Raw genomic sequence first — 125,815 nt, 5'->3', positions numbered from 1 at the left:
CCAGCCACGTAATCCTACAAGTGTCGGCGTGTATGCGCGACGCCTGTTCCCATGATACACTTCAGCGCTCACGTGGCTATCATTTTTCTTTATTATTATTTTAATGATTTCTTTTATATATATAAATAAAAAAAATTCTAGAGCCACCCCCAAGCCCATTTTTGGGGGTGGCCGGCCACCCCAACAATTTTTTTTAAAAAAAAAAAATCTTTAAAATAATATATATATATATATATATATATATATATATATATATATGGTACAAAATATATTGATTTTATTTTATTTTATTTTTTGACATATCCGTACAAGAGAAGGAGGGGGAATTCAAACTAGTAACCTCCATTTCATGTGGCGTAGTCTCTAACCGATTGAACTACCCCTTGGAGACATAAATATATTAATTGTGTACAAAGTACCATGTGTGATATATTTATAAAATCAAGGTACCATTTCTGGTAATTATTTAAACCACAGCGGGCACATCATGAAATCTATAAAACCACAGGGGTATACATTGGGAAAAAAAATTGTGTTTAAGTAACAAACATTTGGTCATTTTTTGGGTTATATCAATTGGCCACGCAGATTATTTTGTGTTTCCAATTGTTACACAAGACTGATAGCATTTTTTTTTTTTTTTTTTTTTTATGAAGGGTTCAATTCTTGTCAACATATTATTTTGATACACGACAGGTATATAGGTTACTTTTGGTTCAAAACAAGCATACCAAATATACTAAATATTGTTTGTGTACAAAGTACCATCTGTGATATAATTATAAAAACAAAATATTATTTTATGTACTTATTAAAACCACATGGGGCACATCGTGAAATTTATAAAACTATAGGGGTATCTATTGGAAAAAAAAAATTGTGGTTCTTAATTTTAAGGCTTTTTAAAAAATAATAAAAAAAAAATTATGGGGGTGGCTCGGCCACCCCCATTGGCCACGGGGGTGGTTTGCCCACCCCCAAACCTGCCAATCGGCCACCCCCAGGCCTAATGGGGGTGGTCGAGCCACCTCCAAGCCAAATGGGGGTGGCTCTCAGCCACCCCTATTTATTTATTATTTTAAAAAAAAAAGCCTTAAAATTAAGAACCACAATTTTTTTTTTCCAATAGATACCCCTGTAGTTTTATAAATTTCACGATGTGACCCATGTGGTTTTAATAAGTACCGAAAATAATACTTTGTTTTTGTAATTATATCACAAATGGTACTTTGTACACAAACAATATTTGGTATATTTGGTATGCCTGCTTTGAACCAAAAGTAACCTATATGCCTGTCGTGTATCAAAATAATATGTTGACAAGAATTAAACCCTTCATAAAAAAAAATAAATTAAAAAAAAAATAAAAAAATGCTATCAGTCCTATGTAACAATTGAAAATACAAAATAATCTGCGTGGCCAATTGATATAACCCAAAAAATGACCAAATGTTTGTTACTTAAACACAATTTGTTTCCCAATGTATACCCCTATGGTTTTATAGATTTCATGATGTGCCCCCTGTGGTTTAAATAATTATTAGAAATGGTACCTTGGTTTTATAAAAATATCACACATGGTACTTTGTACACAATTAATATATTTTTGTCCCAAAGGGGTAGCTCAATCGGTTAGAAACCACGCCTCATGAAATGGAAGTTACTAGTTTGAATCTCCCCTCCTCGTCTTGTGTGGAAATGTCAAAAAATAAAATAAAATAAAATCAATATATTTTGTATTATATATATATATATATATATATTGTACTATATTTTAAAGATTTTTTAAAAAATTAAAAAAAAAAAATTTGTTGAGGTGGCCAAGTCACCCCTTTGGGTCACATGGGGTGGCTGGCCACCCCCATTTGGCCTAGGCGGTGGCCGAACCACCCCCAGGCCTAATGGGGGTGGCTCGGCCACCCCCAAGCCAAATGGGGGTGGCTAAGCCACCCAGAATTTTCTTTTATATATATATATAAAAGAAATCATTAAAATAATTATAAAGAAAAATGATAGCCACGTCAGCGCTGAAGTGTATCACGGGGACAGGTGTCGCGCATGCACACTGACACCTGTAGGATGACGTGACTGGACGTTAGTTTTAAACGAAAAATTAGACGGATGTACCATTTTCGTCTTTTCATATACCACATGTACCAAATTTGATAAAAAGTAAAACTGAGGGGGCAAAAAATAAAGATCGTAAAGTACAGGGGGCAAATAGGTATTTAACCCTTAATTTGTTGAAATTCTAAAAGTGAGTGCTAATCAAGTGTAGTAATTAATGGTTTCACAAAGCTTTTTAGATGGGTATTTCTTTCACGATATAAAAGTGAAAATAGTGTCAGTATTGTAATTTGAGTTGTTTGTGTAATATTTTTGCTTTTTTTTTTAAAAAAAAAAAAAAAAAAAAAAAAACCAAAAAACCAAAAAACCAAAAAACCAAAAAACCAAAAAATAACCTTAAAAAGCATTGCCAAACCAGCCTATTATCTTTAGTCTTATGTAAATTTTATGAAATCTTTTTAAGAACACTTGTACATATTAATACCTCTAGAATGAGATCCCTTATAAATCATATCATAAAACATTATACATATATCATAATACCATGCATATCCTCAGTCATTCATTTCTTTCTCATATCATATCGTTAAGCCATATACTTGATGATGGGTGGGGCGGGCACTCACCAGAGATCCCTCCCTATAAAATGAAACTACGATTCCCAATGGAGAGTGCCACCCTACCGCCCTGGCCCCTTTTGGTAGGACGACTAAAGATTCATCCTTACTATGAGGACACGCATTTCATCGGAGAGTTCCTCCCAACGCATCATCTATTTCATTACATTCATTTTCTTAACATTATACTTTGATGACGGGTGGGGTCTGAGCTCCTACCAGGGATCCCTTCCCATAAATGAGACTACACTCCCCAACGAAAAGTTCCACCCTACCATCCTAGCCCCCTTTTGGCGGGACGGCTAGAGATCCATCCCAACTATGAGGCCACACATCTCACCGGAGAGTTCCACTTAGATCGTCACTCTTAAACCATCTATACTTTTACTTTCATGCTTACATAACTTTTAACTTCGTATCTCAAATATAGTGCATAATACATTGTGATGAGTGTCAAATATTGTATATTTGAATTTTTTAATTCACATTTGTTAAACGTTTAGCTTTGTTATTTTTTAATGTATTTTGTTAGTTTTTATATTTTGGTATTTTGCAGATCATTGAGAGAAAACGGTAGTTTCAAAGTGAAAAATTAAAAATCTTGGCTTAAATTAAAAAATAAAAAATAAAATAATAATATCATCAATTTAAGTTCTCATTGAGTAACCGGACCTCTTGCCTCACTAAGCAATCAGTGTTCGCGTAAAAAGATGATAAATTCAATTTGGTTGATTGTATAGCTAGTTTGACTTCGTAGCCTTTTTGACTTGAGTAATTAAGCCCTTAGGGATGTCTCTATATCTAGTACCTTAAAACCATCTGGTTTGGGAGTCATTGGCCTGACACTCGTTACATAGGTCAATTAAAAAGCTTAAGGGAGTCAGACATTGCACAGCCTATAAAAAAATTAAAAAAAATAAAATAAAATTGCACATTTTGATTTAAGCCTTGGTTGTTTTCATTTGATAAAAATCCTATGAATTTTGGGGGTACACAAACTTTGAGAAAAATTGAAACTGAAAATAATTTATTGACTTCTAATTTAAATCAAGTGTGTGTTTGTGTGCAAACAAATATCTTAAATGCGGAATTTAAATGAGACAAGATATTTTTTACGAAGTGGAAACTCTATGAAGAGAAAAAACCACTCCGGGGTAGCCAAACCCAGGAAATCCACTATCCAAAAACAAAGTTAGTTATAAGACACTCGTACTCACATAACCCTAGCAGTAGTCATATCTTTAACTCTGACGTATAACCCAACACGAACGCTTCCCAACCAGATCTTCCACTTGAAGGGGTTTTTGATGGATTCCTTTATCCTAGGGCTGACCCTTAAGATAGACTTCACATGAACACTTGAGCACACACTGGCACCAGCTTGAGAGCTAGCAGATCTTCGATTCTCCCTAAACACCCTCTCAAAGCACTATGGAATTCGCCATCGAATTCTGTACAAAACACTAGCCTAGAGCCCTAGTTATAGGCTTCAAGAGACCTCAAAAACTGCTGAGATTCAGACTCTGGCTGGCGAGCGTCCTGACGGAAGTTAGCCACGTCCGGACGGTTTTCTACGATATCCTGTCAGAAACATTGTAATTCTATCTTTATCGGGTTCACGTCCGGACGGCTTGACCGAGCGTTCGGACGGTCTTCGCTAAAATCCTTTTCGCGTTCGAACGGAACTCTGGAATATTTTGAACTACTGGATATCGTCTGGACATGTTGCCAAGTCGTCCGGACAGCTTGCAGAGACTTCCCAAACAATGTCGACTTCTGAAAACAGACTCTTTGTTGAATACTGATTGACCTAGCGTCTGGACGGTGTTGCTCTGACGTCCGGACGTCTTCAATGTTTATCTGTGAGACACTGCGAGGCGTCCGGACGCCTTCAAATGCCCATCTGAACGGTTGCACAGGAACCGGTTATTTTTGTCTTGGATTTTGCAAGGACTCTTCATGGACATCTTCAAGCAGCTTGTGATCAGTTATTGTCTTTGATTTGATCATTGTCTGAATACATGAAGATTCTGAATCTAAAACCAACCATCCTGTTAAACTGCAACCATTACATAAAGTGTTTTTGTTTTATCCAGAATGTAGCCAATAAAATACTAACAAACTCCTCCTTTGGCTATTCTGGGACAAAAACACTTGACCGGTTTGGAACCACATTCCCGGTCGAAATACCAAATACAACCAAAAAATATTCCCCCTTTTTGTCACACAATGACAAAGGGTAAATAGAGTATTAATTAAAAACCATAACCAAGAACAAAAAAAAAAAAAACAAGGTTAGGTCTTCAACGAGAAATCAGCACACACATGTATCTAAACCTGTGAAAACAGTCAGATAGCTGGTCAAAAATACTCAAGCATATAGAAAAGAGTTAAGTAATCAATGAGCATAAATTTCCTGCAGACAGAACTTTTTCAATAGTAAACTTAACTCATGCAATGCGTGTGTGTGTGAAGGCTTTCTCAATAAAGTAAGAAGTTTGCTGATATGACTTAAATCACCCGAATTTTCTAAATAAGAGAGAAAATCAATGTTAGATCAGTCAAAGGTCAAACCTTATTTTACTAGGGCCTGGCCACCCTCATCTGATATACTCCCCTTAAGCTGCTACACTTTTCTTTTACTTCGTCCTTTAGTGACCATCTATTTCGGCAATGATTTGGTCACTGACTGTTTCTATAGGGACAAGTTCAATAACAGATTTATAGCACAAAAGTAGTGGATCTTTTTATTTATCCATATTTATTCAGATTTGAATGCTTTTTGTCACTTGGTGCTGCAACCTATAAAAAATGCCAGAATTTATGGATTTTAGGTTCAATTAGCGAGTTGGTCAGTTTGACCATCTTAGCAAAAAAAAATCTCTCTCATTAGAATTTTCAGAAGCTAAAAGTCAAAGAGAAAAAAAAAAAATACCTTAGGGGAGCCTTGGATAGTGCATATTTTTCATCGCATGAGAAAATCAACTATCTAGTAAAGATGTAGCAGGAAAACTCAACACATATCAAATTTAGAATCTTAACCATATGAATGTATATTCTATCAAAGCACAGAGAACTGTCAAAACAGATAAATATACATGAGATAGTTGAAAACTTTTAGAAGAAACCTTACAACAAATCCCCCTTTTTTTTTGTTGAAAAAAAGAAGAGAAAAACAACAAAAACATGCTACACAGGAAAAGAAAAATCTAGTCCAAGCATGTAAGGTAAGGGCAAACCTGACCTCAAGGAGAGAGGTTTACCTATACCAAGACAGAAAAGCAGCCACCCGACGTGCTTTTTTTGTCATCCCTATGAAATACCTGTAGAATTTTCTCAAGATAACAAGAGAAACTATAGGGATAGAAAAAAAAAATGGTTCCATAACAAATATGCAAAGCATGAATAGGATATGACAATATAAAAGATGCAATGCAAGTGTACTTGACATGCACTAGGATTTAGGAGCTACAATCCTAGGCATGTGTGACCTTACCTACTAGGTGGGTCTGCTCCCCTTAGGGAAGTGAGTGTGCCTATTTTGTCCTCCATCCTTCGGCTGCAGTTCCATATATCTGATCAAGCTCCTCATAAAGCTGCCAGGAATGGGTAATTCTTCATAGGATGGATTCTTTTTAGGCTTCTGCGGCTTTTCTTCATGATGCTGAGTTTTGTTCTTCTTTGGCAACCAAGCCTGTTTTACAAGAACAAACCTTTGCTGTTGTCGCTGATGCCTTGGAGCATGATATCTTGTATGAGGTCCAATCTTTCTAGGTGGGTCCTTCTGAGGCTGAGGACCCCCAGGTCTGACACGATTATGAACTCCACATTGGTAACATATGGGAGTTTTGTACACTGAAGCATACCTTGATAGTTTCCTATGAGCCTGATGCTTCCTAAGAGGTCTGGTGCTAGCAGAATCTTTCTTTGACAACTCCTTCTTCACTTTGGACCTTTGAATAAGTACGTGGGGGCACTTGGGTCGAATGTGACCGCTTAACCCACAGTGATGGCAAATAGGGACAAACTTCTAAATGAATTATCTCTTATGTGGAGGAACATATTTTGTCTTGAAATGTTCTTCAACATCTTTTTCCTTCTTAGGAGCATTCTTCTTATTCCAAGTTCTTGGGAATTTTAACTGACCACAATTTGGTCTAATATGTCCCACTATCCCACAATGACGACATGTAGGTAGGCTTCTCTCTGTAGAATGCTTAGACTTCGCAAGAGTAGTATTATCATTCTCACAAGAAACCACAATAGCCTTACCTTTGTCATTCTAAGGCTCTGAATCTGAGGGCTTTAAAAACACAGTTCTGGAAGTAGAAGCAATGTTGGAGGAATCAGTAGCTACATTACCCAATACCAGTTTTGTTAGATGAGCACTTCTGACCTGTCAGCATCTGAGCTATCTTGTTGTTTAAGAACTTCTCCAACTGTAACTATGCATCCATCAGTTTATCTTCCAAGTCCGTGATCTTTTGAAGTAATGTGTCTCTTTCTGTCTTCATCGTGTTCAGCTTTATCACCTTCTTCTGATTGGACTCTCTCAGCTTCATGAGTTCCATGTACATGACACAATATTCTTCTTTTAGTTCTTCGTCACCATGCTCAGAGTAGTAAAGATCGTCCTGGTTTTCACGTGGAGTCACACGTGTTAGACACTTCTCAAGAGATTCTTCCTCTTTCTCAGACTCATTGCTGAGAGTTATAATGTAGGCCTTCCCCTTAGCCTGCTTAAGATTTGCACATTCAGTTCTCATGTACCCAAAGCCGGAGCACTCACAATATCTCTGACCTCTTGGATCTTCTTCTGGCTCGGCTTCACTGGGAGTTTCCCTCAATCCTTCGATGAATTTATCAGTGTTCATCAATTTATTGATCCTATTGGCGATCAGGGCTAATTCTTCTTCATTGTCTGAGTCTTCATCTGATGAGACTTTGCTTTTAGTTGCCTTGAAGGCCATCCCCTTGACTGGGGGTAGGGAATGCTCATAAGTTTGAAGAGATCCCACCAACTCTTCAATCTTCATAGAGTCTAAGTCCTTGCTTTCTTCAATGGAAGTCACTTTAATTCTGAAACACTCTGGCAAAGATCTTAGGATCTTTTTGATGGGTTTTGCATCAGAGACCTTCTTCCCGAGACTCACCATCGAGTTTCTCAAGTCGTTGATCTTGATGTAAAACTCACCGAATGTCTCATTCTCTAACATCTTAATTTCTTCAAATCTAGAAATCAACATATGGAGCTTCGCAGATTTAACAAGTTTGGTGCCTTCATATGTTGTTTCTAAGATTTGCCACGCTTCTTTAGCAGATTCACAATTTGAAATTCTTGTGAATTCAGATGGGGAAAGCGCTTGACATAGAGCATGGAGGGCTTTATCATTGGAAAGTCGTGCACTATTTTGAGCAATAGATAGTTCGGTAGTTGTAGCCTCTGGTTTAATCCAACCAGTTTCTACAATTTGCCAAACATCAATAGATTTTTAAAAGAAGCACATACGAGCTTTCCAATACCCATAATTCGTGCCATCAAAGGCACGAATGCATTGAAGAGATTGAGACATTATATATATATATAAAAAAAAAATTAAAGTCAAAAAGATCACACTCAAGAAATAAATCTTAAACAGAGTGTATCAAGCTCTGATACCAATTGAAAATAATTTCTTGACTTCTAATTTAAACCAAGTGTGTGTTTGTGTGCAAACAAATATCTTAAATGCGAAATTTAAATGAGACAAGATATTTGTTACGAAGTGAAAACTCTATGAAGAGAAAAATCCACTCCGGGGTAGCCAAACCCAGGAAATCCATTATCCAAAAACAAAGCTAGTTACAAGACACTCGTACTCACATAACCCTATGCAGTAGTTATACCTTTAACTCTGACGTGTAACCTAACACGAACGCTTCCCAACCAGATCTTCCACCTGAAGGAATTTTTTATGGATTCCTTTACCCTAGGGCCGACCCCTAAGATAGACTTCATATGAACACTTGAGCACACACTGGCACCAGCTTGAGAGCTAGCAGATCTTCGATTCTCCCTAAACACCCTCTCAAAGCACTATGGAATTCACCACCGAATTCTGTACAAAAAACTAGTCTAGAGCCCCCTATTTATAGGATTCAAGAGACCTCAAAAACTGCAGAGATTCAAACTCTAGCTGGCGAGCGTCCGGACGGAAGTTAGCCACGTCCGGACGGTTTTCTGCGATATCCTTTCAGAAACAGCGTAATTCTATCTTTATCAGGTTCACATCTGAACGGCTTGACGGAGCGTCCGGACAGTCTTCGCCAAAATCCTTTCTGTGTTCGAACGGAACTCTGGAATATTCTGAACTACTGGACATCGTCCGGACGTGTTGCCACGTCGTCCGGACGGCTTGCAGAGACTTCCCAAACAGTGTCGACTTTTGAAAATAGACTCCTTGTTGAATACTGATTGACCTAGCGTCCGGACTGTGTTGCTCTGACGTCCGGACGTCTTCAATGTTTATCTGTGAGACACTGCGGGGCGTCCAGACGCTTTCAAATGCATGTTCGGATGGTTGTACAGGAACCGGTTGCTTTTGTCTTGGATTTTGCAAGGACTCTTTATGGACATCTTCAAGCAACTTGTGATCAGTTATTGTCTTTGATTTGATCATTGTCTGAATACATGAAGATTCTGAATCTAAAACCAACCATCCTGTTAAACTGCAACCATTACATAAAGTGTTTTTATTTTATCCAGAATGTAGCCAATAAAATACTGAAAAATAAAGAGACTTCTAATTTTAACAAGTGTGTGTGAACAGTGTACAACAAAATATTAAATGTGGAATTAAAGGAGACAAATATTTTGTTGACGAAGTGGAAACTCAAGATGAGAAAAACCACTCCGGGGCAACCAAACCCAGGATATCCACTATTCAGAAGACAAAGCTAGATACAAAGCAGTAACACTCACATACCCCTGATGCAGTGGTCGTACCTTGCTCTCTAATGTGTAACCCAACACGAACGCCTCCCAACCAGGTCTCCTACCTAAAAGGGTCTTCAATGAAATCCTTTACCTTAGGGCCAATCCCTAAGATAGACTCGAATTAAGCGCAGCAACAGCACACACATCGATGGCTTCAGAGAGATCAACTTAGCTCAATATACTCACAATATAGCTCTCTAAGCACTAGTGGAATTCAATACCGAATTCTTGCAGTTCTCAAGCCTAGGGGCCTCTATTTATAGGCTGACAATTCAAATGAGCGTCTGGCTTGATAAAACTGGGCGCCGTCTGGACGGTGGTCATAGGTCATCCGGACGGACAACTGTACGACCGAAATTCTGAAAATTTCGCTGAAAATCTTTCATGTTTGAGAGCCACGTCTGGACGGTGTTGCCCTGTCGTCCGGACGGTCGCACGTTCGCTGCAAGTAATTTCCATATAGAGGCTTCGCACGTCCGAACCAGGAGGATGGTCGTCTGGATGGCTGATATGATGCACGCAATTTCCATATCTGATGCTCGCGCGTCCGGACCATGATGACTAGCGTCCGGACGTCTGGATTTGAATTACGATACTTGCCTTATGGATGAGCGCGTCCAGACGAGAATCCACGTCGTCCGGACGGTTGCAACGATCTTCCCATATTTGTGTTTTGGAAAGAAATCTTGAAGCTTGATCGAACACTGAGAGTTGCCTGGACGGGCTGCTGAATCGTCCGGACGGATGCAAGCTGGAGCAGTTCGAAGCTTCTCGACACAGAGGAAGGTCCGGACGGGAATCCACATCGTCCGAACGGATGATGCTTTAGTCTGTGTGCGTCCGGATGGTATGACACGTCGTCCGGATGGCTGATGCTTTTGACAGCTGGGCGTCTGGACGGGATGATACGTCATCCGGACGGCTGGCAGGAAACCGAATTTTCTGACTTGCAAACTGTGCAGAAACTTCTGAAAATACTTCTGAATAGCAGAATCCCTGTTAAAAAGCATCATTACAAAGAAGTGATTTTGTCCAACAAAATACGGCCAATTACAAACTAATACCAAAGATTTGGAAATGCTCGTATTTTAGTATAGTTGGGTAGTGATATGCTTAGAGGTACCTAGATACTTGTATTTCCCCAAAGGTTTGAAAATGCTCGTATCTTAGTATAGCTAGGTATGATGCCATATATTTTCTACTTAGATGTACTCATATGCTAATATTTTCCAAAGGTCGGAAAGCTCGTATATAAGTATAGCTGAGTCATCTAGTATGAAAAAAAAGAAAAAAGAAAAGAAAAGATAATATGTGTAGATGGGCTTTATAAAGACCCAGGGAAAAGAGCTAGCCACATCTGCGCTATCACCCCAAAATGACTAGTCAATTTTGAGCTTTTTCCTAGAATCCCTTTTAAAGCCCAATTTCACATAGTAACTAGGCAATGTGGGACTTAACACCGATGAGTATCCATGTGACACGTGACACGTGACACGTGTTTATGCACATCCATTCTTTTGTAATTAATATTTTAATTAAGCTTTAAATAGATAGACAATGTATTGGCTCTATTGATGTAATCTAGACTTGCAGCTTATAAAATTTAATTTCCGCTACATAGATGTTATCTCTGATATATCAGGTACACATTATGGGATGTGTATTGTGGGTTGGCTGGGTGACTAATCGTCATGCCACTATGTGATTCCATTTTGTATATAAAAAAAAATGGGTCATCACATGTTTAGCTAGAGCGCAATAGAAGTTTCCAGATTTCTCCTTACAAGTTGTATGAGTTTTATATGTTTTCCACTTGCATTTTGTTTAGATGTGAGATATGATACATTTACAACTTATATACAATTCTAACATCTTTCTTTTTTTTTTTTCAAACTAACCATTGGATCTCTTTTCCTACATGTAGGTCCTACATATACAATAGTTGATTTTAAAAAAAAAATTGTTGGAGTTGTACAAAAGTTATATAGAAGTTGTAAAAGCATTCACAATGACTTAGTCATTTTCACCTTTAAGCTAAAATGGCTAACCAATTCACTAAAAGTTTCTCCATCCGATTATGCAAATCAAATACAAAATGCATTTATGATGCATTTGTGAATAGTGCAACTCTACAACTCCACATGTAGAGTTGCACTATTCATACATGCATTTCTTTTTTTATTTGTTTCTCTTTCTTTCACTCTCTCTCTCTCTCTCCTCCCCTCTCTCTCACACCAAAACTCATTTACGCCATAGCAATATTGTAATATATCTCTGAATCTGGAAAATTGTGTTTCAGAGCATGTCTATATGACAAAATTTATGTCATTTTAAGGTCACACTCATGCGAACCACCTCAGATGAGAACAAAAATTTGCTGACTTTATAGCAAATAATTATTCAAAAAAAATGATCATGTTAAAAAAAAGACTTATCATTGAAAAAATATCTTAGAATTAAAACAAAGAAAGATAAAGAAAGAATTAAAAAATAATAATATTTAAAGGATATAGTGAAATAATAGATAATCGGATGTATAATACCATTTGAAACTCATTAATTAAAATGGATAAAGTAGGTTTTGGTTAGCCATTTTCTATATAAAAATGCATCAGCCATTGAGAGTGCTCTAAACAAATCATATCTCTATTAATATCTTCTTCTTCTTCTTCTTCTTCTTCTTTTTTCTAATATTAATATCTTTGATAACACGAAGTATACATTCCACCTCTCTTCTGGACAATTATTCTTCCGGAAACTAGGACCACGTCACGTGTGTACAACCCTTAGAGCATCTAGTAAGCTTTCCAAATTTTCTTCAAATTTTAACTAAATAATCTACTTTTGTTAATTTATCTTTCACTTTTAAAAAGCTTCCTACATCAAACTATTTAAATATTTCTCTATTTTAAACATATATTATTTTTTTATTGATTTTGAGAGCAACCATTTTAACAACTTTAACTAACATGAAAAGTTGCTCCAAATGAATAAAATAAACTTTAACCTGAAAAATGGTATTCATAAAATAAATTTAACAACTCGAGCATGAACCGTCAATATTTCCTTCAATTAAGAAGAAAAAACGAAACGAAAGTGAAGAAGGGGGAGAGAGAAAAGTGAAGAAAAGAAAACCTCTGGTCCACATCTCTAGTCACCTATCAAACTATTGTACCTGATTTGAGTAAGATAATAGAGTACAGAATTTTCTATTGAATATTTCAATTCATTAAATCCAACTTATGAAAATCCCAAAAAAAAAAAGAGAGATTAATCTCTTTTTGCCACATTTCCTGACTCAAAATCTCAATTTGTCAAAATTTCTACTATTCTCTTTCCTCTCCTTGTCTTTGTGCAACTACTAAACAAAATTGCAAAGAAATTCAGCAACAAAATCCAAAATGAAACTTGTTTTGCGAAGGGGGAGCTATTGATTTCACGAAGAGCTTTGGCGCCTCGTTCCAACGACTTCGGATTGAAACCCAAGCCTCTGGACTCTTCGCCCTTGGGTTTCGCCTCCGACTTCACATCAGAGGTCTTGTCCCCCTGAGGAGTCAAAGAAGAGAAAGGATAGAAACGAAAGGGATCGTCAAAGAACCTGCGGCCGGAGAGCGTGGACAGGGAGGCAACTGCCGTGGCCATTGCCATGCACGAGGAAATTTTGAAGTAGCCATAGGTCTGAGATTCCAAGCACTAATCTGATTTTTTTTTAGTTCATTTGAGAATGGGTTTTAGCCATAAGGTTTTCTTTGCTTTTGAATTTCTTACCACAGATGAAGAATCAGGGAGGGGAAGGAAGTGAACGGGAGAGAAAAGTGAGGAAGGGAGAGAGAGAAAGTGAAGAAGTGAGAAAGGCAAGAAACGAAACGAAAAATGATAAAATATTTAATAACTCATGAAATTTGTAAGACAAATTTGGGGTAAAATTCTGACAAGAGCCTAAATAGAAAAATTATAGAGAGTTTGTTGAAGTGGGCTTTTTTGAATTTTTCACCAAATTTTGGTGAAAATTTTGAAATGGAGAGCTCGATGAGGATGCCTAGTGAGCATCCCTAGTGAGCATCCCTAATGAGCTCTCCAAATTTTAGCTAAATAATCTACTTTTGTTATTTTATCTATCACTTTTAAAAAGCTTCATACCTCAAACTTTCTAAATATTTCTCTATTTTCAACAAAAATTATCTTTTTTTTTTTTTTTTTTTTTATTGATTTTGAGAGCAACCACTTGAACAACTTTAACTGCCATGAAAAGTTACTCCAAATGAGTAAAATAAACTTTATCCAAAAAAAGGTGTTCACAAAATAAGTCTAACAACTCAAGCATGAACCATCAATATTTTCTTCAACTAAAAAGAAAAAAGAAGAACAATAAAATATAAAACTAGGGGGCCTCGAGCACCATGTCAATGAACATCGCATCGCTGTCCATCCAATAGAAAAAATTGTGTCTGAACATTCTTGCCCCATCTCTGTGCATCTTCCTTTCCTTCTTTAGCTCCACCGATTTCTCATTTCCAAAAGAACCCTACTTTTCTCCATATTTACAACCCTAGCCCATCAAATTAGGGCTTGTTTCGATGAGAACTTCTTGAACCCTTTTTCTCTTCCATTCCTCACCTTTCTGTCTATGTTCTCTTTGTTTGTCTGTCTGAATCCTCCGGGTCAACTCGGCGAGTGGGATAAGCAAAATGCTTGAGTGGTGTCTGGGAGCCCATCGAGTCCACCAAGTCCAGCGGACGGCTTGCCGCAGCACTTGTGGTTCTTATCCCTCCTCCTAACGTTCATCATGCTACGCGGAACCATCAGTGTCGGGAAGTTCGGTCTCATCTGCAGAGTCTCCCTCTCCACGACTCTGTCTGAAGAGGGAAAGTGAAGAAGGGGGAGAGGAAAAGTGAAGAAAGGGAGAGGCGGGAAACAAACGAAAAATAATAAAATATTGAATAGCTCATAAAATTTGTGAGTCAAATTTGGAGTGAAATTCTGACAAGAGTTAAAATAGAGAAATTATAGAGATTTTGTTAAAGTAGGCTTTTTAAAGTTATTTATCAAATTTTAATAAAAATTTTGAAATGAAGAGCTCATTAAAATGCTCTTAGGGTCCGTTTGGGATTGCGATTTCAATAAGTGGGATTTCAAAAAAGTGTGATTTCAAAACGCAATTTATAAAAAAAAATAATTTTTAAAATCGCACTTAGTGTTTGGTAATATTGATTAAAAAGTGTTTATTTTCATTTGAGTGTTTGGATAACATTAATATAAAAGTGAGATTTCATAAGCAAATTACCAACAAAGACATTTATTTATAACAATAAAATAACTAACATTGTTTAAGCCTTCATTTCCACGCCTCTTGCAAACCAAAGTATAACTTATTAATTATACAAACTATCACAAAATATCATTTTACAATATATATAACAAAAAAATGCATAGAAATACGTTACAGAATATATTCAGGAGATCCTTTCACCAATCTAAACGAAAAATGAATATATATATATATATATATATATATATATATATATATATATATATATATATATATATATATATATATATATATATATATATATATATATATATGCATTTTCTTAACATAAAGATTCCAAATAGACATAAAATAGAAAATAGAATAACGAACCATCAAATTAAACAAATAATGTCTAACAAATTTAACTTTTACATAATTCACCAACAATTTAAACTAGTAGTTGATATGAACAAGAAAAACTTCAAGTACATTAAAAATTAGCCTAAAACATAAATAATAAAGTATTGTTTACAACCCACAAATAGACCGAGCTATGTTGTCACGAACCACTATCATCTCCTCATCATGTATATTGCTAATGTTTTCCTGACTGATACTCCCTGTTTCATCATCATTGCTCTCTAGGTCATCAGAAATATTTTTATCCCACTTAAATCCCTTATCCTTCCTATCATGTATTCTAATAAAATTATGAAGTACTGCGGAGGCAATTACAATGAGCATTTGGTCTTTAAAATCATAAGATGGCATTTGCCTTAAAATTCGCCACCTATTCTTCCACACACCAAAAGTTTGCTCGATCGCTCTTTTAAGTGATGAGTGAACATAGTTAAACCTCTCTTCTATCCCATTTCCTCGACCAGCTCGTCGAAAATCTGGAAGGTGATATTTCTCCCCCTTGTAAGGTGTCAAGTATCCTTTCATTAAGGGGTATCCAGCATCAACCAAATAATATTTTCTTATACGTGATAATAATAATAATCATTTATAAGATATCCATTCATAATAAATAAGAAAAGAAAAATACTATACCTGGCGGTGGTTTCGAAAAGTTGGCAGATGGACTACGAATAGCATCTAAAAAAATACGTGTATCATGTGCTGCACCTTCCCATCCTGCCATAATAAATGTGAAAAGTAAATCAAAATCGCATGCCGCCATAACATTTTGAGTTACTGTTCACTTTCATCCAATGTATTGAATTTTCTTATCCTCTCTAACAACAGCTGGGACATGTGTTCCATCAATGGCACCAATGCAATCCTAAAATACAAATTTCGTTAAATTTATATACTTACTAAATTACTTTAATAAATGGTAAGCATAAATTGAGTAATACTAATGAACAAATAAAATAAGTACCTTAAAATGTGGCTAATACAATTGATGATGCCGTATTTTTTTTTGGAACTTCACTGAATGTAGGGTCAGAAGGTTTGATGAGATCTATTGTCATTAGGTTAAGCGCTTTTATAACTTTACGCAAATGTCTGTGTATAGTCTCACCAGAATGTTGAAATCTTTCTTGAACCAATCTATTACACGATCCTTGTGCAAGTGTCATCAAACATATACTTACTGACTCTTCTAGTCTGATTTGTCTCATGTGCTGAAGTCCATATGTATGTTGTAGAACATTACATAATTAAAAGAAAACACGTGGTTTCATTCTAAACATATCATGACATTTTGTCTCGTTACCAGTCAATGTATATATTAACCACTTATACCCAGTTTCTTTAGAGTCTCTACAAGGTTGTTTAGCAATGTGTTTAATGGCATACGCCACTACTGCACGACATCCAGCAGAAACAAGATGGAAAAATTCATCATCATGACCATCAGCATTCTCATCATTATCATGGCAATGATCATCATTACCATAATCCATATAGTCATCACAGTCCATGTATATGAAACCTAAAAAACAATAACAATTAATAAGATAGAACATTATAAACTAAATGTTTTGGAGAAATTATTCAACAATCACAACATAGAAAATCACATTGTTCAAATATAAAATATCATAAGCTTCAACAAGTGGAGAAAATAAAATTACATAGTCCAAACATTTTTTTTAAGCATAAAAAAACATATAGCTTATCCACTTGCTAATCAAATAGAGAAGTGGCGTCCCCCCATCAATTCTGCTTCGCCTTTTAGAAACATAAGTTGCAAATGTGATTTTTTCATCACAACAAACATATATATCTTCTCTCTATTCTGGAAAATATGAGCTGCAATACGATAGAGATCTGAACCCTCCTCAACACCTTCCAAGGTGCACACACGCTCCATAACATCACGAATATTGCTACCTAAATTCCCCGAACTATGTTGCCTCCTTAGCTCTACAGCATCACTGATACGACTGAGCTCGTGTATCAGCTTTGACACTGTTCCTACTTTCTTCCCTTTATTTTGCATGAAGGTAGCTACTCGCTTCTTTCTCTTTTCTTGGAGTGGCTGTGTAGGATTAGGCAGCTGTGTAGAATTAGGTGGTTGTGTAGGACTAAGTATCTAAATATCGTCATGACCATTTTGAGGATTCGGCTCGCCGGATGAGTCACATGACACATCCACAAGAGTCTCAAAATTACGAGGAAAAACACCTGCAAAAGGGGTCCATGAATTTTCTCCAGTGGCCGCAGTATCTTTGAACATAATGTCTAATAAATGAAGATTCTCTAAACCTTTTTCCCGAAATTTTGAAGCATCGGGAACTTCCTACATAATTAAAATGGTTATATTAATAGATAAAAATATGTTATATTCCCTTTAAAAAATAAGAAAAATTGGTTATGAAAAACACACATTTAACTTCCTATCCCACCACTCATTTGTTGCAGCTATTGTTCCTTAGGCTGCGTCCCATCCCAATCCAGTTTCACTTCCATTCAATTTGTTTCAAAGAATCCAATCTTTCTTCAATGTATCTCATTTATTCTTGAACTTACGATATTCCCATGACTTACCGGTCTTATTTTTAAATGCCGCTTCAATGTTCTTCCATCCTATTTTTGTAAAGTGGGTATTTGGTCGATTACCCTTAAACACCTCATCCACACAGACTTCACAAAAGATCGTAGTAAATTGAACTGTCCAAAGAGCTCTAGCATCTGAATTACTTTGTTTTGATTCAAAGTTGGAATTGGAGTTCATATTTTTATTATCCATCTACAAAATTATAATTTTAATGTCAGATCAAAACACTGATCTACTAAAAAAAATAATCTATGATCGAAGAAAACAAAATTTAATCCGTGTTCACTGTTTAGAGAAAAAAAATAATACATGATCGATTAAATCAAAATTTAAATTGTGTTCACCGAACAGTATTCTATCTTAATAAAATCAACAAGTAATCCATTAAAAAATCAACATTGACCAATCACTATAATCTGTCAACATCAGACAATTTAATCAACAACAATTCATGTTCACTGAACAGTTCATGTTATCAAAATCAACATTGAACAGTATTTTATCTAAAAAACAATAATCAGTAATCCATTAAAAAAATTAAACAAAAGTGACTAATCACTGTTAAAAAAATCAAACTGATATTAAATAAAAAATATAAACGTGATTGGTATGTTGAACGCTGCGCAGAGTGAACAGTGACTAATCATTGTTCTGTGATCTACGCAGAAAGCCATCAATAACAAAAAAAATTGTGCCTATCACTGTTCAGTAAACAGTGACATATCACTGTTCAGTGAACAGTGATCTATTTAAAAAAAAATTAAAACCTGTACAGTGATCATAGTGAATTGTTAAAAATATGTTATACTAAAATTTATGTTTTGAATACACACACACACACACACACACACACACACACACACACACACACACACACACACACACACACATATATATATATATATATATATATATATATATATATATATATATATATATATAAATAAAAAAACAGTGATCATTCAATGTGCTGCGCAAAGTGAACAGTGATTGATCACTGTTCTGCGCAGGAAGCCGTCAGTCGAAAAAAGTGCTGTACCAATCACTGTTCAGTGAACAGTAACTGTGTGAACTGTTCACTGAACAATGGTTTAATAAAAAATTTAAACAGAATCATAGTAAAAAAAAACTATGCCACTTACTGTTTCGTAAACAGTGACCTATCACTATTCAATGAACAATAATTTATTGAATAAACAAATTTCATCAATTACACTTGTTTCCTGCAGCGATTGATTAAACAAAAGGAAAAAAAAAATTAAATCAAACATTCAGAAATATTCACGTACGTCGTCAATGTTTAGAAACCTCTCTCTTCAAATCTAGACCTTTCCAGCATATTTAACAGAACATACACGTATCTCAAGCACATTTCACCGGCCCTTTTATCTTTCTTCTTAACATATCAGCAGATGCGGCATATCAAAGCACAAACTACCCTTCTTTCTCAATAGAAATCTCTCAAAGTTTATCAAAGTCTTTTTCATTTATTTAAACAAAACCACACAAACAAGCAAGATAGTACAAAACTTTGCAAAAAGTATCACCGATTATAAGGTAATATGCTTACCTGAGATTTGGAGACAAGATGCAGCGGAGAACGGCAATCTGGAGCCGGCCAACGCCTGTGAGAAAGAGAAGAGAGGCAGAGAAGAATAAGAAAAAGAAGAAAAAAACAAGGGTTTTAACATATTCTATGTGGGTATTTTTGAAATTTTTTCCTTCCCGCTCGAAAATTTCCGCCAAATATTTGCTATGCGAAATCACAATTTTGGTTTAAATACGCGCCTTTTCAATTAAGCTCCTCTATACCTACTGCCAAAAATCGTGGTTTTTTCCCGATTATAGAAAATGAGATTTTAAATCGCAATCCCCAAACGCCCCACGATTTGCGATTTCCTCTAAAATCACGAATTATTTTGGCAAATAAGCAACCCCAAAAGGGCACTTAGCTTTGTTACGTTGACAAAAGTCACTCCGGGACCCCCACTTATTTTTCAGGTTGTATATATTGTGAAGGATCCGACTCCAATGCTGTAGTTTAAAACTACAGCAATTCTGCGGTAGAAAAATAAAGGGTCCAGATCTGTTTCCCAAAAACAGTGTCGTTTCAATTATTTAAACAAAACTGGAAAATAAACGCCGTTTGAAAAAGGGGAAAATATGCAGACACTAGCATTTTAAAAGTCTTCTCTGCCATATTCTTCTTGAAAGGAGAAGTTCGAGCTCGTCTGCCACTGGACTACTGATGAGTGCCAAAAAGTGTATATTTGGACCCCTTAATTTACATTAGTTAAACCTTTAGCTATATTATTTTCTGATGTTTTGATTAGTTTTGGTGTTTTTGCGTTTTTGCAGGACATTAAGAGAAAAATGGTAATTTTCAAGTGAAAAATACATAAAAAGCTGGAAATTCAGAATTGCTAGGAAGTCGATCGATCGAATCTCAAGTCGATTGATCGAAAATTGCCCGAAGTCAATCGATCGATCGAATTTATGCGGAGCTGGAATTTTAGAAACCCTAGCTAACTCTATAAATACCATTCTTTTCTCATTTTTAAGGAAGAGGCCACTTGGGAGCGCCCAAGTGCCGTTCTCACTGTAGTTTAGGGCTTTTGGGTTGATTTTGACCTAGAACTTCAATTCTTTGTAAGTTTCTTTGATTTTTAATGCATTCTTGTTGTTTATTTATGCTTTCTTTAGTTATGTGTAGCTGAAATTTCGTCTAGGGTTGAGGATGAAACCTCACCATTGAAGAGAAACTAAGTTTCCATGCTTGTTTATGCTATTTGAGTTTATGGGTTTTGATTTCTCATTGTTCTACTTCGATTATTGAGATTATTGTTGGATATCTCTTGTGATTTCCGGATACAAGTGATGATTTAATATAGTTTCATAAAATTGATGGCTTGGGTTTTCATTTATCAAAATGTTGGATATTCGTTGTGTTTTATTCCATGGATACATTTGATGATTTAGTCAAAACTATATATTTTTTGTGATTTGTGCAAGTATGGATTCATTGAATGATTTAAACAACTTTTGAAGCAAAGTATAGCATACCTGATATTTGTATGAGAGAATTCGAAATATGTGTGATGAGCATGAGACTATGTTGTTGTGATTTGGTGGGTGTGGATTCCAAAACCCTAGACCCCTTTATTTTTATTAATTTTGTTTATGTTTTCTTTTGTTAAAAATCCCTAAATTTGGAACTAGGTTAAAATATGATTAGTTTGAATAGAGATTAATTTTCGCAACATAATTTCTTGTGGATTTGACCTCACACTTGTAAAACGCTATATTGCAAACGATTCGTGCACTTGCGAGTACTCTTTAAAACTCACAACAACTATGGTGAGTTGGGGAGGGCATCATGTGCCGTGTGTACGGCTTGTGCGGGAGCTTCAATGTCTGCGATAGCAAGGGATCGAGGCCCTGTGAGTGCCTCCCTCTCCTAGGGTTCCAGCCCGTGAACGACGTCGCAAAGGAGTCCGAGGACTACTCCGACGGGTGGTGGTGATGGAGTTAAACCTGATATTGGTGGGAAAGGAATCAACGGTGCTGGCGGAGGCTGAAATGGGTTAGGGATAAGAGGAGGTGGCTGAAAAGGATTTGGTGGCAGAAGTGGTGGAAAGAAAAGGTCCAGGTGGGCTTCCTTTTTATCTTGTAAGTTGTTGAGACAGATTCCGGTAGGTGACGTGTCGATCAGTAATTCGCTTGTATGCTCATTCTTTTAAACCTGCAAGTAAAAGCTGCGTCGGGGGGGTGCTGACAATCCCGCTCCGATGCTTAAGTAAGTGTATTGTTCTGAGAGTAAATATGCAGAGTAATGCTAGGGATTAATTAGCGTACCTTAACATCTAAAGAGTCTCAGGTATTTATAGAGTTTTAGGAGCAGTTAATCGATTCTCTGCACATAAAGGGGTAGTTGATGAAGACGTGGTATCGAGCGCACGGATATTTCGGGTCCACGACCGCTAATCCCGAGTGCACGATCCTTTATGAGTGGCGTGCCATCGATGAGGCTTCGGACGCACGATCTAGTTTGGTATCGTGCGTCGTGTCCCTTAGATCCCGGTTAATCCCGAGATGTACGTGGACGCAGGTGTTACAAAGCATCCGGGTCGGCAACCCGAGCCGGGTGGACGAGTCGGGTCGGTTGAACCGGCTAGGGCCCAAATGACAGGATTGGGCCCGTATAGATTAATCTCTCTTGATCGTTTGGACTTGGCCGGGTGGGCCCAATGGGCCTGGTTCTCGGGTTGGGCATGGCATCCGAGAAGGCTAATATTCTCCCCAACATCATAAGTGTTCAACAGGTTTTGAATTTGTAGTCTTTCCAGGAATAGGCGGAAAGGGAAGTCCTGGAAGGGGTGGGAGTTGTGGCAATGGTGGAAGCTCAGGCATTAAAGCCGGATCTAAAACACAAGAGTATTTCCATAAAGATTGAAAGAGAGTTTCGGAGATCAGGTTGAGATTAGAGAGAGAGAGAAGAGATAGAAAGTGTGTGACTGAATCCTTATGACTTGTGACTTGTGAGGGAGCGACAGATGCACAGAGAGAGCTTTTTCTTTTATTTTCCTTTGTAATTTCCCTTTTACCCTTAAACGGCGTTAAAGGTTTTACTTTATAGGTTATGGTTTAATTCAAGTTAAATCTGGCCTTTGATTTTTTAACAGCAGATTGTATAAGCACTGAAGCCGGATCCTGTTGGGAAAAGGTCACCTCGGAGTCCCCCCGGGCCACCAACTCTCTTAAGCCGCTTACTTCACTCTCTGTCTACTAGTTCAGCTTAAGCCATATATCGAACACGAGGGACAGAGAGAGAGTGAGAGATGGACTTAGAAGGAACGCCTGGTCTCCATGGATACCGCATGCCTGCTGAGTGGGAAACCCATTCAAACTGTTGGATGGGTTGGCCTGTGAGTACATCTATGATCAATTTTTCCGCTTTCACGTGACATGATAATGTTATTCAGGTTGATGGGTCACGAAAATTTATTGACTTTTTTTTCGCCGTTTGGGAAATGGATTCTCAGCTAGATTCGTGTTGCATGTGAAATCCAATTAATTAAAATGGGTTTTTGGTCAGCTGTTTTTCTCATGGATATATCTATATTTGTGATGCCTCAATTAGCTTTTATGCCTAATATATGGTTGTGAGGGTATGTGATGGAATTGAGATTTTTGTAATACCATTCATATGTTCGATGATTTTTTTTCGATATATTTGTTAATTATCACAAGTTCGTCTATTTGGGTTTTGTAGGATTTTATATTGGGCTTATCTTCTGTGGATATAAGTGAATTGTAGAAACTATTTTATTACATTATGTGCTAGGAGTGTGCTGTTTCGAAACTTATGATGTTGCTGGGGGGCCTTGTTTGGGACCACCTTTTGGTGTGGAAAAGTCTTGCCGGATGCCAAAAAGTGCTTTTTTTTTTTTTTTTTGAACAAGATAGCATGTGCTACCATATATTACTGAAACGCCCCAAGGGCGGGTACAAGGCTAGAGGTACAAGACCCCCCTAAACCTTAAGTCAGAAACAAGTCTGACTTGAAGCAGATGCCTAAGTACAATCCACAAATATTACAAGGGCACCAAATAAACTGGCCTAGTCTACCCCAGACACCAAATAAGTCCATGAACATTTGTGCATTACAAATAGACAAACTGTGATCCACAGTAGACACAAAGGAATGTACAATGAAAAACAGAGAAAACCCAAAGCAGCTGCCGGCAGTGAGACAGTGGCGGATTTCGCCGGAGACGGCGGCGCGTGGAGGACACGCGCCGTCACCGGTACCACCCAGCAGAGGATCGACCACTGTAGACCCCATCCATCACCGTGCACGGCCAGAAAAGGCGGAGCGTAGCCGACACGCGCGCCGAAGAGCAGCAAGCTCTCTGGCGCGTGCCGGCCACGCGCCGAGAACCGATTACCGACGTGGCCTGAGCTTCCGGCGGCTGGAGCGGACGACGACGGTGAACACGGCTGGGGGGCGCGTGTCTTGGAATAATAGCCGGAGGTGTGCAGATCTGGCTCCAAAGTTGAAGAAGAAAATTTGAATAAAACCGGCCAGAACCTCCGTTAAAAACACAAAACCCGCCGCACTCCCAAGCTAGAACACCTCCATTTGGGCCTTCCTGCAAAGAACAAAAGAAAGAGACAAGAAAACACAGAAAAAACCACCATAGCCTAACAAGGCTAGGGGACAACAGCTCCACAGCCCTAATGGCTGAGAGAAAGCTAGCCTCCACTGAGAAAAGCTCAGGAGGAAACAAAACCTTAGTCCAAGAGGACCAAGGGACAAAAACAAAACCTGGGGGAAGGAGGGAGGCCTCCCTCCCCCAGCAACGACGAGCTCTCTCTCTGTTGTCTGCAAGAAAAGAGACAGAGAGAAAGGATACTTGCATTTCTTGACACCAAGAAGCTCCTCTATCTACATTTGACGACATCAAGTGACCAAGCTCTCCCCCTTTTTTTATTTTTATTTTTTGTTGTTGTTGCTGTTGTTAAAGAAGCTAAAATTTGGAGCTTCTAAGAAACTGCTTCTTAGGTAGCCATTTGCCAGGCAGATTAGAGATTTTTTTCCTATTGATTTAAATGACTTTGATACCTTCCAGAAACAAATATATCACACCCAGGCCCCAGCTCCCTTGACATGATGAAACCACTACCAGACACTATAAAGTCATGTTCACGAACAGATTGAACAGCACTTATAATTGTAGAACTCCGGGAAATGGGGCATTAGAGCTTGCTTTGTGACTTTGCCATCACTTATTAGATCAGATAATGTTGAACACAATCAAACCAAAATAGAAGACCACTTATGATACGACTCTATCTCCTCTAAGCATCAACCGAAGAAGATAGAACTCTAACCCTATCTTGTATCAATCATGATTGTATTAGACTATTGTATAGTGATAGGTCTCTACTAGATGATCTTGTAAACACAAACTCTCTTTATCATTAAAAATACATACACTGCCCCACGGTTGAAGTAGGCAGAATTACATAGAAAACATTCTAACTTATATGGTATCAGAGCCATCCAAAGGCTAATGCCAATTTTTCGTCTTCTTCCCTAACCCGATAGCCTCTACCTCCCCTGCTCAACCTGCTCCTCTACAAAATATCCATCACCATGTTACTCTTAAACTCACAAGGGAAAACTTCCCATCTGGAAAATTGCTATTGTTCCGTTCCTTGAAGGCCTCGATCTCTTCCGTTTCGTGGATGAATCCTATCCTCAGCCACAAAAGTGCACTACGGATCCCACGAATGCTGCTCTCGTTCCCAATCCTGATCATCAAACTTGGTATCACCAAGACAAGATGATCATGAGTGCCCTAATATCCACCTTATCCGAAGGGCGATTACCTCATGTGCTTGGCCTCACCACCGCTTGGCAAATATGGCTTACCTTAGAGAAGCTATTCTCCTCTCAATCTCAGGCTCGGATCATGCAAGTTCGGTACCAGCTCACCACCTTGAAGAAGGGCTCACAACCTATTGCTGGCTACTTCCAGCAAGCCCAAGGCTTTGCCCACATGTTGGCAGCCATTGATCACCCCCTCCAGGAATCCGATGTTGTTTCCTACATCCTTGCTGGAATTAGTGCTGATTACGATCCACTAGTCACTTCCATCACCACACGGCAGGAACCTATCCACCTTGATGATCTCTATGGCCACCTCCTCTCTTATGAACTACAACTTGAACAGCATACAACTACTGTTGATCTCTTGATCTCGACTGCTAACATGGCTCAGCAACAATCACCTCTCCCTTACATTGGCAATCGTGGTTCTCTTATTGGCCCTGGCCCGTGCAGCCAATATAACTACTGTGGACATGGGATTGGCTGCGGCAGAGGCCCTCGGTTTTAGTCCTCTGCATTCGGCTCTTCCAACCGGCCCCCCTCCACATGCCAGATTTGCCACAAGACAGGGCATATTGCTTCCACCTGCTGGCAGCGTTATGATCAATCCTTCCAAGGGGATTCCAGCCAACTCACAGCTTTCATGGCTTCAACAAATCCTACCCATGATCAATGGTATCATGACACTGGATCCAACACTCATCTGACCAACGAGCTGGCCAACCTCAGTGTTTGTGCGGATGAATACACCGGTTCAGATCAAATATTAGTAGGCTATGGTCAAGGTTTGCAAATTCTACACGCTGGCACTGCAAACTTATGTTCTCCTTCTCATACATTTTGTCTTTCCTCATTGTTACATGCGCCTCAAATACATAAAAATCTCATCTCTGCTAACAAATTCTCTCGTGATAATAGGGTTTTTGTTGAATTTCACCATGATTTTTCTTTGTTAAGGACCTCCACACCCGCAAACTCCTCCTCCAAGGCCCGAGTAGAGGTGGGATGCATCCATGGCCCTCCTTCCCTCCTCCTTCCAATGCTCTCACTGCTTACGTCGGAGAGAAGGTTCCCATGGATCAATGGAATCAACGTTTAGGTCATCTTGCTCCCCAAATTGTCCGTAGCGTCCTTCATTCCAACCAGCGTCCAGCCTCCTCACCACAAATGCCCCTCTAAAATTCTGGGATTATGCTTTTGAAACTGCCACATTCCTCATAAATCATCTTCCCTCCAAAATCACTCACAAAAAATCTCCTTTTGAACTTCTCTTCCATATAGCACCTGACTACAAGTTTCTCAAAACCTTTGGATGTGAGTGTTGGCCTTTCCTCTGCCCTTACAACAACCACAAACTAGATTATCGCTCCAAAGCCTGCATCTTCATTGGCTATAGCAAAGACCATCATTGCTACAAATGCCTACATCTCCCCACGGGAAAACTGTACATTGCCTGCCATGTCATCTTCAATGAAACCTTTTTCCCTTTTTCAAAAACTTCTCTCCCCTTGCATACCAATAAATCTCCTACTGCCCCTCTATGTCCCGAATCCTCTCTCCTCTCAACTCTGCTTCCATCTACTCCATCCCTGCCAGTATTGGCTCCTCAGGATCCTCCTCTCAATCCCACTGCCATTGCATCTGTCACTAACTCAGATTCTGCAGCAAATGTGTCGTCTTTGCTGAACTCTTCTATTGCTGAATCTGATTTCACTGATGACCACTCGATCTCAGAACAATATTTTCTGGCCACGACAGCTTGCAAATGGGTTGGTCAGGTATCCGTCATAGGCTCTCTTTGCTTCTATATAAACTGAGGAACTCAAACCTACGTGCTACACCACGGCTGCTAAGGATCCCAAATGGCAAACAGCCATGAACATGGAGTTTGATGCTCTTCTTAAAAATGGAATGTGGTCCTTCGTCTTTTATCAATTTTCTAGAATTTCTAGATTTGTGTTATTCCTCTTCTTACTAAAAAGTGGTCCTGTGGAAATGGAGAGGTGGTGCTGTGTGGAATCTAAGACGTTTGTCTTCTCGGTGATAGAAGGTGCTTCAGTGGTAAGAGTGGAGGAAAGGAGGAGGAGATTTTCAGGGCTCGTACTGCTTGGTGCTCAGAGCTGTGGATGGTTGCTCTCGACCCTGGAGAGTGTGCTGAGGTTTACAGGGAAGGATTTTGTAAGGTCTTTCAGGGAGGGGTCCAAGGTCTTCATTGTTAGGCGAGGAGGCAACACAGCTGGAAGTTTTATCGAAGTAGCAGCCTATGCCTTGGGTGGCTTGAAAGGGATTATTTACATTCCTGAAGGACGGAATGGGTGGGGATGGAGCAGATTCCTGGCTGAGCTGGGGAAGACCAGGGACTTCCTCTCAGACTCAGCAGGGAAAGTTCTGGTACGGACTGGACCTTCGCCTGCGATGGAGGGGGTTCACGATAAGGGAGCCGGCACTGATGCTGCTACTGGTTCAACCTCAGACAAAGCACCATCTTACGTTGAAGTGCTATGCACAGGTCCTCGACGACTGGAGGAGGAAGGGTTGAAGCAGGTTCAGCCGGAGCACCTCTTGGGTAAAGACCATCATGACCGTTATGCCTTAGACACTGTGCAGGGGGTTAGGAGATTTCCTAAATCGGAAGCAAAGTCCCCTGCTGTTTTCCGAGGCAAGTCAGACTACTCCTTTGGTGAAAAAAGCGACGGATTTCAGAAGTTTGGAGGGAAAGACACGTTACCCTCCCTGCTGCTCTGGCAGAGCTAGCTGGAGAAGTTGAAAAATGAGGTGGACCGAGCACTGAGTAGTGTGCGTGAAGGGCTGCTGTTGGTTGGGCCGGGCTTCAAGCCCAATGGTGACAGGCGGAAGAGAAAGAAGAACAGGAAGAAGAAAAAGAAGAGGACTTGTTGGGTTCCGAAATCTAAGCCCAACCCAAGTGCTTCAACGGCCGATCTGGCTTCGCCTATAGTAACGCCTACAGTAACAGAACAGTTGGCAGTGTCGGGTTCCGGTGGACAAGAGAGTGTTCCGGAGGGAGCGTCGACTTCTGACGGGTTCTGTCTTCCTCCTACGACGATCACGCCTTCGGAAATCACACGCGTCGAGTCTGCCTCCAGGCCAGAGCGGGGGTCTCGTCCTGTTACCATAGATGCGGATACAAGGGAAGAAAAGGTAGAGATGGGTATAGCCAGGAGTGCGGTTCAGTCTGCGGGATGCACAGAGGCTGACGGTGGTGTTTCTGCTCCTCTCGAAATCCAAGCTCCGGTATGCAACTCCAAGCTGTTGGAGTTAGGTCCCGGGCCACTCATCAACGTGGTGGACACCGGCATTTGCCCACCTCTGCTTTGCGCCGGAGGGCAGAATGTTGTCCCTGCCTTGGAAAGTTTAACCTCCCAGCCGGTTCCTAATAATGGGTCTGAGCTACCCGGTTCTAGGTGGGAGGTTGTACCCAAAATTCCGGAAGTCCCTGCCACAGTTCGGATGGGTTCAGACTCAGTGATGGTTGTCTGGGCTGGTCGGAGTTCGTTGGATCCTTTGATTCCTTCGGGCTTTTATCCCTCGGAGTTAGAAGTTGAAGATGCCTCCATTACTATATTCTCCCCTTCCGGTTTGGGGCACAAGAATGGAATGAAGCTTATTGAGCCCCCGGAGGAAGAGCCGGCTCCTTTGTGTTGCTGTCCGGGTGATAATTTCAGGGGTTTTTCCGGTAAAAAATCTCCAATGGACTTCTTGAAGGCGGTTCTGGAGTATAGCCAGTCGGTGGGGGTCACGTGTGAGGGCTATGAAGGTCAGCTTTCAGCAGTGTTTGAGGCTATCCTTGCTGAAAATGACAAGAAGGAGACGGGTTCTTCTCTGAAAGCGGGCAACAAGTTCAATAGAGAACTTAATAGATTATCTTGTTCTATTAATTATGATGCGAGAAGCGGAAGCAGCTCTCAGAGTAGGTGTAAAGGGAGGGCGATTGGAGGTATTTTATGAAGCCAAAAATTCTCTCGTGGAATGTCAGGGGCTTAAATGAGGGTAGCAAGCGGTTGAAAGTTAAAAACCTAATTAGACAATGGAAGGCAGACATTATATGCTTGCAAGAAACCAAATTGGAGTTCATCTCCAACAGCTTAGTGAGGCACCTTTGGGGATGTCACTTCGTTGATTGGTGTTACTTACCCTCATGCGGGGCCTCTGGTGGTATCCTTATCATGTGGGATAGAAGGGTTGTTGAGAAATTAGATGTGTATGTGGGGGAGTTTGTTGTTGCTTGTTCTTTTAGGAGCGTTGCCGATGACTTTACTTGGGCCTTCGCGGGGGTATACGGTCCTAACCTTGACTCTTTTAGAAGATTGCTCTGGGACGAGCTGGCTGGCCTTGCTTCTTGGTGGGAGATGCCTTGGTGTATTGGGGGCGATTTCAATGTCATTCGTTTTCCTGCTGAAAGGTCTAGGGAAGGCCGCCTTAACGCTGCTATGATGGAGTTCTCAGACTTTATTTTCGAGCAGGGCCTCATGGACTTTCCTCTCGCTGGAGGGACTTTCACGTGGTCCAATAATCAGGAGAACCCCTCCTGGTCTCGCATTGACAGATTTCTTGTCTCTCCAGATTGGGAGGTCAAGTTTCCAGGGTCTATTCAGAAAAGGCTTCCTAGATTGTGTTCTGATCATTTCCCTATCCTCCTGGATTGTGGTGGCATTCAATGGGGTTCCAGACCGTTCAAGTTTGAGAATATGTGGTTGAAGGCTGAAGGGTTTGTGGATAGGGTTCGGCTTTGGTGGGAGTCTTATCGCTTCCAGGGTTCTCCTAGCTTCATCTTTACTCAAAAGCTTAAGGCCTTAAAGGTTGATCTCAAAAGACGGAATGAACAGGAGTTTGGCAATGTGGAGTTTCGCAAAAAATCACACATGGAAGAGTTATGTACTCTTGATAGGTTGGAGGAACAACAAGGTCTATCTTCTGAAGAAAAGGAGAGGAAATGTGCGGTCATAAGAGACCTGGAGAACTCTATCTTGTAGGAAGAGATTAGTTGGAGACAGAAGTCTAGGGTTCTGTGGCTGAAAGAGGGTGATAGATGCACTAACTTCTTTCACCGAATTGCTAACTCGAACAGGAGGTCTAATTCCATAGAGTCGCTCTCCATCAATGGCTCTGTTTCTTCCGACCAGCAGGTTATCAGAGAACATGTGGCTCAATTCTATGAGTCTCTCTTTACAGAACCTTTCCCATGGAGACCTAGAATGGATAATATTGCTTTCGACACCTTGGATGCAGCTGAGGCCTCATCTTTAGAACTTCCTTTCGAGGAGATGGAGGTCTTAGAGGTGGTGAAAAGCATGAATCGAGACAAGGCACCTGGTCCAGATGGGTTTTCTCTTGCGTTTTTCCAAGACTGCTGGGATGTGATCAAGACAGATCTTATGAGGGTTTTCTGGGACTTTCACTCTCAAAGCAAGTTTGTCAAAAGTGTTAACGCCACTTTTATTGCCTTAATTCCGAAGAAGTCTGGGGCTGTGGATCTAAAGGACTTTCGTCCTATCAGTCTTGTTAGTGGTGTGTACAAGATCATTGCAAAAGTCCTTGCAAATAGACTTAAAAAGGTGGTGGAGAAGATTATATCATCCCCTCAAAATGCTTTTGTGAAAGGTAGGCAAATTCTTGATTCAGTTCTTATTGCCAATGAGTGCTTGGATAGTCGAATCAAATCCGGCGAACCAGGGTTACTTTGTAAGTTGGATGTTGAGAAGGCCTACGACCACGTTAACTGGGATTTCTTACTGTATATGTTGAGAAGATGTGGCTTTGGGGAGAGATGGTGCTCCTGGATAGCGCACTGTATTTCTACGGTGCGATTCTCTGTGCTGGTGAATGGCTCCCCAACCGGTTTTTTCAGTAGCTCTCGTGGCCTTAGACAGGGTGACCCACTGTCACCACTTTTGTTCGTCATTGTGATGGAGGCTCTTAGTAAGTTCTTCTTTGCTACTGTTCAAAAGGGCTACCTTTCAGGGTTCTCTGTGGGTTCTGGCAACAGCGAAGCTATTAACATTTCTCACCTATTGTTCGCAGACGATACTTTAGTCTTTTGTGGGGCTAATTCTGATCATCTTCATTATCTTCGTATGCTTCTTATTTCTTTTGAAGCTGTGTCAGGATTGAGGATTAATCTGGCCAAATCTGTTATGGTTCCTGTGGGTGAGGTGGATAATATGGACGGTCTGGCTAACATATTGGGCTGTGGAGTGTCCTCTCTTCCTATAAAGTATCTTGGTCTTCCGTTGGGAGCTCCTTTCAAGGCTAAGTCTTGTTGGGATGAAGTTGTAGGGAAGATTGAGAGGCGGTTGGCTAGCTGGAAGCGGTTGTATTTGTCGAAGGGGGGTAGGGTTGCCCTTATAAAGAGTACTCTCTCCAACCTTCCTACATATTTTCTCTCTCTATTCCCTATTCCCTCCAGTGTTGCTAGTCGCATTGAGAAGCTGCATCGTGACTTTTTGTGGGGTGGCATAGGCGACGAATTCAAATACCACTTGGTCAGTTGGTCCAAGGTTTGTCATCCTATTTCTGAAGGTGGTTTGGGTATACGAAACTTGAGAATTTTCAACAAGGCGCTGTTAGGGAAGTGGTTGTGGCGTTATGCTTATGAGAGAGAAGCTCTGTGGAAATCCGTGGTGGATGCGAAGTATGGCTCTACTAGGGCTGGTTGGTGTTCCTCAGATCCCCTTGGGTCTCACGGTGTGGGGAGTTGGAAGAACATTAGGAAGGGGTGGAGCTTGTTTTGTAGATATACCAGACTTATCTTGGGCAATGGGTCGAGGATTCATTTTTGGGATGATGTTTGGTGTGGAGAGAAGTCCCTCAAGGAAGCCTTTCCAGTTCTATATGATATAGCTTGTGTCAAGGATTCTTTGGTAGAAGACCATTTGGTAGTGGTAAGTGGTTCCTATCAGTGGGATGTCAGATTTTTCCGTGATCTTCACGATTGGGAGGTGGACGTTATGGCTTCCTTTTTCTCCTTACTGTATTCATCCAAGGTGGCTCAAGATGGGGGGGACCGGCTTTGGTGGACCCTCTCTCGCAAAGGGTCTTTTGATGTTAGATCATTCTATAAGGCTCTTGCCTGCAAAGAAGCTTCTTTTTTCCCTTGGAAAAGTATTTGGCGGACCAAGGCCCCATTGAAAGTGGCCTTCTTCGCTTGGACGGCAGCGTTAGGGAAAATCCTCACCTTGGACAATCTCAGAAAGAAGCGTGTCATTGTGATTGATAGATGCTGCATGTGTAAAATGACCGGGGAGACTGTGGATCATCTTCTCCTTCATTGCGAGGTTGCACGCGCTCTTTGGTACGTCATCCTTAGCCGGTTCGGTCTGTATTGGGTGATGCCTTCTCGGGTGATAGACTTATTTGCATGTTGGTGGTCGGGGGGACGGTCCAGTAGTGCGGTCGTGTGGAAGATGGCTCCTTGTTGTCTTATGTGGTGCTTGTGGACGGAACGCAACGATAGACAGTTTGAGGACAAAGAAAGAACCATAGAGGAGCTCATTTCCTTTTTTCTTCATTCTTTGTACTCCTGGACGGCTGCGTATTTAGCACCTCTAGAGATTAGTTATAACGATTTCCTTGTATTGCTTTCTTCTTCTTCTTCTTCTTAATTGTCTCTCTTGTATACCCCCTGTATACTTGATTGCGCTTTGCGTTTTTCTAATAAAATTCTCTTCTTACTTATCAAAAAAAAATTCCACTCCTTCCATGAATGTTGTTGGTTTCAAGTGGGTCTATCGAATTAGGAGACAAGCTGATGGGAGTATAGACCGGAACAAAGCCTAACTAGTGGCAAAAGGCTTTCACCCACAACCTGTCATTGATTTTGCTTAGACCTGCCTTGTAGTGAAGCCTATCACCATTCGCATCGTGCTCACCATTGCAGTCATTGAAAGGTGGGTAGTCCATCAAATTGATATCAGCGACGTCTTCCTACATGGATACCTTACTGAAAATGTCTACATGGAACAACCTCCGGGGTTCATTCATCCTTCTCCTCATGCAGTTTGCAAGCTCCACAATGCTGTATATGAACTCAAACAAGCACCAATGGCTTGGTTCTCTTGTCTCAACAATCAGTTATTGGAACTCAATTTTATTTCATGTAAGTTTGTCTCTTCATTATTTCTATACAGCAAACAAGATGTCACTGTGTTTGTCCTCATCTATGTGGATGACATTATCATCACGAGCTCTCATAAGAATGCTATTTCTCAGCTCATCGCTGACCTCTAGAAATCGTTTGCAATCAAAGATCTCGGCCCCTTGCACTTCTTCTTAGGCATTGAAGCACACTGGACTGAAGATGGCCTCCATCTTTCACAGCAGCGCTACATTCATGACCTCTTGACCAAAACCAACATGATGATGGCCAAGGCGATCTGTTCTCCTATGTCTACTTCATCTCCCTTAGGCAAGTTTGACGGCTCAACCATCACTGATCCAACCGCCTATCGAAGTACAGTAGGCTCTCTTCAATACTTGTCCATCACAAGACCAGACCTCTCCTTTGCTGTCAACAAAGTGTCCCAGTTTATGCAAGAACCGCGTGAGTCACATTGGGCTGCTGTCAAACGCATCTTGCGTTATTTGAAACACACAAGTGATCACACCTTCTTCATCTCTAAAACTTCTTCAAGGTGGTTGCTTTCTCCGATTCGAACTTGGCTAGATGTCCAGATGATCGTCACTCCACTTCTGGCTACTACACCTTTCTTGGAAGAAATCTATTGTCAGGGAGTTTGAAAAATCAACCCACAGGGTCACGGTCCAGTACTGAATCAGAATACAAAACCTTGGCAAATGCATTTGCGGAACTCACTTGGATCCAAGCTCTTCTAAGTGAACTTGTGGTTACCTTGCCACGTATTCCTACACTATATTGTGATAATATTGGGGCCACGTACCTCACGTCGAATCCTCTTTATCATGCTCGAACAAAGTATATCGAGATCAACTATCACTTCGTTTGTGACAAAGTAGCCCTACATCTACTTGACGTTCGTTTCATTTTTGGCAAGGATCAAATCGCCAACATCCTCACCAAACCTCTAGTTGCACATAAGTTCTCCACTCTCAAGTCCAACCTCAATGTCAATTCACCGCCGTTGAGTTTGAAGGGGCGTATTAGATCAGATAATGTTGAACACAATCAAACCAAAATAGGAGACCGCTTATGATACAACTCTATTTCCTCTAAGCATCAACCGAAGAAGATAGAACTCTAACTCTATCTTGTACCAATCATGATACAACTCTACTTCTCATTCATCTTGTATTAGACTATTGTATAGTGATAGGTCTCTACTAGATGATCTTGTAAACACAAACTCTCTTTATCATTATAAATACATACACTGCCCTTCAGTTGAAGTAGGCAGAATTACATAGAAAACATTCTATCTTATATCACTCATTCATGAATAGTATTACTTTCTCAAAGGTCGAATTTAAAAATTTTATTTTAGAAAGTTGTCCTACTCTCATTACACTAGCACTAATAATTTCATCAATCACTATTGGATATTCCAGCTGTGCTTACATGTGTGGTTTTGGTTGCACTGTATGTAATCCTGGCATAGTATCACTCGTAATCGTTCTCCTCTAAGCACTTAACTAGATATCTATCTAGGCTTTATATCTTCTGCTTCTATGCAAAAAAATTTAGAGCATTCTTTGACATTCAACCTATCATGCTTGGTCAGTTATGACAATCAAGCTTCATTTTGAGTTACAGGAACGCCCAGATAACTGGAGAGATAATGCAGTTCCTGCCCAATGTGTATATGCCAAGATAGCATCTGCAATCTCAAAGTTTGAGCCTGTAACTGTATGTGCAAGTGCTGCTCAGGTTCGTAGAACTTATAAGAGATGAAGAGTTTAGTCTCATAACTTGTGTTTAATATCGTCCTTAACTAAGTTTGGAATTTGGGTTTATTACATTCTCAGTGGCCCAATGCACGAAGTCAGCTGCCAAAAAATATAAGACTGATTGAGATGAGTATGAATGACTCTTGGTTTCGTGATACTGGACCAACTGTGAGATTCCCTGTTCTACTCCTTTTGACATTTGGAATAGTAATATCTTCAGTTGGATATTTAAATTGACCATGGGAATGGTGCTTTTTGATTTTTTGTAATAGTTTGTAGTTAGCAAGGATGCATCAAATTCTGGTACCTCAATGCCGAAGGTTGCTGGCATTGATTGGAATTTTAACAGCTGGGGAGGTAAGCTTTTGAATGGTCAAATCTCACGTGTATCATATATATAGTTTTGATTTTGTATCTTAAAATATTAAAAAAAAAATGGTGCAACATATTGCTAGAATTATAATATTTTTATTTTTTTATGGGTATGATAATCCCAACATTTGAATGTTCTGTTACATTGATAGCAAAGGTAAGGGTTTGTTAAAATACTGTATGCAACCCCATAGTCTAAAACTCACGATTTAAGTTATTTCCTGTTCCTTTTCCTTGTATTCTCTTACCAGAATAATTTGTCTTTTTTTATTTTTTTTAATGCAAAATTATGATCAATCTCTTCTACTAAAGATGAAAGGAAAAAATGGGTGATTAACCCCTGGGATTTGAGGAACTAAATCAAGAATCAAATGTGAGCTAATGAAGCTTGTTCATGAGTGGTGCTTTGATAATCTTTTAACTAGTGTGGAATAAGGGGTGTATTTTGTTTTTGGGAAAGATGGAAACCAACATCCCAACTATGATATGTACCAAAAAAGTTCCCGAAGTTTGTGACTCTAGCTGTATTAGTTAATTTTTATGACAAGTCTATGATCTTGTTTGCTTGGTGCCTTCTCTAAATGAAATTGCTCTTAAAATTTCTAGGCATTGATGATGGTTGCTACCAAGATTGGAGTCTTGACCTCCATGTTGCAAGGAAGGTTAGTGTAGCTTAATAGAAGATATTGTGCTAGATTTTTATGGCTATGTCTATTTTTCCAAGGACGTTTCTTGTATATATTTGCTAATATTCTTATCACTTCTTTTAGATCTTGGATATTGAGAGGCTTCCTAGGTTTCCACAGTCTCTTGTTCTGGAAGGTGGGAGCATCCATGTTGATGGAGAAGGTAACAATTTATTTACTTACAATAAATTGAGGCCTTAATTTGATGTTGACAAATTGATTGGGAGCCTCTTTGTACTGATGTACTTGTATATTTAAAGAGGATATTTGGCTTATACTTAATGAGTGTGTACCCTTATGTGAGTATATACATTTATATTTGCTTTCATAATAAGGAAGAGAGGATATTTAACTTGTAGAAATATTTTTTCTGGCAATGCCTTCTAATACAAATGTACAGGCACACTGGTATAGCCATATGGGATATTCTAACCCACGGATTTGGTTCTTTTACACTGTATAGATTTATGAGAACTCTATTAATTAGAGATGAAAATGAATTCCAGACTTTTTATTAATAGAGTCACTGTGGTGCTTGTAGCCCCATTACAAATTTAAGGTGAGCCTTCCCTTTAAATGGACGTACTTGCATCATCGTAGTTGATAGAGCTTACCAAATTCAAAATATCCCTCCTGCTTTTGGACTATGGGCATGCAACCCTAAGTTCCCAAAGAAAGTCCTCTTCAAAGGCATCCAGAATCGCGAAGGACAGATCCTCATCCTCAGCACCATCCACCTCCCAATTCAAAGTCATGCTGGGAGGAAGAACACCCAAAGGGTATGGGGAATCACCAGCCTCCCTATCCCAAATCTCATCACCCTACTCCCATACAACTACCTCCCCAGACGGATCATACCCTACTGGCCACTTCTGAGATTGGGACAAACCATTCACCCTGAATTCATTGTCCTTTTCAAAGATAGGAGTGACGCAACAACTCAAGGGTGAGGGAAGCCCTATCGCCCCATCTTCCTTGACATCCAGAGTCGATGACGACACGATCGACTCTAAAAGCGTGGAATGAGGAGTAGAAACTTTCACAGCCGGGCTCGGGTTAAGAAACCCCTTCCGAAGGAAACCCTCTTCGAAATATCCTTCACGGAATCTGCCACTTCTGCAGAAACCTTCATTGGAAGCACTGTAGCTGCTTCTTCAGCTGTAAAACTGAAAGACAACCTCATTGCTGCCACAGATTCTGCTAATAAGTCCTCATCCAACTGCACTGATCGACCTTCCCTAGCCTTTTGGTAGTATTTTTGAAAATGCTTAGATATCGACGACACAGAATAAGAAGAACGAAGCTTCTCACCCGACTCAATTGCCCCTGCAAAATGTGAAGGGGCTTGCTTCAGGGTCCAACATAGGAGCCGTAACCTCAGAGACTTCCATCGTCTGATTCATCTCTTTAAATTTGGGGCATGAACCAGCCCAAACAAAATCCTTTAATCTTGTGGCCCAGACCGAACCCAACAAAACGACCCAACAACTTCCCAACAACTCGGCCCACAACTAAGTTAAACCTGATGAGCAACTTACTCCACGTACGCAAATTCAATCGTGAATTTGACCTCCTTGCAGAGCTGCTGAGCCTTGAGCAGAGAGACCGGCTTTGAGCTTCTTCTTACCCAATGGACGCAACAACTTCTCCTTTTCCATCGGATCAAGCAGAGGTATCTCCAACTCCAAGCAATCCATTGCCGATATCAAAACCTCACATTCTATAGACCTCACCGCTGAGAGGATTTCAATAGCACATGGATCCACCAATGAAGCCCACAACCTGGAATGACGAAATGGCTTCGACCGCACCACCTCCGCGTACGACGATGGAAAACCACCCATGATGGGCATCACCGTCACATCAAGGCCCGAGTCCAACCTCACCACCTCCGCAAATGAAGGCCCAGTCCTATTTAAAACCATTCCCAACCTTGGCCCCTCCTCCTTCCCACCCTTCTTCTCCGCCAAAAACGAAGACCCACTCCCACACCCCACCGTAGCAAAAAGGAAGTCTTTTGCCTTTCTTTGCTCATCGGAAAATTTGTGCTAGCCCCACCCTCCACGACCCTCAAGGAACCAGTAGAATCCCTCTCCGTCTGCCCATTCCATAAGCTGCCGCCTCTAAAAACCGACCATCTTTGTTCCCACCTCTACGCATGATCAGAACCTTCGTCCCCTCCGTGAAAGATTTGACAAACTCTTTATCTCCAGAGAAACCCAAAAGAACATCCATCGTTGATGCTAGCCAAGCGGTGCATTGGTTGCTTAGGAGGATCTCACCCAAGAAGCCTTTCCTCTTTTCTTCAACCCGTAGCACCGATGCCCCATCCAAGACCAAGGGCACAAAAGATTTCGACTCCACTAAGAACCTCCTTTCCATTTCAAGGCTCACCCAAACTCAAACAGCCAACCCAGAGGAAACTCGTACCATCGTCGGAGAAGAAAACCACCCAGTCACAAAACCCACCAGTTGAAGCCCCTTCACGATCTAACTAGAGCGACCCAAAAGCACACCTTTGTTGTTCAAACTCTGACCCTGCACAGCAATCGAGCTCCTGGATGACGAAAAACGCACTTTCATGCACCACCGCTAGGGCAGCGAGACAGAGAAAGATGAGAGTTGAGAAGAGGATAGAGAAGGGAAAAATGCGTTGCCAGATGTCTAAAACTTCTCCAAAAAAAAAAAAAAAAAGATAAAAAAAAAGAAAGAGAAATATTATACGCTCTTATCCAATTAAAGAGCGATTTGACCAAGGTGTTCTTGAGCTCTTCTTTCGTCCTCATGATTTTTAAAACATCTTGCATTCTACTTTCTCCATATGCTCTAGATTAAGCACAATAGAGCTATCCTCCACACATTTAGAATTGAACGACTACCCATTTGACATCTCAAACAATCTGACAGTTGTCTCACCCTTGCAGGCATAACCCATTGGACTCGGAAAACTTAGCAGAAGAAATGCACCGAGCTATCCACGAACACCATTTACCCCCAAAGCCGCATCTCCTCAACATATACAACAGAAAATCCCAATTAACGTGCGACCTAAGGCAAGGAGATCCTTTGTCTCCCCTTTTGTTTGTGTTTGTTATGGAGGCGCTGAGTCGCATGATTACTGCGGCAGTGAGTGGGGGTGTGTTGGATGTTTTCAGAGTGGGTGATGCTTCTTTTTTCCATCTTTTGTTCGCTGATGACACATTGATTTTCTGTGATGCTAGCTCCTCAAAGATTCGGTCTTTGCGAGTTCTCTTGCTCTTATTCGAGGCTGTCTCGGGGCTTAAGGTTAATTTGGCCAAATCCAGCATTACTCCAGTGGGGAATGTCGATAATGTGGGTAGGTTAGCCGACATTTTAGAGTGTGAAGTTGCTTATTTGCCTGTGATGTATTTGGGTCTTCCTTTGGGGGCTCCTTACAAGTCTACTCGTATTTGGGATGGAGTTATTGAGAAGGTTGAAAAACGGTTGGCTAGTTGGAAAAGGTTATACCTCTCTAAGGGAGGGAGAGTGACCCTTATCAAGAGTACGCTCTCTAACTTACCTACGTACTACATGTCTCTGTTCCCTATTCCGGTGAGTGTTGCTTCTCGCATTGAGAAGTTGCAACGAGATTTTCTTTGGGGTGGCATGGGTGAAGCTTTTAAATACCACTTGGTGAGTTGGGAGAAGGTTTGTACTCCAATTTCGAATGGGGGGCTTGGCATTAGGAAGTTGGTTCAGTTTAATCGCGCATTGCTAGGCAAATGGTTATGGCGATATGGCATGGATAGGGATGCTTGGTGGAGAGTCGCGGTGGACTCCAAGTATGGAAGTTTGTGGGGTGGGTGGTGCTCCCGAGAGGTTGCTGGGGCGTTTGGAGTAGGGTTGTGGAAGTTTATAAGGAAAGGTTGGGAGAAATTCTCCAAACTCCTTAGATTTGAGGTGGGGGAAGGGAGTAGGATCAGATTTTGGCATGACTTGTGGTGCGGAGATTCGATTCTGAAAGAAGTGTTCCCTGATCTCTTTGGCATTGCTCGGGTGAAGGATGCGTCAGTGGCTGATAATTTGGAGAGTTTGGGCGGGTCCATTCAATGGAACGTGAGCTTTATTAGAGAGGCTCATGATTGGGAAGTCGATGTTTTTGCCTCTTTCTTCCAGATGCTGGGCTCCACCAAGGTGAATATGGAGAGGGCAGATTGTCTTAAATGGGTCCCATCCAAGAAAGGTGTGTTCAGGGTGAAGTCATTTTTTGGTTCTATGATGTGTGCTGGAGGTACTCGGTTCCCATGGAAGTGTGTGTGGCGGTCTCAGGCTCCCCCGAGGGCAGCTTTCTTCACTTGGTCTGCAGCTTTAGGCAGAATTTTGACCTTGGACAATCTTAGGAAGAGGAACTTAATTATTGTGGATAGATGCTGTCTTTGCAAGCGGGATGGGGAATCAGTGGACCATATTCTTCTGCATTGCGATCTGGCCTCAGCTCTATGGAACAACATTTTCTCACGCTTTGGGATTGCGTGGGTCATGCCTAGGAGTGTGCTTGACTTAGTTGCTTATTGGTGGAAGTCTGGGAGATCTGGGAGCGCTACTTCTTGGAAGATGGTGCCTATTTGCCTTTTTTGGTGTATTTGGAGAGAAAGAAACCTTAGGTGTTTTGAGAATCTAGAAAGCTCCCTTGAGGAGGTGCTAGAGTTGTTTCTCCATACTTTGTATGTCTGGTCGATGGCTTATTTGTACCCTTTATCTATCAGCTTTGCTGAATTTCTTACTTCTTTTTCGCTTTCTAGTTAGGTGTTTCCTGTTGTATACTTCTAGTGTACGTAGGGGCGTCTTACGCTTTCAATAATACTATCATTACTTATCAAAAAAAAAAAGATGATTAATAGATTCCTTGTTCCTTTTACACATGCAACACCATTCCACCACTATTACTCTTCTCTTTCTTAGATTATCCAAGGTCAAAATCTTACCAAGAGCTGCTGCTCACACAAAAAAACTCACTCTCAATGGACTTTAACTTTCGAAATAGTCCTCCAAGGAAAAGAAGAACCCCCCGAAGTATCCAACTCGTGAAAAAACATCACCACCTCAAACTTCTTTCTCTTTGAAGGAATCCACGAAATACAATCCTCACCACCTCGTCTTCATTTGAGGGAATATGACACACCAAAAAATGCAAGCACCAAATCTACCTCCCAATCTTGTACAGATCTTATGAAAGATATATTCCACTAAATAACACTATTGGAAAACTGCATGTTGTCCACAACCCACGCGTCCTTACAACGAGTAGTACTCAATAACTCCGGAAAAGCGTCTTTCAATGGCTGATCCTCACACCAAACATCATGCCAAAACTGAATCTTAGACCCATTTCCCACTTCATATATGATAAATCTTGAGAAAACTCCCCATCTCCTCGTAATATATTTCCACACCAAAACCAAAAGGCACCGCTATTTCCTTAGAATACCAATCATTGCTCAAACTATCATATTTTGCTTCCACAACCAATCGCCATGATGCTTCCCTCTTCGTAGCATACCGCCATAATCATTTACCAAACAAAGCTTGATTAAACTTAATCAAGTTTCTGACCCCCAAACCACCATATTGCATAGGAGAACAAATAGTCGACCATTTAACTAGGTGAAATTTAAACTCCTCATCGATACCTCCTCATAAAAAATCTCTTTTTAGTTTCTCAATCCTATTCGCGACACCCAAAGGAATAGGAAACAAAGATAAATAATATGTGGGTAAATTGGACAAAGTAATTTTGATCAACGTCAACCTCCCTCCCTTCGACAAATATAGCCTCTTCCAACCCGCCAACTGCCTTTCTATTTTTTCTACAATACCACTCCATATAGAAGTTGACTTGTATGGTGCCCCCAAATGGAAGACCCAAATATTTCATTAGTAATAGAGCCACCCTGCACCCAGATATTCTGGCCAAATTTTCTACTTCATCCACCTCTCCAATATGAATGATCTCTGACTTCGACAAATTAATCTTCAACCCCGAGACCGCTTCAAAACATGAAAAAAGGCATCTGAAATTCTGAAGATGTTCACCATTAGCCTTGCAAAAAATCAAAGTATCATCTGTAAACAAGTGCGACACAACCATTCCGAAGATGCAACATTTCTCAAGCCTCCTATAAAGCCATCTAAAAGACCCCTATCCACAGTTGCCTACATCATCCTACTCAGAGCATCCATAACCACTACAAAAAGCAAAGGTGATAGCGGATCCCCTTGTCTTAAACCCCAACTACTACTAAAGAATCTAGAGGGGGCGGCCTCCATTTATTAAAACTGAATAGCGAATTGTAGAAATACAAAAAGCTGTGCATGCTCTCCATTTCTCCCCAAACCGGCTCCTTTCCAACAAGTATAGCAAGAACTTCCAATTCACATGATCATATGCCTTTTCTAGATCCAATTTGTATATTAAGTCTAGTACCCCTAATTTGAGTCGACTATCAATACACTCATTTGCAATCAAAACCGAATTCAGAATTGGTCTCCCCTTAATTAATGCATTGTATGTGGAAAGTGAAGGTTCCCCCGAGAGTGGCTGTCTTTGTGTGGACGGCGACTTTAGGGAAAATCCTAACGTTGGACAATTTACGAAAGAGAAACATTATTGTGATGGAGTGGTGTTATATGTGTAAGTCTTTTGGAGAGTCCATTGATCATTTGTTTCTGCATTGTATGGTTGCTACCGAGTTGTGGAGTACGATCCTGCAATTGTTTGGGGTGGTGTGGGTAATGCCGCGATCGGTGAAAGATATGTTGGGGAGTTAGAGGGGGCAAAAGGGCAACTGGACGTTGATACCGATTTGGCGTATGACTCCATTGTGTTTGATGTGGTGTGTATGGAGGGAACAGAATGCACGTTGTTTTGAAGATTGTGAGACTGGTTTGATGAACTTGAAGAAGTTAGTGATGCAAACATTGTTTTTGTGGAGCGAGAAACTACAGTCTATGACTGAGTGTTCCTATTCTGAATTTCTAGATAGGTGTTCTCTTTTTTCTTTAAATTAGGGGTTTCATGTATACTTTCTGTGTACTGTGGGTTGAGCCCCTCCATGTTTTTTTAATATGCATTACTTATAAAAAAAAAATTAATGCATTTTGATAATTTGATATCATCTTCTCCAACACTTGTTTCAATCTGTTCACTAGAACATTAGATATTAACTTGTACACATCACCCACTAGGCTGATAGGACGAAAGTCCTTAATATCAACCGCACTAGCTTTCTTTAATATGATATAAAAGTAGCATTAAAGCTTTTATCAAAACTCCCTCTACTATGAAACTCTCTAAAAACTGCCATTACATCCTCTTTTAGAACTTCCCAACATGTTTGAAAAAAACTCAAAGAAAAACCATCAGGTCTCGAGGCTTATCTCCATTCAGATTTTTAACCACCTCAAAAACCTCACTCTCCTCAAAGTCTCTTTCCAACCAAGAACCCTCCTCTTCACCAATGGCTTGAAAAGAGAGCCCGGGCCTCCAACTATACTGTTCTGAAACATTTGCATATAAACTATATACTCCTTTATTTCAGTAGAATTTGATGATAATGACCCATTAACAATTAAAGAATCGCCAGTATTATTTCTTCTATTTGAATTGGCCACACTGTGAAAAAATTGTGTTCTTATCTCCTCTCAACTAAAGAGCCCTAGATTTCTGTCTCCAACTCACTTTTTCACAAAGAAGCATCCTCTCCAACTCCCTAGCAAACTCCTCCTTCCTCAACCTTTCTTCCTTAATTAACATTCTCCCTTCTCCAATGTTATCGAGCTCTCTATGATTTTTAACCCCAAGGGGTTGGATCAAGTGGTAAGAGCATTGGTCTTGGTGGCATTCCCATCAGGTCTAAGGTTTGAATTCCTTTGGGTGCAAATAATTTCTTGGGGTCAGTCCGTCGGTGAAACCAGAGTATTACTTGATCTGTGTGGAGGGGGCTCTTTGCACAGGTCCGAAGTTCATCCGACAGGGATGGGTACACGAATTGGCCCTGTCTTAGATGGGTTTTTCGTCATAGAAAAAAATGATATCACGTTCTCAAATACCCTCCAATAAAACCTTTTTCTGCTTCCCTACATCCAAAAAAAATTCTTCATTCCATTTTCTCAAATCAAATCACAAGGCTTTCAGATTGCAAGCCAACACATAACTAGAATAGCCCTAAAACTGATAATTCTCCTACCATAATCTCACTTGATCCACAAAGCCCTCAAATTTCAGCCACATTTTTTCGAATTTAAAGTACCCACCACTTCTGGTCGATACCCCACAATCTAACATTAAAGGAAAATGATCGGACAAGAGTCTAGGGAGTCTCCTCTGAACTACATCAAGAAATTGTTCTTCCCAATCAAGAGAGAATAAAAATCTATCAATTCGTGACCAGCATTGATCATCCCTATTGTTGTACCAAGTGAACTTACCACCCACAAGAGGAATGTCCATGAGCCCCTGTTCAAAGATGAAGTTTGAGAACTCCCTCATAGCTGAAGAACAACGGGTATCTCTTGATCTCTCACTCGGATATCGAATGACATTAAAATCTCCTCCAATGCACCAAAGCTTTTCCCACCAACTCATAATTCCAACAAGTTCATCCCAAAGCACTTTCTTGTCATAGTCATTATTAGGAACATACACGCCTGTTGTGCAAATATCCATCGAAATAATAGGCGAATAAATGTACGTTTTACTCGCAAGTGCACAAGATCAAAACGATAGTATAGAGAGCAAGTACGAGATCATTCCCATGAGAATTGGTAAATTGTGTTTAAAGAGAATTTCCTAAGATAAATATTTTGAATGAAGCAACATATGATTACTATGGAATAAAGTAAACAACATAATTGAAAACAATAAATAAAATGGTAGGGTTCTGATATTCACCACTAATCATACTTTTTTTAAGAAACGATATGCACAATGTTACAAACCATATTGTGATGCTTAATGTTTGCCAACCTAAGGGCATGGTATTTACTCCTTAAGCTATTGATTTCTCTAAGCAACAAGTTAGGCATGAGTGTCTACCCTAACTCTTTTCTTTCTCGAAGGATTTAGCATGGTATATACTAAGTTGTTTGTTAAGAAAGCATAAAACTATGAAAATCGGCAAACACACTCAGGCTGGAACATGGCATCTATTCCAATTTTTTTCATGTTGATTAATCTAAAAACCTGTGATGGGGTTCTTTCATTACTTTATTATGCCCAAGATTTGGCCATCCAAATTAACATAAATAACAAATCCATACCACATGCATATAATGATCAATCATAAACTTGCGAGAAATTCAAGAAAACTGGAAATAATCAATTAAGAATCACAAATAGTTGTAGTAAGGCAAATCAAAACCTTAAACAAACATGATTAGGGCTTCAATCGAGCTCCAACAAGAGTAATTAACTACCACTAATTCGGACTAAAAGTATATATATATATAGAAAATAAAGGAAGGAAGAAAGAAAACAAAACCAAACCATTCTTGATGTAGCCGTCAATTCTTCTTTCAAAGCTTGTGTGCCTGTTTTGGAGGACTTGGGGGAGTATTTATAGAGTTTAGGAACAACCCTAGATGATTTCGTGCAGCCTACAAGTCCAAAATCGAGTTGGAGTTGGTTTAGGATCTTTCCAAAACGGGTTTGCCTACTTCCCTGTTTTGCAGCGAACAAGGGCGATCTATCCCTAGGTTGTGGCGCTCGATTGCAAGTGCGCTCAATTGCCAGGGTGTGGCGCTCAATCGCTTCTTCTTCAGCTTCTTTATAAGACTTTGTTCTAAGCTTGGAACTTGATAGATTTTGAGTGCTTTTCTTCCAAAACTTGCAAAATGCAAGAAAACACAAAACATCAAACTATAAAAAAACAAAGAGATTAACATATGTGAATTAAAGGGCTTGAATGTGTGACATTCTCAGCACTTGTCAACAAGCGCAAATGCACAATCAAAGTTATCACTGACACAACGAAAAGAACATGTGACGATAAATCTCCCCATACAATCCTCCAACTTTTCCACCACTATTCTATCCCACACAAGTAAAATTCCTCTAGAGGCCCCTTTTCAACCCTAAATAACACCAATCCACATGAGCACAACCCCACAAACTCCTTACCACCTCCCTATTAATGAAATCTAGTTTGGTTTCCTGCAACAATATCCGCCTTCCACTCCCTAATAGGTTCCCTAATCCTCATCCTCTTCTCCTCCTCATCCAGCCCTCTCACATTCCAATATAAAATCTTAGGCTTCATTAATCATACGGATGCCCCTCCCCTTTCCTTTATCTTTGTGTGAATGCCCTCCCTTTGCATCATAATTGATAGAGCAAGCCAAATGCTTTAATTCTCTTTTTCCTTTGGTATTTGTCTTGGCGGGAGAACCAGAAGTACTAGCTATACTACTCTTATCCCCGACTTGCTTCAATAGCTGTAAACAAAATAAAATTATGTTTGAGGACAAAATAAAGTTATCACTTTAGACATGATTAGAGTTAAATTCACTTGATGTAGGAACTTACTGACTACCACCTTTTTAATTAGAGAAATCTCTAGCTGCATGGATTATATTCTTTTACTTGATGATTGTCTTAGTGAAAGTAGTTTACTTTGGAAGGATCCTCACCTGATCTACCTCTTTATCTTTCAAGATGGTTGCATCCTTGTCTGTTAAAGCACAAGGACTCTTATCCTAGAGTCCGAGTGTTGAAGGTCTCTTAGCTTCAACCGAAGATCAGAGTTTTAGATAATCTTGAGGTTTGAATTGTAACTGGTTAGACTTAGATCAGAATAGGTTTAGATCAAACCTATCCCTAACCGTGTATATCTATTTAGATCAGAATAGTTTTAGTTGAAACCTATCTCTACTAATGTATATCTCATCCTAACCGTGTATATCATATAGTTAGAGTAAATCTCTATAGAAGCAATAGCTGAATCAAACTCTTGTAACCTATTGCTATATATACAAGTACAATCAACCTTATTCAATAAGGTTGAAAAACATTATTCAAAAAGAAATCTTTTATGGTATCAGAGCAACAAAAAGACTAATCATCTGCTCATCCTTCCTGCTCCTTTCTTTCTCTTCTCAATGGCCAAATCTAGTGTTACCACTGACTCCAGTTCCACCACCCAATCTTCTGCGTTCAATATCCCACATATGAACCACTCTCCTTCCATCAAACTGACCGAGGACAATTACATGGCCTGGCAGTTCCAACTCCTTGCATATCTTCGAGGACAAGATGTGTATGGCTTCATTGATGGCACGGTTCTTCCTCCTGTTCAACTGATAGTGAATCTTGTCACTACCCCTAGAGCTCCCGTGATGATTGCCAACCCGGAATATCTCTCCTGGTATCAACGAGATCAGCTCATCATCAGTGTCCTGGTCTCCTCCTTGTCTGACTCCTATGTCTCCCATGCCGTGGGCTGCACCACATCTCGTGCACTATGGGAATCGTTGGAAAAAATGTTTGCTTCCCAAGCCCATGCCTGGATTATGCAAGTTCACTTCCAACTTGCTACCTTTAAAAAAAGTTAATTCCTCCATAACCGACTATTTCCACAAGCTGAAAACTCTCAGCGACACACTTGTTGCTTGTGGCCAACCTCTCAACGACTTTGAGGGTGTCTCCTTCCTGTTAGCTGGGCTTGGATCGGAGTTTGATCCTTTAGTCACCTCAGTCACTACCCGGGTTGATCCCATCTCTCGAGATGATATCTAAGGCCTGCTCCTCGCCCATGAGATGCGCCTCGAACAACAACTGGCCAACACATATATCTCCAATGCCACTGCTCATGTCACTACCCGAAACTTTGGCAATTCTGGCCGGCATGATCGAGCTTCAATACTGTCCGTGGCCGTGGTTTCCCAAATGGTCGTGGCTATCGTGCCTCCTTTCCTGGCGGACGTGGTCAATCTTCTGGTTGCCGTGGTCGTGGCCATGCAGGATCCTCTTGACCTCTCTGTCAGATATGCAACAAACTGGGCCACTATGCCACCACTTGCTATCAATGATTTGATCAGACTTCTCAGCATGAAGCTCAGTCCCCATTGCAGGCTTTCTACTCCTCTCCTAGCCTACCAACAGATGATAGCTGGTATCCTGATTCCGGGGCTACTCACCATCTCACTCATGACCTGACCAACCTCACTTTGTCCTCTGATGCTTACACGGGTTCTGACCAAATCTGGGTGGGAAATGGTAAAGGTTTGTCTATCCATAATATTGGCTTTGCTATTCTGTCTCCTCCACTTCGTTCTTTTCTTCTTAAACAATTGTTGCATGTCCCTTCTATCTGCAAAAATCTTTTGTCTGTCCGTCAATTTGCTCATGATAACGATGTATATTTTGAGTTGCACTCTTCCTTTTTTGTCATCAAGGACTATCGAACCAGGTCAATCCTTCATCGGGGTCTACTTAAGAAAAGCCTTTATCAGCTACTGCCTTCTCTCACTTTCTCTCCATCTCTATACTCTCTTGTTGGTTAAAGGACTTCCGCTGATCAATGGCACAAACGCTTGAGTCATCCTGTTCTACGCACTGTTAAGCACGTGATTTCCAAGTTTTCCCTTCCTGCTTTTTCCAATAAGCCGACTACTTCTTGTGTCTCCTGCCAGCAAGCTAAAGCACATCAACTTCCCTTCTCGGCATCTACTTCAGTTTTGAATCTTCCTTTAGAGTTAATTTTTTCAGATGTATGGGGTCCTTACCCTGTTGTTTCCTCTACTGGGAACAAGTACTATGTTACCTTTATTGAAGCTTTCAGCCGATTTACTTGGCTTTTTCCAATTCAATGCAAATCTAATGTCTTTTATGTTTTTCTCCACTTTCAATCTATGGTTGAACGTCTCTTTAACACTAAAATCAAACAAATTCAAACTGATTGGGGTGGGGAATTTCGTCCTTTAAACACATTCTTTCACAAACATGGCATTATCCATCGTATTTCATGTCCTCATACACATCAACAACAAGGTTATGTTGAGCGCAAACATAGACATATCATTGATACATCTTTTGCTCTTCTTGCTGAAAGTCATGTTTCCAAAACTTTATGGGATGAAGCTTGCCAAACTTCATGTTACCTAATCAATCGTCTCCCCACACTAGTCCTACAAAATATCTCTCCTTTCCAAAAGCTTTTTAATCGCAGCCCCGATTACAATTTTTTAAGAATTTTTTGGTTGTGCATGCTTTCCTAATCTTCGTCCATATAATCAACACAAATTTGATTTTTGGTCCAAAGAATGTGTCTTCCTAGGTTATAGCCGAAATCATAAAGGCTACAAATGTTTCCATATCCCAACAGCCCGCGTGTACATCTCTCGTGATGTGTTCCATGAAAAATCCTTTCCTTTTCTTCTCATTCATCAACATCTATTCCAAATTTGCAGGCTTCATCTTCCTTATTACCATCCCTTAACACTGCCTCCCTACCCGGTCAGTTCTCCACCTGCAGCAGTAAGTCCTTCTCCTTCTCCTCCTTTATCACTTGTTGCATCCAGTGTTTCATCCGATTCCTTAGAATCCTCTTTTGTGTCTAGTTCCCCTCCCTGCCCTGCTCCCACCTGGTTACATCCAATGGTCACCCGTGCACAGAATCAGATTGTGCAACCGAGGATCTTCACTGATGGCAGAGTTAAATATCCTATCTCTCGGGCTCTATTGGCTGTACAAGATGTAGCACTTACATAACCTACTTGCTATTCCAATGCTGTCAAAATACCCGAGTGGAGGCAAGCTATGCAAACAGAATTTAATGCTCTCCTTCAGAACCAGACTTGGACTCTAGTCCCTCCTCAACAAGCTACAAACCTTGTGGGCTGCAAGTGGGTGTTCAAAGTTAAAAGAAAGGCGGATGGGTCCATTGAAAGGCATAAAGCTCGCCTTGTAGTTAAAGGTTTTCATCAACAGGCTGGTCTAGACTATGGAGAGACTTTTAGCCCAGCTGTTAAATCTACAACCATTCGGACAGTGTTATCTTTGGCTTACTCTCGTGGCTGGGATATGCGCTAAATTGACATTCAAAACGCCTTTCTACATGGCTTTCTAGATGAAGAAGTCTATATGACTCAACCACCCGGTTTCTCTCGTCCAAGTCTACCGAATCATGTTTCTAAGCTACAAAAAGCCCTATATGGCTTGAAACAAGCACCAAGGGCCTAGTTTGCACGACTGAGTACCAAGCTTTATGAACTGGGTTTTACTAGTTCTAAGGCCGATTCTTCTCTCTTTATTTTACGGACTTCATCAATAACTATGTTTGTTTTAGTCTATGTTGATGATATCATCATCACTGCCTCTGTTCCAACAGCTATTTCAGATCTTTTGCAGCAGCTTCGGATGTCCTTTGCAGTCAAAGATCTTGGCAAACTGAACTACTTACTCGGTGTGGAAGTCACTCCCCTGAAAATTGGTCTTTTACTCTCCCAAAGACGTTACATCCTTGACTTGCTCAAGCGTACAAATATGCTGGAATCTAAGCCCATCTCGTCTCCAATGTCTTCTTCCAGCTCTCTCTCTCAGCATTTGATGGTGATTCCATGGACGATCCTTCGCTCTATCGAGGCACCGTGGGATCCTTGCAATATTTATCCCTCACGCGACTAGACTTAGCTTTTGCAGTAAATCGAGTGTGTCAATTCATGCACAAGCCCTCTAAACTTCATTGGCAAGCTGTCAAAAGGATACTACGCTATCTAAAGCACACAGTCTCTCATGGCCTCCTACTCACTTGGTCGAATATATCCACACTTGAAGCCTTCTCAGATGCGGATTGGGCAGGATGCCCCGACGATCGAAAGTCTACTGGCGGATATTGTGTATTTTTGGGTTCCCCTGATTTCTTGGAGTTCTAAGAAACATCCCACGGTGTCTAGATCGAGTATCGAAGCTGAGAATAAGTCGGTTGCCAATGCCACAACCGTTCCTGTTATGGATTCAGTATCTTCTCCGGGATCTTGGTGTTCAGCTCCCTTCTCCAAAGTTTTGGTGTGATAACATTGGAGCCACATACTTGGCAGCCAACCCGGTTTTCCATGCTAGAACCAAACATGTGGAAATCGATTTCCACTTTGTTCGTGATCAGGTTGCTGCCAAGGCTCTACAAATTCTGTTCATCCCCAGCAAAGAGCAAATCGCTGATGTCCTCACCAAACCAATTGTTTGCAACTGGTTTCAATGGTTCTGCTCCAAGCTCAACGTGCACCCTAACCCGCTGACCTTGAGGGGGGATGTTAAAGCACAAGGACTCTTATTCAGGAGTCCAAGTGTTGAAGGTCTCTTAGCTTCAACCAAAGATAAGAGTTTTAGATAATCTTGAGGTTTGAATTGTAACTGGTTACTTATCAAAAAAATTGTAACCGGTTAGACTTAGATCAGAATATGTTTAGATCAAACCTATCCCTAACCGTGTATATCTATTTAGATCAGAATAGTTTTAGTTGAAACCTATCTCTACTAATGTATATCTCATCCTAACCGTGAATATCATATAGTTAGAGTAAATCTCTATAGAAGCAATAGCTGAATCAAACTCTTGTAACCTATTGCTATATATACAAGTACAATCAACCTGATTCAATAAGGTTGAAAAACATTATTCAAAGAGAAATCTTTTATTGTCTATCTGAAACTGTTCTAGAATAAGGAAGCAATCCAAAGGGAAGTGCATATTCTCTAGTAGCTGAGAGATCACTTTTTAAGCATGGTTGAAAGATGCCCTTCACTTCATTCCACTAAATGCATCGAGTCCCATATCTCTTCACTTTGCTGGACCAAAGCAGACAAATTTTGCAAATAGTTAAGCCGGAGATTGTTCAGAAAGGAAAATATGCATACATTCAAGTCACCAAATATATATCATTTTACTTTTACTGCGATGATTTTCCTTATCTTAATGTTGTTCAAGGCCTCATATATTGATTATTTTTTTTGCATTTATTCTTTCTCATACTTTGCCCCAGAAGAAGTTACTGTATCCCTCAGTGAGGCATCAGGGCACTAATAACTATGCACTTCACGTAGCAAAAATTCTGAACCAGAGCTTTTCTCCCCTCCCTGATATAGACATTGGCCAATACCTTATTGAAAATTTCTGCCTTCTGCCTATTTAATTGTATCCTCTTGCATTTATGCGTTTGTTTTCTTCCTCTAGGAACTTGCCTTACCACGGAGGAGTGCCTTTTGAATAAAAACAGGAACCCGCATTTAAATAAGGGGCAAATAGAGAATGAACTCAAGGCATATCTTGGAGTCAGGAAGGTTATTTGGTTGCCTCGTGGATTATACGGTATGCAATAATACACTGATTGTTTTCTTATTTCTATAGCTTATATTTGTTTGTTTGTTTGTTTGTTTGTTTTTGTTTTTAATTATGAAACTCTTTGCTCTTGATACTTGTTCCCTGTATGAAGGTGTACATTCCCTTTTCTCTTATTATCGTATGCACAAGATTGCATACAATATGTTTCTTTTGTAATATTGTCTGGACACTCTAAGCGGCATCCATTGTAATTCATTTTAGATTTTATTGCTCTCTTAAAAATTTAGATTAACCTCTGGGAGGATATATTGCACATCCCATGTGTATCTGTGATGGGGAACGCAGTAGCATGAGTTTATTGGGTCTTTTAATTTTATTTAGGTTTTAATTAGATTATTAGTTTATGTTTTAGTTAATTTTACGAGTCAGTTATTTTTGTAATTCAATAAATGGGCATTGTTGTTGCCCTAGGGTTTAGTTGGATTCTATTTAAGCATATTTTGTACACCAATGGAGGCACACTTCGATGATGGAATAAAATTATTGAGAAAGTGATTTTCTCTTCCTCTCCCTAGATTCTTCTCTCTTCTCTCTTTCCCTACTTCTTTCTCCTTCTAGCTTATTTTCTCTTCTTTCTCTTATCTTTCCTCTTACTTTCACTTTTGAATTTTCTGATTACTGTTTGTTCCGCATCAGTTTTGGTATCAAAACCAGGTTTGGTTGTTTTCCATAACAATCATTCGATCCACCACCGTGATTCCCAGCAAATCCAACACGATGACAAGTATCACTCCCCCACTGCCACTGTTCACCATCACAAACCTCCCTACTGCCGCCGACAAAACATTCTGAAATCCAACCCACTTCCATACAACCTAAACAATGGCAGTTAAGGAAAAAAAAAAGAAAAAAAAGGGAAAACCCCCAACTTTTGAAACAGCACCACACAGCCTCACCCATCGGGGCCAACCAACCACCTGCAATACCCAAACCCTAGCCACCACATTACCAAAAACCCCAGTTAGACCAAACACTTAGCCAGATAAACACCCAAGCAGAAAACTCACAAAGACCCAATGCACCACGTTACCCCACTAGAAGCCACAAAATCCGCCACTGCCACCTCACGACCCAAACTTACCACCGTGCATTGTTGCCACCCAAATCCACCACTAAACTGCACTTCCACTGCTCATGTCGCTCACGAATCCGGCATCCCAGACATGCCGCCAGCCCCAGACAATTGCAAATGGCCCTTACTAATAAAGAAAGCTCAGATGATGGAATAAAATTATTGAGAAAGTGATTTTCTCTTCCTCTCCCTAAATTCTTCTCTCTTTCCTGGCTTCTTTCTCTTTTGAGCTTCTTTTTTCTCTTATTTGGCCTTCATTCTCTTCTCTTCCCTCTATTTTCTCTCTTTCCTCTTACTTTCACTAGTGAATTTTCTGATTACTGTTTGTTCTGCATCAATTTGTTTTGGGGGTGATAGTGATGGTGGTAAGCTTGGTGGTGTGAGGTTAGATGCGTCTAGCTACTTCCTTATAGATGGGCTTCCACTGATAACACATATGCAGGTAGATTTGTGAAGAGGATTTGGGCCCTCCATATCCCTTCAGGAACTTAATACTCCCTCTAGTCCAAACCACAAAATCTTTGTGAATTCTCGAAAGGTTTTTCCTAACCATAAAATCGCTCCTTCAATATCCTCATCCATGGCATGTACCCTTCTAGAAATATTTTGCATTTACATACAAATATTCAAACAGATAGACGTCACATGGTCACCTTCTCCATCTTTCTTGAAACCTAATTTACATAATGTTTAACAGGTGATGACGATACTAATGGTCACATCGACAACATGTGCTGTTTTGTGAAGCCTGGTGTGGTTCTGTTGTCCTGGACCAATGATGAAAATGATCCTCAGAATGAACGATCTGCAGCGGCCTTTTCTGTTCTTACAAGTGCTACTGATGCCAATGGTCGGAAATTAGAAGTGATTAAACTCCATGTTCCAGGGCCACTTTACATGACAGATGAAGAGGCAGCAGGATTAATTCAGGTAATTATTTTATAGCCCCAGAATTTGGCTTTCTTGGCTCTTTGTCTTAACACTTGTCTGACTACAATTGAAAGCTAACTTAAAATCTGAATACTTCATTCTCTTGGTTTCATTTGGTAATTAAATAGTGGAGATGATTGCCATTGTGAGCCCATTGTGAGCCCATCCAGTCCCGCCGCCTTATCACCATTCAAATTCCACACCACCTCCCACACCTCGTGCTCAAATTCTCGTTCTATCCAATTACCTTCCTCCGCATCAATGGATGAAAAAGAGAGACCATCCACCCTAGGCCTCCAAGTACTCTGCTCATTGTACAGTTTGTTATAATAATGTACTATATGCTCCTTTATCTCCAAGGGATTATTAGACATAGCCCCATTTATCCTCAACGATTCCACGTGAATGTATCTACTATGCGAATTGGCACCCTTTGGAAAAATTTTGTATTATTGTCCCCTTCCTTCAGCCACAAAGCACGAGATTTTTGTCTCCAATTTACCTCCTCAAAAAGAAGTGTTTTTTCCAACTCCTTACTCATATCTATCTTCCGTATCTATTCCTCCTCCACAAATCCCCGACCTTCTCCAATGCAATCCAATTCTCAAATACCCTCCAATGACTCCTCCTTTTTCTTCCTCACATCACCGAACACCTTCTCATTCCATTTCTTCAAATCCAGCTTTAAAGCTTTCAAGTTGTTTGCCAAAACATAACTAGGCAGGCCATGAAACTCATACGTCGCCCACCAACGGTTTACTTGTTCCACAAAGCCTTCAGATTTCAGCCACATGTTTTCAAATTTAAAATATCTGCTCCCTTCTCTTTGTATCCCACAATCCAATAGTATAGGAAAATGATCTGATAAAATTCTAGGTAGTCGTCTTTGTGACACCTCAGGGTAATGTTCTTCCCATTCTGGAGATAATAGGAATCTGTCAATTTTAGACCATACCTGATCTTGCTGACTATTAGACCAAGTAAACTGACTTCCTTGGAGAGGTATATCCACTAATCTCTGGACAAAAATGAACTCCGAAAACTCCTCTATAGCTGCAGAAAATCCAGAATCACCCGATCTCTCACTAGGAAACCTAACCACATTGAAATCTCCGCCAAAGCACCGTGGCATCTCCCACCAGCTCATCAAACCAGTCATCTCATCCCACAAAACACTCCTCTCCCCGTCATCATTAGGCCCATACACCCCCCCAAACGCCCACACAAAATTATCATCAATGTTGTGCAAAGAACAAGCAACTGTATATCTTCTCACACACTCATCAATCTTCTCCACGACCCGCCTATCCCACATAATTAAAATACCACTTGAGGCCCCACATGCCCTCATATAGCACCAATCCACATGTTGGCATCCCCATAAGCTCTGGACCACAGCCCTACTAATGACTTCCATTTTTGTCTCCAACAAGCAAACAAAATCAGCCTTTCACTCTCTGAGGAGCCCCATAATCCGTGGTCTTTTATTCAGCACATTGAGCCCTCTTACATTCCAAATTACTATTTTAGGCTTCATTAATACAAGAAGAGCCCCTACCCTTTTCTCACCTTCGAGTTGGGTGATCCCCCTTATCATAATTGTAGAATTTCAGAGTATATTGGCTTTCAAGCTTGCTCATCTACTGAGCGTGTATAGAATTATATATAGAACATACAAGGTAGTATAGTTTACACGATAAGCCTTAGCTTATAGTATTCTAATCTAACACAAACTCTTAGATAGAAATCTAATTACAAGTAAATCTCCTCTAGATAATCTTATCCTTATCAACCGGTTGTGTTATCAACACTCACTAGGAGGTTTGATCAACCGGGAGTCTATCAGCACACTCACTAGCACACTCGCAAGGATTCTTAAGAGATTGAATCACACTAGGAGTATGTTGTACGCTAATATCCTCCCTCAAGTTCAGCGGGAGTGAACGAACGTTGAGCTTGAACCAAAGGAGTTGAAAACGCTTGGAAACAAGAGGCTTGGTGAGTACATCCGCAATCTGATCAGAACTTGGAAGCAACTAACTCCCGAACAAAATGAAAATCAATGGCCACGTGTTTCGTCCTTGCGTGGAACACAGGACTGACTGATAAGTAAGTGGCTCCAATGTTGTCACACCAAAGTTTTGGTAGATTAGGCCGTGGAATACCAAGTTCTTGGAGAAGAGAACAAAGCCAAAGTAATTCTGCGGCAGTATTGGCAACAGACTTGTATTCAGCCTTTGTGGAAGACCTGGACACGCTTGGCTGCTTTCTAGAGCTCCAAGAAATCAAGTTGTTGCCAAGGAAAACACAGTAGGCTCCTGTAGAGCGCTTGTCATCAGGGCATCCTGCCCAATCTGCATCCGAATAAGCTTGAATAGAGGTGGAAGAATTCTTGTGCAGCAACAAGCCATGAGTGATGGAATGCTTTAGATATCGTAGAATTCTCTTGACTGCTTGCCAATGAAGCTTTGTGGGGTGATGCATGAATTGACAAACACGATTGACAAGAAATGCCAAGTTTGGACGTGTGAGAGATAAGTACTGCAGAGAACCAAACGTGCTGCGATATAAAGAGGGATCTTCTATAGGGTCACCCGTGAATGCAGACAAGGCTTTGTGGGGTTTTGCATCTGCCATATTGTTTTTGTTTAGTAAGTCCCTAATGTACTTCTGTTGGGAGAGAAGAAGACCATCCTTCACGGGTATAACCTCAATGCCAAGAAAATAGTGTAATGATCCCAACTCTTTAACCGCAAAGTCAGTTCCGAGTAGCTGTAAAAGTTCAGTAATAACAGCAGGAACTGATGAAACAATGATAATATCATCAACATAAATGAGTAAGAACATAGTTACAGCTGCTGTACGATAAATGAACAAAGAGGAATCAGCCTTGGAACCAACAAAACCGAGCTGAAGAAGCTTCCCACTGAGACGAGAAAACCATGCCCGAGGTGCTTGTTTCAGGCCGTAAATGGCCTTTTGCAACTTGCACACATGATGAGGATAGGAGGAGTGAATGAAACCCGGTGGTTGTGCCATATAGACATCTTCAGTCAAGAGTCCATCTAGAAAGGCATTTTGGATGTTTATTTGCTGCATAGACCGGCCTGCAGAGTAAGCAATGGACAAAACAGTTCGAATTGTTGTTGGTTTGACCATAGGGCTAAAAGTCTCCCCATAATCTATCCCGGCATGTTGATGGAACCCCTTACCAACCAACCTTGCCTTGTGACGTTCTATAGTATCATCAGCCTTTCTCTTTAACTTAAAAACCCATTTGCAGCCAACGACATTATTGGCTGCTGAAGGAGGGACAAGAGACCAAGTTTGATTTTTAAGTAAAGCATTAAACTCAACCTGCATAGCATTCCGCCATTCACTGACCTTGACAACAATAGAGAAGCATGTGGGCTCTATAAGTGCTGATTTGGCAAGTAAGGCCCGAGGTAGAGGATATCTAATAGTCCCATCAATGAGTTGTCGAATTATGCGGACATTGTTTTGAGATCTAGTTCGCATAGGGTGAATACGTGAAGGAGACAGTGCTATTGAACAACTGGTTCTGCAGGAGAGGGACTAGGAGTAGTAGAAGAAGAAAGAGTGGCAGGAGAGGTGGAAGACAAGGGGATTGGAGGAGAGGAAGGAAAGGAGCTGGGGGAATTAGGAACCAACTCTCGAGTAGGAGAGATTGGAAGAGAAATAGAGACTGAATTTGAGGAAGAAGTTTCTGTTGGGGAGGATTCTAAATTGGTTTTGGCGTGAGAGAAAGGAAACACTTCCTCATGGAAAATGACATCCCGAGAAACAAAAATTTGACCAGTTTCGGGATGAAAACATTTATAGCCTTTATGGTGAGAGCTATAACCCAAGAACACACATGGTTTAGACCGAAGAGAAAATTTGTGAGAGTTATACTGTCTAAGATTAGGAAAACAAGCACAACCAAACACCTTTAGAAATTGATAATCAGGAGTTTGAGAGAAAAGTTTTTGAAAGGGAGAAATATTTCCAAGCAAGGGGTTTGGTAACCGATTTATTAAGTAGCAGGAAGTTAAACAAGCTTCATCCCAATATTTCTTTGGAAGAGAGCTATCAGCAAGAAGTGTCAGGGTTGTATCAGTGAGATGGCGATGTTTCCGCTCAACACACCCTTGCTGTTGATGAGTGTGAGGGCAGGACACACGATGATTAATACCAATTGTTTGGAAATATTTGTTGAGATTACGATATTCGCCACCCTAATCAGATTGGACACTTTTAATTTTGGTGTTGAGGAGGCGTTCAACCATAGTTTGAAACTTTAGGAAGACAGACCTGACATCGGATTTAGAGGAGATAGGATACACCCAAGTAAATCTACTAAAAGCATCCACAAATAAAACATAAAAACGATTTCCATTTATTGAAAGATGTGGGGTAGGGTCCCAAACATCGGAATAATCCAAGTCTAAGGGATTACAAATAGTAGTAGTAGAATGGGAAAATGGCAATTGATGACCCTTGGCCTGTGGACAGACAGTGCAGGGTGTATGTGCCTTATTTGTTGAAACTGTAAGCTGAAATTTGGAAAGAACAAGGTTGACAATCCGAAGGGCCGGATGACCCTAACGTTTATGCCAACGATGTGATGTAGTCCTATCACCAACGAATGCTTGGGATGTAGATGTGGGCACTTTCGAGGGGAAGAGTTGATAGAGACCATTGTTAAGTTGACCTTGGTGGATTGGACGTTTGGTCTTGCAATCCTTGATAATAAAATGAGAAGAGTGAAATTCAAAGAAAACAGAATTTGCAAGAGCAAATTGGTGAACTGAAAGGAGATTTTTGCATATAGTAGGGACATGAAGTAATTTCTGCAATAGGAATGGACGATTAGAGAGAGATAAGGAGGCAGAACTAGAACGTAAAATAGGCAAACCCATTCCCTATGCAAATCTAATCTTGGCCAGTGTACTCATCTGCTGAGAGATTCAGATTCTGAAAATTATTTGTCATGTGATGTGTTGCAGCAATATCCGGGTACCAATTTTCTTCAGAAGGCAGGGAAGGCGAGGAGTAATAAGCCTGAGCATTTGAGTATGCTGTAGGAGAAGGTGCAGCCAGAGCAGGGTCTGGTCGTTGATAACATCTTGGAGCAGTGTGACCAATCTTGCCACAGAGTTGGCAGATTGGCCGAGAAGGAGCAGCAGGATCTTGGGAGAAATAATTACCTCTGCCTCGGCCACCAGAAGACGGTCCTTTGCCTCTATACATGGTGCGACCTCAACCACGGTATCCTCTCCCATGATTCATGGGAGCCCGAGTAGAAATATTAGCCATTGGAGGGGAAACCTCAGTAGGGGAAAGATTGTGCTCGATCCTCATCTCGTGAGCAAGTAGATGACCATAAATATCATCTAAGGAGAGAGGATCCAATCGAGTGGTGATGGATGTGACAAAGGGATCATACTCAGATCCGAGACCAGCAAGAAGGTAGGAGGTGCTTTCAAAGTCATTGAGTTGCTGTCCGGCAGCAGCAAGATTATCACACATAGCTTTAAAGGATTGAAAATACTCTGTGATTGAAGAGCTACTTTTCTTGGCTGTGGCAAGGCGATAGTGAATTTGCATAACCTGTGAACGTGCTTGGGAAGCAAACATGGAGACAAGAGTCATCCAAAGTTGATGAGCAGTGGCTGAGCCAACGGCATGAACTACTAACGGTTCAGTGAGCGTGGAGATCAACACGTTGAGTAGCATTTGGTCACGTTGACACCAGAGAAGGAAGTCGGGATTAGCCATGGTGGTAGGGGCATCGGGAGTGGTGCTAGTATTCGGGATGGTCTGGGATGGAGGTGGAGTTGTATCATCCAGGAATCCATACGCATCATTGGCTTTAACAAATGCCAAAATTTGAGTTCGCCAGCTAGGAAAGTTGTTGTTAGACAGCTTGATATTCAAGGTATGGTTCATATTTGGGACAGTGAAGAGGACGTTGGATGAAGTAGACTTGGAGGAGGAATCCGGGGAGGCAGACATAATGATGATCGGGAATTTTTTTTTTGGAGATGTGAGTCTATAGTTGCTCTGATACCATGTAGAATTTTAGAGTATATTGGCTTTCAAGCTTGCTCATCTAGTGAGCGTGTATAGAATTATATATAGATCATACAAGGTAGTATAGTTTACACGATAAGCCTTAGCTTATAGCATTCTAATCTAACACAAACTCTTAGGTAGAAATCTAATTACAAGTAAATCTCCTCTAGATAATCTTATCCTTATCAACCGGTTGTGTTATCGACACTCACTAGGAGGTTTGATCAACCGGGAGTCTATCAGCACACTCACTAGGATTTTTAAGAGATTGAATCACACTAGGAGTATGCTGTGCGCTAATAATAATTAATGGAACAATCCAAACGCTTTCTGATGCGGACATCTTATTATTTTATTTAGTTATTTATTTATTTGGGTTGTAATAATGGGCTTAATTATAGCCTTTATTTGTTTTAGTTATTTTGCCCACTCATAACCCTCCTAGGGTTAATTAGGGTTGCAATCTACTATTTAAACACTGTTAACTAGAGATTAAGACAGTTTTGAAGAATTTGATTAATTTGAGCGTGTGCCGCCCTTTGTTTTTCTCTCTCGACTTTCTTCTTCTTCTCTTTCTTAATTTCTACTTCTTTTCTCCTATTTCTGTGTCTTCTTCTTCTTAAATCCTTGTTTATTCATTCTATTAATCTCCCTACATCACTTTCTCTCCCGTTGGCCTTTTAGCCCTGATGTGGAGGTAACCATAGACATAGTCTCTGCTATTGATTGATCTCTAGTAGCTTCAATCTCTTCAAAAAGTGTCATCAACTTATCCTCAAAACGATCACACGACAACCCTACGACTTTGTAAAAACCGCTCACCCGCTCAACCACTCATCTAGGAGACACACTAGAGCTGGGCTCCTTGCCCACACTCACTGCCGAGGGTACAATTGATAATGGGTCACTCTCCTCCAGTTCTTCCCCTCAAGAAAAGTAAATTAATAGAAGATGGTTTGCTGCAGCTTCTAATCTGGAGATCTGATGCATTTTTTTTTTGTCCCCATGTCATTGTAGATCTTTTAATGAAGCCTCTTTAAGAATGCCCGATAGAGTTACCCTCTTTCAGAATGTCTGATACAGTTTTCTCTACTCTCCATCTTTCTTTTTTTCAATAACAATATTTATCATTGCCCTGTGAAAAAGAGAAAATTCACTTGAATATATGGACTATATGTTTTTGATGTTTAAACCTTTTGTTCTATCATCTAGGAAATGGTTTATGTGCAACAAATGAGAGTTCTAAATCTTAGTGCATCATTTTCTCTAATCTTCAATGTTATAAACAGGATGGTGAGGCTAAACTGAGACTCCCAGGTACCAGACTTGCCGCTTCATATGTGAATTTCTACATTGCCAATGGAGCAATTATCTTACCACAGTTTGGAGACCAAAAGTGGGATGATGAAGCTGTTCATGTTGTTTCTCTAGCCTTTCCAAATCATGAAGTAAGCAAATATTATTGTTCAATTTACATATACAATTTTCATTTGAAAATTTGTGGAGGGGTCCAATTCCATTTTTTGAAGACAAATTGCTAAATATATCCTGATTGAATAATTGACATGTCAACTATAAGGCCTCGTTTGGTTTGCAAAATGACTATTCCATTAGAAAAAGGAATAGCTATTCCTAGGAATAGAAGGTGGCGGAATGGAATGGCTGTTCCTAATCTTTAGTTTGATAAGAACTCATATATTTTAATTGGAATTCAATCAAAAATACTAAAAAAACCCCACGTTTTTTTTTTTAAAAAAAAGAAAATCAAATTATTAAAAAAGAAAAAGAAAAAACCCATGGGTGGCCGACCACCCATTGGGGTGGTCGGCCGCCCACCAAGAGCCGGGGGTGGCCGCAACTACCCCCGGAGTGGTCTCCGCCACCCCCAAAATACCCGTCGGGGGTGGCCAGCCACCCCTGAGGGACTGGGGGTGGCCGCGCAAAGCCAATCCGGGGTGGCACAGGCCACCCCCAAAAGCGCTGGGGGTGGTTGCACCACCTCCGGAACGCCTTGGGGGTCTACCACGAAGTGTTTTGAGGGTGGTGCGACCACCCCCAGATCCATATATGGGGTGGCCGGCCAGCCAGTAAAAGGTTTGGTTTTTTTTTTTTTTTTTTTTTTTTAAATAAAATATAATAAATGGTTTTTTTCTGGAAAATATTGCCTTTACCCCAAGGAATAGCTATTCCTCTTATTTTTTAAAAGAATAGGTATTCCTCTTCGTAAAGGAATAGGTATTCCAATGGGAATAAATATTCCAAGGAATAGACCCCTACCAAACAAAAGAATGACTATTCCATAGGAATAGCCATTCCATTTTAGGGGTCTATTCCGCGAACCAAACGGGGCCTAACTCTTATCTTATAGCTGATGTATTTAAAAATTGGATGGATATTCTAACTTGTCTCATTTTATTTTCCTAAAATATCAAAATTGAAACAGGGATAAATTATGATCGAAGTTTTAACAATGTAGGCTACTTCATAGATTCAGCTCATTTTATATGAAAAGGAACAAAATAGATTTATAAAGTAAATGCTTTTATTTATCAAAAATGGAGGTTATTTTTCTGGCTCATAAATGCTATACTAATCATTGTTCAAATAGAAGTAAAGATATAAATCATTGCACTCCACTACTTGAAGCAAAAGTTGGACCCTGTCTCTTAGTTTGTAAATTTATTTGAACAATTTGAATCAATAAAATTATCTTACTATCAAGTGTGAAAATGGATGAGACCACATCAAACTTAATTGGATGTCACCCAACATAGTTTTTTTTTTTTTTTTTTTTTTTTTTGATAGATAAGCAAAGAAATAGCTTTAAAAAAACGTTTGACGCCCCTAAGCATATAGGGAGTATACAAGGACAACAAAACAAAAGAAAAACAGAAAACAAAGAAAGAACACCCGAAGAAATCGAAAAGACAAAAAAAAAACCCAACCCTACCACGTAAACCCAGAGCCCTCAAAGAAACCTGGGCTACTTTACGCAACAACAAGGGCCCTATTGCCTTTAACCTGGCTAGGACCAACACCCCTAGTAACAAAATTGATCGAGCATTCTAGATTCTTGAGCTTTCTTTTCCCTTTTTGCTTAGAAGCAGAGGCAGAGCACTGTCCCTCATCAACTAAAGTCAAGAAATCCAGAAAACCCTTCTCAATCCTCCGTAAGAAACCCCCATCGTGTGATAACACAACCTAGCAACTTGCATTGCTCTGGGGTATAAAACAACCCCTCCGTCAGAATTATCCCCCTTCAAAGATTTGCCTATCTCAAAGACCCAAGAAGATTGTCAGTCCCTCCAAGACATACCATGTAAAAACTGGGGAGAACACCCATTCATCGAGGAGAACGGCTTATATATCTCTGCACCTGCTTAAAATCCGACAGGTAGATGGGCGCCCCGCACTCTGACATCACCGGACAAGACAAGCAAAAGCCTTTCACCTAAAGCAGCCGCCCTTGAAAAAGTGGTCTGAAAGAATCATGCCCACTAAAACTTTGAAACATTATTGTGCAAAAATAGAGAAGGAAACATGCGCTGCAATAACAAAAATGAAGGATACCCAGTCGTTGATGTCAAAGCCAGATATTTGTTATCGAGTCATCTAACCATACTATATGATAATCCTATTTGAGCCACTCACCCCTCCGGAGTTGAGAGTCTAGGTAGTAAAGACACCCCTCAGGTTACCACTGCTAATTATCTTTCCCGTGACCTGGTCGTAAAAGAAACAATTGATGAGAGTAACAGATGGATACATGCAATAGATAGAAGATTAGCAGCAAAGTCAGGTACATGAGATGAAAGCAACATAGGAGGTGTTACAACAATGGAACATTTTCTAGGCACAGGTGATAGAGAACCATCAGCTATTCTAACTTTTCCCCTGCCTGAACATAAATTATAGAAAGAAAACAGAGAAGACAAATCTGTCATATGATTGGAGGCTTCTGAATCATTGATCCAAGGGTCTTCAGATTCAGTGGAGGATGCATTCAGAGCAAAGGCTAAATTATCTGTATGGGCAAAGGAGGAGGATGTAGTAGTGGATGTTTCCAGTTAAGACATAAGCCGACAAAGTGTTTCTACTTCTTTCTTGCTAAGCCCGGCAATATAAGAAGAGTGATTAGCACAGGGACGGGTTACACCTTCTGAACTATAAAAGTTTATGGGCCTAACTCACTCTCAAAAGACGCCTTGAGAGAGGAGGGGACACGATGGCTTATAAAGTGCCCAGGTCATGTATCTCTTGGCGATATGGGACACTTCAACACGTCTCCTTACGTGTGGCAACTTTGGCCAAACACGTATTCAACATCGAGAGGGAAAGACCCATTATTGTCCAAGGAACCGGTTTTGAGACCTTCAAGTTGGAAGGACCCAACTACATCACGTGGTCCAACTAGGTAATTCCAATTTTGAAGACAAACGACTTGATGGGTTTCATGGATGGTTCCGAACCGTGCCCTTCCAAGTTCGTCCTGGATGACGAAGGGAAAGCTACTGCTACCCTCAGTCCAAACTATCTACTTTGGACTAAGAAAGATCAATTTGTTCTTTCTTGGCTTAATGCCACTCTCACAGAGAAAGCGATGTCGTCCACCTTTGGTGTCACCAGCGCTTAGCAAGTCTGGGACTCACTCTCCAGTCGGTTTGCTTCTCATTCCAAGACCCTGATTTTTCATCTTCAGCGCTAGCTTCAGAGTCTGCATCAAGGCTCTAAGAGTTGCACTGATTATATTGAAACTGCTAAGCAATTTTCTGCTCAACTTGCAGCTATTGGTCAACCCGTTATTGATGATGCTCTTATTGGATATGTGGTTAGTGGTCTTCACCCTTCATTCAATCCTGTTGTCTCATCCCTGTCTGTTGCTTCTAGTTACAAATCCCTCAATTTTATTGGGTTTCAAGATGAATGCTCTCTTACAAGCTTTTATTGGATAGCCAAACCGCTTCCACTACTGCTGATAATCACCATTTTGCCATGTTTTCCTCCAAATCCAATGCCAACAACCAAAACCGTAAGCCTAAAACCTCAGGCAAGCGTTATCCTGCTACTAAACCTACCTCCTTTTCTCCCAAATATTAGCCTACTTCATCTTTTGTCGCTCCTAGACTCCCATGTCAAATCTGTGGGAAGTTGAGTCATAAAGCGTTGGATTGCTTTCATAGGATGGATCATGCCTTCCAAGGTCGCCACCCTCCTGCTCAACTGTCTGCAATGGTAGCTAACTCCAACCAAGCTACTGAGAATGGTCCTTGGTATGCTGACAATGCTTGGAATCAACACACCACTGCCAACCTTGAGAATCTCTCCTTACAACAGCCATACTTGGGATCTGAAGGTGTAGCCGTGGGTAATGGCACAGGTTTGAGTATCCAAAACACTGGTTCTATGAGTTTTCATACTCAATCTTCCTTTCATCTTTCTAAAGTTTTACATTGTCCTCAAGCTTATGCTAATCTTCTCTCCATTAATCAATTTTGTTGAGATAATGATTGTTTTTTTCTCCTCACTGGTTTTCATTACTTTGTTAAGGACAACCACACAGGACTCACTCTATTGGAAGGCTGGAGTGAAGGCGGTCTCTACCCTCTTCATTTGCAGTCTTTTTTAGTCAATAAGCAGCATGACTTGATTGCTTTCTTAGGTGTCAAGACTTCTACAGCTGTGTGGCATTCTCGACTCGGTCATACCTCTCAGCAAGTTGTGCCTCAATTGTTGTAGCAATTTTCCCTTCCGGTCAATGGGATCAAGCAATTGAATGGTGTCTGCAAACCTTATCAACTTGACAAAAGCAAGCAACTTCCATTTCAATCTTCTCCTCGTGTCTCTTTGTGTCCTTTAGATCTCATCCATTCAAATGTTTGGTCATGCTCTACGAAGTCATTAGGTGGCTCTCTGTACTATGTTTTGTTTATTGATGACTTTTCCAGGTTTACTTGGTTGTATCCCATTCATAATAAATCGGATGTTTTCACAGTTTTTGTCCAATTTAAATCTCGTGGAAAATCAGTTCTCTTGTTCCATCAAACAATTTCAATGTGATGGTGGTGGTGAATATATGCCTAACCAATTTAAAAATTTTCTGGTCACTCATGGCATACTTCACCGTGTCTCTTGTCCTCACACACCACAACAAAATGGCCGAGCGCAAGCATCATCATATCATGGAAATGGGTCTGTCCTTGCTTGCTCAATCTCATCTTTCACCTCTATTTTGGGTTGATGTATTTGTCACATCTGTGTTTATAATCAACCGTCTTACTTCTTCGGTCCTTGGAGATGTTTCACCATATTTTAAACTCGTTAAAAAAGGTCCCGATTATTTCCTGTTTCGTTCCTTTGGATGTTCCTGTTTTCCACTTTCACGTCCTTACTCCACTCATAAATTAATGTTTTGGAGTAAACATTATATTTTTCTGGGATATAGCTCTAGTCATCTTTGGTATCGCTATCTAGATCCTGTTTCTCGTAAGGTGTATGTGTCAAGGCATGTTGTGTTTGGCGAATCACGGTTTGTGGGAAGGTAATAGGCTCTCCCTTTGATGAGAAAGACAAACTTTTTTGTGATCATTGTAACAGGTCAAGGCATACTCAAGAGACATGTTGGAAACTTCATGCTCATCCGCAAAGGGGGTCGTTCATAATAGACTTTGAAGTTCAATACTTTCTATTGATGTATAGTAACGTATATATAGAAGAAGAGGTTACATGATCTGTGATCAGTTTTGTAAACCCATCTAGAGTTTGAATTACAAACATAGAAACAGAATTCTTATCTATCTATATTTGAATTACAGAATCCTATCTATAGATACTATCTATTAGTTAGGAGTCTGTTATCCGAGTAGGTTGAAAGCGTTGGATGGTGAGAAGTGTTCTGCACTAGAGAGGAGTCTTCACATGTATCTGGACGTGAGGCTGTATCTGCATGTTAGTTGCTGAGGTGGCAGTGATATTGTTTACAGCCCCCCACAAGCTAATGGGGGCGGAACAAACCATAAGCTTGTCACGTAAAAAAGAAAACCGAGCAGAACTGAGAGACCCTTAGTGAAGATGTCGGCAAGCTAATCATTAGTGCTAATATACTTGATGGAAACATCACAAAATTAGGGTTACTCAAACATCACTATATTATTTATATTAAGTTTGAAGAGAATAGTTACATAAATACCATTAATAACAAAATATGAAATAATATGCCTTGCAAACACTCTCAAGCACAGAATTTCAAAGTTGGTACAGCTCATGATCATGATGATAATTAGGAATATGTAAGATATAAAAAATATGAGGAGCAATGTGGTCATCTCTTGTAGAAGGACTATGAGTGCAATTCTGTTTGTGATGCAAGTAGAGAATATGTTACTTCCAATGATCAAGTCTCATAGTGGGTCCCTGCAAAATGCATGTTCAAGGTAGGTGTTCATCTTTGTTTTGAGAGCATAACTAGTAGGCAGAATAAATATTTTAGTGCAAAATTAGTGTGGGAGCATGCATAGAAAGAATAGTTGTGATCAGCAGAAAAGAAATACTAGTAATTGGAAAATGGTAGGGATTGCTATTTCCTTAGTTGAAATCCTAGAACTCAACTCAACTCAGCTAAACTGGGGTCGGTTGTGTTGATTCCTTTTTAACGAATCAGGAGTCCCTTTTTCCAGCTAGCATTTGTTGTATCTAATAATATTAATATATATATATATATATATATATATATATATATATATATATATATATATATATATATATATATCCTAATCGAACTGTACTGACGTTTTTGTGAAAATATTACAATTTTTTTGGGTGTCTCAGGTGGTAAGAATCGAAGGAGCGAGAGAGATTGTTTTGGGGGGTGGAAACATACATTGCATTACTCAACAACAACCATCCATTCCATTCCAGAATGGTGATCGTTTATGAACGAACATTTGGGCATGGATTTATTAATACTCATATCGAGATTATGCGGTTGTTGCCATTGAGATTTTCAGATGCTAATCTGCCCCCACTCAGGTTTACTAATGCTGTTAATAAGCTTTGAGCCTTGACTCTTTAGGGAGGGTGCTATATATGAATATGAATTGTTCTGCCACTCCCTCTCTCTCTCTCTCTCTCTCTCTCTCTCTCTCTGGGAGGAATTTGCACTTCATTTCATTTCTTTAAATTGAATTATTATTATTATTATTATTATTTTGTGCCATCTTAATTCTTAAGACCCACACGAAATAACCAAGTGGGCCATACCTTTTAAAAAAGAGTCACCGTACAGTGATTTCAGACCATTCATTTGCTTATATGGTCCCAGACCATTTATTTCACTAAGCTAAACAACTCTTTTTTACAATGTGATTGGAGCCATCCGCCCACTGAAAATAATAATAATTAATTAACATCCTCTCTTATCATGTCAGCATGTTAATTTGCTGTAAAAGAGTTGTTTTATGTCTAACATGTTTTTTTTTTTAAAAAAAAAAATGAAAATAATAACCTTAATCTGACAAAATCAAAGTCTTTTTCTTCCACAACATTGCCATTCGCACTCCAAATATTCATAATTCCACTATATGAATCTATTACACATAGAGAATCACAATTAGTTGCATCTCCTCTTAAAAAAGCAAGTATTAATAATAATGAAATCATACAGCAGAATAACTTTACTAATACATGTATAAAACCTCTTAATAAAAAATTAGAAAGAATTGAAAATCAAGAAAAAGAAGCCAAAAGACCTTTATTATATGAAACTCCTCCAAATTCACAATATATATATATATATATATATATATATATATATATATATATATATATATATATATATATATATATATATATATATATATATTTTTGTTATCATCAATTTGTAATAATTCTTCAAATTCTGTATTAAATTTAGATAATATATTTAAAAGTTGAGCTTTTAATTTATCATCAAACGACAATCGTGTCTTTGTTCCATTGGAATGTCAAGGGATAGAAATGTTTTCTCGTGTGTTTTGTATATTTTTTTTATTCTTTTATTTTGGAAATCAATCATTATATTATAGAAAATTAAGGGGTGAATATACAAATCCAAAAAGTTGATTTAATTTTTATTAAGGCCAACTGAAGGAAGCAACGTGATCCGAGTAAAATCTGGTGCGTCTCGAGAAAATAAAAACCAAACCATGTGTATGGTTGAGATTGGAGAGATCCAAGAAGTGAAACTTGAGAGGGACACCCAAACATTTTTAATTAAAAACCAAAAACCGAAAAAACAGTACAAGAAGAACTCCCTCTCCTAATTCATTGCCATTGACATGAAATCAGGTCTTCAAAATTCTTGTTTGGAAACCTGATTTCATATCATTAAAAGAAGAAAAGGTTGAGAAGGAGAAGATGGGGTGCTCATTTTCTGGTTTGAATGCTCTATACGACGCTGTGAACGGGGGAGGAGACGTGTGGATCAATGAGAACCGGTTCAGGATCTTGAGGCAGCTCGGGGAGGGCGGCTTCGCCTACGTTTTCCTCGTCAAGGAGGTGCTCTCAGATTCCGCTTCCGCCTCTGCTGCTGGCTTGGCTAAGAAAGTCAAGGACTCCTCTCATCTCTCTGGTAGAAATCCCTCTCTTCCTCTCCATGTTCCAATTTTTGGGATTTTGTGATCTCGGTCATTTGGGCGTGAATCTGAAAAATGGTTTTATTTTTGCTTCCATTAGCTCATAAGTGGTTTTGTTTTGGGATTTTGTGATCTGGGTCATTGAGTTATGAATCTGAATTGACCGTTTCTCAGTGGCTGAACTCGCAACTGATTGACTCTCGCCATTGAATTGGATAATTTGAGTGAATTTCAATTTTGAAATATTGGCCTTTTCGAATTTTTGTTTGATGATCTAAAACTGTGATAGGGGAATTCTGTTGGAACTATTGCATTTTCTATTATATTAGATCTTAGAATATTGCGGCAGCCCTGCATTCTCATGTTTTCTAATTTTTCGGGTTTTGCTGTTCTTGTTATTCTTCGTTATTTATTTTATCTGTATTTGGGATTCTATTGTTAGTGTCCATGATTATATTTAATTTATGAAGCTTGGAATGAGATTTGCTGGTATACTATTTTTATTCATATAATTTGGTTATTTGTAATCGCGTTCTAAGAATTGTGCGGTTCTGGATTCATAGATATGGCTACCTTCTCTTCTTTCTGAACTTTGTTGGCTTTGATTTTCGAGTGAAAATGAACTTAATCATTTTTGGGTGCTTATTTTCAATCTATTGATACATACATTTCAATAGATTTGGAATATGACGTTCTTGTTCTTTCTTTTTCTGTGTTGTTGATGTTCCAACTATTTGATGGGATTGTTGGCTATGTGAAGTAGGGTTATCGTAATAATCTCCATGTTGATAAAAGTGATAATATCCTTTTTTATTCAATTTTATGAGCAAGTAGTCTTTGATATATATCCAATGTTTAGCTTTAGATAAGTGTATGGGTTAAACTATGATGTGATGTAGCCCCATCGATGTTGACGGGGTCCCACCTATTTCTGTATATATTGGTGAGATTGCTTGTAGATCGAAATCGTTCAAATAAATCTATAAGATCAACAATCTCTCAATTTAATTCGAACTAGTGGAGTCAAATAGTTTAATATAGGTGATAACAGGTGAGACCCCAACAAGATTGACAGGGCAATACTCTATCATAGTTTTTTTCTTTTTTCTTGGCAGGCAGTTGATTGAAAAAAATTAAATATTTTTCTAATTTCTTTTTTTTTTTTTTTTTTTTTTTTTGGGCAGATGATGGCACTTATGCTATGAAAAAGGTTCTCATTCAGAATACTGAACAGTTGGAGTTGGTCAGGGAGGAGATCCGTGTTTCATCGCTATTCAGCCATCCGAATCTGCTTCCACTTCTTGATCATGCTATCATTTCTGTTAAGGTAATTACTTGGAATGGTTGTTCATACCTATTTTCGTAGTTATTATTCTTAATTTTTTAAATAAAATTTTGGACAGATACACTGAGATAAATGGTATATAGTAGTTGCTTTGGGTAGAATGCTTCAGTATAAAACTAATAATGGTATTGAAGTACAGTTTTCGCTTTGACATTGGTCTTTGAGCTGCAAGAAATTGGAACAGGTTTAAATTTAAGGAAACATGGTAAAGCTTTGGCAGTTATCCTGGAGTTGCATATTTATATATATTTTAATCTCATGGCATGAATGTTATAGTGTGCTTAGACAAGTTTTTTTAAGTTTTAAACTGCTATCTAGATTTACCGTATCGTAGAGAGAGCCACCCGAATGTTTCAATTAAAACAGGAGCTGGAGTTTTTAATTTTCAAACTGCTATCTAGATTATGGGCACTACCATTTATTTGTCCGATAGCAGCTTGTTCTGCACATTATTCATTTCATAACAGGTCCTGCTAAAATTTTATGTGATTCCAATCTAAAGCAAGAGCAATTCTACCTATAATTGATTGGTAATGCTCGTGCTTCAGTATGTTCTAATAGATATCATGCTAGTCCTGTATTTTAGTATGTCATGATCAGTACAGTAACATTCCATGGTACACAGTTGTTACATATCATGTAAACTATTGCTCATACAAGGTTTTGTTGTTACTTTTTTATTAATTGGAACTTGTAGTTAATCTGGCATGTTTGGAAGATTAACCTAACCTAATGAGCACTTTTTTTCTCATCTTTGGGTCAATGTTTATCTAAGTAGTGTTGTTACGTGCCTCATTGAGAAATATACATGGTTTATTTATATAATGTTTCTTCATTTGTGGTTATTTTTGGTGGGGAGAGAGGTGGGGGCGCGGGGTGGGGGACGGGTTGTGGAGGACTAGCCATTGTCCAATATTTTCTTCATATGCAATTCCATTTCTGTTCTAAATATAGTATTTGGCTTAAATTATATTATTCATTGACAGTCTACACAAGAAGGATCTAGGAACCATGAAGCATACTTGTTGTTTCCAGTTCATTTGGATGGAACGTTACTGGACAATTCCAAAGCCATGAAAGCTAAAAAGGAGGTTTTTTCTACCTCAGATGTTCTTCATATATTTCGGCAGGTGAATAAAATTACTTCTTTTTGTTCTACTTCATTCGATACTGTTCCTACTGCAATTCAATTTTCTTAGCTTTAGAGAATTTGTTTTCCATGGAATGTGTATTTGGAGAAGAAAATAATAGCATGATACTGCCTAGGGTATCAGTTGAAGTGTAAAAGTGAATTGTAGAGTTGAAAGGAAAGAGTAAAGGAAGAGAGAAGAGAGACATTGTGTGAGAAAGTTTTAGGACCCGTATTGAAGCCCTTTCACTGTAGCACTTTATATAGGGTAAATATAACAAGATTACAAGAATGCCCTTAAACTATGAAAATAAAGAGCTAATATAAAATATATCAACTCTAACACTCCCCCTCAAGCTGGAGCATACAAATCAAACATGCCTATTCGTTGGAGAATCACTGAAAGGAGGCACGAAGTAACGGTTTGGTGAGAATATCACCCAGCTGATCTTCAAAGAGAACATAAGGAGTGACAATCTATTTTTGCATCAATAAATCCCGAATGAAATGATAGTCAACATCGATATGCTTGGTATAGTCCTGGAAAACAGGATTGTTAGCAATAAAAATAGCGGCCTGATTGTCACAATGCATCTGCATAGGAGTAGGAACATCAAGACCTAAGTCACAAAGGAGAGAGCGAACCCATAACATCTTGGAAGTAGTATGAGCCATAGCTCTATATTCAGCTTCAACACTAGAACGGGCAATAACATTCTGCTTTTTACTACGCTAGGTGACAAGATTTCCGCCAACAAAGGTACAGTAGCCAGAACTGGACCATCTATTAGAGCAACTTCCAGCCCAATCAGCGTTACTAAAACCAGTGATAGACAAATTAGCAGCTGTCTCAAGGGCACCCTTCAAATAGCGCAAGATACAACAATTAACATCAAAGTGAGGTTGACGAGGAGCATGCATGTACTGACTAACCACTCCAACAACATAAATAAAGTCAGCTCGAGTCACAGTAAGATAAATTAACTTCCCAACTAGTCAACGGTATCGACCGATATTAATAAACAAAGCACCTTGCTCACCATCAAGTTTAATAGTGGAGTCCATAGGAGTATCAATAGGTCGAGTACCCAAGAGACCAGTCTCAGACAAAAGACCAAGAACATATTTTGCTAAGATAAAGAGATTCCTTGAGAAGAACGAGCAACTTCAATCCCAAGAAAATAGTGAAGAACAGCCAAGTCTTTGGTATGAAATTGCTTAGCCAAATAGATTTTCAAATCAGCAATACCTGTTGAGTCGCTTCCAGAGATGATAATGTCGTCCACATAAACAATCAGGACAATGGTGCCAGTGGAGGAGTGATGAATCAAAGACAAAATGATCAAAACTAGAGCGTTGGAACCCATACCCACAACAGCACTGAATCTATCAAACCAGGCACGAGGAGATTGTTTAAGACCATAAAAGCCATTCACAATTGACATACAAGGTGTTCATTACTAGCAACAACATATCCAAGGGGATGATCCATGCATACTTCCTCCTAAAGATCTCCATGAAGGAAAACATTCTTGATTTCAAGTTGGTATAAAGGCCAAGAACGATTAACTGCAACAAAAAGCAAAATTCAGATAGAATTGAGACGCACCACAGGAGAGAAAATCTCTAGATAATCAACACCATATGTTTGTGTGTACCCTTTTGCAACCAATCGCGCCTTAAGGCGCTTAACAGAACCATCAGGGAGATACTTAACTGTGTAAACCCAACGACAACCAACTTTTTGCTTCCCAATGGGAAGAGTAGTAAGCTCCCAAATCTGATTCTTGTGAAGTGCACTCATTTCCTCATCCATAGCATGCTTCCATCCAGATGAATCCAAAGGCTGCTTATAAGAGGAAGGAACAAATATAGAGGATAGGGCACACGCAAATGAACGCAAGCAAGAGGAAATACGATGATAGGAAACAAAATGAGCAATAGGGTGTTGAGTACAAGTACACTTACCTCGTTGTAAGGCAATAGGTAAATCATCAGTATCTGAAGGGGAGGAGGATGGGGCAGGGACCTCAGACGAAGAAGATGTAGTGTTGGGACTAAACGAAGCAACGCGCCTATCTCGAGATCGTCGATAAACTTGCAATGGAGGATTAGGAAGGGAAGGTAAAGGTAATGGAAGAGTAGGAGAAGACAAACACTGACCAGGTGAGGAGAAGGAGGTGGACTCAAAGAAGGTAACATCAACACTCATAAAGTATCTACGAGACTTAGAACTATAACAACGATAACCTTTCTGAGTGCGAGAGTACCCAAGGAAAACACACAAGCCCGGGGAGATAACTTATCTTGGTGAGAATCAAGGACACGAAAAAAGGCGACACAGCCAAACACACAAGGAGTAAGAGGAAAAGATGCACGATTTGGATATAAAAGAGAAAAATGAGACCTATGATTCAGGACAGCGGAAGGCATACGGTTGATAAGATGGCAAGCAGTGAGAACAGCGTCACCCCAAAAATCTTTAGGTACTTGCATATTGAACAACAGTGTGCGAGCAACATCCAACAAATGACGATGCTTGCGCTCAGCAACACCATTTTGTTGAGACGTGTGAGCACAAGTAGTCTAATGAATAATACCATGATCACCACAAAACAATCTCATAACAGACTGAGTATATTCTAATGCATTATCAGAGCGAAGAACCTTAATACTCTTATTAAATTGAACAAAATTTCATTATAGAATGTAGAGAAAACATGGGGTAACTCGGATCACTCTTTCATCAAAAATAACCATGTTATCCTAGAGTAATCATCAACAAAAATTACAAAATTAAGAAATCCATTCACAGTAGAAATGCGTGAACGACCCCATATATCTGTATGGATCACATCAAAAGACTGAGATTGACAACTATGACTTCTACTTAGGAATGAACTACGATGTTTCCCTAACTGACATGCTTCACACTCTAAACTGGACACTTGGCTCAAAGCAGGAAGTGTTGACTTGAGTTTGGCCAAGGATGGGTGACCCAAACGAAAATGCCACTGGAGAGGAGAGACCATAGCACTCAAGATCGATGAAACGAGAGAAAATGAGCCATCAAGATCTAGATAATAAAGGCCGTTGTTCTCATGCGCCGAACCAGTCATCTTCTTAGTCTTGAGATCCTAAAAGAGTCAAGAAGTAGGGGAAATCTGGAACATAGAGACTAGATGGTAAGGATAAAGAATTGGTAGGATGAAGAACACCTTTCCCAACTACTAGCCGAGAAGAACCATCAACTAAAACAATTTAGTGTTGAACAAGAATCAAATCAAAAAAGAGAGATAATTTACCAGATATATGTTTATTAGCGCCGGAGTCAATGACCCAAGACAGGGATGAATTGGCCACACATGCAACATTACCTGAATCAGCTAATGTAGCAATAGAAGAAGGAAGGGTAGTACGCAGGCTCTGAACAAGTTCGGTAAGCTGAGTGGTGAATGCACCACGGGAATCAGAACCATAAGTTATATGTCTAGCAGAAGTAGAAGTAGGCTGTGACTAAGCAGTTTCATCAATGACCTGATGTAATTATCTGGCTTGCTATATTTCACCCAACAATAAGGCTCAGTATGATTAGTGCCACCACAATGATCGTACTTCTTGTCACCACGTCCACCAGTACGACTGCCACCACGAGAACCACAACCTCCACGACCACCACGAAAACCACCACAAGAACTACCACGGTCACCGCTACTCAAAACTAGGGCAGAAGACTCCATGGAAGTGACAGTGGAATGTTGTCCCAATGATGAGCGCAATAATCAAGAATAAGTATTAGCAGTTGTAGGTAAGGTCTCACTAGCAAGAATTTGATCTTTGAACCCATGTAGATCAGAGTCTAAACCAAATAGCAAGGAAGCAATCATAAACTCCTCCCAATGTAGTGCAAGATGCTAGGTCGTGTTTCGCACGATGGGGGTTTCTTACAAGGGGTCTGAGAAGGGTTTTCTGGATTTCTTGACTTTAGTTAATGAGGGGCAGCACTCTGTCTCTGCTCCTAAGAAAAAAGAAAAAGAGAGGTCAAGAATCTAGAATGCTCGATCAATTTTGATGTTAGGGGAGTGGGTTCTAGCCAGGTTAGAGGCAGAGGTTGGGAGTTTAATGTAGACTTTTCTTTGTCTTTTGGGTTTTTTCAGGTGTTCTTCCTTTGTTTTCTATTTTTCTTTTGTTTTGGTGTCCTTGTATACTCCATGTATGCTTTTTTTTTTTTTTTTTTTTATAAGTAAAGTATATTTCAAAAAGTGCAGAGGGGCACAACCCATAGTACACAGGATGTATACATGATACCCCTAATTCAAAGATAAAAGAGAACACATATCTAGAAAATCAGAATAAGAACACTCAAACATAGACTGTAGTTTCACTTTCCGCATAAACAAAGTTTGTATCACCAGCTTTTTTTTCAAGTTACTCAAACCAGTCTCACAATCTTCAAAACTGCATGTATTCCGTTCCCTCCATACACACCACATGGAGCCATTTGCCAAATCGGTATCAATGTGCGGCATTACCCACACCACACCAAACAGCTGCAGGATCGTACTCCACAACTCTGTAGCAATCATACAATGTAGGAACAAATGATGAATGGACTCTCCAGAAGTCTTACACATGTAGCACTACTCTATCACAATAATGTTTCTCTTTCGTAAATTGTTTAAAGTTAGGATTTTCCCTAAAGTCACCGTCCACACAAAGAAAGCCACTCTCGGAGGAACCTGAACTTTCTAAATACTTTTCCACGGAAACAAAGACTGTATAGAACTAGAGAAAACCTTATAGTTAGACTTTACTTAAAAGGATTTTCTTCGCGCTAAAATCCAACAAATTGTATCCTCGCCTTTACGCTTTTTTAATGCTATTTCGTTTATTGCCTATCGAAAAAAAAAAATGTCGCTTATGTTGCTCCAAATCAGTAGTAAAGGGACGATGTTGCATTTATTGATCCCACAAATTTTTAAAGAGTACTATAGTACTCAGACAATGGTCTCCCAAACATTACTAGTGAAAATTTTCTCATAGACCCGAGAAACATTACTCTGATGCGAGAAAGATTCTGCAATAGATTCCCAAATCTTTTTAGAATAATCACAAAATTCAACCGTAGTAGCAATGTGGGGTTCCATGCCATGCTATGCCACAACAATCCCATAACAACAGAATCCTCAGTCATCCAATCCTCATAAGTTTTATCTCCCTTATCAGATGGATCATCCGTCAAATCTTTCAATCTTCGTTTTCCATGAAGGAAGATTTTCGCAGCATGTGCCCAAGCTTAGATAATTCAGACCATTCATTTTTTTTTTGTGATAATTGATTTAGGCATATCATCATCATGGAGTAGTGGTGGTTTTACTGCAGCCATATCAACACAACCAAGATAAACTTGAACAATAACCAAAGTCAACCAACCAAGATTCAACCAGAACCACACAAAAAAAATTCCCCAACCCAACCAAAAAACAACAAAGGCTTCACCTTTTACCAACTTTCAGCAAAATGCACGCGGCCGTGAAACAAGAAATCTACGAAAACCCAAAACAACCCAATACAGCAACAAACCAGCAGCAAATCAGACTTCCTACACCCTATTCAGCCCCAATGGAAGGAGACCCAAGCAGCAAAAAACCGCCAAACAGCTCCAGATTTGCAGATTGAAAAAGGTGCGAAAATCCAAAAAAAATATTGGAAAATAGAAAACTCACATCAGATGGCTTCAAAAAATTCCCGAAAAAATCACCATAATTTCAAGAAGGCTCCAATGACTCAAACCATGTGGTCACCGGAGTTTGAGTGATGGCGTCAGCAATGACTTTAGCATACTGATGCTGACATCAGAGCGCCTCTGTCATCCGACCACAACCTTCAAAGCCTTCTATGAGTTGATCGGAGGCTCTGATAGCAAGTTGAAGTGTAAAAGTGAATTTTAGAGTTGAAGGGAAAGAGTGAAGGAAGAGACAAGAGAGAAAATGTGTGAGAAAGTTTTTGGACCCGTATTGAAGCCCTTTCACTGTAGCACTTTATATAGGGTAAATATAACAAGATTACAAGAATGCTCTTAAGCTATAAGATTAAAGAGCTAACATAAAATATAACAACTCTAACAGTATCCATCTTATCAATACCATGTTTTCCATCTTCTGTCAGAAATCCTCTAACAACATGGTGGCAATCATTGAAAATTGGTCAGTTTCTATTTGAGAGTCGCATTTGGTAGTTTTCTGCTCAAGGTACATATGTTAGAAATATGGATGTTCATGGTTTAATCTTGTGTCCTAGGTTCTATCTTAGAGGCATTTGTGAATTTTATGTTTTCTCTTTTTAGTTTTTGGATATATTAATGTCATAAATTGCTTCTGAATTACTTAAATGCATTGCTAGCATTTTAACAAAGAAAAATCATTTTCACAGCTTTGTGCAGGACTCAAGCATATGCACAATTTTGATCCTCCATATGCACATAATGATGTCAAACCTGGTAATGTTCTTATAACTCATAGAAAAGGACAACCACCTCTTGCCATATTAATGGACTTTGGCAGTGCTCGACCTGCAAGGAGGCAAATTCGTTCCCGTTCAGAGGCGCTACAGTTGCAGGTGCTTGTTTTGTCACTTTCTTCTTTCTTTTTTATATAATCATGATGCAACTTCAGTTTTTGAGCATTACTTGTAAATTTGACAATAAACTTCATATATGGACACTTGCATATGTGTGTGTTTTGTAGTTTATATGATATCATCAAGAGAAACATTTTGCTCTACAGATTAAGTCTTTCACTCTTGATTTCAAATGTCTTGAAAATTTATTGCATATTCTGTACCCTTGTTATGACAGTGCCAGCCTCTTGGACCTTTGCTGTTATAATTAAAACTTATCAGTATAATTAAGCACAATTTTCATCTCAATTAACCCATTGGATACTCTAATACTCTGATGGTGATTTCATTTCTTGTTGTGTAGGAATGGGCATCTGAGCATTGTTCGGCTCCTTTTCGAGCTCCTGAGTTATGGGATTGCCCCAGCCATGCAGACATTGATGAGAGAACTGATATTTGGTCATTAGGATGCACTTTGTATGCAATAATGTGAGGACCATTCCTTTTTTGCTGTGGTTACTATTACTATATATCTGATTTTGAGCAGCTTTTTTATTGTACCTTGTGTCGTTACTGGGAACTTTTTGTTGAACTGTTTGGGCTTTATTTAGGGATCTCAAGGGCTGAACCTTTTGGATGCCTATCTTTAGTGATATACACACACCTCACTGGTCAGGTCTAGCTTAACTGATCAGTATCTTAAGACCGATTGAAGCAAGTGGCATGATTTTAAAGGTCTAGTCATTGAAGTATTCTAGGTTTAAATCAGTTTTTGATTTAAAAGTTATGGTTAGTTTTGCAATGATGGGCAGATCCACAATTTTTCACAACTCCTGTGAATTGAGGTCATTTAGGTATTTGAGTTGACTCCAGAATTGTTTGGTAGATTTTAAATGTCTCAGGTATCTTCTTCTTTCTTTCTTTTTTAAGTTTAAGGCAGTATATATTTGGGTTCATTAGGTTTTTAGTTTACTAGTAAAACTAGGAGTCCTAAGGTTACTAGTGTAATATTACATATTTGTGCTCAAAGTTCTCAAAGATTTCAGAGATTTTGGTTACTGGAATATTGAGTTATTTGAGTTCCGAGGCAAGAGTGTCTTTCTCTTTCTATCTCTTCTCATCTTCTTCTTTGGCACACTTTTGAAGTTCACATAACTGCTCAAACAGGCCCTGAACAACGATCTTTTTGTCTTTTCTTTTCTTCCTTCTTTGCAATCCCAAATGAAGGTCTTTTCTGTACGTATCAAAACCGTAGAACCCCTATATTTTACCACCTGTAAGGCCACCAAACCAGCCATAAAATACCTAATTTCCTTGTGACCCAGAATTTCTACCTGTCATCTGCCGTTTCAGTCACCAAAATTCAATTTACAAACCCAAGATCTAAACTTTTCCTATCTAAAGCCCACCACAAGTACACTTAGACAGATTTCCCTAATATGTCCTATGTCAGATATTAGGCCTCAGCCTGATAAAATAAAAAGATCTGATGTCCTGCCCCCTGCCAATCATTATTACTTTAAAGCACTAGATCGATAAATATACAAAAATACTAATAATCTCTAACAACAGCCTTCATTACTTAAAAGGATATATATGAAGCTCACTCTAATGAAAACCTAAAAAGAAGGCATATGTATGCTTGCCTGAAGATACTGGGAGTTGTGTTTGCCATTTTCTGCCAATTTGGGAACGCGAATGTACAGCGTCCTCACATGCACGTAGTATATATGTTTGTAGCCGTAGTTGTTCATATTTTTTACACACTTGACAAAGTTGTATATAAAGCCTTTATGTCTGAATTCAATTAAAATGCTATAGAAAAACTATGTGGAACTTTTTGTTTTTGTCTTTTTGGTTTCATGGATTACAAGCGTGGTTTCTTCCTCTTCTTCTTAATATAATTATTACTATCATTATCTTGAGAAAATTGATTATCCCATCAAAGCAAAGCTACATTTGCTAAGCAACTTTAGTATATAACAATTCTACCCGTTTCTGATGGCTGATTATTACAGGTATGGGATATCTCCATTTGAATATGCGCTTGGAGAATCTGGAGGGAGCCTACAGTTGGCCATTGTAAATGCACAGGTAAAGTGGCCGGTTGGACCTAAGGCTCAATATCCAGAAGCTCTTCACCAGTTTGTGACGTGGATGCTTCAGCCCCAGGCTGCAGTCCGCCCTCGCATAGATGATATCGTAATTCATGTCGACAAGTTGATTGCAAAGTTCTCTAATTGAGACTATTGAAATGAAACACATTGGAGTGTGATGTAGGTGTTGACTATGCAAATATCAGCAGATTGGATTATTAATGTTTCTTCAGAGTGATAATGGCAACGAAAGAAATAGCAATTCATGTCAGTGTTACACAGATTACCTTTTTGGAGTAGTTTTGGCGGTCGTGCATTTGGTTTAATTTTATTGTGTTGTTCTATCACAGCCATCTAGTGATATCTCTTCACTCTTGCAATGTACTAAAGTGCTACTCTCCCCTTTCCCCTTGATTAGATTTTGTTTGCACAATTATATGTGATCTACTCAAACTATATATGGTTGCAGGATCGTAAGTAGGGTTGGCAATTTTTGACACGATCCGTGAACTCGACACGAATACGACACGAAAATACAGGATTTAGATTTGGGGTAATCGGGTTCGGGTCATAATCGGGTCCGATTATGACACGACTCATTAAAAAAAAAAAAAAATTGAAGAACGGAGAATTGGAGAAGTGAGCCTAGTCGCACGCCTTTTGAGGTTTGGCCCTTTTCAAGATCGAAATTTTCATTTTACTCCGTTTCTCGGCACCCAAACACAGAATGCGAAATCTTTGCATCTTCATTTCTTCTCCCTTTGCCAAACTTTCTGTACAAACAAACAAAGACATTTCCACGCCACCCACCAACTTTCCTTACCCAGTTCCGCATGAGAAATCGACGAGCTCCTCAGGCCACCGTCATCCTTCCACATACGCCATTCAAAAGTGACAACAAACGACGTGGTAAAAAAAAAACCCAGTAAAAGGAAAGAAAGAAAGCTGAATATTGTTGATGTTGCAACTGCTCTGTAATGACTGCGAGGCGCCGAGGCTCTTCTCTGCTTCAGTTACACAAAGGGTTTGCTTTTGTCTCTGTCTTTGTTAAGGGTCTCCAAAACCTTTTTTTTTTTTTTTTTTTTTTGCTTTCTGCACCTCTCTTCGCTCTTCTGGGTATGGTGTTGCTGTTGCTGTTGTCCTTGTTGTTGGTTTGGTTCTTTTCGACCTCCCGAGCAGTTGAATCAACGTTACCAAATCGGGTTACCCGGGTTGTGTTCGGGTAACTCGGTTGGCAATCGGGTCGTGTTTGGGTTTAAAGATTCGACCCAATTAATAATCGGGTCGGATTCGTGTTGGACCCGATTGTGTAATCGGGTCGATCGGGTTGACACGAACCCGACCCGCCGACCCGAATTGCCAAGCCTAATCGTAAGTTGTTGTTCCGAAAGCTTAAAAGGTCATTTGTGTAAAAGCTCATGTATGATTTTAATGAGATATCCATGATCAATTTAACTTATTTAAGTTTCAATTTTATTTTTATTTTTTTTCTTGAAAGTGTTTAAATAATGTTATGTTTGTTTCAACGGAAATTTTTTTTCCTATTTTTTGGTGTTTGGTACGATTGAAAATTGTGATGAAACCAAAAACATTTTCGGTTGACTAGAAATTTTTTTTTTTTTTTAAAAAAAGGGTAAACCATTTTATAAGTTTGAGATTCTCCTTATTGCACACGTTATTGCTTTTGATTCTTTGCTTCTACCGGAATCCGTCGACCCCCGAAGCTCGCTCGAATTAGCCCTTTGGAGTTACCTGGAATCCTTCATGTGATTGTCAGAGCTTGTCGGTCATCGCTACCAGTGTTCGTTGGAGGCCGCCAGGCATTTTTTGCTACCATTGAAGGTCTTTGGCTATTGTTGGTATGAGCCGAACGCCGAAAGTTATTTTATGCTAAAACAAACCAAGCTTTAGTCAACAAAATTGATTCCTTTTTTCTATCAGTGAAACGCATCATATGAAACGAGCAACTCATAAAAAAGAGACGAAAAATTACTTGGCATACATGTTCTAAGCTATAAAATTGAACCCCTCCCACCACAACAACCCCCCCCCCAAAAAAAAAAAAAAAAAAAAGTAGAAATAAATAAAATAAAGAAAACCTTTAATCATGCATTGGATGACACTATTCCTAAGAAGTGAGGATTAACAAGCTCTATGATGGGACACAAGCTCCACATGCTTGCTTTTCCCTCTATAAAAGAGAGGGAAGCTCTCAAAAACCGTCAACAACCCTTCTTCCTCCCTGTGAAGCTTCCCTTCGCCTTGTGTGGCTATTCCAGGAGAGAAAGGATGAACATTGCCTTTTCCCTCCTCCCTTCCTTCATTGTTCCTTTCCCTAATTTTTTCGTTGTTTTTTTTTTTTTTCCTTGGTTTTTTCTTTTGTTTTCTTACCAAAATAGCAACCCCACTACCTCAAGGTTTGTTTCTCTTCACCCTCCACTACTCATCATCATCCTTTTTCCACTGGGAATGTGCCCCATGCGTCACCAAGGGAAAGTAGATTTGGGTTTTTTCAACTAAAATCTAGTCTTTTCTGTCTTCTACCTCCCCAAACGTGCCACACCATCACCTTCCTTAGCCTCTCCATTGTCCTCCATGCCTCCATGCTCCTCCCACGCGCTAGTCAGTAGACTTTAAGTGCCACCCCTTTGTAACGTTCAAGATATTAATTAAATGTTAAAAATATGGATTAGACTAATTAAGTGAGAATTAGGTAAAATGAGGAAAAATAGCACTTAAAAATAGACAAAGTGTGAAATTCTGGATTGGGCGTCTGGACGAGCACTTGCTGTGTCCGAACGGGTCATGCAGTAGGGTCCTGTCTGCTGCCGTGCCCAAACAGCTAGCTAACAAATCTTCCCAAGAGTCCATTTCTTCACGCGTGTTTAGACGAGACATTTGGGTGTCTGAACAGGTTCACCCAAGAGATTTAGATACGCAACTTCACACACGTGTCCGAATGGCTTACTTACCTATTTGGACAAACTTGGGTAGATGTCACGCCCCCGTTTTGGGATATAAGGGGAAACATTTAAATGGAAGCGTACATTTACAACATATAAATTGTAACTTCCTAATTTATTATTCCTGTCTATTAATAATATTTTACAATGCCATAACTTTCAAAAAGAGACATACTATACAATATAAAAGTTGGGTCGGTCCACAAACGATCTATTGCTCTTAGCGAGGTCTACGCCATTACAAAGAAATGACTCCGTCTTACTGTGTCATCTGAAAAGATTTGGGGGAAAAATGGGTGAGTTTGACAACTCAGTAAAGAGAGCACAACAAACAAGAGTATGATATTTTTTAGAAATTCTAAATAGAGTTCAAATAATTTAGCAAGTAAAGAAACAATTAAATGACATACAATTAGATCAATATAATATTTTTCAGAATTCTAAAAGGAGTACTAAATAATAAATAAGTTACATTTATATCTAAAATGCGTGATGATGCATGAATCATTTATGCAGCGTGCAAGTTTTAACCTTCATCGGCCCACCTCCGCTATTTAACTGTGAGCGGCGCACGTTACCTTTGGCACATCCATAGGGACCAATCCTGAAGGACCAAATCGCTCATCATATCGTCACAGGGGAGAGCCGACGGGTTAGGAACTTCCCTAGGTGAAGACCCCCCGACCGATAGCCCACACTGTTGGTGTGGTTGCCACGCTACTCATATGGATCCGGATCAAAACACGATGCAGTCGTGGGGCAAAACTTTATGTAATATATGCACATATAATTACGATGATGCCATCATTTTTCGCTCACATGGAGCACATGCAACATATACGATATGGTGCACAAATACAACTATACATAATGTCATGGAATCATATATATAACACATATACATTTCGAGAACCATAATTTCATCAACTTCGTTCATATGATGCACGTGTAGCTTATTCACAATTCATACGAGAACTATAATTTTATCTACATCATATAATCACATAATTTCTCAGTCACATTTGATAATAAGAGTAATATCATGACATAATGTAAAGTGACAATTAATATAGAGGAATAAAGGAGTTTAGGAAAAATTCCCGACTTTTTCTTTTAAAAAGTTTTATTAAAATTTCGCCAGGGTTTTTAGGTTGTGTTCCCTTACCTGGATTTGCAATTAGCGTCGGGTCGACCTTTTACCTAAATAAAACACAAGGATAAATTTAGCGGAGTGTTCTGAAATTTCAAGTCTAAAACTTAAACTAAGGTATCCTATATATATTCTACATACAAAATCTCTATTCCAAATTTACTACACCTATGTATACCATATTTTTATCCAACTAAAATTTCCCTGGATAGAAATTCAATTTGGCCAAGAAACACACCACATAATCATCCAACCAACATTCTCAAAGACATTGTAATACCCATTTAATCGTTCTTCTCACCCAAAATCCAACAATAACCAAAATTTATTCACAATTTAACCAAATGAAATCAACAATTTCCAATAGAATTGAAGTATCCAGAATCTTCAATAATTATTCTGTTTTCTACATAATATCATTCACAACCTACCCAAATCAAGTCCCAAGTCAGCCCCCTACCCACAACCAATTTCTATCACCATAACTCAAGAAAATTATTAAAGAATCACAATTACTCAACATTGGATCCATTCGGTACTTCTCATAAAATCCCTACAAAAAAAACTCCAAACACAATTCACTTTCATCTAAAGGAAATCAAAACCTTAGAATGAGAATTAAGAAACAAATAACTCAAAATAAAATTTTCATCAAATCAGTACCAAAATTCCAACCCAATTGGACATCCAACACAAAGCTATACAATCTAAAAATTTAATTTGGAAGTGTAGTAAAATTCCTCAAGGATAGAAATCAAACACATAAGAATACCCATAAATTTCTACATAAAACCGATCTACTAAAATCCACAGAAATCAACTCATCATCAAATTTGAACTTTAATTTCAACAATGACCCATTCATTTAATCACAAAAAAAAACCCAAAATCAAAACACTCATACATTTAATCACTAGAAAAACCCAAACAAAATCATCACTATCATTCGGTTTCTCTACCAAAAAAAAAAAAAACCCAAAATCAATCACCCAAAATTTCAACATATATAAATCCATAGGAGTCCAACAATACCCATTCAGCTGTGAATCAACAAGAATAAATCAATAAATCGAGCTAAATCACAAGAACCACTTACCACAAGGATTTCCACAGAAATCCATCGAAAAAAATCACCCAAAAATCGTCGGAAATCGCTCCCTACCTCGCCGGATCCTCTCTTACCGGAGACCCACAGAAAAATGGCCTCCAAACGCCGGGAATCGCGGCCCCCAACCACTGGTCGACGTCCCAGAACCGAACGTCGCCTCCTACTCCTCCGGCGCTGACCCACCGGGTCTCTCTCCGTGTTTCGGCAAGAGAAGAGGAGAAAAGAAGAAGAATAAGGAAGAAAGAAGAAACTTTGTATATAATACAGTGAGTGGTGGCTAATTTATAAGGTTGCTTAACTTGCTTAGCAAGTTTACATAACTTAAGAGTTAAGTTTATTAACTTGAGTTAAAATAAAATATCCACTTGACCCAAGTTAAGTTTTATCTTAGTTAATTTAACCTGGGTTAACTGGAAGATATTAATTCAAAATTTACTAACTAACTTTTTACCGTAGATATTTTTATCTCAAATTTTTAGTATTTTAATCTAATTGATTAAAATATCAATCTAAGCCCATTATAAGTCTAATTCGTTTCATTGTTAAATTATTTTTTGAATAACATTATTACACTGATAATATTACTACACCAGATAATATTAGGCCAAAATAATATTATATTATAATATTAAGAATATTATTATCTCATCTATTTTACCAGATGTTCAGGTTTGTCTATTTATCAATTATTCCAAGTGACGCATAATATACAATTATCAGAATAATGTTGATCGAGCGACATAAAGTGTGGATTGATCGCCACAGGTTTTAAATTCCATTTAAGGCATTCTGTCTTAAAATCTGGGGTGTTATAGTAGAAATTGGCCGAGTGAGTTTTTAACTCATTTCCCCTCATTTATTTCTCACTCTCATGATTTCTCTCCATTCTCACTTCTAGGGTTTGCCTATAAACCCTAGATTCTAGCACATTGAAGCCTCCAAACTCAATTCCGACACCTGAAACGTGATCCTCGTTGCAAGATCTTCGTTTTCACCAATCATTTTGAGGTAAATCCGAAAATCCTAACTTTGCTAGATTTTGTATAAATCCTTAAAGTTTAAGCTTAATCTATCAATTTTCTTTAGATATTGTGTGTTTTGAAGTGTTCTAAGTCATCTCCAAGTATTGGGTTTCACTTTTGGTGAGAAATCAAGATAAGATCCAAAAACTCTAGATTTTTACTAAGTGTTGTGAATTAGTGATTTGTGTCTAATCCTAAGATTTTATCTTATGGGTTAGTATTATTAGTTAATAGATTCTCAATTAGAACCCTAGAAATTTATGGATTTTCCATGTGTTGTTGGCTCTTAAGAAAATCAAGAACCTAAGTGAAAATTTAGAGATAGAAATGTTGTGGGCTAGTCTTAATGTGTCATTGCAATGTATTATACAAGTACATTGCGAGGCTTACGTAGAGAATTCCTTCATAGCCAATAGTCAAACAGCCAATGTGAGTATTCAACTCACTGAGAAAAGATACTAAATTTTGTCGTTCTATGACAATACAAAATGTTATATTATATTTGCTTAAAATCGAGTCGATAATATTTTGTGACAATATATCCTTTGAGAATACTTTCAATATCTTGAATTATGTTTGGACATGAATTTGATGATATTCCGTGAGTTTTAAAGTATGATATGGAAATTGAGAATTATGATAAGATTTATGTTTTCATAATTTATTTGAAAGATAATAAGAAGCGTATGATGTTATATGATGCATAAGTGGATGATAGCATGAGCATGATGAATATGTGAAATGATTAGTATGAGCATGACAAAAGCATGAACATTGAACTTAAGACCAGCTTGGTTAAAGTTTATTCTTGTACTCAAGTGTAAGACTGGTTGGGTTAAAGTCCCTTAGGCATCAACAACAAGACAAATTAACTTAAAACCAGTTTGGTTAAAGTCCATTCGGCACTCAAGTGTAAGACTGGTTGAGTTAAAATCCCTTCGGCATTAGAAACAAAGTTATAAGAAATAAAGGGAAGGCAAGCACGTCATGATGTATGACATGATTTATTATTTTTGATGTTTTCATGACTAGATGTACTAATATGTATATGTGTTTGAATGGACAGAGTTTATATATAAATATAATTACAGCTAGAATGCATAGAATGATTTATGTGAGATTTCATATTAGACGTACCTATATGCCTATGGGTTTGAATGGAACAAGGCATATGTATATTGTTACGGCTAGATTGCACGTAATGATTTATATGTGACGTTATGCTTAGATGTATTCATATGTTTGTGGTCTCATATTTCCACCTATTCAGAAATGACTACCACCACGACCGTGTAGATGTCGATGCTTTGGCTGCAGGTACCACAGACGTCAATGACAACCCTTGTGGTGTTATATTTGAGATATTACAACTGAAACTCTTTGTGACAGTTGTATTTGTTGGACTTGTGGATAGTCCATCTTTTGTAGAGACGTGTTATATATGACTTGTTTCGCATGTGATGCCTCTTTTATATAGCCATTATTTTGATGTAACTATTGTTTGATAAGCTTTAATTGCATAGATAGTCAAATGGTTCTGATGTTGTAATTACTCTTATTAGTTAATGAAGTTAAGTTCTGTTGCTACATGTCTATCTTTGATATATTATACATATGTTATGAGACGTGTTAGGTTAATGTTGGGTTATGACTAATCGTCATGCCATTGTGATGATTTTGTTTTGTATATAAAAAGAAATGGGTCGTAACACTCTTAGGCATTTATTCCACTGAAATTATTGTTTTGGAGTTTTGTTGTTATATTTTTTTGGTGTTTTATTTTGTATCTCTAGTTTTTGTTGTTGTTGATGTTTTTTTTTTTTTTTTTTTTGGGGGGGGGGGGGGGATTTTTGTCTCCACATTCTTATGTGGTTTGATCTAGTAGAGGAGTCTTTTGCATCCGGAGATCATTCCTCCTTGTCAATAAATCCTGCTCTAATTTTGACAATGCCTCCACCTCAACAACCTCCTTTCGGTGGTTGTTGCAACTCCTTTGGAGGATTCGGGAAGGGTTGAGCCGTTGAGGGACATTTAGTGATTCATACCCCTTTTATTTTGCTTCAGATAATACTTTTTGTGGCCTTTTCAAATTGGGCCAAATTATTTTTTACCCATTTTTTACTAGTTGTTTCTATGTTTTGCATTGTAATTTTTTTTTTTTTTTTTGGATATATTATTGGGGAGCCCACTCATTTTTCGGTGTTTTGATTCCATGTAACCCTTTTCCCAATTTTATTTATTTATTTAAAAAAAAAAGAAGAAGAAGAAGCTCTATGATGAAAATAAAAAAAAAAAAATTCTCAGATATGTCACTTTCCCTAAGGTATATGATTAAAACCTCAACTTCTCCATAATTTAGTTGTTTTTCTTTCGAATTCCTTTTCGTGGCCAAATTGTACTAATGGTTTATCTACTAGCTCTATTTTGGACTGGGTGCTTGCTATTCTTTTTCTTTTAGAAAGATTAGCCATTCCTAAAAAAAAAAAAAAGTTAGAAGATTTCAATTATTTGCTACTCTCATTATGGATCTTATTTGATTTTCCAGAAATAAGTTAATCCATGATGCTTTTATTCCTTCTCCTTCTAAGGTTTTGCATTAGATTTTGTCCTATATGGATAAACATATTTTTGCTTGGAATGAGAAGTCTTTGCGATTTCTTTGGACTCCTCCTTTATTAGGTTCTATTAAAGGAAATTTTGATGTTGCTAGAAGGGGATCTTCTGCAATTGCTGTAGCTACTATCTCTGATTCCTCTGGATTTATTATCATGGCTGCTACCCAAGAACTATTTTTCCCCAAATGTTCTTCTTGGTGAAGCTTCATCGGCTTTACTTGCTACTTGGTTAGTTGTTCTTGCGGGTTTTGACAATTTTTCACTTGAAGGAGATGCCCTTTTGGTGATTTTAACCATGAATAGTCCTTTTCTTTTCTCTTCCGGCTGTTCTTCTAATATTGTTTAAGATATTAGTGTAGTTTTATTCTCATTTCAAAGAAGGAATGCTTTGAAAGTGTCTCGTAATCGTTGTACCAATTTTAAGGTACATGCTTTAGCAAAATGGGCCGTTACCAATCATGTTTTTGGTAGCATTCCCATAGGCTCTATAATTCTCTCTTCCATACGGATTCAGAGTGATAAGGACTCTCTTTTAAAACCCTTTTTCCCCATTTTATTAAAAATAAATAAATAAGTCATGTGGACAATCAAAGTCCACAATGTCTCATTCTCCGCACTATCAAGAAGAAAGGAAAACCAAAAAAAAGAAAAAAAAAAAGAAAGTAAACCTATGGTGAAGAAGCAAATTGTTGATTATCTAGACCACCACAAACGAAAGCACATCTATTCCAAAGATTTTATTTTGTGAATGTAATTTTTCTCTTCTCTGGAATACAATTGTTCTACTTGTTTTAATGTAAAATGTTTTCAAAAAAATTATTTTTCAAGAAAATATTTTTCGTTGAAAATATTTTATGGCTTTTGGAGCGTACGGCAAATTACAAATATATATTTTTTTTAATTTTTTTATTCAATCATATTAACCAATAAAAACCAATTTTTATTTCCAACATAAAAATATAATTATAAAATAATTAAAAAAATAACATAATAATTTGAGTTTCGACAGTGGTCTGATGGAGGCCTGTCGGTGGTTTGGGGTGGCTTAGTGGTGATTCAGCGTTGCCTGGGGTTGGCTCGATAAGGGTGGCTTGGTAGTGGTTCGGAGGTGGTACGAAGTGGCTCGGTGGTTCTCCGATGGTTTGTGAATGAGAAACTCAAACTCAAAAAATGATATACGAAACTTAAAAATAGAAATCATTTTTCGAAACTAAAGAAACTTTTTTGATCAAACTGAAAATATTTTTTATCGCAACAAATACCAAAATAATATAGAAAATATTTTTCAAAAAATATTTTAAGTTGAGACAAATAGGGAGTTGCAGTATATTCTTTTATATACAAATATTCTGAGCTAACCTTACGTAATATATATATATTTTAACATTCTTTTTGTTGTATTTGTTTAGTCATTTAGGCATGGTTGTGACATGTTCGTCAGTCTTGAGGCTTTATTTTTTGGTTTTTTTTGTTCTTATCATTGTGAAAAAGCCCAAAAATCGGGTACCAATGCTACTACGTATATGAATTAAGGTTGTGATACATGCACAACTAGTTGTGCGCTTGTTGTATTTTGCCTAACGTGGTTTAAAGATTTTATATTTTATTCTTTATGCTTCATTTTGTATCACGGATGATATTTTGTTTATAATTAAAGACGAAGAAGGTATTTCCGTCTAAAAATTGATGAAAGTTTACGTAAATACCCTTTTAAAAATAAAATTAAACAATAAAATAATTAAATAAAAAAAGTCTAAAAAAAATTAAAAACATTAAAAAAAAAAAAAGGGGGGGTGGCTTTGGGCAAAATGGGTGTGGTTGGCCACCCCCAAAGAGTAAAGTCGGGGTGGCTGAAACTACTCCCAAGAACCAAACTCTAAACAATTTTTTTTTTGTTTGTTTTTGTTTTCTTTTTGGCCTTGTGGGGCCAAACCACCTCCAAGGGCCATGGGGATGGTGGTTTGACGACCCCTAGATTTAGATCGGCAATTTTTAATTAAGCAAGAGATGTGTGTCAATTTTTCAAGGTCAGTGACATGGACTTTCGTCAATTTTTGAACGAAAGTTAGATAGAAGTATCATCTCAATCTTTAGCTATAAATGAGGTATCATTCATGATACAAAATGAAACATAGAAGTAAAAAATAAAGTCGTTAAACTACAATGGGGTCAAAGATATTTAATCCAAAAATTAAATTATAAATTTTTCGAGTAAAGATATTTTTCATCATGAAATAATATCTATAATTTATTCCTCTCTTTTAATAAACGGAATAGGATCCTTTCAATTTCATTTAGTGAAATAGTATTGATGTCAAATGAAAGGTCAAGATTTAAAATTGATGTATCTAATAGCGTATATAAAATCAATATTACCACATCTTTTAAAAATTTAAATAATATAAAATCGTATAAACCACTAAATATATCTAACTTTAAAATTATACACATTAAATTAGAGTAATGGGGATTGTTCACCGAGACACCCAAAATTTCCCAAGTTCAGTGTAGAGTAAATGGGGATTGTTCTATTCTAGAAAACCCTATTTTAACGCCGTTTCAAAATCCCATCCGAAGTTTCCCCCCAAATTAACCGCTTTCTATAAATAAACTAAAAGTTTCTAAAAGAGAAATGCTAGGGGTACTAACACTTCTACAAAGGGACCTTTACAAACTGATGTGGCATTTGGCATAAGACGAAAATGCCCTTTCAAACCACCAAAAGCTGCACCAAAGAAAAAAGTCGATCCAGATCTCTTTCCCATCGCTGGAAAAATCCATCTCGCCGGACAGCCGGTCCTCCAGCCACGTCGGAAAAACCCCCGGCCCTGATCATCGGCAGCCAGCACGCCCGAGGATCCGGCCGAGCGTGGGACACGGCTAGATCTCTGAGTTTCGGCCGGATCTGGTGAGATCCGGCCGAGCGTGGGATTCCGAATCTCTCAAACCCACCCCGGTCGAGAGTGGGTTTCGGCCGGAACTCTCAAACCCACGCCGGCCGAGCGTGGGTTTTCGGCCAGCATGGGATACGACCAGATCTCTGAGTTTCGGTTGGATCTGATGAGATCCAGCCGAGCGTGGGATTCCGAATCTCTCAAACCTATGCTGATCGACAGTGGGTTTCGACCGGATCGGGTCAAAATCTGATGGCCGAACCTGTGAGAGGGGGGAGAGAGGGATTGCTGGAGATGGGGCGACAAGGACTGGGTTCAACTGGGGAAGGGTATTTTTGTCTATTTGTTTTAAATAATTTTACCATTAAACTGACGTGGACCCTCATATGAGGCTACACGTCAGTTTGTAAGCTTTCTTTTGTAAAAATTTTGGTACATATAGCATTTCTCTTTCTAAAACCTCTCCGTCTCAAAAACTCTCTTTTCCTTGGCGATGGCGCTTGGTCGAAAGCGGAAGAAGGCCGAGAAACCGAGAGAAAGTAATGCCGGTGCTGAGCCGGAGGCGGAACAAGGACTCGAAGCGCTGAAGAATCACAAGGAGGAGGGTCGGAGGGGTCGGAAGAAGGGCAAAGTCGAGGGTAAGCGGGATTCTTGGGTGTATCAAGGTTGGCTTCCTGTCCTGTGAAAGAGAGACTCAGAAATGTGGCCAAGAAGGTCAATTATGACGAAAGCAGGGAACAGGTTGATGCTGACGAAGATCAGAAGGTTCAAAACAAAGACAAAGACATGCTTAAAATAAATAAGCGGGGTTCCAAGGTAAGTTTACTTGTCAATCTAATCACAGTGTCAACAAATTAATGGCTCTGTTTCTAACTTGGGATATTCAAATTCAACAGTGGATTGAAGACGAGTCCTTAATGTGCCATCAGTGTCAGAGGAATGATAAGGGCCGGGTTGTTCGGTGCAAGCTTTGTAAGAGGAAACGATTTTGTATACCCTGCTTGAATAGATGGTAACTAACACATTTCTTTTCCTTTTTTCCTTAAATAGTTTGCTTTTATATTTCTTTCTTATGTTTTCTCCACTAACTTTGTTGATTTGTAAGATGACATCCTCCTCCTTCTCTTTTTTAGTTTCTCTCATCTGTTGCGTGATTGTAAGATGACAATCCATTGTGAATTACATGGTTTCATAAAAAGCATGAGCTTCTGCGTTTTTAGTTGCTGTTATTGTTTTTGTAATTGTGAATACTATTTGTGTTGTGTTCCATAGGTATCCTAATACAGTAGAGGCTGCTGTTGCTGAAGCTTGTCTGGTATGCCGTGGAATTTGCAATTGCAAAGCCTGCTTGCGTTTGGATGTACGTGTTAAAGTTAGTTTCTTTTGTTTTTTTCCCCTCTCACTTCCCATGAATTGTTGGTATTTTATTTCGATGTATTTATTTTGTGTTTGTGAAGATTGACAATTTTTTTTTAATCTATTGTTGCAGAATTTGAAGAACTCAGAATTAAATGTCAGTAAAGATGAGCAAATCGAGTGTTATAAGTATGTTCTACAAACAATTGTTCCATTTTTGAGTCGGATTAATGACGAACAAATGATCGAGAAGGAAATGGAGGCTAAAATACAAGGTATATTCTTTCAGTCCTTGTCAAATAAGTTTAGAAACAACTACCATGCAACAAATTACATTATGATCAACTTGTAGAAACAACTACCACGCAACAAATTAAACAAAATTATAACTACTTAATAAAATTACCCAAGGGGGGCCTAGGGTGTTACACTCCATCCCTTGAAAGTAGGATTTCTGGTCTTTGGTAGGGGTGCTGTTTTAGAAAGGATGGTTACAAGAAATTATTACTGCTAGCCCATCAGTTTATCTTGCTAATTGCTTTGAAGCTTTTATGGTTGCATCAATCAATCTTCTCCAATGTCCTCTGGTGATCCTCAAAACTTTTCCCTTTCAAATTTTTGGAGAATGCTCTTTCCCTAGTGGTGGCGCGTCACGCTAGGGCTTTGAGGGATGGATAGATGATTTCTGGTGGAGGCAAAAGCGTTTGTCTTCTCGGTTATTGAAGGGGCGTCAGTGCTAAGGGTGGAAGAAAAGCGGAAATTTTATTCTGGTGCGGTACTCCTTAGCAACCAGTGCATCGAATGGCTGGTTTCGACTATGGAGGTGTTGATGGGTGGTCATGGTCTGTCTGACTTTGTCAAATCGTTCAGGGAGGGGGTGAAGGTGATGATAGTTCGTATTGGAGGTAACACTAATGGCCGGTTTGTGGAGGCAACGGTCTATGGGGTGGGTGTTCAGAGAGGGTTTCTTCGTATTCCTGAGGGGCGGGGTGGATGGGGTTGGCTCAAGTTTATTAGTGAGCTGCATAAGGCTTTAGAATTTTTTGGTTCTTCGGTAGGGTGCGGGTTTGGTGTTTCCTCGCCGGATGAGAAGTTAAGGGGGAAGAAGGTGGGGGTTTGCTTGGGAAAGGCAGCGGGACCACTGTCTTTCGCGGAGGTGGTTCGCTCGACGCCAACCATCCCTGCTTTTGGTGGCCGGAATCTGGTCTCGCAGGAGGAGGTGGCCTGGTGCGAGGAGGAGCAGTTCCCGATAAAGGAGCGGTCTTGCGAGATTGTCCGGCAGGCGGTGGACTGTTCCGCCTGGGAGAAAAGCCTTTTGGATCCGGTGGGTAAAGACCACTGTGGCGATGGCTCCAATGTTCGAAAAGGCAGAGAGTGTAGTACAAGGGACTACGACGTCTCAGTCTGCAGAAAGATCCTCGAACAGGTTAGAGTATGGCTGGATTGGGTGAGTGGGTCTAACGTGGGCTGGAGCAGGATTTCTTCTGTTGGGCTGAAACTGGGTCGATGCAGGATCTCTTCAGATGTGCTTAGAAGGCCACACTGCAGGGATGGTTCTAGGAAGTTGGGCTTTAACCAATCCCAAGAAGGCTAAGAGGTTTCTCCCGGATCAGGTTTGTGGTCTCGACGAAGCGAGGTTAGACTCTGGAATGTTGGGTTTGGGCTCTTCGGCGTCGGAAGCATTGGACGGGTCGACTTCTACTCTTCCGGTGTTCAAGTCAGGCTCGTTGTGGATGGGGGGTTCTTCTCCGGTGGAGAATCCGGCTTTCTTCGCTCAACCTGGTTTGGCCCGGCAAGATGGGTCTAGGTCGGAGGTGAAGACGACGACTGGCATGGGTGGAGGGTTGTTGGATACTGGCGAGTTCTCCAGCGCAAGTCCTAGCGTGTGCACGGCGGTGGTTGAAGATCCTTTTGCCTCAGTGTGTGCGGCGAAGCCCAACTGCGAGCGGAAGTGTCTGTTTGTGACTTAACCCCGTGTCTGCTAGGGGGGATGGATTCAGACTCTAAAGGATTTGAGTTTCCCTCTTTGGGGGCGGATGCGTTGGGAGAGAGGTTTCGTTTGTCTCTTCCGGTGATGGCGGACAGTGGGGCTCCCATTTACCCGTCCGAAACAAAATCAGTCATGAGGTATCAACGGAAATCGAAGTCAAAAGCGAGTAAGTTGGTTATTTCCCTGATTGATGAGGCAGTGACAGCTTTGAGCTCGCCGTTGACGCAGTGTTTGGGTACTTCTTCTCAGGTTATGGATGGGTCTGTGGCTCAGAACCTGCTGATGCAAAGTGGGGGAGTGGGGCTACGGCGCGGGTTCCTTCTCCCGAGAGTTCCCTCCCCCTTGAGCGGCTGCAAATCGATGACCATTGACAAGGGTGAGACTCCCAACTCAAATGGCTTGATCCAATCTCAGGAGTGGCCGGTAGGGTTTAGCCCATCTGGGGAGATTGTTTTGTGGGATCAGGGAGAGGAAGGTGACTTTCCTCACCCATTGGGCGTTATTCCTCCCGACTTACATTTGGAGTGGGAGTCGGATGGTGCTGAGGATGAAGATTCGGCCCTAGCTTTGTTGGATGCCATTGAGGAATATTTTCATCGGGGTAGTATGGGGAAGCGGTATAAGATCAAAGGAAGGAGAGAACTGCAGAATCTGAAGAGCTCCATAAACTATGACAGTGCGAGTGTGCCTTATAGGAGTAGAAGAGGAAAGGCTCAGGTTCTGTAGTTTGTGGGTTGGTTGTGGGCTACAGGTGTTGGTTCCTGTGGGTTTTTGGGTGGGTTTGTTGTGTGTTCCTTGAGGGTTGGGTTAGGGTTCTTTGTTCTTGTAGGTTTTGGTTCTCGTGGGTTTGTTTGGTGGGCTTCCTTCTTTCTTTTTTTGGGCTGTTTTTTTTCGATTTCCAGCTTTGCGTTTTCTCTTGTATACTGTCGGTGTACTAAGGGGTGCCTGACGCTTTTAATAAAGTCAGTTTATTACTTATCAAAAATAAGTTTAGAAACTTTCATCTGTGGTACAAATCTTGTTAGTTAGTTTGGAAGAGATAACATATTTCCTTAGTTTGTTTAGATTGGAGGACTGACTTCTCCTTTTTTGGGTAACCAGAAGACTAACTTCTCATAAAGGCAAACATTGCTAATTTATTGGCTGAAGAGAAGTATTCTTTGGCTTGTGTCATATGCTGAATGCTATAACCTACACCTTGATTTGAGCAATGCTAATTTTGATTACCCCTCATGGTTGCTTTGTAATACTCAGTTTGAAATTTTTTTTTTTTTGGATGTTCATTTGGTAGGGTTAGCACTGCCAGAGTTAAAGATGAAACAGGCAGATTGCCCTATTGATGAACGTACGTACTGGTAAGTTCTTTTCAGAAATGATTTCTGTTTCCATTTGTTCCATAGTTTTATAAATGTTTTAATGTTACCTTGTTACCTCTTGCCTTTTCAGCAACAACTGCAAAACTTCTATTTTTGATTTCCACAGAAGCTGTCCTAGATGTTCTTTTGATCTCTGCCTTATCTGTTGCCAAGAGATTCGTGTCGGACACTTGCAGGGAGGTGAGGAGGAGGTGATTAAGCAGTATATTGACCAGGGATTTGGCTATTTACATGGTGAGGAGGAGGTGATTATGCAGTATACTGAGAGTAGCCCTAAGGATCATGTAAAGCCAAAATCTTGGTGGAAAGCGAAAGAGGATGGTAGCATTCCTTGCCCCCCAAATGACATGTGTGGTTGTGGTCATTGTATTCTAGAATTAAGATGTATGTTCTCAGAAAACCTGGTTTCAGAGTTGGTGAGAAAAGCGGAAGAAATAGCCAGAACTTAGAAACTTATGGATATGGCTGCAATTCCTTTACAACGGTGCTTGTGTTTCAACTCAGTGGGTGACGTTGACCTAAGCAATGATAAGTTAAGGAAAGCGGCTTCTCGAGAAGATTCTGATGACAACTATTTATATTGTCCGAGGGCACAAGATAAGATATACACCATGGGGATTTGAAGCATTTCCAGTGGCATTGGAGCAGAGGTGAACCTGTGATTGTTAGTAATGTGCTTGAATCTGCTTCTGGTTTAAGCTGGGAACCACTGGTTATGTGGCGTGCAGTCTGTCAATTGAAACATATCAAGCATGGTAGAAATTTGGAAGTTAAGGCCATTGATTGCTTGGATTGGTGTGAGGTTAGTTCATTGTCATCCTTTTTTATATTTGAAAGCATCTTGCGTTTGGACATTGAACTACTGATTATTGATGTAATGTTTTGCATCTAATTATTGTTTTTTGATTACTTTATCATTTTTAGTGAGAATATCTACGAAATTTCTTTAAGTACAAGGTCTTGAAATTTTCTAACTGATTTTATTTATTATCTGGGCGTTTACCTTAGTTTTTGAGCACAGTAATCCAGTTTCCAGATGCCTCCTAATATTAGCTTTTTGGATGTGGAAGAAATAAAAAAGGGCTGAGTACAGTTGTCTTTCTTAATCCAAATAAGTAAAAAAGGAAGCACTGTCTTGCAACTTGTTCATCAGACTCCCATATCATTACCAATCAATACTTAGCACTCTAGAATCAGCACCTGCACATGCTCCCTCGTTAGATTGATTTTAAAGGGAACATCATCATAACTGCTTCTCTTATCCATCCTTTCAGCCTCTGATTGAAAATTTTAGGTCCACCATGTTCCAGCTGTTCTGCATTCACTTTAGTGATTGTTAATGCCTAATCTTTGTTTTTAATGGGTAATTTTTCATTAACTTTTCTCTGGTTTCTAAGAGTTTTTGGGCTCCTTTAATAATTATTTTTCCTCATGTCCATCCAGGTTGAATATGGTAAGTAAAAGTTGTTTTAGTCTGTGATGATTTTGCTTTGTGATATGAACTCTGGTGATGAATTTCAGGGCCCTATCAATATCCACCAGTTCTTTACTGGGTATAAGGATGTTATATTTGTTCGTTGATGGCCCCAGATACTGAAACTGAAAGATTGGCCACCATCTAATTTATTTGAAGAACATTTGCCACATCATTGTGCTGAGTTTATCTGTTTCTTGCCATTTAAGGAATATACCCATCCACGGAAGGGTCCTCTAAACCTTGCTGTCAAATTGCCTGAGAAATCTCTAAAGCCAGATATGGGTCCCAAGACTTATATTGCTTATGGAGTTGCTCAGGAAATTGGCCGTGGAGACTGTCACTAAACTTCATTGTGATATGTCTGATGTGGTATGTTTGGTTTTTTTGAAACTTCTACTATTTACCTTGTGTTTCCCAAAGGAAAACTCCTGTACTGTTTGGGTACTGCATGGTTCTGTTTCTTTACTTGTAATGGAAGGTTAAAGGAAGTATATGTAAGGACCAGATGAATTGGGTAAGGGCTGGCATTCGGTGAACCCTGCATGGCTTTGTCAATTATTGCCCATCGGAAATGCTTTACGATTTGATTCCATGCTTTTAATTGGCTAAACTTTATATCAGTCACATTTTTTAAGCCATTAAAATTGAATATGGTGTTGAGTTTTCAGTTTTTTAGACACATACATCTATGCTGGTTTCAATGGGCATCAAGATCAAGTCAAAACCCAGTTTAGGTCATCTGGGCTGTCTTAGGCCAGGTTTTTATTTCTTCTTATTTTTAATCATAAAATAGTTGAGTTTGATGACTTGATTCATTTTCTTTGTAATCCTTGCATTTTGTAGTGGTTGTATTTGAGATTAAAAGAAAGATTAGACTTATATTTTCCCGTTTGATGTATTAATGTTTTTTGTTCTTAAATTCACACTTTCAGGTAAATGTTTTGACACACATGGCTGAAATTACCCTTGAAGAAAAAGATCTTGTGGATATAGAGAAGATGAAAAAGAAACACTTTGAGCAAGACCAAAGTGAACTCTTTGGAAATATTAAGGCTGGGGATAAAAAAGTTGAGAATAATATTTCTGATAGTGAATGTTGTAAAATTACTTCTGATGATGACAAATGTAGTGAAGTTGGTGATCAAAACCGAGATGTAACTGAAGAGCTTGCTGCTCCTATTTTTCAACTTGTTGGTAGTACTGGTGATACTGGGATGAATGAGAAAGATTCTTCAAGGGGATCAGATCTTGGAAAAGACTGAGGCAGAGGTCGATCAAAATAACAATGGTGGGAGTGGTGGTCCCGGACTTTCTAGAAATAAGTTGGACGGCTTAGAAGCTTCTGAGGGCGGTGCCTTGTGGGACATTTTTCTGAGACAAGATGTTCCTAAGCTCCAGGAATATCTTAAAAAACACTTCAGGGAATTTAGGCACATTCATTGTTGTCCATTGCAGCAGGTAACTCAGTCATGCAATGTTAATTATATTTTTGCCAGGATTTTTTCTTTTCGAATTATGATGAAGTGTTGACTAGTGCTTTCTTCTTGATGATTGTTGCTTTATATTGGTTGTGATAAAATTACTTAAAGAGTATTTTAGGCTATGTTTGTTAAATGTTTTGAAAATTGTTTTTACTAATCAAAAAAAAAAAAAAAGTTTTGAAAAATGTTTTTTGCTTTGAAAGAGTTTTTGATTTAACAGAAAGTTGCGAAAGTTGCGAAGTGTTTTAGTGGGGTCCACATTTATAAAGTATTTTCTGTGGGGTCCATAGAATAAAAATTGTTTGGTGAACTTTTTGAAAAGTTTTCTATCTTTTCAAAGAAACAAAAGCTGAGAAAACATATGTTCATTTTTTTTTGGGCATAGAGCATGACTTCTTATTTATTAAAAGAAAATAAAAATTAAGATATTAAAAAAAAATAGAGGTGGCTTCGAGGTCCTACTTTGGCCACTCTCAACAAAGGAGAAGAGGTGGCTTCACGGCCACCTTTGACCTGATGGGGTGGTCGTGCGGTTGATAGCCTTTCTTATTATTTAAAGTAATAAGTTTGTCTCTATTCATACAAAAATAAGTACCTTTTTTTTTTTTTTTAAATTTCAAAAAATATTCTCACAAGGTGTGAAAAGTTTTCTTATAGTTCTTGTGTTTTGGTTTTTGAAAATATTTGTCTTTTGTTTTTTAAAAAATGTTTTGTGTTCTGAAAAGTGTATCATTTGTTGATTATTTTTAGTGTGCTTTAAGGAATTGAATATTTTGTTTTGATTTATATTGGTTGTGACCAAATTACTTAAAGAGTATTTTAGGCTATTTTTGTTAAATGTTTTGAAAATTGGTTTTTGCTTTGAAAGAGTTTTTGATATAACAGAAAGTTGCGAAAGTTGAAAAGTATTTTAGTGGGGTCCACATTTGAAAAGTATTTTATGTGGGGTCCATAGAATAAAAATTGTTTGGTGAACTTAAGTGTTTTATGGTTTCAAAGAAACAAAACTTGAGAAACACGTGTTTATTTTTTGAGTTAAATACACTTCTGGTCCCTGAGTTTTAGAAATTTTATTTTTTAGTCCATGAGTTTTAATTTGCATCACAAATGATACTTTAGTTATGGGAAATGACCGAATTAGTACGTCAGTCAAGTTTTTCGTCTAAAACTAACGGCCCGCACTATATAAAAAAGTTAAAAATTAAAAATCTTTAAAAATTAATTTAAAAAAATTATTAAAAAAATATAAAAAAACAAGGGGGTACCATGGGGGTGGCCGAACCACCCCCGTGGCCCTTGCCCTTGGGGGTGGTTCGGCCACCCCCAAGGGCTAAAACTGATCTTGATTTTTTTTTTTTGTCAAAAGGTGGCCGAAGCACCATGGGGTGGTTCGACCTCCCCAGACCGGCCAAGGACCTTGTTTTTTTATTTTTTCAATTTTTTTTTTAATTTTTAAAGATTTTTTAATTTTTAATTTTTTTATATAGTGCCACTTTTCAACCTCAGATGTTGACACGTGGCGGACCGTTAGTTTTTGGACGGAAAATTTAACTGAGGTACTAATTTGGTTTTTTTTCAAAATTGAGGTACCATCTGTGATGCGAATTAAAACTCAGGGACTAAAAAATAAAGCTGTCAAAACTCAGGGATAAAAAATGTATTTAACCTTTATTTTTTTAGGTATAGAGCATGACTTCGTATTTATTAAAAGAAAATAAAAATTAAGATTTTAAAAAAATATAGAGGTGGCTTCGAGGCCCTACTTTGGCCATTCTCAACAAAGGAGAATAGGTGGCTTCACGGCCACCTTTGACCTGATGGGTGGTCGTGTGGTTGACAATCTTTCTTATTATTTAAAGTAATAAGTTTGTCTCCTATTCATAGAAAAATAAGAACCTTTCTTTATATTATTGTTTCAAAAAATATTCTTATAAGGTGTGAAAAGTTTTCTTAAAAGTCTTATGTTTTGTTTTTTGAAAAATATTTGTGTTTTGTTTTTTAAAAAATGTTTTGCGTTTTGAAAAGTGAATAATTTGTTGAATATTTTTAGCGTGCTTTAAGTGTTTTCGAAAAGTTTAACAAACATACCCTTATTCAGTTAATTCTTTTGGTCAATCATCCTGACATTGTGAATGAGCTCACCGGATGCTTAATTTACAATTTTTTTTTAAAAAGAAATGAAGTTGCTTTACTTTGTTATTTGTAATGATTCAAATAACCCTATTGACTGGAAAATACTGCAAGCAGGTGACAGTTTTTTTATTAAGTAAAAGTTGATGGTTGAAAGAGAAACTTGGTCATCCTAAAAATACCTAAAAATGATATTACTTTTTTGAAACAAGTCTAGATATGTCATTTTCTCTAGAATAATATTCCTAATCTTTTAAAATAGCTAGTATTAATCTTGTTGTGTAAAAGAGAACTATGGTAAATCTGAATTGGAGAGCACAAATTGTGGGATATAACAGTAATGGAGTTAAAGAGTACCTATAGAGTCAGAGAGCTGAATAAAGAAAGTAAGTCATTATGTGGAAAAATTGCAGATCAATTTCATGAACTGTGGTCAGGGCTTGCATTATTTTTCTGGTGTTTCAGTGAGTAAAACTGATTTATATGTATATACATGTGTGTGTGTGATTACAAATGTTTAGTAGATTTTTTTCAATGTAAATTATCATATCTTTTGGTGGTATAGGTTATTCATCCTATACATGATCAGACCTTTTATCTCACTTTGGATCATAAAAGGAAGCTTGAGGAGGAATATGGTCAGTTCCTTTTAGACATACACACAATCTCTCTCTCTCTCTCTCTCTCTCACACACACACACACACACACATGTATATGGGGATTGAATGTTGCAGTCCTTTTATTTTTTATTTTTTTATCATATATTTTAACTCTTGTTGATCATAATTTAATGCTACTATGCTATATCATATAGGAATTAAACCATGAACATTCGTCCAAAAACTTGGAGATGCTGTCTTTATTCCTGCTGGTTGTCCTCATCAAGTAAGAAACTTAGAGGTAAAGCAAATTCATCATGATTTTTTTTTTCATTTTAGTTTGTAGAAAACGGGATATGAATTTGAAATGCCTAGTTATTAGCTACACATTGTTATTGTGCTCCTTTCACTTGAAATACATCTGTCATGCTTATTTATTTGCTAAGTTTGATGAAAGGATGGCCTATATATGTGAAATTAGAGAATTTTTTGAAGTAGGTGGGTTTATATATGCTTATTCAGTTTTTTTTCTTCATCTACTAACGTTCACTTTTTCTTTACCCCAATGTAATTCATGGTTCGATGCACCTATTCCTGTGGAAAACTAAACATTCCTTTACGGCTTGATTATCATCTTATTGCCCAGTTTACGTGTTGCAGTGGGTTTACTGGATGCATCATATTAGGTTTTGCCAGCTTAAGTAGAAAGTGTCTCAAGTGTATTTTGTGGACATTTTGTTCTCCCAGTGTCGTTTTCTTTGGCCTCATCATTGAGTCAAATTGTAAGTCTCCAAGCCAGAAACAATATGCACAAAATGAATCCCAATGTCATGCAAATACACTTGCAGAAGCGTACCATATCAAACGACTCTAAGAAAGACATCATGATGTCTAGTAACGGTTAGTAACCCATTATTGTTGTCGCTGAAGTAAACAGAGCAACGACATACAATTTACTACCCTACTAGATTCAAGTGAAAATTTTAATCTAAGTGAAAAAAAAAGGTGAATTTCTCAGATCTGACCACAAATAAGGAAGCTGTTCATCAATACACTGCTTTTCATTTACCTAATTACAGTAAAAAGTCCAAAATAGTGGATCCTTGACAAATGGGACCAAGTAGAGGTAAGTTTGCTAACTAAACCCTATTAGAAATTTCAGATGACTATATGAAATCTGAATTTCAGTTTTTAATTGAAAGGTTGGAGGAAAACCTAGAGAAATCACCTGTTCTGGTTGCAGCCTTGAGGGAGTTTATGTGTAGGCTTTTAGGTTTTAGCTTGGAGAAAGAGAGAGCTGAGTTTTTAAAATTCACGTTGGGTGTATATGGGGCTGAAAAACTGGCGGCTGAAGGGGGAAATTTAGGGTTTTAATTGGAGATTTGAGTTGGCAGTAGTATAGAAGGTAAACTGATGGCTGAAGAAAAAAACAGTATTTTTTGGGATAGGGTTGTAGGTTATTACGTTTAGTTTTTTCAGTACAAACTGGCAGCAGTAAATATTCAGGTTTCCTTGTAAAATTGAACCTCTTTTCTTTTTGAAATAACTTAGGAAATAACTCCAAAAAAATATGGAGGAGTTGGCATACAATTAGGAATTGTTTAATAAAGGAAACTTCCCTTTTTTGGGAAAAAAACAGCTGACCAGATTCTGTTAGGATTTTGACTTAACCATTATTGACTTTCTTGTCCTTTATCACTCTTTTTCAGCCCTCTCACATGCCTCTCTATTAAACCCACGAATTTATAAGAGATTATGAAACAAATAACTACCACACAACAATTTAAAGAAAACTAAAACAGCATAACTTAATAAAATTACCCTAGGGGGGGTCTACGGTGTTACACTTGGAAGAAGGTTTACACTTTACATACTACTCCTCATTCCCTTGGAAAATTACACACCATTCTACATATCCTTATATTCATTCTGACATTATGTAAATTGATGTCCTTATGGAACTGCCTCGTATATTTCTGTTCGACATGCTTATCTACCTCATGCTTCCAATTTTGAAAATAGGGATTGCTTAAATTTTTTCTTATCATGGTTATATTCACCTCTTTTCAACTTATTCATCAAAAAATTCACCTCTTGTCAACTGTAAAGCTAGCATGTGCTGATGGTTAGATGCTTCAACTCATATGCTTAAGTGTATGTCCAAATGCACACCTATACGGCTATATATGTATGCATTCCCACAGCCACATACTTTGAATCCCAGGTGGAGTCAAATGTTACATCGGTATTGCAATTGGATCAGTGCATTCGTATGATTGAGATGTTTTACCCTTAAGTTACGTTTTGTGTTGGTATTTTTTGAATATCCTGTGGTCAATTATGGTGTATATGTTGTAGTGGTTTTATTATGATGAATTTCCTACCCAAAATCGCCGTATGTTCACTTTGCAGTGTCATAATGTTATCGATAGGCTTTATACAAAGAGTCATTTCTGCCAATGCACACACATTAGCACCAACTTCGAGTGGAATGGTTTAGTTGAGAATGCTGATAAGTGCTGAATGTTACACATTTAAGCTCTTTAATTTACATATGTTAAGCTCTTAGTTTTGTTATAATTTGATGTTTTGTGTTGTTTTTGTGTTTTCTTGTATTTTACAGGTTTTGGAAGAAAATCGATCAAATTCCAAGATTATAACGAAGTCGGCAAACTCACTTTTGGATAGATTCAACTCCAAATCAATTTTGAATTTAAGGAAAGAGAAGTTGGCAAATATTCGTTATTTTTTAAAAGAATCCAAAATGAGCACGTCTCAGTAATTTAATCATAACTTTCGGCTCAAGTATCAGTAAACAATGAAGAAAGCTGCGTTTTGGACGTCATGTGAAAAAATTGAGATTGAAGCAATTGAGGGTGGACAATCCCTCTATCATATGATAAAGTGATAACCACATATTTTATTCATAATTTTTGATGTTATTACAGCTCTTCCTGTCTCCGATAGTCTTGCACGTTTTTTCTATTTTTATATTTACTTTACATATTACAATTACTCTTATAATGGATTTCTCATTGGCTTTCCTTAAAAATAAAAAATAAAATTAACTTTTTCTTTTTTCAATTCTCACCTAAATATTTGTGAGATGTGTAAAGTTAAAAATTACATTTTTATTTCAAAATTCTGACATAATAGTCTTAATGATCTCTTGGATTAGTCATTGGTATTGGAATACATTAGCATTAGCATTGTGAGATAGGCTCCAATGAGAAAGAGAGAATGACTTGGACTTCATTGGATAGGGCTGGAAAACTAGTGCTACATGAATAAATGATTGGATGTAGCTAACAAGAATATATCATACTGATGACAAAGGAAACTCTTAACCATTTGACAAGGAAATATTTCCATTTTCCAAGGTATAAAAGTTCAGATTAGTTTGGATATAATGATATGTCTCACAAAAGCATTCAGCATCTGTTACCTTCATATTACTTTATATACAATATTATGTCTAATTAATAAAGCTCCTTTTATTTTCTGACTTTCCGGGAATGTTTTCCCTGCTAATGCTTGTCTGTTTACCATGATGGCTTTTATATGCTAAAATAAATTTAACAAATGGACCTTAGAATTGATTATATATTTGGAAAATACCATACTAACTGTTTGAAAGAACTTGGGACCAAGTTCTACCCCCAATACAACAAGCACACAAGCAATAAATATGCAATAAACCAATTGTAATCAACAACAAAACATCACAACCACAAAAATATTTTGGTTATGAAGTAGAAAACCTTCAAACACATCAAAGGTGAAAAGCCTCTCCGGAGCACCAAAACCCGAGAAATTACTTTCTTGAAGAAGATATAAAATACGAATATAGACACTTGTAACACTTACATTGTCATGGCAACCTTTTGACGTGCTTATGACGAAACAACATAGAATCACTTTTAAAACCTTCATACAAGAGACGTCAAAACGTCATTCTGACATCTATATGACGACAAGAACAAAAACCCTAGAAACAACATATTTTTCACACTAATCACTTGGAATATGAAAAGATTCACAACCACTGTTTTGAACACTGAATGAGACCAATTTCTAAGACCTAACAATCCCCCCTTTGGCCATTTGGTGACAAAAGTAACACAACAAATGCTCAACAATTGTTTTTGGATAGTGGAGTTCTTAGGTTTGGCTACCCCGGAGTGGTTTTTCTCTTTACAGAGTTTCTACTTCGTAACAAATATCTTGTCTTATTTAAATCCAGCATTTAAGATATTTTGTTGCACACAAACACACATTTGGTTAATTTAGAAGTCATTATTTATTTTCATGATTCATCTAATGAATCTCAACTCCTATGACAATATGGTCAGTACTTCAAACATGTAAATAGTAAATCACATAGAGTATCTGAAACATCCGTAATGTCTTCAGATAAATTATCCCCTTTTAATAGCTTAGCAATCTTTCAGAATCCTCATACTCTTTCTTTGGATTTACTCATATAGTCTTGATTTTTAGGAACTTGGTATGAACCAACATCTTCCTAACAAATAGCACTATATAGTTTCCATTACCTCAGTTTATTTAAATACCCAACACTTAACTACTCTTTGTGAAAAAGTGTTGCTGTCTCTCGGATATATCTTAGTTTCATTATGATACAAAGAGTCTATCATGCCTTTATCCTTACATTTGAATTCCTTAAAAGAGTGTATCATGGATATGAGGATTTCATCAATCCTAGATTGATCATTAATCTCAGCATCTAATAAACCTAGTTATTTCAATTTGACAATCTCATTGTGTATGGAAAAAACTTAAGCCATCTCGGTATCTGTGTCTTGTTCGGGAATAAGATATCATTCCCCAAACCTTCACACACACAGATATATATATATATATATATATATATATATATATATATCATTATTTACTTCACCATTATATATCATTAATATGAACCACTGATTGTAATTATTTACTTCACCATTAGTGGCTTTAATGCAGGATAGACATGATGAGTTTGCACAATATTGTGCCCTTTTAGTCTCATAGATTTATTGTAATCTCTGTATCCATTATTTATAAGTGGATTTAGGATTTAAAATAGTAGGACCAACAAGCATTACATAAGGATCAAATGTTGTAAGTATAAAGAACAATATCAGGACATTATCAATTTAGCAAATAAATATAATATGTGTTGATGACAATTTTCGGATGGTGACGTGTCGGTCGTTGATTGGGTCTTCAATTAAGGAAAGTGTTATCTGTAAAACAGCAAAGGGTCGTCGGGGGTTGGCCGGCGGCGTCTCCTCCGACGATCAAGTTAGCGAGAGTCTTAATGAGGAGTAAATAATATTTAAGGCATTAGTTTACCTGAGTAAATGCTTTCCTTATATATCCTATCTTCCTTGCCTGGTTTTCCATTTAATGCCTTAAGATATTTGGGATCTTCTCATCAAATGCCAACATGTGTGAATTGTCATGGAGGTGGCAATTAGACAGTAGTTCCTGAACCTTGGTATGGTTTGTAGGAGACAAGTCGGCGTTGGGTATAGACACTTTCCCTTTGTGAAGACTCTCTCTGACCGGTCAAGGATAATGCGCAATAAGTGCTCAAGATACTAATAAATGAAGTTGATACTGAGCATTTAATGTCTTTCCTCTTTTTCCTTGGCCTTTTCCTTTTAAGCAACCCTGGTTCTCCAACCCCGGACTTGGCGTCCGAGGTTCTCCATTCCATGGCTCTGTCGGGCTTTTGAGCTAACTTTGGTAAATTGGTGATTCAAGCATCTCTGTAATAATTGTAGACTGGCTTCGACACTTTCCGGAGAATTTGTCACCCAGCCACGTGTCCCTAATTACATTATGGTTGGTCCACTTTCTGATGACGTGCTCCATTACTTAAGTGGAGAGTGGAATCTCCCCAACAATATGAAAACCCAATGCAGAAGATACAATATTCAAAATGCAATGACAACCTAATCTCGTAATTAAAAGAACATCCTCTAAAGGGAGCAGGGTCCACGGCCAAGGCAAGATGTATTTAAGTACCTGATTAGGCGAGACAACTTACTCATTATCAACATCCATACATGTTGACATCTTGTCGCTTACCTTTAGTCTCTAACTTTAAGATAACAGAGTTCTGAAAAGAGATTAATATCCCAATATAGGTTCTCGAAATTGGATTTTGAATTGCGACCATCAATATCGCAATTCATCTCCATGTTTTGCGCTATTAGACGCTAGGTTAATTCCGCAACCTGCCTCTGCAAGTCTTTAATCATCATGTATTGTACATTGCGTTCATGGTAGGGGACTCCCTCATTCGGAACCTGTTTACGCCAACCACGACATGATCACCAATCATGAAAACTAATGAAAAAAATCGATCACTCCAAGAAGACGCTTAAGCTTTGATACCAACTGATGTGGGGCAGAACTAAGATTGTTCTGACAGCGTATGATAGCAGCATAAACTATGAATTGAAGATAGAAAAAAAGAATTCAGGAAGAGAAAAAATAACAAATAGGAAAGAGATAACCCCTAATTGCCCTAAATAAGCAAACAAATAAATAACTCTAAAAGACTTAAAATTTAATTGATACTTCAAAACTTGATTGCCAAATAATAAAGACTAGAGGCCTTTATATAGGCTAGGTACCTTCTAATTTACAAGGAAAATGAAAACATAATCCTAATTGGAAAAGGAAAATATAATCCAAATGGAAAAGTGAAAAGTCAATCCTTATTAAAAATGAAAACTAAAACACACATGCATAATTAAAATAACACTAATGCCAATTTTCTCTTGCTTCAAATAGTAAAAGGCAAATAACTCTTTACTTCATTTTCACTGGTTTTTCTTTCCCTTTCTCCCTCTATTAGTTTATCTCGAGTTGTTCAAATGGGGAAAAAAGTTTAGCCTTTTCATCATCATCATCATCATCATCAGTTATTGCGTTGCTTGTAATAATTTTCCAAAGCAACTCAACCTTTCTGTATTTCTTTAAGTGCATTTGGTGATTTGGTAGCATGACCTTGAAAACATATTTATGCTGGAAGTACTTTAGAAGGCACATGCATACATGAGGTACCATTGAGATGGATTTCATGCAATTGGCTATTTCTACTGCTTGTTTAAAAGAAAAAAACAAAAGAGGCTTATTTTTGAGAGAGAGAGAGAGAGAGAGAGAGAGAGAGAGAAAGCTAAAGAAATTTAAGATAAAGACGGTGCATGCCTCGTTGTTTTGGTGTGGTTTCTTTGCTTATTATATAAGCAAAAAGAAAGAGAAGCACAAAAAACAAAATAAAGGAACAACTAAGTGAGTAAATTTAAAGATAAAGCTGAAGAAGTTGAGATAAGACAGTGCCTCATTGTTTGGTGTTGTTTGTTTGGCATTTAACCACAAAAAGAAAAAATATACAGGAGCAACTAAGATGTTGTCTATACTTTTTTAGATTTTTGGAAAAGGAAAGGAAAACACAAGCAGAAACAAACAACACAAACCAAATACCTAACAAAAAAACCAATCAAAATGGGACCAAGTCCATCACTAATTAACTGCCTAAGACAAGGATGGATTAGGAAGGCTTTGTCGAGCTTTAATTGGCTCAATCGATCCAAAGATTTTTCATAAATTCATTAACTTTAGAAAAAAAAATTTAAAAAATGGCTTTTCTGACTTGCAACTTGTGATTTTATTGTATAAAAGAGGACCCATTTTATTTGTTTATTTAAATATTATAACTCTACTTCCCATAAAATAGTAAGAGAGTTTAGCAAACCACTAAAAAAGAATAAAAGAGTTTGAGAAACATTTAACGAGGCTCCTCCACTCACAAGAAATGAGAGCTAGCTAGGCTCCATTATCAAGCATCATCTTGTCACGCACATTGTGTACCAAAAGCTGGAAGTAATCAATTAAGCAGGATATATATTGGGCAATCGTATCGGTGCACAAATTAAACCGCATGTATGCGATCTTAACACCAAGCTAGCTAGGGATAGCCATTAGCCAGGCTCAGTGCGCACCCACGACACTATCCACGTACGCCACCAGGCCATTACCTGATCAACCACTATCTCACAACCTCCATGTCCCTCACATAACATGCAGCTCGGGAATCCATAATTAATACTTTCGATATTGTCTTATGTGTAAATTAATGTCAAGCAATTATATATATATATATATATATATATTCAAGAAACTCTATGAGAACAGAAAGAACTACGTACATCCAACTGCTTAAAAAACAAGACAACCTTAGAGTTAAAAAGTCCAATAAAATTAAAAGAATATTACATTAGAAAAATTCAAAAACTTAATTAGAGAGCGATTAACAGAACTTAATGGAGTTGACTTTAAATCTAACCCAAAAGAAAATTTCCTAAACAATACACGAACCTAAAATCTATGTTTCCCCTCTTGAACTTGATAGCAAATCCTCCTTGGCAATGGAATGATATTATTACTAGAGGTTGCAAGAATTGGTCATATAAGTGCTTGAGAGCTATTATGTAAATTATGCTTAAGAGCTTCTGTTTATAACATGTGGTTGCATGGAGAGGGAATAACTAGCATTCGACATGGTAACCAACTGCAAACTGAAGAACGTAACAAATTATCAAGAGAATAAAATTTAAGGTCAGGAAAATTAGAATCATGCCTGAATACTTTAAAAGTAGTAAGATTAATGAAGATCTTTGGAGGAGCTAGGGCTTCCAGCTAGTGTGTTTGGAGATGGTGCAATTGTTTGTTGAAGGGGGGTTTCGGCTGTTTCTTTTGTTGCATTGATTGGTCGGAGAAGATGCTTTTCTTTCTTGATTTTCTTTTATAGGCTCTTCTAGGAGTTTATTAGAGGATGTACAGATTGGATACTATGTTGTATTAGCTTTTTAGTGTTCAAGAAATAGTTGTTTTCCTGGATTTTGGGTATACGTATAACCAAATTGCATTGTACTACTTTGTAGATATATGATAAATTTTACTCATTCATAAAAAAAAAAAAAAAAATTAAAAAAAAAATAAAAAAAAAATACAAAATAATAAAGAAAAAGGAGTGGAAAGAATTTGGTCCAATATTTCAATCAGTAGATATTTGTATGAGAGCGCTCTGTCAGCATCCCCATGGACCCCAACTGTTCAATACGAGAGGGATTTATTAAATAACATAAAATATCGATCAGCAACAGCTCAAATGGATTTAGTAGTACGAATTAAGTAGTACATGACCATCAGGTCCATCAACAAAAGAATTCGGTGAGATTATCCCTTTGTTTTTCTTATAACAATCCAAAAAGCAACTTCGTCTCTAGGGTTGTCTATCTTCAAAAGTCCAACCAACAGTAGCAGCACAAGTCAGCCCAACTGCAATGGAAACAGTCACATAGAATTTTCATTAATATAATATATATATATATAGGGGACTGGAGAGAGAGAGAGAGAATTACCATCCCTTTTAGAAGTCATCACCCCTAGTCTTAATTTCCTCATGAGGAGGAGGAGGAGGAAAAGGAGGATTTTGAGGGTAAGCTTCAATATCTTTTATGGGAATGACAGCCAGTGGTAGAGCCATGTATGGTGGTACTGCAGTAACAGCTGAAGAACATGCTTATAATGCAAAACCAAAAAAAAAAAAAAAACAATAATGAAGGGGAAAAGAGTCGATGGAGGAAACAACCATAAGCATCGTATCAATTTTTTATTTTTTGATGAATTAAAACTTTATAAAACCAAACCAACAATACAAACGCGCTAGTAAACACTGGAACCAAGTTTTCCCCTCAGAGAAAAACACAAAACAAACAGACTACAAACAATACAACAAGCAACAAACTCAAATGACAAACTCAGCCTCTAAGCAGATGCCATCTACAAGCGAGAGCCATATGTTTTACATTGCTCTTAGGAGACACCTTAGAAAGGACCCTCATCCTAACCATAAGCATAGTATCATTTGCATGCAGGGTTAAGATACTTTCATGTTAAGGGGCAACATCATTAGGATCGGAAGCTTGAGTATCTTTCAATTGTTCTTCTAATGCTTAGTGTGCTTCATGTTTTACATGCTAATCTTGGATGTTCTATTCCACTCGAAATACCTCACTTTTTCTTTTTTCTCGTAAGTTATTTTCACTTGGTCCCCCACCGAAATCATCCTCTTATTACCCCAATGACGTGGTAATATATATATGACTGTATGTATTTGATAGATGAGGCAAGACTTTGTTCTAGACTAGTCAGAAAGAGACAATGCCTGTCAGATTTTCGGGACACCATGCAAAGTGTCTCCTTTACACACAGGTTGGATAAAGCTCCACTTTTCACCCGTGAACAAGGAATTATTTGCAATAAAGAAGGTTAAACCTCAAACATGATACTTTATGATCGAGGTATAAGGACCAAGTGACTTATGGCTTAATTAAGCTGGTTCCATGGGGTTAGTGTGAGAGGGACTTATCTTTCAATTATGGATGCCAACAAAAAAAGGTTACTAGCAATGAGGAAATAGAGGATCGGCCATGTAAAAATCAAAAGGGATCATATATATATATATATATATATATATATATATATATATATATATCCAGATTATGTGAATGAGCGAATGATAAAATTAAAGCTGCACCAAAGGTGGCGATGGGCATGCAGTGTGCACAGACTTGGATTTGAGTTTATGGTAATTCCACGATGTACGTCTTCTTGATCAGTCGACCAAAAGCACGTTATAGGCAACTTTAAAATAAAAAGGAAAAATGAAAAACGAATTTCCTTAAAATATGTGTAGGGGTAATAAATTTGCTTCTTTGTTGGTGAATGGTGTGTGAAATTATATACTTTCTGATCGAACAGATATTTCCAACTTTGACCAAAAAACCAATAGAAGATCATAAAAATAGATATATATTTTTCTTTTCTTTTTCTTTGAGGGGGGAGGCTAGGGGGCAAAAATAAATTACCTTCAACCTGGTTTTGATCATAGTAACTTATATTTAAACAAAGCACTCTAGCGAGAGAGAGAGAGAGAGAGAGAGAGAGAGAGAGAGAGAGAGAGAGATGTATATAATATAGGGCAAGATGAAGATGAGGCGATAAGTATATATAGGAGGCGAAGATTCGAATTAGGTGTAAATACATGAAACGGTTTCATGTATATATAAAAATAGTTGGGAATGGTGGGGTGGTTATAGCTTACACGAGTGTCAAGAATAGTAAATATATAACGACCTCAAAACAAATGAACATGCTGATAAACGATCTTCTTCTTTCTTCTTATTGTTCTTATTTTCTCCTTTTCCTTTTTTTTTTCCCCTTTTTTCTTTTCTTTTGTTTAGACAAAGAATTAGATTTGATTCCTCCAAGTCCGTTCTATGTTGTTCATCTCTTATTCTTAATTCTTAATTCACTACTTAATCTAATTTCATTTCTTAATAGTTATTATTGATTTCATTATCTTAATTAGAGCATTCACATCAGATAACTTCTATTTTCTAAATATAAGGAAAATCTCAAAAAAATCATAAAAACTCCCCCACAACAGATTTCTCATACGTTCCTTAAATGTTAGGAACACTATAATGCTACCTAATACATTGAATAACACTATAGCATTCCCATCTATTATTATAATCATAAAACTTGATATTTGTTGGGACAATTTCCAATACAGTGTGACACGTTCTTTAATGTTCTTCACACTCCCTAAGAATATTACAAAACAACTGTCACGCCCCTGTTTTAGGATATAAGGGGAACGCAAGCTTGAGCTATACATAATAAAAATATCCACATATATTTCCAGGAAACAAAAGAAACAGGAGGATTGATTTTATAAATATATTTATGCAATTCTTAAATTAGTACATAATAAGCCAGGGATTATAAAGAGAATATTGTACAATACAAAAAAGTTAGGTCGGTCCATAACGATCTATTGCTCTTAGGGAGGTCTACGTCAACCATAAAGAAAAGACTCTGGCCTACAGTGTTATTTGAAAAGTTTGCAAGGGAAATGGGTGAGTTCGACAACTCAGTAAGTAACACAACACCAGAGGTAATAAAACATGCTATACAATTTTCATATCATAATCTTAGTCATGCACAATGATAATTTATGCAAAGTAACATAATTAACAATATTTAAAGCAAGAATAGTAATTTATAAATGAATAAGTAATTACTTTTGATTCTTTCCTTTTTGAAATAATAGTTTCACCACTCGACTCCGCTATTAACCGTGAGCGGCGCACGTTGGCTTGTCCCGAAGGACCTATATAAGCTCATTTTGTCGTCACAAGGGAGAGTTACCGGTAGGGGTGTACAAACGGAGCAGTTATAACCGCTTCAAAACCGCTAACTGCTTATAACCGCTAACCGCTATAACCACTAACCGCTTCCGCCTAGGCGGTTAGCGGTTATAGGGTTTTAAAAGCGGTTATAAATAACCGCTAACTGCTTTTATATATATATTATTAAAAAAAAAAGAAAAAAGAAAAAAAAGAATTGGGACTGGGGAAACTCGGGAGAGCGGCGTCGTTTTGGGCTTGTTGAATGCCCAAAACGATGCCGTTTTTTAGATTATATAAATACATATTTTCATTTTTCAGTTTAGGCCTTAGGGTTTGTCAAACTGGGAGAATTGAGAAGAGTCTTCGATTGCCTTGAGCCCTTGTCGAGTTGACGGCGCCTTCTGGCTTCTGCGAATCTAAAGCTCTGCCATTTGCCCTTCTTCATTTCATTTTCCTCTCAAGCTCTATTTAGTCTTTAGTCCAGACGGCGTGCAGACTCCTCACCTCACCTGCAGCTTGCGCCGCTCGCCCTGTCACGGTGCCGCTCGCCCTGTCACGGACCTCTCCGAACATCTCGTCTCCGCCGCCGCTGCTACACTGTAAGGTTCTTTCATTTCTTTCATTTTTTTCTCAGTTTTTTTTGTTTCTTTCTCTGTTTTTTTCTCTGTTTCTTTTGTTTCTTTCTCTGATTGGGGGATTGCTTTGAATATTAGGGTTTGATCGAGCTTTTGGAGAAGAAGGGAATTTTTGGTATGTAATATTATTGTCTTTGATATCAGCTTTTTGAATTATAATCATGTTAATTTGTATTTGGTGTGTGAGAATACCGGGGTAGAAAATATGGATTGTGTTGTAAGTTGATTTTGGTTTTTGGGTAATGAGCAAATCAGCTAATGGTTTGTTGTTTTTATGACCTAAATGCTTAGGCTTTTGTGTTTTTGGGTTATGTTTTGTTGTTACCAGACAGAGATTCAATATGTTTTTTTTATTTATACTTGCTGGTGAGATTGTTGTGGTTTGTGTGTTCTGCTCGGATCTGTGGCAATTAAAAACTTGTTATATCCAATGTGTTCAATATATGTGTTATGGTTTGTTTCTATAGACTGTGTTTCTAATTCTGATTACTTTTATTTACGTGGAATTTGATGCTTGCTTTAACAAATATGTAATTTTTTCATTCCCTCATGATTCCTCATTGTACATTTGCCATCAAATGTCTTGAGAAAAAGATCAAAAGTCAATATAAAGTCTTGGGTTTTGGCCTAATAATTTTGCATAAGAGAAGTGTTGAGCTTCAGATTTCTTCACCTAAGCTTTCTTCCCATTAACAATGATTTATTGTAGTTTTCCCTGGCAATTGAATTTATTCTGTGTCATCCAATTCTACAAATATCATGCCCTTGTCCATTCGTATTATTTATATAATTGGGTCTTTTATTTTATTTTATTTTTCTTATCATTTATTTATAACAGATGGAAGATGCTAATAGTGGTACACTTGGTACAATTGGTACTTCTTCGACTCCCGTGGGTAGCCCTGCCCCTGTTCTTATGGATGAGGATAATCCTGGAACACCTTCCTCCATAAATACTCAAAAACCCACACAATCCAAAAAATGACATGTTAATCAATCTCTTGCATGGGAGCACTTTACAAAGGTGGAACCAATTGATAAAGAGAACCCTAAAGCTAGTTGCAATCATTGCAAGAGATTGATAGGGTGTCACCATAAAAGACAAGGCACTTCACCCATGATGACCCACCTTACCTTTAACTGTCCAAACTCGCCACTTAGAAAACCAAAAATTGCCAAAGATCAAACTTTGTTGCAGATGTCATTTAAGAAGGCGGTAGAAGGCACCCAACTAGGATGTGTAAAGTATGATCCGGACCGTGTAAGGCGTTTGCTTGTTCAGTATTTCATCTTATGTGAGTTGCCTTTTAGTCATGTAGAGAGTGAAGGGTTTATATTATTTATTAATGGATTGGAACCTAGGTTCAATTTGCCTAGTCGTGTTACTATACAAAGAGATTGTTTGAAATTATATGAGGAAGAGAAGGTTCATTTGAAGGCTTTGATGAGTGGTCAAAGGATTTGCCTCACTACTGATACATGGACACCCATACAAAATTTGAATTACATGTGTGTTACCGCTCATTTTATAGATTGTAATTGGGTATTGCATAAGAAAATCTTGAAGTTTTGCCTAGTTCCCAATCATAAGGGTGAGACTATGGAAGAGTGTTGGATAATATAATGCAAGAATGGGGGATTCATAGTATCTTCACAATTACAGTTGATAATGCCTCGTCTAATGATATAGGTATTGATTATGTGAGAAGGAGGATAAAGGAAAAGAATTCAACTGTTTTTGGAGGTGAGTTTCTTCACATGCGGTGTGCTGCCCATATTTTGAATCTTGTAGTAAATGATGGTTTGAAAGAGTTAGAGGACTCTATTTGTAATGTTAGAAATGCAGTAAGATTTGTAAGGTCTTCACCGGCGAGGATGACAAAGTTTAAGAGATGTATAGAACAACTAGATATTCAAAGTAAGAAAGTGGTGTGTCTAGATGTTCCTACTAGATGGAATTCAACATACTTATTGCTAAGCATTGCTGAAAAATACCAAAGAGCATTTGAAGTATTGGGGGAGGAGGATAGTCAGTTAGTTGTTCCTACATATATTGATTGGGAAAATGCTAGGGCATTTGTGAAGTATTTGAAAACTTTTAATGATGCCACATTGATAATTTTTGGTTCAAATTATGTCACTGCCAATTTATTTTTCATGCAACTTTGTATTATTCAAGATGCCTTGAATGATGGGTGTCTAAGTTCTGATCACATCATGAGTACCGTGGCTATTAGTATGAGAAGTAAGTATGAGAAGTACTGGGGGAGTATGGATAAGATGAACTTGATGTTATATATTGCTTTTGTCCTTGACCCGCGCTACAAGATGAAGATTTTGGTGTGGTGGTTGAAAAGGTGCAATGGGCCAATATAGGTGGATAAAATAGAGAAAAGGGTGAGAGAGCTTTTGGATTGTTTGATTGAGCAATATAGTAAGTTTCAGAGGATTGCGGTGTCTCAATTTAATGCGACTTCAAGAAGTGCAAATAATACTAACTTGAATGTTGATGATGATGACACAGAAAATGCAGTGGATAAAATTCATAATCTCATCTCCCAACACCTTGAGGAAGAGAGTGATTTTGAATGTAAGTCGGAGGTGGATAGGTATTTGTTGGATGGATGTGAAGCAACAATAAAGGACTTTGATGTTTTAGGTTGGTGGAAGATTAATGCATCTAAATATCCTATCATTGCAGCAATAGCCCATGATGTATTGGCTATGCCAATTTCTACTATTGCCTCTGAGTCCGCCTTTAGCACTGGGGGACGTATATTGGATCCCTTTAGGAGTACATTGTCTCCATTTACCGTTGAGGCGTTGGTTTGCACACAAAATTGGATAAGGAATACTCCAATTGACATTCGGGAGTTGGAGGAATTTGTGGAAAGCTTTGATGAAGAAGGTAAATGTTTGTAAATTAGTTGTAACTTTTCATTTGTGCAATTATTATTTTTGAAACTTACTTTTCAATTAACTAAAGCTTCTTCTTTTGTAGATGGCGCTCAATCAAGGAACCAAGCATCATTGGACTTAATCTAATATCTAGAAGGATGTTAGTATCAAAGGGTTATTTATTAATTTGATTGCAATGTTTTGGTTTTTGTTATTTGGAATTTTGGAATATGTTTGGATTTGTAATTTTTGTTTGTAACTTTGTATATCTTTGAATCTTTGATTTCAGGGAGTTCACTCTTGTGATAAGAGGAGGAATATATTGTGGACGTAGGTGACCATCAGTGACGGTGACTATTTGGATTTTGGATTTGTAATGTCTTGGAGTATTTGACTATTTGGTTATTTGGGTTTGTTTGATTTTGGAATTTGGAGTGTGGATTTGTTTGGTTTTGGAATTTGGAGTATGTGCCTATGTGGTTATTTGGATTTGTAATTTTTTGGTTTTGAATTTGGTTATTTTGGATTTGTAATGTCTTTGAGTTTTTGGTTATTTGGATTTGTTTGGTTTTGGAATTTGGAGTATGTGGATTTGTTTGGTTTTAGAATTTAGAATATGTTTGGATTTGTAATTTTTTGGTTTTGAATTTGGTTATTTGGATTTGTAAAATTAGATTGGATTTGGTTATATGGTTATTTGTTTGTGCCTTTGTGTTTTGGATTTGTAATTTTGTATTTAGATTTGTTAATTTTGTACTAATGGACAAAAGGCCCAAAAAGTTTTAAATTTTTTTCTTGAAAAAATTAAAATCTGTACAAAAACCGGCCCAAAACCGGTGTACTCCTAGCCCAAAACTTGTGTAAACATAGCCCAAAACCGGTCAAAACCCGGCCCAAAACCGGAATTCAAAAGCGGTTTTAAAACCGCCGGTTATTAAGGCAATAACCGTTAACCGGTGGTTATAAAAATAACCGCCTCCGCCTAGGCTGTTAGCGGTTGGTAAAATAAAATAACCGCTAGGCGGTTAGCGGTTAACGGTTTTAGCCAATAACCGCCGGTTACAACCGCTTGTACACCCTTAGTTACCGGTTTGGGAACTTCCTTAGGTGAAGGCCACCCGACCGATAGCACACACCTTCTCGTAACAGTCATTTGGTGTGCTTGTCATGCTACCCATGCGATACGGTACTGTTCATGACTATAGTAGTGCCTCGGGGTTACACTTAAATAACATGGATGCACATATACATTTCATTAATCTTGTAAGCTCTTCTATAATTGTATGATATACTATGAAACTTTGAGAGATCTTTTCATTCATAACTGTAGTCATACATAAATCATAAAAATAAAGTAAATATAACATGTAACATTTTTAAATAATGACATGAATAATTAAAACTTGGCATTAAAAACATTTTAAAATTATGTAAGTGAATGCTTTATCAAATCCCCCAATACATTTTCAAAAGATTTATAATAAATTTTGTTGAGGTTTTTGGTGTTGTATTTCCTTACCTGGATTTGGCAACAGTGTCAGGTTGACCTTTTACCTAAATAAATTGCAAGGATAAACTTAGGGGAGTATTCTGAAATTTCAAGTCTAAAATTTAAACTAACGTACCATATATATATATATATATATATATATATATATATATATATATATATATATATATATATATATATATATATATATATATAACATGTAACCATAAATCTTAAAAATTACGGCATATCTATATTCATAAAATCAACATCACTACTTTAATAGATTAAATCATCAACACTTAGTAACTTCAACATAAAAAAGAAACAAGAACTCATTCGGCCTATCCACAGAAAAACTCTCCACAACCTAGAATTTATCCTCAACTTAACCAAAAGAAATCAAAAAATTTCAACACTAATACCCAAACGAAAACTTCCCATCGACAACACTTTTACCCATTTAGTCATTAAGATAATTTACAACACAATTTCTCCCAACAAAATCTTACCCAAAACATAAACACCAACCAGCCATTAACAGAGAACTCAGTTCTCATCAAATTCGTCTAAAACAGGGTAAATCCTCAAGTATTTAAGCAGAAACTTAGTGTACTAAAATCATCCAACAAGAAATCACAAATACAAATCCAACATTCTCAAAGAAATTGTAATACCCATTCTGTCGTTCTTCTCAAACAAACCTACAATTTCACAAAATCTACAAACCCAAAATTGTAACAGTTGGATTAACTGTTACTGAATTCTAGGATTTGCTTTACGAAATTGTAATAGAAATGGAATGAAAATGGAAGAATGTGATGAATTGAGGAAGAAATGGAAGAACAGTAAATTCGGTAATGAAATTTGTAAACTGTATTGAAAATGGACAATTTGAGATGTCCGATCTCCTAGAGGGATTCAAGGTGCTCAACTTCCAATTTTCTATTCACTTCTCAGATATCCCTACAGTTAGACTCCTAAGCCTTATATACACATAGCCCCTAAGCTAAACTCTAACAAATTGATATGGGCTTTATTAATAACTCCTAAACCCAAGCCCATCCATCCCACTACTAAAACTATTGATAATCCAGTTAGCCCACTATCATTAAGTATTGTTACAAAAATCCAACAATACCAAGAATTTATTCTCAATTTAACCAAATGAAATCAACAATTTCCAACAGAAATTAATATCCAAAATCTTCAATATCTATTATGTTTTCTATAAAATCTTTCACAAAAATTCAACCCAAAATCATGGTGTACCTATTTGGCTTATCAATAGAAAAGAATTCAAAAACACCTAAAGAATTTCCAATACCCATTCTGCTGGTGGACCCGCATTGTTCCTATAAAACAAGCATTGCTGTCTCTGTCACTGTAGCTGCCAGTAGATTTTCGCTTTTGTATAGCCCACAGGTGATAAGTTTTAACAGTGTTGATGTGGTATGTTCTAATTTTCTGCATGATATTTCCTTGGCGATTTCTTATATCATGGACCAACTAGAGAAGTAACTATTGATTTGTTATATCTGATACTAAAAATTATTATGCTTTATTGTTTCCTTGTAGATGTTATGTGCATGTTAATACGAGATTTATTTATTTATTTATTTTATTGATGTCATTTGATTTGCCTTCTCTTTTTGAATTAAAGGTTTTGGTTTATTATGCTTCATGTTTAGTTGATAGTTATCATGTTATGGAACTGTATTCATGTAGATAATTGATTTCTCCATTGCTGTAATCTTTATTGCTCTAATGCGGCAAGCACATGCTTGGGATCTTGATCTGCCAGTACCTTTGATACTAGCAGCTGTGGAATCCAATTTGAGAATGCCATTGACATTTTTTCTCCCCGCCATTGTCCCGATTTTCATCTCCTTGTTCCTTTCTTTTTTGATGTCCCAACCTTTTCCTTCATTTGCTAGCTTCATCATTGTCTCATGATTTGCTATTTATTTGCAAATGGGTCCATTATCATTCTGATTCTGGAAATCCAATCGGTCTTCTATGTGGCTACCTTTATACATATTTTCATTAAGACAAGGTTATATAGTAGGCTCTATTGACCAATCATGTTATATAATGCAACAGGATATGAGATGGTGTGTTTGTCACTTTAAGAAGTAGATATCTTCTTTGTAATATTTATAGAAATCAACCCCCACCCCCAAATCAAAACAGGAGGAGAAAAAAGAAAAGGAGGAAAGTGCTGAGTATCTAAGAACCATTTTAGGAAACTCCTCAAGTGTTCAATGATTGCAACATGGTTTACTCATTATCTACCTGGTGATTGAAATCATTGTTTTATTATTGAAAACCCATTTATTATTGAATAACTAAAATGCTGAATACTATTTTAAAATTAATAAACATTTTTTTTCTTCATATAACTAAATGATACTCAATGTAGCGTCCCAGATTTTAAGTTATAAAATAAAATGTCTTAAATTAGAATTTAAGATTGAATAAAATAGACAAGTCTAGAATTGGCATTCGATCCACAAGACTCGACGCTCGAATAGCTTAATACTATAGGAAACAGTATTCACATCCAGCAGTTAATAAAATGTGTGGCTTCAAACACAATATTTAATCCTTGATAATTAATAAGGAATACATGAATATTTATGAAAATAAACATTCCTTAGTCTCATTTATTTATAAACAATGATTTTGTAAATAAAGAATATTATTAATTAGACTCTAATAATATTACTTAGTGATTTGATTAAATGAATAGACTGACTTAATCGTCCAGTAAATTGATGAGAATAATATTGTTGTCTAATATATACTATGTATAGTAATATTTGATATTATAAATATAATATATTATAATATTTATTATTGGCACAATATTATTTGGTATAATAAGATTGTTAGTGATAAAATATTATTAAGATAATAATATTGACAACGAGACAAACTAAACTCAAAACAGACTTAGATTATGATCGTAATGAGTTAAATTAAAATGATAAAGACCCGATGTGAAAATATCTACAGTAAAAATGTAATTAGTAAGTTTTGTGAAATATCTTTACAAGACTTAACAACTAAGTTTTCATACAAATATCTTACAAAACTTAATTATTAAGTTTTTGTATGAAAAGATCTCATTCAATATTCTTATAAAACAAACCCAATGCCTTGTGAAACTTACACACAACCGGTTCCTCTTCTTTCTTATTTTTCCCTTCTTTCCTTTCTTTCTCCTTTTCTTCTCCTTGCCCCAACCTCCCTTGTTCTTTCTTCCTCTTCTTCGTCTAAAACACATGGAGGTTGAGAGAGAAAGTGAGACAGAGATCAAGAAAGATCAAAAGGAGAGTTGAGAGAGAGAGGGAAACAGAAAGGAGACCGAGAGATTAAAGAGGGAGAGACAGAGAACGAGAGAGAGAGATGAAGACCTTGAACCCAAGGGAAGGAGACCCGATTCCCGACCGATCTTCTGGTGGGTGAGCTAGGTTGACGCTGGTGGATCCAAGACCCGATTTTTCGGCGGAGACAGAGAACCCGTTCGACCCAGAAAGAGGATCCGAAACCCAGAGACCCGATCCTCCATTAACGAACTCTAGCGAACCAGAGACGATCTGGTGGCTTGAGATGCGATTTTCTAGTAGATTTCTTTGTGATTGAATAAAGATCCTCAAGGTGATTTCTTATTGATTTATTTTGGGTATTTAGGATAAATGATTCTTGATTGAAAATGGGTGTTTTGGGTTCTTGATCGGCTAAACCGTGAGTGTGTTTGATGATTTTCTGGATGGGATTTGTATTTCGGCCAGTTACTGTGATTTGGGATAATTGGGGGTGTTACCCGGTTGCTTATTATATGGACTGATTCCCCTGTTTGGCTGTGTACTGATTTGGGGATTATTGTAGTTTTGGGTCCCTGGTTTGGTTAGCCATGTATGGTATTTTGGTATTGTGATTCCCTGTTTAGCCATGTGATGTTAGTTGGGTTTCCATGGGCTAATTTGAAGAATTGATTTGCGTCTTGTAAGTGTTGTTGATGTCTCTGTTTTAACCAAAATATTTGTGGGATTTTGGTTCATTTATCAAATGTTCATTATGTGATGTGAAAATAAATATTGACTTCTAAAAGAACCAAGTGTGTGTTTGAGCACAACAAAATATCTTAAATGCGGAATTTAAAGAAGATAAGATATTTGTTGATGAAGTGGAAACTCTGTGAAGAGAAAAACTACTCTGGCCCAGCCAAACCCAGTGTTAGTTTGTAATTGACTACATTCTGTAGGACAAAATCACTTCTATGTAATGATGCATTTAAACAGGGATTCAGCTATTCAGAGGTCTTCTAGAAGATTCTGCACAGTCTACAAGCCAGAGAAATAAGATCCCTTGCAGCCGTCCGGACGACGTGATATACCATTCGGACACCCAACTATCCAAAGCATCATCCGTCCGGATGACGAGAACTTTCCGTCCGGACCTTCCTCTGTGTTGAGAAGCTTCGAACTACTCTAGCTTGCATCCGTCCGGACGTTTCAGCAGCACGTCCGGATTCCACTCAGTGTTCGATCAGCTATGGGATTTCTTTCCAAAACACAGATATGGGATGACAGCTGCAATCGTCCGGACGATGTGGATTCCCGTCCGGACGCGTTCATCCATAAGGCAAGTCGTGCATTCAAAATCAAGATGTCCGGACACCAGTCTTCACGGTCCGGACGCGAGAGCTACATATATGAAAATTGTGTGCATCAGATCAGCCGTCCTGACGACATGTTCTATGGTCCGGACGTGCGAAGCCTTCATATGGAAATTGCATACAGCTAAGGTGTGACCGTCCGGACGACAGGGCAACACCGTCCGAACATGACTCAAAT

At 38.4% G+C, this 125,815-nt stretch overlaps 2 protein-coding genes, 1 long non-coding RNA gene and 1 pseudogene across 5 annotated transcripts; 3 read left to right on the top strand and 1 right to left on the bottom strand.

Moving 5' to 3' along the window:
• The first annotated feature begins 22,267 nt into the window (after positions 1-22,267).
• On the top strand, positions 22,268-68,901 carry LOC133865720 (agmatine deiminase). Of its 3 annotated transcripts, none has more exons than XM_062302166.1 (11): positions 22,268-22,509; positions 22,607-22,846; positions 35,063-35,176; positions 35,275-35,364; positions 35,469-35,553; positions 36,175-36,230; positions 36,339-36,417; positions 52,442-52,576; positions 54,379-54,611; positions 61,979-62,137; positions 68,514-68,901. In XM_062302166.1, exons 2-11 carry the CDS (start codon positions 22,760-22,762, stop codon positions 68,619-68,621), a joined length of 1,146 nt encoding a protein of 381 aa, XP_062158150.1. In that variant the 5' UTR covers positions 22,268-22,509; positions 22,607-22,759; the 3' UTR covers positions 68,622-68,901. The 3 variants fall into 3 exon arrangements, with proteins under 3 accessions (XP_062158150.1, XP_062158149.1, XP_062158148.1); XM_062302165.1 differs by having other exon boundaries at positions 22,604-22,846; XM_062302164.1 differs by having other exon boundaries at positions 22,268-22,846.
• A 797-nt stretch (positions 68,902-69,698) lies between these two features.
• On the top strand, positions 69,699-81,921 carry LOC133866622 (uncharacterized). The gene is made up of 6 exons (XM_062303208.1): positions 69,699-70,293; positions 71,482-71,624; positions 72,629-72,772; positions 79,204-79,389; positions 79,754-79,878; positions 81,408-81,921. The coding sequence occupies exons 1-6, from the start codon at positions 70,080-70,082 to the stop codon at positions 81,631-81,633; spliced, it is 1,038 nt and encodes a 345-aa protein (XP_062159192.1). The 5' UTR covers positions 69,699-70,079; the 3' UTR covers positions 81,634-81,921.
• A 2,625-nt stretch (positions 81,922-84,546) lies between these two features.
• On the bottom strand, positions 84,547-86,924 carry LOC133865543 (uncharacterized). The gene is made up of 3 exons (XR_009899771.1): positions 86,695-86,924; positions 85,614-85,648; positions 84,547-84,719 (listed from the first exon to the last, which is right to left on the bottom strand). It is a non-coding gene; the product is annotated as an uncharacterized LOC133865543 (long non-coding RNA).
• A 6,789-nt stretch (positions 86,925-93,713) lies between these two features.
• On the top strand, positions 93,714-105,021 carry LOC133866192 (lysine-specific demethylase JMJ25-like; annotated as a pseudogene).
• Positions 105,022-125,815: the final 20,794 nt, after the last annotated feature.

The sequence above is a fragment of the Alnus glutinosa genome, chromosome 4 (assembly GCF_958979055.1).
Source record: "Alnus glutinosa chromosome 4, dhAlnGlut1.1, whole genome shotgun sequence".
Lineage (NCBI taxonomy): Eukaryota > Viridiplantae > Streptophyta > Magnoliopsida > Fagales > Betulaceae > Alnus > Alnus glutinosa.
Note: the sequence above shows the minus strand (reverse complement) of the source record. Positions and strands in the feature narration are given on the sequence as shown.

Bases quoted from the DNA above. Each gene is read 5' to 3' on its own strand.
- LOC133866622 (XM_062303208.1), top strand. From the start codon at position 70,080: ATGGGGTGCTCATTTTCTGGTTTGAATGCTCTATACGACGCTGTGAAC. The intron at 70,294-71,481 runs GTAGAAATCCCT...TTTTTTGGGCAG, and splicing joins GGACTCCTCTCATCTCTCTG to ATGATGGCACTTATGCTATG. The intron at 79,879-81,407 runs GTGAGGACCATT...TGATTATTACAG, and splicing joins TGCACTTTGTATGCAATAAT to GTATGGGATATCTCCATTTG.
- LOC133865720 (XM_062302166.1), top strand. From the start codon at position 22,760: ATGGACTTAGAAGGAACGCCTGGTCTCCATGGATACCGCATGCCTGCT. The intron at 35,177-35,274 runs GTTCGTAGAACT...TTACATTCTCAG, and splicing joins TATGTGCAAGTGCTGCTCAG to TGGCCCAATGCACGAAGTCA. The intron at 54,612-61,978 runs GTAATTATTTTA...TGTTATAAACAG, and splicing joins AGGCAGCAGGATTAATTCAG to GATGGTGAGGCTAAACTGAG.